This window comes from Melanerpes formicivorus, unplaced genomic scaffold (genome assembly GCF_026170545.1).
Source record: "Melanerpes formicivorus ecotype bairdi unplaced genomic scaffold, bMelFor1.0.p_v2 SCAF_8, whole genome shotgun sequence".
Taxonomy (NCBI): domain Eukaryota; kingdom Metazoa; phylum Chordata; class Aves; order Piciformes; family Picidae; genus Melanerpes; species Melanerpes formicivorus.
In genome coordinates, this window is record NW_027142360.1 from 20,403,989 (window position 1) to 20,546,824 (window position 142,836).

General features: G+C 46.7%; 1 protein-coding gene across 3 annotated transcripts; it reads left to right on the forward strand.

Annotated features, from left to right (window-relative positions):
• The first annotated feature begins 19,871 nt into the window (after positions 1 to 19,871).
• Positions 19,872 to 116,650, forward strand: CACNA1I (calcium voltage-gated channel subunit alpha1 I). 3 transcript variants are annotated; one of them, XM_068142489.1, is made up of 35 exons: positions 19,872 to 19,978; positions 22,433 to 22,566; positions 42,985 to 43,082; positions 58,489 to 58,648; positions 60,718 to 61,033; positions 61,664 to 61,756; positions 67,311 to 67,617; positions 68,904 to 69,310; positions 78,274 to 78,425; positions 79,275 to 79,460; positions 80,154 to 80,271; positions 80,782 to 80,937; positions 81,373 to 81,463; positions 84,018 to 84,220; positions 85,309 to 85,725; positions 86,668 to 86,768; positions 88,291 to 88,414; positions 89,209 to 89,277; positions 90,202 to 90,386; positions 90,697 to 90,823; positions 91,967 to 92,092; positions 92,550 to 92,639; positions 93,285 to 93,477; positions 94,590 to 94,741; positions 96,944 to 97,053; positions 97,656 to 97,789; positions 98,514 to 98,584; positions 102,166 to 102,244; positions 102,780 to 102,901; positions 103,654 to 103,983; positions 104,641 to 104,787; positions 109,814 to 109,927; positions 110,979 to 111,147; positions 111,637 to 111,833; positions 113,594 to 116,650. In XM_068142489.1, exons 1-35 carry the CDS (start codon positions 19,886 to 19,888, stop codon positions 114,293 to 114,295), a joined length of 6,273 nt encoding a protein of 2,090 aa, XP_067998590.1. In that variant the 5' UTR covers positions 19,872 to 19,885; the 3' UTR covers positions 114,296 to 116,650. The 3 variants fall into 3 exon arrangements, with proteins under 3 accessions (XP_067998590.1, XP_067998594.1, XP_067998591.1); XM_068142493.1 differs by having other exon boundaries at positions 111,661 to 111,833; XM_068142490.1 differs by having other exon boundaries at positions 110,982 to 111,147.
• Positions 116,651 to 142,836: the final 26,186 nt, after the last annotated feature.

Below are 142,836 nucleotides of genomic sequence, written 5' to 3' on the forward strand. Positions count from 1 at the left end.
TTGTGGAGGCTAAGATTTGATGGAGTCTGGAAAGCAGAGCAGGAAATGGTTGGATCAGATGATCCTTGAGGTCCTTTCCAACCTGACATTCTGTGGTTGTCTAGCCCCACCTCAAATTGTCAAGGTCTCTGTGTTTGGACAAGTTCACTCTCTGTGCTGTGAGCTGAAAGGAACCTTAGCCTGTGCAGTGTGTGGAGTTGGCTGGCTTCAGTGCCTTTGGTTTTGACCTTGTTGTTGGTAGTTAGAGGGGAAGGTGCTAAGTGATCACAACAGTTTGTTCTGCAGAGCACAGGGCTTCGGTGCAATGAGGACAGGGAATAATGATGTCTTTTATTGCTCTGTTTCTGATAAATTAAGGTTAATTGGAAAAAGTTGGGGAATTTTCAAACATGGGGGGGGGGGGAAAGGCCTCTGTGGCAGTTTTAGGCTGTGCCTAGGAAAATTTCCCACAGGTTGAACAGGAAAGTGGTGGAATGTAAATAAGTTACTAATCGATGTAAAGGGAAAACAATAATAAGGTCTCAATAACTGCATTGGTCTGATTGCTAACATAAAGTTAGTTGTGTAAACTGACTTTCTCTTTTTGGTTTCTTTGATCTAGCAGATACCATCTGGTGCTTTTGCTTGGCTGTTGTTGACCTTGTCTGCATTTTTGTTGTGGCTGAGTAATAACAAGCTACTTTCTGCTCTGCTCTCTCTTTTACCTTGTGGGGGAAGGGAGCAGGTAGGGAAAGCTGTTGGTAGCCCCCTGGTTTTGTCCAGGGAGTTTCTTGTGCTGTTTATAAATTGCAACTACCCCTCAGTTTAGGAAAGATGTTGACTTGCTGCAACATGTCCAGAGAACAGCAACAGAGCTGGGGAGGGATTTGGAGCACAAGCCCTGTGACAAGAGGCTGAGGGAACTGGGGTTGCTTAGCCTGGAGAAGAGGAGGCTCAGAGGAGACCTTATTGGTGTCTACAACTACCTGAAGGGAGGTTGTAGCCAGGAGAGGGCTGGTCTCTTCTCCCAGGCAACCAGCACCTGAACAAGAGGACACAGTCTCAAGTTGCACCAGGGGAGGTTTAGGCTGGAGGTTAGGAAGAAGTTCTTCACAGGAAGAGTGATTGGCCATTGGAATGGGCTGCCCAGGGAGGTGGTGGAGTCACCATCACTGGAGGTGTTCAGGAAGAGACTGGATGGGGTGCTTGGTGCCATGGTTTAATTGATTAGATAGTGTTGGATGATAGGTTGGACTCAATGATCTCAAAGGTCTCTTCCAACCTGGTTAATTCTATTCTATTCTAATATTGTATATTTTGTACATATTCACTGCACTCCATCGTTCTAGATTGTCATTTTGCTTGTAAATACAGCTTCATTTACTTCCACTGAGCTAGTCTGGCAATTTTACTTTGGGGGCTGGTTTCAACCTACCACAGCCTTCCTAAGAGAAAGTTCAAATTTCCAAACAGGTACGACTAGCTTAAAATAGAGGACTCTGACCACTTGAAAACAACATGTGCATCAGATGTGCCACCAGAAAGGCTGGCTATGTTAGGTGAAGAAAGAAAATGCTAGACAAAACATCAGAACACGTCAATGTGTGCACCAGCTGGCTGTGCTCTGTGCCCTATATCCTTGTATATGTTACACATGCCCAGGCACACTTCCCTTGAAAAGCTGCCGTGCAGCAGTAGCCTGTAGCAGAGTCAATGCAAGTCTATCATTGCTTTTTTATACACCTTCAAATAAAAGCCTGCAAGGCAGCTGAAAGGAGTGAGAGAGACAAGGGTGACTGATAATGGAGGAGGAAAGGATCTGGGAGGCGGGGAGGTGAGGGTGTGCACATGGGGAGGCTTCACGGCAATGGTTTTAAGGTATGGAGAGTTAGACAGGATCAGCAAAGAGCTTTGCACATGACAGTGCAGCCCGGTGTGACACTTGTCACTTAGACATTTTTGTCTTCTCTGTGAGGCTGGAAAGTATGTTTGAAGGGTTGCTAGAACTAATTACCCTGGAGAAATGAAGCTGGACTTAGACAAAAGCTCAAACAAAGAAAATTATAATAAGGGTCACTGCTCACAAAATATTGGTGCACATTGATGATTATTTTTTTCTCTGTACCTTTCTCTCCAGCCTTGGTGGCAGATGGTGGAAAGGTTGAAAAGAGAGAGAGAGGGAGAAAGCCTTATCAGCCTGGTGCAGTGTTCAGGGGTTCAAGTGTATGGCTGGCTCCAGACCTGACACGCTGCAGATGCCCTGGCCCTTGGCTGCTACCTGGCAAGGGTCCCTTGCCCAGTGGGGCTGCAGGACCTCGGCCACCTGGCTGCTGGTTGGTGATTTGTCATTCTCCCTGATGGCAGAGGGGCTGGGAGTAGAGCTGGCTTTAGGGACAGACTGTTCTTTCTGGGAAAGTAATGGGAACTCTTTTGTGTTCTCTCTTTGAGATTTACTGCAGGTGTTCATTGGCTGGCTCCTCCAGGCATGCCAAGTCTGTCTTTACTATCCTGACCTATGCTCTGTTTTCTCTTTTCCTTCCCCTTGCTGTCATAAATAATGTGAAACCTCTTTACATGCAGCAAAGCTAAGTGGGTGCTCAAAGCATGCCTGAGAGGAGGCTGTGTTTTATATGCCATGGAGGTGCAGATGCCTCCTGCTTCAGTCACAGGAACACGTAGAGCAACTTCTTTCTCAGAAAACCAATGATGGAGAAGGGTTTTCTTGTCTTCTGAAGATGTGGAATGACAGGAATGTCTCTTCTCTTCCTTGCTGATAAGTGGTGACTGCAGCTACCTGAGGGAAAATGTTTTGGTTTCTAACCTGACTTGGACAAAAATAGACATCTTTGCTGCACAGTGCCATATCCCATAGGAATGGACATAAAAAACAATGCACATTCTGGCAGCAAACTGCATGGATGCTTGAGGCACAGGTCACAGCAATGGCTTTTTATCCCTCAGGCTTCTCCATGCCTCTTGATTCTTCAGGTAAATTATTCTTTTCTGCATTTTTCTCATGTTCCTTGCCATGTCCTCCATCACTGAGTTGCTACAGGTAAGCCAAAGTGGGACAGGCCAAGGCCTGTGATCTATTTCTGCTTGGAGAAGCATGTGTATGTGTTCTTCAGAGTATTAGACATAATAAAGGAGGACTCTTTCTCTCTAACTCCTAAACATCATCTCCAGAGCTCCTATCAATCTCAATAGCACCTTGCTGATGGTGATGATGAAGCTGCATTTGGTGCTGTCAGTTTGCATCTGTTGCTTTTCCAGTCAAGTGGCATTCTGGGTTAGAGAGAACAGGAGCATGGACAGCTTCTGCTTTGGGTTTGAAAGTAGCTACTTTGGCTGCATAAGCTGAGTGGATGGGATGGAATGTGCAAACAGCTTGTGGGGAGAGGAGATAATTATCTTGTCTGCCATGCAGACAGGTGAATGTCTGACAGCCATGAGACCTGTAAGATGATTTGCCTACTGGATACAAATCCCACAAGTATATTTGAGATAGCTGTGAAGGAACCTGTGGTCATGGTCCATTCCAGTATCAGGGAGGTGGTGGAGTCACCATCCCTGGAGGTGTTTAGGAAGAGACTGGATGGAGCGCTTGGTGCCATGGTTTAGTTGATTAGATAGTGTTGGGTGATAGGTTGGACTTGATCTCAAAGGTCTTTTCCAACCTGGCTTATTCTATTCCTATTCTAATATAAAATGTCCAGCACACATCTAGGCATGTATGCAATATGATGTGTGAACAATTGACTAGAGGGCTGGTCTCAAAGAGTTGCAGTAACCAGGATAACATTTGGTTTGTGGCCAGTCACTGGTGGTGTTCTCCAGGGATCAACTTTATGTGCAATCCTCTTCAATGTTTTTGTCAATGACCTGGGCCCAGGAGTGGAATGTACAACCAGCAAGTTTGTCAACTATACTAAATTAGAAAGACTTTTGGGCTCCTTCATAGAGGGGCCCTACAGAGAAACCTCAACAGATTAGAAGCACTGAGACAGGTTGAACTTGATGATCTCTGAGGTCCTTTCCAACCTTATTGATTCTATGATATGAGGATCTGTAGGAAAGAAGTCTTGAAATACAAGGGTAGGTTATTAGCAAGAAGGCCCAAAGCTAAAGCTTCTACAGTAGTCATTCCTAGCACACTACTGGCTCCCTGTCTGATTGTATCTGGGCAGGAAGAATAATCCTTCTCAGATGAAAGAAAAGATTATGTATAGAAGATGTGGGCTTTGTTCAGTCATTGCTAAATCTGTTTGGAAAGGGATACACTTGAGTGTAAAGGGGAGGAGAATATATTTGCAGAAAGAGATGGATCTGCTAGCTGCAGGCATCCTGAGTTAGTGGTAGGTGGTATGTTTTCTTGGAGAACAGCATATGAAGCTATTGCTCCTGATGAGACGTTGGTAGGAGGGCACTGGGCATGAAGCAGCCATCCTCATCCACAGGGAATGAAGTTATCACATATATCTGGTCACCAGTTCTTACTATTGCCAATGTCTTGTCTTGTTGAGCTGGGCAGGTTATCAATAACTTGGTGCCTGTCTTTGACTTGGTGATTCAGGTGGTTTCACAGGTGAAATGTCTGTGTCATGATCCAGCCTTCCCTGAGATGGATCTTTGCAGACTACCACAACCTCATCAGAGCCCTGTCCCCTGTGGTGGGAAGATGCTCTGCTCACCAATATTTTGTACTATGTCCCAGCTAAATGATCTTTATTCCATCGTTATGGTAAAGTCACTCTATTGCTATAAGCAAAAGGGAAATAGGCTGCTGGAAATGAGGTAGTTAAGTAGGCAGTATTTAAATAGTGTGTCATGTGGAGAGAGAGGAGGAATCTGAGGGTAGCTGACTAGTGGAGAAGGCAATGAAACCTGCATAGGACAATGGAAATGCAAATGATCCTTTAGTGCTCAGTAATTAACATGATGGAAGATGGATGACTGTGAGACAGTGAAGAGTAATCCAATAAAAGACCAGCTCCTGCAGAGTCACACAGAACTGGGGATAGTTGTTAGAAATTGTAACAAATCAAACCCATCAGGCTCATAAGAAAGACTTTGAAAAGAGAGAGGGAAATACTTGACATGGCTGGAAAGAACGGGGCAAAGAGCTAGGCTGTAACTGGTATGTCCAAAAATGAAATGAGATTAATGCTCATCCATAGTTTTCTGTATGGAAACTGTACAGGGGAGAAATAAGTTAGGCTGTAAGTAAGAAGAGGAGGCATGTATTTCCAGAGGCTGTCAGAAGCTCCAGAATTAATAGAGTGTGAAGTTGAATCTATATGAAAGCAAATAGGTCACAGGAATATGAATGTGGTAATAGCAAAGTACTCCTAGCCCTAAATCTGAAGAGGGGTGATGAATACAACAGGCAGGAAGACATCAAAGAAGTAGCAGAGCTGTGCCATGCTGGTGATGGAGGCTTTAGCTAGCCTGTGCTATTAGTAGTTTGCCTTTTTTTTTGAGCTGGTGGTTCTGCAGTCGAACTTGTCAGTAATTTGTGCTTACGTAGTATGCTCTGGAGCACCTTTGGAAGGCAGCAAATGCTTTGGCAGATTGGAAAAAAGAAAGATATGTGAATATTAGAGTGGACTTAGTGTTGTGCTGTCATAACTAGGGGCTGAATTTTATCCTGAGATGCCAGGCATCACAGAATCACCAAGGTTGGAAGAGACCTCAAAGATCATCAAGTCTAGCCTGTCACCACAGACCTCATGACTAAACCATGGCACTAAGTGCCACATCCAGTCCCCTCTTGGAACCTCCAGGGATGGTGACTCTACCACCTCCCTGGGCAGCACATCCCAATGGTGAACGACGCTCTCAGTGAAGAACTTTATCCTCACCTCAAGCCTAAACCTCCCAACTTGAGACTATGTCCTCTTGTTCTGGTGCTGGTTGCCTGGGAGAAGAGACCAAACCCCTCCTGGCTACAACCACCCTTCAGGTAGCTGTAGACAGCAATAAGGTCTCCCCTGAGTCTCCTATTCTCCAGGCTAAACAACCCCAGCTCCCTCAGCCTCTCCTCATAGGACTTGTGCTCAAGGCCTCTCCCCAGCCTTGTTGCCCTTCTCTGGACACGTTCAAGTATCTCAATGTCCTTCTTAAACTGAGGGGCCCAGAACTGGACACAAGAGGTAGATCTTTTGGCTCCTGCCTATCTATCCACTGCACACCTAAACAGCTAGAGACCTCTCTGAATGGGTGCAGGTGGCCCTAGATATACGGTGATCTACATGCAGCACAAGATTTGCCTCTATAAAGTGGAACTTGGATGCTTTTCCCATTGTTCTGAGTAAAGATTTATTGGAGAACCATTCTCCCTGTGGGCTGTCCTCATCAAATGCAGCTGCAGCTGAGACAGAGAATGATCTTAGGTCAGGGAAGCTGGAGAACAAATTGGGAGAGTCTTGCTCAGTTCCCAGCTGTGCCCTTTGTCTCCTCCCTGCCTTTGGGTAAGGCCAGTTGTGTCTGTGTGCTCTGGCTCCTCGTGTGGAAAGCAGAGATGGTAATGCATGGTTAGCCTGTCCTGTTCAGTTAGATGCAAACCTCTCTGGAGCAGGCGGCGTGTGCTCCACCGCATCTTTATGTAACACTTTGCATAATTGGAGTTCGATCCTGGCGGCTGTCACCCAGGACACGTGGAGACACCTCATAAATAATACTAATAATATTTTAATATTGATAGTGCTTAGCACATCCACAGCTTTTAACACCAACACCCCCCAAAACCAGCCCTCAATACTGCCAGGATCGTAGTGATTGAGTATGAGTCATGTTGGCTGCTCTCCCTGGCGTGGTGCAGCTTGTCAGCTAGCCAGGGAGCTGAAGGGTTTGGTGAACATGTCCTGAGTGTCAGCAACACCTGAATTTTAATGCAGGCTCAGGCAGTGCCTTGCTGTGTGATCTCTGGATGATGTATATTTTTCTAGAGAGGACTCTGGTCTTTGGCCATCTGACTTTGAGGCAGTGGGAGCTAGAAGCTTGGAGCTCCACAGTTCTTGCTGGCTGTGTTTGAAATCATACACACCTGAAAACAAGGCTCTAAGAAGCTCATGCATTGGAGAACTCAGATCAGGGGCCACCTTGGAAAAATCTGCTCCCCTTCTGCTTGCTTTCTTATCAGTAATGAAAGGGAAGTCTTTTAGGTACTTTAAAAGTTAGTTGTGGAAATTAGTAGAAGTTTATGTAGTGTTTTGAAGGGAAGCACTAGATGGTTTAATCTCATTTTCACTGAGTGCTCTCAGCAGGATGCAAGAAGATGGAAGGAAGAGAAAGAGGACAGATGTACCAGAGCAGTACTGGCACATCTGCTCATCCACCACACAGTCCCTTCCTCTTCTTGAATGAGAAGCTTGACTAATGACCACCTCTCCACACAGGAGGCCCTCACAGGTACCTGTGTCACACGTACGTGTCAGGAGCTTCCTTTTCAGGAGGCCGTCTAGAGCCCACTTGTGTGCTCAAGTAGGTTCCGGCAGCTGCTGCGAGCCGCAAGCTGGCTGGAGCTCCTAGCCTCCAGTCATCTTCTGAGACAGATTGCCTCAGTCATTTGCAATCAGCCCTTCCTCCAGGCATGTGTCCTACAGGCCATTTGTGCCAGTTCATCCAGCACACCCTCTGGGAACCAGGATACAGAGGCCAGCTACAAGCCTTCCAAAACTCAAAAGCAGTGAAGGGAAAACGTGCCTTCAAAGTAGGGAGTGGGGGCATCCTGGGACCCTGAATATGGTGAGGTTTTGTTTAATTAGAGCCAATAATGGAATGAGCAATGAGCTCATACCCAGCTCTTTTTGTTATTGCCCTGCATTTTGCTTAGACTGTGTGCAATTTCTTCTGAGTGACCTTCCTGAGCACTCTTATACTTCTGAATTAGTCTTTATTTACTTTGCTGCAAAGCTTTGTCACCACATGACTTTCTTCGCTGTACTGAAGCACTCATCAGAAAAGCCTGCTAAGCTCAGAACCAAGCATGTGATTTACTGATGCTGTATCCACTGCAAGAACTGCCTAGATGGGAAAAGAGGAGAAATACAAAATGACTTTATCCTTTTTGCCTAATTCAGGACTACTTCTGGAGTCAGAGTACCCTCTAAGACCAGTTAGCCTTGGGAATTGGTTGTCTGGTGGAACAAGGTACTCACTCATCCTTCACTAAGTGATATGCACTAAGGGATACTGCCCTGGCACCTGCAGAAAGTAGAGCCCTATGCAGAGGAAAACATACACCTTTTAAAATGTGAGAAGGTCCAGAATATGTTCTTTGTGCCTTCATTGTTGTCTTCACATTTAGAATAGAATAGAATTAACCAGGTTGGAAAAGACCTTTGAGATCATCAAGTCCAACCTATCACCCAACACCATCTAATCAACTAAAACCATGGCACCAAGCGCCTCATCCAGTCCCCTCTTATACACCTCCAGTGATGGTGACTCCACCACCTCCCTGGGCTGCCCATTCTATTATTTCCAATGGCAAATCACTCTTTCTATGAAGAACTTCTTCCTAACCTCCAGCCTAAACCTCCCCTGGTGCAGCTTGAGACTGTGTCCTCTTGTTCAGGTGCTGGTTGCCTGGGAGAAGAGACCAACTCCCACCTGGCTACAGTGAGATGGCCTTTGATCACAGGTGCCCTTCCCTCCCTTCAAATGTATTTGAGTTGTGTTCCTGTGAGCTCAGCTTGGACTCCTGTGACCTTTGCCAGAGGTAGGTGGGAAGCTGCAGAGTGGCAATCTGTAACATCTGAAAACCAGGTAGGACTAGAAAGGCACTGGTGATGAATAGAGAGACCAGTGCAAGAAAGAGAAGCAGTAACAGGAAGACAGTGAGTGTTTGGGCTTTAGACCTTCAGTGCTTGTGAGGTTTCTTGTACCTGTTTTTCTCTCCAGGGAAATAGCTTCTTATTCAAAGACAGGTGTTTCCACCATCTTTTTGTATTTGCCATAAAGTAGTAGGGGAGAAAAAAAACCACCCTCAAAAGCAACACTCAGATCTGTCTGTCCTCAACATGTCAAGACCTTCATTGAAATATTCTCCTCATACTCCACAGACTCTTTCCCATGGCACACTGAACCTAAAACCTACAAGAAGATGACAGACCCCAAACATATGAAGCACCAGAAAGTAAGATAAGAAGACATCCCTTTAGTAGGAAGATGAAAATTGTGCTGGAAATGGAAAGAGTCATCTGTGCTTCAGACTCTGCTTGGCACTTCACAGCCAACTTTCTGTGCTTTTTAAGTGCCCTCCTGTCACCTGTTTGGCTTTGTGAGCTACCAGAGAGCTGATCTGCTAGGTTCAAGAGGAACAATGTGGTCTGCTCAGAATCAAGAGGAGGCAGGGATCTGTATGCTTTAAAAGGTTCTGCAAAGTGTTCTTGTGCATCGTTAAGGGCCATGTGTCTTCCAAAGCTGAGCCATTTGTTCCTGGTTCTTGAAGAAATATTTATTCTCCTCCTCATGCTGTTTTATTTGAAACATTTACGCTCTTCTTTCCACTAGAGTAAGGGAAGAAGAGCTCTGGAAAGCACAAGAGGAAGAGATCCATGCAGAAGAAAAAAGCCTAGATAAAACCAGAAAATATCAGAAGCAGCAGGGAAGGAGGAAAGCAAAGCCCTCCACATTTTTTAACTCTCTTGTTCTCCCTGCCCTCCTAAATCCATCATCACTAGCTCTTTGCTTCTCCCTTTCTTGAAGCAGAGTCACAAAGACACTGCTATTACAGTGCTGTATTTGTTTTGTGTATTTGCCTAGTGGGCTCACCTACGATAAGGACTTAATTTAAAGTTGTCATGATATGGAGGGCAAAGAAGGGATTGCAGTACTGCCAAACGTGGCAGAACTACTACATCAGGTTGACAGGTGCTGGGGAAGACTTAAACAACTTTGGGTAGTGTTTGTGAGAGGAAAGACAGGGAACTACAGAAGCAAAGGGGAAGGATCTGGAGAAATTTTGATTCCTCTTGTGAAGCACTTCATGATTTTATAAGGAGATTTCCACCAATGAAGCTTGACCATAGCCATAGCATGTTGGGTAAAAAGCCAATGAAAAAGATGCCCCTGCAGCTCAGACCCTGGTCATGGAGTGGTGATTCCACCATTCCATTCTCTGACTGTTCTTTTCACTTCCTGGGGTCATGTATGATGGAGGCCCTGTATCAAAGCATTCAGTTGCCCCATTCAAATTCAGATTTTGTTACTCTGAAGCACACTGTTAGTTTAAATCACTCTGGGACTGCAAATGCCTTCCTGCCTTGGTCTGCCAAGTTCAGATCTCCTCTAGAGTGCAAATGCCAAGACTAACTCTTCTACACTCCTTGCTTTGCTGCTGATGTGAGTAGGGAATTGCTTCCACAAAGCTAGATACTTGCAAGCTATAAAAGCTTTGCAGTTTGGATTCCAGTGCTGTGGTTCAGGAGGTTTCCTTTGGTGGTCCTTCCCTGGTGTCTGTTACCCCTGCAGCTCCATCTGCAGCAGGAAGCAGCTGCTGAACCTGCCACTTTGGAGATTTTTCAGAGCAAAATTCCTTCAACTGTCAGATAGCTTCATGGTGTTCCAAGCTTTAGTCCTATTGCCTCATGCTGTGACCTTGTTGAAGCTCCTAATCGGAAGCCAGGTCAGGTTTTGGATGGTCATCTCCAAGGCAGAGCCAGAATGCTGTAGGGGGCACCATTTGGGAGTCAGCAGGAGGTGCAATTCCTCAAGTCAGCCCTAAACTGATCCCACAGCATGGTGGAGTGTTGCTTCGCTGGCAGGCAAATCATAGAGCCACAGTACCAACCACTTAAGGACATTAAAAAGCTCTTTCTCCAGGAACAGTCATTATCTCTAATACTCTGGGCAAGTTCAAATAGGGGCAATTAGTTTCTTCTGACCCACAAAAAAAGATTCTCATGTGGGTTTTTTAGATGTGTTTGGTTGGTTGTTTGTTTTTTTCCCCCTAGATATGATACTTTTTCCATGCTTCTTATAGTAAAGAGCCTTGTAGGAATGTTACATACTGTTAGACAGATGCTGTATTGCACCCTGAAAGCTGGATGCAATTTGGAGGTGTGTCATTGTCAGTGGAGAAGCTCTAGGGCCCAGCAGCTACAGCCAAGAGGTAATCAACAGCAGGGCTGTGTAGCAGCACGGGTGAATATGCATGGTAATTGTGAAGTATTTGAATAATTAGTGGTGGCATCTGCACCTCCTCTTCTGAAGAAAACACTGAGTTTCTTTACAAGACCAATACCTATCCACCCAGGTGGTGTGAGAGCCAGCCAGAATTGTTGGCATAACTTCCACTGGCCTTAGGACCGGTGGGCTCCCCTTTTGTTGCTGTGGTGATGAGTGCTGTGTGAAGACCATTGTAAAGAACTTTGCTTTTTCTCTTCACCCCCTGTTTGATTAGGGCTTCTCTGTGGTCTGTTGTGGTCCTGTACTAGCTCAAAGCTCTCTTATTGGCTTCCCGTTGTTTTACACAGAGAGGGTGATTGCCCATTGGAATGGGCTGCCCGAGGAGGTGGTGAAGTCACTATCACTGGAGGTGTTTAAGAGGAGACTTGATAGGGTGCTTGGTTGCATTGTTTAGTTGATTAGATGGTGTTGGATGATAGATTGGACACAATGATCTTGAAGGTCTGGTCTGGTCTATTCTATTCTGGTCTATTCTATTCCTGGAATATCTGAAGACTCATCCCATTGTGTTAATACCTCTATTTGCTCTTCAGATTCCTTGTTAGACGCTTAATCTCCACTGTACGTTTTTCCTGCCAGAGGTTAAATTTCTTTCTATTGGTTTTGGTTTTGCTGGACTGAAGAGTTTAACAGATGCAATAAATAATCGTGGAAAGAGTTTGAAGAAATGAGAGCTCTGTTTTGTTTTCTTTCTGTAATGGGGGGAAAAAAAGCCAGCAACAAAACCAACTTTCCCAAAACCGTCTTCAATGTGTGCCTAAGTCCATAGGGAAATAGGATGTGGAATTTGAGATGAAACTGGCTTAGTTCTCAACAACCTCTAAGTGAAATCTAAATTTGAGCTGTGCAGCCAAAAGCTTGTGCAGCCTGGCACGGGACAGGCTTCCTGAGCAGTCCTGGCAAGTTAGACTGATCAAGAGAGGCTGACCTGTGGCACTTGGTTGTGTTGGTGTTTGTCTGATTTAGTATGGATGTGACTGAGTCTTTTTCTTTTCTAACAAATCTCCTCTCAGTATAAAGTCTCTTCCAAAGGTCAGAAACATGCAACTATTGCCAAGCATTTATAACCTCTCTGCTACCTCCCTCTTCTATAGTTTTTTTTATCCTGCCTTCCAGTAAGACCATCACAAATTCTGTAAGTCTTCCCTAGTGCCTCTCAAATCATTGCAACAGTCTTGCTGTGTTTGACAGCACTGCAGTCCTTTCCTTGGCACCAATAATGCCAAAAGACTCGAAGACCGTAGTGAGGCCTGTGTCATCTGCCCAAAGTTCAGGTGCTCCTTTTTCACGAGAAGAGTGTATAAATGAGGATATGATGAAAGTAAATGTGTACCAGAGATTATATGAACACCTAGAGCATGTTGGCTTTGAGGGCTTGCAAAAAGAGCTCCGTAAATTGCATTGTATGGCTTGGCCACCATGACATCCCAGCGCTGCTGCGCTGGTTATTGTAATTTCATTTCCAGTTGACTCAGAACTCGAAAGAAGAGAGCTCTAAGTCAGGTCAAAAACCCCCACAACCTTTTCCTCTGTAACGCTGAAACGTGGGTTTTTTTCCCCATGTGCTCAAAAAGACAAAGAATAATTGTTTCAGCCTTTACAACACAGGGGTTTCAAAGCTTTTTGTTCTGAGAAATGTTTTGATTGTTTTGATCTATTTGAACACAAACACATTTTGTGATGTGTTTTCCTTTGAGTGAACACCAGGTGTTATGTGCATCTTTTTTTTTTTCCTAGTGAGTTAGCTTAATGGATTGAGGCAGAAGACAAAGAACCCTGCTGCTTCTGTTGGCTCACTTTGTAGAGAAAGACCATGGATCTCCTAGGCATCAGCATAGGAGGGAAAAAAAATATGTGCTTGGGACAAAAATGAACTTCATCTGTGGGGCATCTACAAAATCCAACAGCAATGAAGGGGGGGTAGGGGGGAAATAAGCACTTCTTGTCCTGGCATCACTTGTTTCTCTGACCTTCATAACACTATGTGGTGGTTTGAGTCTTAACTGGGATTTAAGATGGGGGCAAGGCTGAGAATCTCTCCCCTGCTTCCCCCTCCTCTTTCCCAATAGAAAGAAAAAGAAAGGGAAGGAGCAAATCTACCAAGAAATAGTTTAGAGTGGGTTTGGAAGTAGAGAGGTAAAGTTTTCTTTAAACATATATATATAATTAATATAATATATATATAATATATATCAATATATATTATATATAAAAATGTATATAATATATATAAATATATGTATTATATATATACATATATAATATATATGTTTAAACATGTAAAAACATATATAAACATATAAAAGATATACATATAAACATATATATATATGTTTAAAATAACAATAACAGGAAGGGTTCACAAGGGTAAGGAACAAGGATGGATGGGGATATATATATATATGTATATATATATATGCAAAACCAGTCCTTTGAAAAGGTGTGGATGTAGCAGGGAGGAGGACCAGACCTGACCATGTGGCAGAGAAGCAGGAAGCCAGCAGCAGTCCTCGTGTCCAGGCAAGGCAGGAGCCAAAAAGACCACATGGCTGCAGTGTCTTCCTTTTTGTAGGCTTGCTGGACAAGGAGGGGGAGTGGAACAGACTAACTCAGTTTCCCAGGGGGAAAGGTAGTGATAGGACTAGGGGGAATGGAATGAAGCTGGAGGTGGGGAGATTCAGGTTGGATGTGAGGAGGAAGTCTTCACCATGAGAGTGGTAAAGCCCTGGAATGGGTTGTCCAGGGAGGTGGTTGAGGCCCTGTCCCTGGAGGTGTTTAAGACCAGGCTGGACGAGGCTCTGGCCAGCCTGATCTAGTGTGGGGTGTCCCTGCCCATGGCAGGGTGGTTGGAACTAGATGATCCTTGTGGTCCCTTCCAACCCTGACTGATACTATGAAAACCCCCTCCAGGGAGGGCAAAGCTCTCACAAGACCTCCCCATCCTCTGCTTTCAGGATGGGTGTAACCCATCACACACTAATCACTCCTTCCACTATAAATGAAATATTGACTGTCCTGCTCCAGTTACAGTATCCACCAGCTTCTTTCAGAAGGGTCACAAAGCAGAGGGGGAAAGTAGGGAAGGAATGCAGCGCTGTCCTTAGCTATTTTAAAAGTAGGGAAATAAAACACAGTCATTGCAAACTGGAATCACAGGGTGAAGTATGGTGGGATGTGAGGTAGGTGGAGAGGAGCCTAAAGGAGAAGCAGAGAGGTGTGATCGTGCAAATGTGATGTTTCACCTGCAGGGTGTCCACAGCTGTGCCTGCCTGGCACTAGCTGAGAGGTGGGAGGCCACAAAGAGCTGGTGTTTGGGATGCTTTGTGTTTCCAATTCAGTCACTGAACTGCTGTACTGCAGCAGGCTCTTCTTTCTCTTTTGGGGCAGGAGCAGCTGCTTCACCACAGGGCTGGTTGCTTCCCCTTATTGTAAGGGCTTTGTAGCCAAGGCATTTCTACTGCAGATCAAACAGGTCTGAGATGTGCAAGACCTGAATTGGCACAAAGTGTATCCTAAGAGTGATTTGAAGACACAAAAGGAAAGACTCAGGCATTCTCATGCTTATAAAACATACATATTTTCTGTGCTGTTAGGACCACCAGCCACTGGGGAGCTCTTTGTGCCTGGTGCACTCTTACTCTTCATCTGCTGATGATGAAGGAAAGGGAGAGGGGACCCAAAAGAATGAATTTCTTTTGCTTTGTTGTATTTAATGACAGTGATACAAAGCAGAGATTGAGGCTGATCCCAAGAACACGAAGTGGTACTTAGTTTTCCAGGTGTGAGCTATTTACATCTCCAATACAGCACACCTTGCTTCAGCTATTTGTCATTCAGGAATTGTGCCCAAAAGCTTTGCCTGAATCCCATCACTCATTTCTAGCATCATCTTAGAGTGTTTGATAACATGACTATTTGGAATATCTCAACGTGACCAGCTCCCAAATACACCTGTAGGTCTCCTTAGCTGTCTTTGCAGCTTGTGGCTTTTGGCAGTGATGGCATCCTAGATGGTTTGGAGTGGATGATGGTTTGTTCTTCATGTGTGCTGGTGATATATATGCCCCTTGAGTCTCTCCCCATCCCAAAATTGCCCCGTCCATTGGAGGACATTCCTAACTTTGGGGGTCAATGGATAGATATATGGTGGCTGCTCAGACCAGCAGCAAGCTGGACCCTGCTCAGGGTGTGCACTGCCCCATGCAGGCATCAGCCACAGAACCAGTACAAGAAAACATGTTTTAGGCAAAATTTAATTAACCTAGATAAGGATCTTGATGCCACAAGACAGTGCTGAAACTAAGAGCTTAACAGGACTTTTACGAGGAGGAGGCAGTTATGTGGATAATGATGTGGAGAATGAAAATAGTCCATGGTTAAATGAGTCCAGGCAAGCTTGCTTTCTTGCTCTTTTTCCTTTCTTAAATGACAGAATCATGGAGTATATATGGTTGGAAGAGACTTTAAAAGTCATCTAATCCAAACTTCAACCAGAACTACAAGGTCAACACTAAACCATGGTCAACCAGGTCCACAAGCCATTGAAACACCTCTAGGGATGGTGCCTCCACCACTGCTCGGGGCTGACTGTTCCACTGTTTGATAACCCTTTCAGTGAAGATATATTTCCTAATATCAAGCCTAAACCTCCCCTGGTGCAGCTTGTATCCATTCCCTCTAGTCCTGTCACTTGCCACCAGGGAGAAGAGGTTAGTCCCCTCCTTGCTCCAACCTCCAATGAATATCAAATAGAAGTCGTGGCCCCTTTATCCCAGAGGGTTTGAATCAACTATGACCTGTCACTATTGGAGGGAGAATCTCCTTTTAAAGGCAAATTATGACCCAGTGGATGGCTATGGGGCTGCCAGTACCTTCCTCTGAAGCGTCTTGTGGTGGCCAAGGAAGAAGTTGGCCATGGGCAGAAATCCCTGGGTCTCGTTTTAGTTACCAAAAACTGTCTCAGGCTCTAGGCCTTGCTGGGAAAGGCATCAGGAGTGGGGCTGTGGGAAGGCAGAGAAGTGGTGAGGAAGGGCTGGGGCAGAGGAGGATAGAGTGTGCATGGATTTGCTTGTAATTAGGAGACTTGAACTTTGAAAGAAGTTAATTAGTAATGAAACTTCTGACTGAATGATGCAGATTGTGAAGACCAGTTTTGTCAGCAGCTGAAATTAATTACAGGCTCAGGCACAGGGAAAAGGAGGGGGTGAGGGTTGTGGGGAGGGGGAGGCATCACTGAAAGAAAGATGATAAACCTGGCTGCAGGCTGTTGCCGTGGTGACAGGAGACAGTTGCTGTGGTTGACAGTGGTGATACGTTGGAGGCAGCAGGTACTTCTAATTACCCCCTCCACCGACCCAGGCAGGCAGCAGCTCCTCCTGACTCAGGGCAGGAGATGCTCTGATTTCCTCCTTGCACTTTCTTCTCCTCTGCTGCAGGTTGGATGCGCCTTTTCACAGCTCTTGCCTGCTCTGAAAGGGAAAGTAGGGGGCAGCAGCTTTTCCTAATGTTGCTTTAATAGCATGGCAACAGCCAGCACCTCAGCAGTGTCCTCAGGAGACCTGGATGATACTGACAAACTCTGAGAGATGGAATCCAAAAAGCAGGGGGAAGAGAAATTGAGTGTAGTTGGCATGGGCTTTTTAAGCAAGAAGATGAAGGGCTTGAGCATCTGGCCCAAACTGCAGCATTTTTGGAAGCACCAGCCAAGGCTGAACAGGGCTTGTGGTTTGGGGTCTTGCCAGCTGCCCAGAGAGCTGCCATGGTCTGTGGTGGGCACTGCAAGGGGAGCAAAAGGAGCATAGGAATACCCTGACTACCCACGTGTTGCTGCTGCCAAAGTTAAGTGGAAGTGTAGATCTCTGTGAAATAAACCCCTGCCCCCTTGCCTGGATTTCCTGAGATAGTCTGCTGTCAGAGAGTAATACTCCCTGCCTCCAGGTCTCTTGTGCCGTGTTTTCTGGATGTTTGCTGGAGACAGGAACCTGTTTGGACTGGGTTGTGGTGGGGGTGGTTGGGGGGTGGGGGTTTTGTGGGTGTGGTTTGGGGTTTTAAAAAAAAATTCTTTCTGTATTTTCTTACATATTAATTTCATCCAGGGCTTTCCTAAGCACTGATTCTGTCCACCCCTCTCCTGACTGCCTCATGCCCAGGGAAAGGGACATGTATAGCCATTGGCTCAGCCCACACAAACTCTTTTGGCCACGCGAAGTCATTCAGCACTGATCCTAGTAGCTGTCAAAGCCCCTACTGCAAAATCCATAGGCTGAGAGAGCTGGGGCTGCTGTGACAAGGCTCAGGGGGGTCTTATTCATGCATGTAAATGCCTAATGGGAGGAATAAAGGAGGCAGAGTGATACCAGTGGTACCCAGTGACAGAGCAAGAGGCAATGTGCTCAGCCTGAATCCCATTTAAACATAAGCCCCCACTTTTTCACTGTGTAGATTGTCAAACACTGGGGCAGGTTGCCAAGAGAGATTCTGGTGCCTCCATCCTTGGAGGTATTCAAACCCCACCTGCATGCAACCCTGAGCAATGAGCTGTAATTGATGCTACTGTCATCAGTGGGTTTGGACAAAACCACCTCCAGAGGCCTCTTCCAACCTCAACCATTCTGTGGTTCTGTAATTCTGTGACAGGTGTTGTCAAAAAGATTTTGAAAAGCCTGGAAGACAATTGCAGTCTTAACCCAAAAACCTTATGTGAGGTAATAGAAACCTTCCAAATTGCTTTCCTGGGCTTTAGAAGTTTTACACAGAGAGAGTGATTGCCCACTGGAATGGGCTGCCCGGGGAGGTGGTGGAATCGCCATCACTGGAGGTGTTCAGGAGGAGACTTGACAGGGTGCTTGGTTGCATGGGTTAGTTGATTAGGTGGTGTTGGATGATAAGTTAGATGTGATGATCTTGAAGGTCTCTTCCAATCTGGTCTGGTCTGGTCTGGTCTATTCTATTCTATTCACATGGAAGAGAGAAAGGTGAAAAGATGATGATGTGTTGTGTAGACTGCTGAGTGCAAACACTTTATTCATGCCCTTTTGGTGTATTCCTCTCAGAAGAGGTCTCTGGTATTGAAGCCTAGATAGAGGGTGGGCTTTATGTGCACTACTTTGTACAGCACATGGGATTAACTGAGTGAGCAGCAGTGATAACATGGTCTTGAAATCACCTCACATTGGCACAGCTGATGCCCGGTTCCTGCTTGATTTTTCAACTGAAGGTAGCTCACTGAAAACCAAGTGGGGGAGAAGAGAAAGAATTAATAATCTTTTTAGATCAGATTGTGCCAGTTAGTCATGAATCACTGTCAGAGATGTGCAGAGAAGACCTGCTCAGAACAAACCATAGATGTTCAATGTCTTTCACCAGTGACCAGGGATACTGGGTTTGGATTCATTTCTGCAAGGACTGAAACTGGGTGCACTCAGCAGGTTATGCTTTAAATGGATGATTTCTTGGCTCTGCTATTTTTAATAATAATAATAATTAAAGAAATTGTCCCAAAATGGAAGCTGAACAGATACATTTTGGTGAGATGTGCTAAAATACCCAAGAACAATGGTTCTGCCTGAGGTTGGAGGTCTGTTCTCATTAGATCTACATCACTGCTTTGCAATGTGGATGCTGGAAAGATATCACAGAAATGTCCCCGTTTTTAGGGCTGAAATACTGTAAGTTATTTCCTGGACAAGTGCATATCAGGTCTTAAGGCTCTCTCAGAAGGAGAGCAATGGTGAAAAGGAGGCAGGTGGAGAGCGTGGAGAGCACAGAGGTGGTCACACAAATGCCTCCTCTTCTGTAATATATGAATGAAGTGGTACTTGATGAAATTAAAAGGCAACAAATTAAAATAAATAAGAGGAAACAATTTTTAATGTAAAGTGTAATTAGCCACTGTAGCTCACAGCTGCCAACTGTTATTGAAGCAGATATCTTAGTAAGATTATCAACAAAGGATTCAAATGAATAAGCAAAGCATCTGCAGGGACACTAGTGTAGCTGAGAAAACAATTATAAGGGCTATCAATCTTCATGCTTTAGGGCATAAACAGATCACCAGCTGGGGTCAGAAGCAAGATTTCCCCCCATGGTTAACAAATAACTTAATTAGGCACATTGTGGAGTTTCATCCAGTGTGGGTCACTGCTGGAAGTACAATAATAGATGATGGACCAGTGACCTGTTCCAATATGGAAACTATATCCAAATTTTTCTCAGAAGGGAAGAGGGAAGCTTCTAGCTGTGTCTTGTACCCTCCTCCCAGAAGGGCAGTAATCACTAGACTCATGGAGAGATGCGGCTCTCCATTTTGATTTAGACCCATAAGTGATAGAGGTCTTTGTTACATTGAAATAGAGGACACTATGGAATGTCTCTTCCATTTATCTGGAAGATCCAGTACACCAAAAGGAGAGCAGTGAGCATGTGTTTATCTATGGCAATGATTTGACTTGTATAAATAGTTTAGCCCTTTGTGCTACCTCTGCTGTGGTGTTTTCAAGAGAGTTTTGGCTTAATCAAGGGGTGGAGTAGTGAGGAACTGAGGGGGGAGAAAATGCAAGACTGTAATAAATCAGCCTACCAACAGCTGTTGTTTTGTTATTTCCCTTAATCTTCCTATTTTGTCATTCCAAGCCTAGAATAAGTTTCTCTCAGCCATAATGCTTTCAAAGAAGTTTTTCCTTGACTCTTTTCCACCTGGTTTGAGTGTGTCAGCATGATGGTGATTTTGTTAAACTGCGTTACCCTGGGGATGTACCAGCCCTGTGAGGACATGGACTGCCTTTCTGACAGGTGTAAAATCTTGCAGGTAAGCAAACTTCCTCCTTCTTGTGATGGTGCCTCACTCCAAGTCACAAATTTTCATGCATGCTTTTCTTCAGCATGTGAGCAACACCTTCCCAGGCAGGTGGGCAAGAACGTTCCCGGTAGTAAGCTGTCCTGTTGTAAAATGGCAAGAGATGGAGAATGAGGTGAGATATAATGAATGTTGTCTGCTTGTGACTGTGCTATAAAGAAAAGTTACTAGCCCTCCTGATCCTGTGCATAAGCAGGGGCTTTCTGACACAGACAGCTACAACACACATAGCTCAGAGGTAAGCCAGAGAGAAATAACTAAGGTTACAGCATCCAGACAGAAGAGAACAGCAGCCCCTAATGCATCTGCTGCTTTGTTGAAGAGCAAGGGTACTGCTGAGTCCACAGGTAATGAGGCATTCAGGATGTCCAAAGGGAGAAGCCTCAGAAGGTATGCCAAGAAGGGCTATGGATATATCCAGCCTGTGAAGGCATTAGCTATGCTTACTGCTTCCCCAAGGAGAAGGTGACAGTAAAGGTTGTCATCCAGTGTTGCTGAGGCTGCAGGCTGTAATGTTCAGCTATTTGAAGCCTCCATCCGTGATGGGTATGTGCTGTCCCAGCTGTGCCTGAAGATGCACTGTGTCCTCAGCTGAGCCGTTTGCAGCAGTGTGATGAGGAATCCTTCCTGTGTGAAACCTTGGAAGTACAATTTTTCCCTGGCTAGGTTTGAATCTGTTGGTGCTGAGCCAGCATCTTTGAGATTGACAAATGTGCTGTGCATCTACAAGAAGGGCCAGAAGAAGGATCCAGGGAATTACAGACCTGTCACTCTGACCTCAGTTCCAGGAAAGGTCATGCAGAAGACCACCTTGAGTGCCACGACACAGCACATACAGGGAAACCAGGTGATCACTCCCAGTCAGCGTGGGTTCATGAAGGGCAGGTCTGGGTTGACACACCTGATCTCCCACTATGACAAGGTGACCTGCCTGGTGGTTAAGGAAAAGCTGTGGACGTTTACCTGGACTTGAGTAAGGCATTGGACACTGTCTCCAGCATCCTCCTGGAGAAACTGGCTGCTTATGGCTAGGATAAGTAAAGAACTGTCTGGATGGCTGTGCCCAAAGAGTGGTACTGAATGGAGTTCAACCCAGCTGGCAGCTAGTCACTAGTGGTGTTCCCCAGGGCTCAGTATTGGGGCCAGTTCTCTTCAATATCTCTCAGTCATCTGGACAAGGGAATTGAGTTACACCCTCAGTAGGTTTGCAGATGACACTAAATTGGGTTGGAGTGTTGATATGATTGAAGGTAGGGAGGCTTTACAGAGTGACCTGGACAGGCTGGATTGATGGGCTGAGGCCAGTTGTATGAGATTCAACAGGGCCAAGTGCTGGGTCTTGTGTATGGGACACAACCTCATGTAGTGCTACAGGACTGGGGAAGAGTGGCTGGAAAGCTGCTCTGCAGAAAAGGACCTGAGGATACTGGTTGAAAGATGGCTGAACATGAGCCAGCAGTGTGTCCAGGTGGCCAAGAAGGCCAACAGCATCCTGGTGTGTGTCAGGAATAGTGTGGCCAGCAGGAGTGGGGATGTGATTGTGCCCTTTTACTCAGCACTGGTACAGTCACACCTTGATTGTTGTGTTTGGGTTTGGGCCCCTCACTACAAGAAGAACATTGAGGTGCTGGTATAGATTCAAAGAAGGGGAAGGAAGCTGCTGAAGAGTCTGGAGAACAGAACAGGTATTCTGTGGAGCAGCTGAGGGAACTGGCATTATTCGGAAAAGAAGGCTAAAAGGAGACCTTATTGCTCTCTATAACTGCCTGAAAGGAGGTTGTGGTGAGGGAGGCATCAGTCTCTTCTCTCTAGTAGCTAATAGGACAAGAGTAAATGGCCTCAAGTTGCACCAAGAGAGGTTTATATTGGATATTAGATGAAACTTCTTCACTGAAAGGGTTATCAAACACTAGAACAGGCTCCCCAAGGGGGATGGTTGAATCACCATCCCTGGAGGTGTTTAAAAGATGGCATAGCTGTGGTGCTAAGGGACATGATTTAGCATCACATTTTGTAGAGTTAGATAATGGTTGGACTTACCTTGAAGGTCTTTTCCAACCAAAACAATTCTGTTATTCCATGAAGTCCATGTAAGGAGCCTCTGAGTGTACATCAATTACTTCACCCATGGGGAAAAAAACACCAAAAAATCCAAAACAAACAAACAAAACCCAGAAAAAAAACCCCAACCCTTCAAAAAAACCCCCATCCCAACCAACTATAAAAGCCCCTTGCTTGAGCAGCAGGAAACTGTGGTGCCAGGGCTGCATGGAAGAAGGTTTTCCAGACCTGCCTCTATCCTCCATTTCAGAAGGACTGCAACCTGTTGTTTACCTCGTGTCCTGTATCTCAAAGTCCAAGGCCGAGAATGCTTACCAAATGTGCTCTTGGATTTCTCTTTGGCAGGTATTTGATGATTTCATCTTCATCTTCTTTGCCATGGAAATGGTCTTAAAGATGGTAGCCCTGGGGATCTTTGGCAAGAAGTGTTACCTTGGGGATACCTGGAACCGCCTGGATTTTTTCATTGTTATGGCTGGGTAGGTTAACAATTTCTGAGTTTATTTGCTCTCTGTTTGGTGGAGTTTTGCATGGAACAAAAAATGATGCAGCTGAGGTGAAAGCTTCCACTCTGGTACAGTGTATCTGCCAAGCTGGAATCATATGTGCTAAGTTTAGTAGTCTATGGAAGAAACAGTACATGAGGTAGCTTAGCTCCCCAGCTGCTCTGCAGCCATCTCTCTCACACAACTTCAGTGGAGGGTGTCATTTGTTGCAGCTGAAGAGGTAGCCCAGAAACCTATTTAGTTAGTTAGTTAGTTAGTTATTAAATGTCTGAGTGAAAGAAATTACATCTTTACCAGAACCAAGATAGTTTCTCTGTTTCCAGAAGCAGTGTTTCAAAGGTAGAAATGTCATCTTTTTTTTTTTTACTCTGGGCTTTTTTTTTTATATGCTTGTATTTCACTGCCTTTACCCATGGTACTATCAGGACAAGCTGACATGTGAGTGTTTTTTACAACAAAGTTGCTATGGTGAAGCTTTGATCTGCTCTCTGCATGTATGAAGTGGAAAGCCTACCAGGACTTGCCTATTGAATCACAGCAAAATGTCCTCCTTTGATACTAATGGCCAGTGGACATGGAGGGGTGAGGGTTGTTTGTCTGTTTGGTTTTAATTTTCCCATTTTCAATTAGATTGCATTCTGGTATAGTAAAAAAAAAACCCCAAACAACACTCCCCCACCCAACCAAAAAACCCAAACCACCCAACAAAACCACCAACCCAAACCACCCAACAAAACCACCAACCCAAACCACCCAACAAAACCACCAACCCAAACCACCCAACAAAACCACCAACCCAAACCACCAACAAAACCCCCTCCAAACCCAGACTGTTCAAACAAACAAAAAACCCCAGCACCACCACAAAACCCAAGACAAACAACCCCAAAACAAACCATCATGAAAAAACCTAAAGCAAAAGTGGTGGTGGTGTTCTTGCAGCAAACAAGTGAAGGTGTTTTTAGAGACAAACCCCCACTTCTTTCTTCCTCCCAGTAAGGGTTTATCCCCAGTAGCTCTCATGTGGAAGCAGTTGTATTACTGACTGAGCCTGCAGTGAGTTCAAGCTCACTTGGCAGTTTTCCCCTGCAGTGTGGAGCAGCTCTGTCTTTGTATCTGCTTTTTGACACAGTTCTTCCACAGCAATCCTTGAAAGTCATTCCCTCTGGAGGGGTTTATAATTGTTTGCTTCTAGGGGAGCAGAGGTTTTCAAATTCAGCTCAGTTGTAAAAGTTTGAAGGCTGATTCTTGGCCAGCTTGTGCACAAAAGGAGGAGAGCAGATGAAAGCTGTAGCTTTTTCTGAATTAATGTGACATGTGTGAGATGGGAAGACCTTTCTTGTGGCTGAGCCTGCTGTGATTAGCATCTCATTTAAAATGGCCCAGCATGGGGACTGTGAGTTCATCAAGAAAGGATAAGTTAAAGCACCTGACACATGGTGGTTAGAGAAGCTAGATCATTGTGTGTTCCAGCCTGAGCTCCTGGTGGCAAAATTACTGGTGTCTAGATGCTGACAAAGCAAGACCCTAGCTCAGCAGCCTTTGAGGAGGAAAGGGACAAACAGGTGTGTGTGAGACAAGCAGTTGTGTGCGTGATCTCCGAGCCTCTGTGTGGATGATGTGCTATGGTATGCTGGGTGGAAGGCTGTGCACTTGTTTGCTGGTATGGAGTAAAGAGCCTGGGAAGTGGGGGTCTTGCTCTACCTGGGATTCCTGCAAACATGGTGTGTAAGTGGTGTTGTCTGGAGAGATGATGAAATCAGTGGGGCAATGCTAAATGAAAGAGGGTGAGCTCAAGTGCTTACTCCATGCAGGAAACCAGTGAGACCTGTGTTGTTTAAACAGTAAGGGAGTAAACCCCATTTACACATTTTCCTCTGTCACCATTGCTGGCTGAAATGTGGAGAGAGAGAGTCAGTCTTTTGTGCACTAGGAGAAAAAAGCTCATATCTGAACTCCTTTCTGTGCCAAGGACACATAGAATCAACTCCTTAGATATAAAGTAATCAGTGTGGAAGATTTTTTTTCATTTCAGGTCCAAAAAGAGACAGAAATTTGTTTCCTGATTTCTATACACTTGTCCTCATGAGGTGTCAGGCTGAAATGATAGTAATCTCATTAGAATATCTGATCTCAAAAGACTTCTGCTAAAGAAAGATTTTTCCATTTAGTTACATAGAGCTAATGACTGTATAATGTATTTGGAGTTATAAAAGCTTGTGGTTATTAATTCATTATTCTTTGAAATTCATTAAAATTGTCTGCACTCTTTAGATCAAATCCAGGGCTCAAGCTTACCCTTACATACAGACACTAGGCTTTTATTCAACCTCCAATTTAAGCCCCAAGTTTATCCTGGTTTATCCTACACCTGGATCATGGGTTCAACTTGCTGTGGGTCCAGATGCTGTCTTAGCCTTCTGAGAAAGAGAAGGCATCCTGCATGCAGTCTTGCATGCTTTCTCCATGGCAGTGTGTTAGATCCTGATCAGAGGCTAAGCAGTTTTCTCTAAGGTCCTTCTTCTCGTGGTTCTGGACTCTTACTGCCTGCAATGGAGTTAATAAATTAAGCTCTCAGGATAATGCTTGATGTTGGGAAGGCTGCACTGCCTAGATGTGCAGCTTCTCCCAGTTTCAAAAGTAAGGCTTGTACTTCCCAGGCCCTTCTCTTCCCTTCTCCTTTTGCAAATAAGCACCAGTGAGGCAGCAGAGGTTGAAGACTAAGCTGTAGCATGGAATAGTGAAGTGCAGGCAAAGGGACTGTTCTGTCAGGCATTCCTGGGTAGCTGAGATGCCTCCATCTACAGCATGTTTCATCAAAGAGCATGACAAGTGTTTGCTGCTAGTGCCCCAGACAGTGTTTTGGTTACATAAAGCATGCCATTCAAGCATTCATTTGTAGTTTTCTCCTCACTTGGAAAGCCAGAAGCTATAGTTTTAGTTAGCTGAATTCCCTCGTGTGCCCCTGCCCTGCTTGTCCCTGCTCCCCACGCAACCCAGCAGCTCAAGGAGGAAGACTCCATTGTCACTAAAAATGTTCAGTTTCCATGGTGATAGGAGCTGACATCACCAGAACTGTCTCCCCTCTTGCACACTCCCTCACCCAACCATCTTCAACATGTTGTTTTGGTTGTTGTTTCCCTCCCTCCCCCCTGAAAGGATCAGAACCCCCCCAAACAATCCTAAATCAAGTCTCTCTTTCACTGCTTCCCTTGAGTTCCTAAAACTGAGTGAGATGATTTGGGTTGAAGAATGGTAATACTTTTGTGTGTAGAGGCAACCAGGGCTGCAGATTCAGCTTGCCAGTGCTCTAGTTCCCAACCGTGTGCTGGCAACTGGAAATTGCATGCTTCCAGATGTTTCAAGCAGGCTGTGCTCATCACCATCTGTCCTGGTGGGAGTCCCTCTTCATTTGTGATTAGGGCTTGTCTGTCGTCATTTTTTTTTTCCCAGGGAAGGGTGCATTTGGAGAGCTTGATCTAAGGCAGATTCAGAGGACAGCTGCCTAAAGTTGAGAGCCTTCCAGACTTTGAAAGTTGAGATAATGTGAACACTAATCATAATGGAAATGTCAGCCAATGCCTATATGTGCATGAATTTAGGGGAAGAGTCACCTGTTTCTGGGCTAGCACTACAACTCTTTAAGCCAGGAGGCTCTCCAGCAGAAAAAGGAGCAGCAATTTCTCCTGGTCACACTACCCTGTGAGGCAGTTGTGTTTGTGTGAGGTTGGAGATGATACTGTCTCTCTGGGAAGGGAAATACAGAATTCAGAATTAACCAGGCTGGAAAAGGCCTTTGAGATCATCAAGTCCAACCTATCACCCAACACCTCTAATCAACTAATGAGGCACTAAGTGCCTCATTCAGTCTCTTTTTAAACACCTCCAGTGATGGCGACTCTACCACCTCCCTGGGCAATGCATTCCAATGGCCAAATGTCCCTTTCCATGATTCTGTCTTGAGGGTCCCTGAGCTGGGAGTGAATTCATGCAACCTGCCTGACCCTGAGGATGTTAATTCCACTGAGGGAGTTTTTGTGCCTCTCTGGAGCTAAGTATTGCAATTAACAATCTGAGGTGGGAATTAGGTTTGTCTCTGCCCTGCAGCATCTCCATGACATATTCTGGTATGTGATGTACTTGTGTAAATAGGCAGGTAGGTTAAGGGGAAGGGGGCTTCACTACATGACTGTGGGGGTTGCTTGTGATCACAAGTGTGTGCCCAAAACACATCCAAAATATTTCTTTAACTAGCTGCTACTTATGAGTCCAATGGCTGAGGAGAGGCTGGTCTGTGTTTCAGAGAATGCCCCATCTTTGCCTCTCTCCATTATCACACTGGAGCTTGCCACACAGACCTCATAAGATGTGGTCAAATTGCATGCTGACCTCGGTGACTTTGGGAGGAATGGGCCTGACTTGTGTAGTTTGGCATTTTGAGATAAACTTGCAGTGGTTTTTTAACAGCTTTTAAAAGTGGTGGACATCAGAACAAGACATAGAACTCTGTGTAAGCTGTTTCAGTGCCTTCAGTGGTAATACTCTCTCCCTGTTCCAGCCCAAAATTTCCTAGGTCCTGCAGCCACGCACTGCAGTAGCTGCAATCTACAAGCATCTAATCCATCACAGCATCTCCTCACCAGCTGCTTGTTTTGTTTTGGTTGGTTGGTCTCTTGTGGTTTTAGAATAACCTTTATTAGAATAAACCAAACCAGGTTGGAAGAGACCTTCAAGATCATCGTGTCCAACCCATCAACCAATCCAACCCACCCAAACAGCTAACCCATGGCACCAAGTACCCCATCAAGTCTCCTCCTGAACACCTTCAATGACGGTGACTCCACCACCTCCCCAAGCAGCCCATTCCTGGCACAGCCTGAGACTGTGTCCTCTTGTTCTGGTACTGGCTGCCTGGGAGAAGAGACCATCATCCGCCTGTCTACAACCTCCCTTCAGGTAGTTGTAGAGAGCAATAAGGTCACCCCTGAGTCTCCTCTTCTCCAGGCTGAGCAACTCCAGCTCCCTCAGTCTCTCCTCATAGGGCTTGTGTTCCAAACCCCTCACCAACTTTGTTGCTCTTCTCTGGACTCGTTCCAGCAAGTCAACCTCCTTCCTAAACTGAGGGGCCCAGAACTGGACACAGTACTCGAGGTGTGGCCTAACCAGTGCAGTGTACAGGGGCAGAATGACCTCCCTGTTCCTGCTGGCCACACTGTTCTTGATGCAGGCCAGGATGCCATTGGCCCTCTTGGCTGCCTGGGCACACTGCAGGCTCATGTTCAGCCTACCATCGACCAGTACCCCCAGGTCCCTCTCTGCCTGGCTGCTCTCCAGCCACTCTGACCCCAGCCTGTAGCACTGCATGGGGTTGTTGTGGCCAATGTGCAGAACCCGGCACTTGGATGTGTTCAATCTCATGCCGTTGGACTCTGCCCATCTGTCCAGCCTGTCGAGGTCCCTCTGCAGAGCCTCTCTACCCTCCAGCAGATCAACTCTTGCCCCCAGCTTGGTGTCGTCAGCAAATTTACTGATGATGGTGTAGTTGTTTTTGTGTGGGGTTGTCTTGTTTTGGTTTTCTTTCTCAGTCTCCTCTTCAGAAGAGAGAAAATCCCTTCCTCTTAGTAAGGACAGCAAACTTTCTTCCCAGATTCACGCTGCTCCATTTGTTCACACTGGAATACATACTATTTGCATTTCCAAGGCGGCTCATACTGCTCTATACTGCTGACTTGTCCTCTTTATTTCTTTTCTGTTCTCCTGAAGAAAAAAAAAATATGCTTCAACTGCAAAATCCATCAGTGGTTTTTCTTTTATTTCTATATTTTATTTTCTGCCAGGTTGTGATAAATAAATAAAGAAGAGAGCAGCAAGAACTGCGCATTACAGAAGTACATCTGCTCATGAATGAGTCCCCATTTACTGTGGCATGTGCAGTTGATTGCTTAGCCAGTGTTTCTCCAGCCAACGTGTGTCATGATAATTTCCTATCGTCCCAGCCACATCACCATAATTACTTGTGTGAACCAGACTTGTAATCTCATAAGGAATGGTAGCACTTTAGTTTGATGATGTCTAGTTTTCCTTAAACCTGTGCTGATTGTGGTTAATTTTATTATCCACCTTTAGTCTGTTAACGCATCAAAGCTGCATGCTGGCGATTTCATTGCTGTGCTGTGATCAGCATCAGACCAGTCAAGCTGTTGAGATCACTGTTTCTCTAAAGTACTGGCACGACACCAGAGTATCTCTGACCCTTGGATGCTTCCCCAGTTTTCTGAGACTAATCAAAAATCAGCAGCATTGGTCTAGATCTTTTCTGGCCATCTCTTTTAAACCTTGTGGATATAAATCCTCCATGCCTGCTTATCGTAGAATATCCCTGGTTTTACAGGCACAGCTCAAAATACTTAATCACAGCTGGAGCTGAAACTACCTCATTATCATCTATGCCACACACACATCAGCTGACCTTCCCCACAGAACTTTTCTCCTTTTTCTTAATTGAAGTTTTCTGCCTTTTCCACCCTGTTGGTGACAATCCTGTTTTCTTGTTCCAGTGATTAACTTACACCACTTTGTGAGCTTGCTCAATTCTCTTCCAAGTTTTCTACAATTTCCATCTCCTAGTTTATATTCATTGGTATTAACTTCTCCTCCCTCGCTGTTACAGCACTGGTTTTGCTCTCACCTATGTTGCACTGCCTTTCTAGCCCGCTCATCTTTCCTGTCTCTGTGCAAGCTTCTTGGTTACCTGAGAAAGATTCCTAAACACCACTTCCTTGTCATCCACTGTTCATCAATCAAAGTCTTTGCCCTGATTGGTTTGATGCTTGGCTGTTTCCTGTGTTTCCAATTGCATGATTATCTAATCCACCAATTATTGATAACCTGACTTGATTTGCACACAACACATTAAATGGAGTAGAGCTATATTTAACTTCTGTGATCAAAAGAGAAAAGGTAACACCAATAAATAGGCAATCTCTGTATCTTCCATCCTTACCTGCAATTTTTCTTTGAGTTGTAAGGTACATCAGCACAAATGCTGGGAAACTGCAAGGAGGTTTACGTGTCCCCAGCACTTTGCCCAAATTCAGCTCTTGCAGGTGGATGTACCTAATCATATTCCTAGGATCATAGATAATTCAGATTGGAATTATGAGGTCTCCAGACCAATTTTCTTGTTCAAAGGAGAGTCAACAACACTCAAATTAGGTTTCTCAGAGCTGTCCAGGCAAGTCTTCAAATCCACCATAGACAGAGTGCACCACATCTCCACACACCAGCCCCACCGCTGATATATCTCTGTAACTAGTCTGAACCTCCCTTCCCTGCTTGGATTTATGACCGTCTTGTCTTGTTCTCCTGCTGTGCACCACTGTGAAAAGCCTGGCTTCATCTCCTTAGTGACCTTCTCATAGATACCAAGGAGATGCTGTTATGTCCCTTCAAAATCACCTCTTCTGCAGGTTAAACAAGCCCCCATCTGTTAGCCTGTCCTTGCTGGCCAAGTGCTCTAGCCGGCAAGGAGTATCTTAGTGACCCTCCACTGGACTCCAGTTTATCAACATGCTTCTTGTATTTGGTGTCCCAAAACCAAATATGCTATTTTAGATGTAGTTTGCCAAGTGCAAAGTAGAGGGAAAATCCCTTTCCTCACTACTTTCTGCACCCCTGTTGGTGTAGCTTCGTATGCCATTAAGCCTTCCTTGCATGAAGCTGCACCGAGGGAGGTTTAGGCTGGGTGTTAGGAAGAAGCTCTTCACAGAAAGAGTGATTGGCCATTGAAATGTGCTGCCCAGGGAGGTGGTGGAGTCACCATTGCTGGAGGTGTTTAGGAAGAGATTGGATGGGGTGCTTGGTGCCATGGTTTAGTTGATTAGATGGTGTTGGATGATAGGTTGGACTCAATGATCTCAAAGGTCTCTTCTAACCTGGTTAATTCTATTCCTAGTCTATTCCTATCCTATCCTAGTCTAAACTATGTTTTGCCTGCTGTTCCTCAGGATCCACAGCCCCTTTTTGGCAGAGCCACTACCCATCGATCCTTAAGCAGTAGGTTAGTCCAGAAAAGGTACAGGACCTTGCATCTGTTTATTGAATTTCATGAGGCTCTTGTGTCATCTCAATTCTCTAGTTAGGAGGAATCCTCTAATTTATAAGGCAGAAAATTAATTTGCAAGTATTAATTTCCAAATTGTCACTGATTCTGTGCTAGAAAACGCTATTTTTGACAGTCTGCTACTCCCCTCCCCCTCTCCCTTTCTGTCCACTTGAGCCTCCCTAGCTAGGTTGAAATGCTTGATTTTAATATTCCTTTCATGTAGATCTTCCCACCAGGCCTCCTTACTGCCATTTAGGCTGTTTATGCTCATAAAAATGAACAATTCCTATTCTCCATATTAGCCACCCCCCTGGCACTGATCTATAAACGATACTGTTTTTCTCCTATTTATATCTTTGTGTGCCTTGATTAGTTTAGTTCTTGGCATTGGGGGTTCTGTAAGAATTAACTTTCCCCCCCTAATTTCATCACTTTGTCCTTTTGGTCTTTCATTTAACAGCCTCCTGACTGATCTATCTGTCAGCTCCCTAAAACTTAATTCTTCTGTGAATGAAATGCAGTTGTGCTTCTCCAGAGGTAGCCAGGGCTCCGTAATTCTCCTGCCCTATGTGGCTGGACAAACCAGCAGTTCATTACCAGATTCCTCCATGGCCTGTTGGCCATGATGGAACAACAAAGAGCTCAGCTGAATATTTCTTGCCCATCTTGAGAGTGGTGAAACCCTGGAATGGGTTGTCCAGGGAGGTGGTTGAGGCCCCGTCCCTGGAGGTGTTTAAGCCCAGGCTGGATGAGGCTCTGGCCAGCCTGGTCTAGTGTGGGGTGTCCCTGCCCATGGCAGGGGGGTTGGAACTAGATGATCCTTGTGGTCCCTTCCAACCCTGAATGATACTATGATCTTCTTCAGATGTGGCCCACAGACTGCAGCATATTGTGATAAGATAAGCAATTAATTTTGAAAGGCATCATCATGGGTAAATATTTTCCTGGCAGTTTGGAAATCTTCCTAATTTTGTCCTTTTTATTAAAAATAAATAAATCTTGCTTCACTTATAGTATGGCAGCAGAACTGCCCCAATATCTTAATTTATTTAACAAAGCATCCTTTTCATTTCTGAGCAATTATGCAGCCTTTGGAGAGGGCTGGTGTCTCTGTATAGCTGGGGATCCATTCTCAGGCATGCCTGATAGCCCCTTAGATCAAGCAGAACGTTTCTTCTCACTCCCTGTGCCTTTTGGCTGGTTTCTTTTTCAGGAGTGCTTTATGCAGCTTCCACAGTGGGAGCCTGGAAAGTATTGCTCTCCATTAAATGAGATAATTGTTATCATTATTTGTACCTTTTCTCTGTGATCTACTGCCCTCGATTTCTGTTTCACATAATTCCTTAGACATTGTATCTTTTCCTCCATTAAACTTTCAGTGATGCTGCTTCCCAAATGCTCATAGATACCAAGGAGATGCTATTACGTCCCTCCAAAATCACCTCCTCTGCAGGTTAAACAAGCCCCCATCTGTTAGCCTGTCCTTGCTGGCCAAGTTCTCTAGTTGGCAAGGAGTATCTTGGTGACCCTCCACTGGACTCTAGTTTATCAACATGCTTCTTGTATTGGGTGCCCCAAACCTATATATGCTCTTTTCTAACCCATGCAGCATCAATGCAGTTCCTCTGAACAATGACTCTCTCCTTACCGGGAAGCCACTGGTTTATGCTTACAGCTCCAAGTCTGCATTTGAGCCAAGGAAAGGAGGGTGGCAGCTCTCTGAAGGGTGTGAGGTAACAGCCCCTCAGCCTCAACTGCCCAGCCATTCCCAGGAAACTGGGACAGTGCAATGCCCTTCCCTGCTGGGAAGATGCTGCTGAGCCTGAAACACACCGGTTGGACTTAATCTCATAAAACAGAGAAGTGTGTTGCCAGTCTTCTGCTTTCTCTTTGCTTTTAATTAACCGTGGTCCTTCGGGGACCTGGCCAGAATTTGCATAGTTATGACTTTAAAAATCACAGACCATTAAATGCTGCTTTGCAGCGGTGCAAACAGCAGAGTGCTCAGCAAATCCTAGTCAGCTAATCTCTGACGCCAAAGCAAAGTTTCTAGAAAATCATGGCAAGGTAAAGAAAAAAACTGTAATAAATATAGCAATTAGGTGGTTCAAGTGGTGATCAGATAGAGATGGAAACCAGCAAGCAGCAGCTAAACAGCATCTTAACCAAAGGCAGACAAATCAGAAGCACAGTCCTCCCCCCCACAACGCACACTCACTTTTTCCCCCCCCCCCACTTAATGATACTAATTATTTCATTTGCTTTCTCCTGGTAAAAATCTCTATAGATGTGCAACATATTGAAATGAAAGCAGTCATCAAAATGAAATGAATCACACCAGAAAAGAATCAAAACAGGGAGGCAGTGGTACCCTGCCTGTGCTATGTGTAGCTCTCAATTAGTGCCTCTGAGGGTTTTCACCTCCCTAAAAGCTAATTCCCTACGATGTGAATCTTTAGCCTTATTTATGGGGGTGGAAAAGGCAACACCAGCAGGACCAAAATGCAGACACCTTTTTTTGTCTGTCTCTCTCTCTCTCTCTCTCCCTGCCTGCCTGTCTCTCTCTCTCTCTGCCTGCCTGTCTCTCCCTCTCTCTGCCTGCCTGTCTCTCCCTCTCTCTGCCTGCCTGTCTCTCCCTCTCTCTGCCTGCCTGTCGCTCTCTCTCCCTGCCTGCCTGCCTGTCGCTCTCTCTCCCTGCCTGCCTGCCTGTCGCTCTCTCTCCCTGCCTGCCTGCCTGTCGCTCTCTCTCCCTGCCTGCCTGCCTGTCGCTCTCTCTCCCTGCCTGCCTGCCTGTCGCTCTCTCTCCCTGCCTGCCTGCCTGTCGCTCTCTCTCCCTGCCTGCCTGTCGCTCTCTCTCCCTGCCTGCCTGTCGCTCTCTCTCCCTGCCTGCCTGTCGCTCTCTCTCCCTGCCTGCCTGTCGCTCTCTCTCCCTGCCTGCCTGTCGCTCTCTCTCCCTGCCTGCCTGTCGCTCTCTCTCCCTGCCTGCCTGTCGCTCTCTCTCCCTGCCTGCCTGTCGCTCTCTCTCCCTGCCTGCCTGTCGCTCTCTCTCCCTGCCTGCCTGCCTGTCGCTCTCTCTCCCTGCCTGCCTGCCTGTCTCTCTCTCTCCCTGCCTGCCTGTCGCTCTCTCTCTCTGCCTGCCTGTCGCTCTCTCTCCCTGCCTGCCTGTCGCTCTCTCTCCCTGCCTGCCTGCCTGTCGCTCTCTCTCCCTGCCTGCCTGCCTGTCGCTCTCTCTCCCTGCCTGCCTGTCGCTCTCTCTCCCTGCCTGCCTGCCTGTCGCGCTCTCTCCCTGCCTGCCTGCCTGTCGCGCTCTCTCCCTGCCTGCCTGCCTGTCGCGCTCTCTCCCTGCCTGCCTGCCTGTCGCGCTCTCTCCCTGCCTGCCTGCCTGTCGCGCTCTCTCCCTGCCTGCCTGCCTGTCGCGCTCTCTCCCTGCCTGCCTGCCTGTCGCGCTCTCTCCCTGCCTGCCTGCCTGTCGCGCTCTCTCCCTGCCTGCCTGCCTGTCGCGCTCTCTCCCTGCCTGCCTGCCTGTCGCGCTCTCTCCCTGCCTGCCTGCCTGTCGCGCTCTCTCCCTGCCTGCCTGCCTGTCGCGCTCTCTCCCTGCCTGCCTGCCTGTCGCGCTCTCTCCCTGCCTGCCTGCCTGTCGCGCTCTCTCCCTGCCTGCCTGCCTGTCGCGCTCTCTCCCTGCCTGCCTGCCTGTCGCGCTCTCTCCCTGCCTGCCTGCCTGTCGCGCTCTCTCCCTGCCTGCCTGCCTGTGTTTTCCCCTTAAGCAGTGAAATACAGAGCTCAGAGGCTCTCTTCAGACTCCTGGTTTTCAAAAGTGAGGCTCTGTCGCTCATCTTCAGTCATCTGAGCCTGGCAAGTCCCTCTGGCTTTCTTATCACAGTGTGAAAACCTGCTTATGTCTTTTCATATCATGTCTCCAAAACTATTAAGAAACTCTGACGTTTTCTCTCGGTACACAGTCCGGAGCGAAATCAGAGTGTTCAGGGGTGTGAAATAATCACATTCCAGACAGCAAGGGACCAGTCTCACAGGCTCTGGAAGCTTTCAGCAGCTTTTACTTGCAGGGCAATAACCAAAAACTGGAAGGGGACCAGTTGTAGGTTATTTTGTTTTAAGGACACTAAGCATCATAGTTCTGGAGCTGACTGTGTAATTAGTAATGGATCACAGGTTGGAAGGGGTTGGAAGGGTCATCAAGTCCACCCCCTCTGCCAGAGCAGGACCACAGAATCTATTGCAGTTTGCACAGGAATGCATCCAGATGGGTCTTGAAAGTCTCCAGAGAAGGAGACTCCACAACCTCTCTGGGCACCCTGTTCCAGTGCTCTATCACCCTCACAGTGAAGAAGTTCCTCTTGATGTTGAGGTGGAGCCTCCTGTGCTGTAGTTTATATCCATTGTCCCTTGTCCTGTCCCAGGGTGCAACTGAGCAGAGCCTGTCCTCTCCCTCTTGACACCCAGCCCTCAGATATTTATAAACATTTATTAATCCCCTCTCAATCTTCTCTTCTTCAGACTAAAAAGCCTCAGGTGTCTCAGCCTGTCCTCATAGGGCAGTGCTCCAGTCCCCCTCTATAACTCCTTGAAGAAATGTCTTTCTTTTTACTGATAGAATTATAGCCTCTTGAGTTAGTATTCTTTTACATATATATGTATAAAGGGGAGAGGAAAGGATTACACTTTTGCAGTCCTTGTTTTACTAGCAACAGATTTAGCTATTTTTTCCCCCCCACTACTTCTGTCTTTCAGCTTTTATGTCAGCAGAGAGTTGTCTTTAAAATAGATAAGCAAGACTACTTAGCTGAGGATGCTGTAGTTTGCAGAGCAATTTAGAGGTCTACTGTGTAATGTCTGGCCACATCCCATATGATGTTATTCCATCCTTTCTACAGGAGGTGTTGAAAGGAGTTTGGCTCTTCTATTTAGGGCACATTTTGAAGCCTGGCCCCAAAGGCACAGAACTGCAAAATGTGTACAAATGACTGCATGGCTTGCTCTTTAAATACCTTTCAAGCAGGCAGGTTCAGTGCTGGGGACTGCCTGGCAGCCCTGTGCCTCCTGCACCACGGAGCAACTTGTGTCCACGTAGCAAAAGATCAGGTCCAAATAATCTGGTGCTTGGGAGATAGAGCAACTGTGAAGACAACGTTTTTAAGGAGGAGTCTGTGGGTGGCTCCAGGGCCCTGTGGCTTGTGACTACATGTGCCTAGGGGACAGCATGTGCTTCACCCACCCCATGTGGGCTGGTGCCCTGTGCTGTCTGAAGCCCCTGCCCACTTGCCTGGTAAAGGCTGTGCTTTTTTTGCAGCTGTGAACAGGTGAAGGAAATGTGCCACAGCACAAGTCTCTGAGCAGGGAAAAGTCTTTCATTTCTTTCATAGCTCCTTACTTTGGAGGGCAAGGAAGCACATGGCTGCAGCTGTGGAGCAAAAGGGCTCTCATGGTGCAGAAATTTTGAAAAATAGGTCCTGTGAAGGAGCCCTGCAGTCCTGGGGCTGGCAAGTGGCCTGTCTGCATGCTCTGGGTGGTTCTTCTCTCTACTGCTACATACATGTCTTGTAGCTGCAGGCTTGAGGTGGAAGCAGTAGCCCTCTTCTCTTGCCCAGCATCTGGCCAGGCCTTGTCAAAATCTCCTAGCTCTGCTTCTGATGTCTCCAGACAGCTTTATAAGGCATTGGATTAATCTGTTATCAGTGCCTGCCTGCTTACAGCTCTCTTTGTGTACAGGCTTGGGCACATCCAGTCGTGCCAAGGGCTTACAAGAGGTGTCTTGAATGCCACCTGTGCTCCACACTGGCTATTCAAATGCATGCTCCTCTTCCTGCCTCTTTGCTGTTGCTCCAACACTGATGGTATCCTCTATCCAGGCAGTTGTAGGCACTAGTAAGTGGATTTTGCTGCCTGCCCTCCCTCTTTTGCACACCACAGACTCAACTAATGGAGCCTCTGGTGGAGCCTAGACAGTCCTGTTCTCAACATCCCATGCCCACTGCTACATCTCTGGCTACAGAGGGACAGAACTAGATGGACTGAGTGATGCATTTCCTCAGAATGACTCATTAATATAGGGAGGGAGATATGTATATGCAACTGAAATAGATTGTCCTGTAGGAGGGCCAGTTTTGCTCCTTTTTGTCCTTGTAGCCACAGCCTTTGAAGCCAGAGCAGAGGTAGGTAGTGAGAGCTTCTCCTCACCTTGGTGTGTACTGCAGAGGTGGGAGGATATAAGGGTAAATCAGTCTACACCACCACCCCACAAACTGCAGATGGGAGACTTAAGCTGTGGAGTGGTTCACCCATGGCTCAAATATCCAGGGGTTGGACACCTTGGTAAAAAAAGTGGTGCCATCTCCCACTTTTGATGCCAGTATCTGAATAAAAACCTCAGACAGGGAAACCTGGCAGACTTAGTATTTTCCCTGTGGCTCCTATGTTCTGGATCTTTGAAGTAGTGGAAATTCCAGCTTGTGGAATTTGGCCAAACAAGGGACCAAAGACAGAAAGGCATACTCTTAAACACAGAAGATACTGGCTAAATCACATCTAGTCATGGGGTAGGTTCATGTCAGGCTTAGGCTCATGATTATAGCTGAGAAGGTAAAGGATTTTGGAATAGAAAGCAACGAAACAATCTACTGTCTTGGTTGCTCCAGATGCTCATAAATGCAAAGACCAAATTAAAGTCTACAGGCAGGAAAAGCTTCACTTTCTTTCCACAGAGACTCATAAGCAAGCCTGGAATTACAGCTAGGAAGTCACAGCCATAAAGTTTCTGGCTTCAGTGCCAACTCCAAATTTATTTGACAAAGAAATATGAATTGATTAGAATGCAGTTAATTAGATTTCAATTGAAAATCCCTATCAGAGAAGGGGAATTAGGCAGCTTTTGAATTTGACAAAAACATACTGGCTTTGTCTCATAAGAAAAATATTGCCTCAGTATTTTTCATGAATGCTTCCAGAATCCATTTTTTTACATTATTTCTTGGCTGCCAGTTCTCAGCAAACAGAACTTCAGGAGCTAAGATTAGGAAAGCTAGCAAGTACTTAATAAAGGTATAAGGGGGTGGCAATGTGAAGAGGTAAACAATCAGGTTTGAACTGTTTTGATCATGGATTTCATCAAGTGTAACTGTGAGGAAGCTGCTAACCAAGCCCTGCAAAAGTACATCAGCTTGGGTTACGTGGACATCAGACAGGGTCTGGACTCCTTGCATGAGTCTCAGATTCTCAATATGTCTGTTTTAAACAGTCTTGATTTTTCTGCCTCCATCCCCCTGGTTAGTCTGCTTTCTCCTGTCTGGCACAGAGCCATGCTGGCCATGGATTTCTGCTGTTGGGCACTGATTACTGCTCTTCTCCCCCAAGTTTCATTACTCTTGAAGAAGTGGAGCGTGCCAAGACAGATCCAAGCCCGCTCTCAAGCTCATAGGTGCACAGTAGCAAAAGGAGTGCCAAGCTGTAGCTGAGGAAGTTATTCTGCTGTTGTTGAGACCTTGTGAGGAGTGAGGGTTTGTGAGGCCGGTGGTTTGCATGCCTTCTTGTCCCCTTGTGCTCATTGTCTGCTCCAGTGATTTGGCATGAGACAAATGGCCAGGGTCAATGTGCTAACAAATTGCTCTCTTGCTCCCCACACTAACCTGGTCTCATCTCTGTTAAACTCAAGGTCTCTTGTGTATTCAGCTGAGCAGACTTACCTGGGCCTTAGGCTAATGTTTATCAGCAAAGCAGAGACTAAGGAAGCAGGAAAGGTGTTCCCTGCTAGGCAACCCCTCTGCTTCTGCAGGATGAAACCCCTATAGGCAGCTGGTGCCCCTATCCCATTTCCTACCCTGTCAGTATTCCCACCATGCATTAAGCTGGATCTGTATGGCTCGGGGACAGTGCATACATCAACCCACTCTCATTCCAGAAGAGTTTCATGTGGTAAGTTTTGAAGAAGAAAATCTCTAGCAGGGAAGAAGAATTACTGTATAAATTCAATTATCCTGACAGCTCAGTGCTCAAATTCCATCACAGATCAGGAGTTTCTTTCTGATTTAGCACAGTTCCACCTTCCTAACCTGCCCCTGCGCTCACTCACCCACGCCAGAGGCCACAAAATACTTTAGTGGTGCCAGAAATGAGTTACCATTTCCCTTGGGATGGATGCATTCTCCCCTGCCCCATCATGATAAGGGGAAAGGACGGCTTTGCAACCACTACAGGGGCTTTTTTTCCCCCCCACATCCCGAACTTTGCCACTGAACCTTAAAGAATCTAAGGCAAACAAGACATGAACAAACAAGACATGCTTAAAACAGACAGTAAACATGGGGGAGCTAGATGAAGAGCAGGTTGTGAGGGCTCCACTTGCTACCACAGAGCAAGGAAAAGGAGCATGAAGACCTCCTGGAGTTTAATAAGGAAACAGTTTTGTATTAGCTTTAATGTTTCCTGGTTTTTGAACACCCAGTAAACACATGGTTCCCCAGGCTGCTGGTCTGATAAGGATCTAAGCACAGAAGGTCAGATGCCTGCATGAAAGTCCAAATAAGCACTGTGTGCCTAATCCACCACCCCAAGATCATGAGGAAAGAGGAAAACATGAATCTCCTGGCATAAATCTGCTACCATTACTACTATCTGCTATGAGCCCTTTTGACTCTCTCAACCTGTCACCACCTCCACATGTGGCAAGAGATCAGATACAGCCCGAACCTAAAGGTGGTTAACTGTACAGGGTTTCTAGGCAGTGGGGAGCAGGGCTGGCTGGAGAAAGATAAGAGCAAAAACCAGCTGAGCTGGCAATTCCTGAAATGCTTCAGATGCCCAGAGACTCCAGCAGAGCTGCTTAGAGATCCTATTTTGTTAGAGAAAGGAGGCAAACATTTGGATTCATTGGTTTTACCTACACAGAAAATGTTTGGGGTTTTTTTTATGAGTGTGACCATAAACTGATGTTAAAGCCATCACTAGGGCAAGAACAAGCTGCCCTAATGCAAAATTGCCCCAGAATTGTGTTTGGAGTCGCTCTGGGTATGATTTACGTGACTACAGTAGACCAAACTCATCCATGGGGATTTAAACATCCTGGGTGTTATTAGAGACAAGACAAGGAGGCCTCAGGAAGAACTGTAGGCAGAAGGGGTCTGCTAAGTAAGCTGAAGCCCTGGAGCCTGCTAGAGCTGAGCATATTTTTGTTAGGAATTGCTCTCTGAAAAATTTAGCAGTTGCCCTTCTCTGACCCATCTCTGGGAACTGCCTGCTGTGTTTCGTTGGTACAGTGACTGAGTAGTGTTTTTTTCCCCAGCTAACCTGGAATGTAATTGCAGCAAATCTGCAGCCACCAAGGGCTGCGGGAGGCTGACTTGCTGGCTGTTTGAACTGCAGAGTCCCAGCTAGGGTAGCATTCATCCTGCACCCAAACTCACTACTTTGATAATTATTGATTTTCTAGTGACACACGGACTGGCAAGCTAATTCCAGCTAGGAAAGGGCAGGGATGCAACCAGTAACCTGGTTAAGGTTGCTCCTATTATAATGGCCTGCAGCATAGCCCCAAGAGGACAAAACTCAAATGGTTTGTAAACAGAGGTTTTGGTTTTAAATTAATAATAGAATAGAATAGAATTAACCAGGTTGGAAGAGACCCTTGAGATCATTGAGTCCAACCTATCACCCAACACCATCTAATCAACTAAACCGTGGCACCAGGCACCCCATCCAGTCTCTTCCTAAACACCTCCAGTGATGGTGACTCCTGGGCAGCACATTCCAATGGCAAATGACTCTTTCTGTGAAGAACTTCTTCCTAACATCCAGCCTAAACCTTCCCTGGCACAGCTTGAGACTGTGTCCTCTTGTTCTGGTGCTGGTCTAAGAAATGATGTTGCCTTTGCCCACTGAATGATTCTCAGCCCCTGCCCTGCACAGTTTCCCCATGCCCAGTTTCTGTGAGGGCCATGGTGTTCTTCAGGACTTCTCCTTTGGACAGTTGTGGTTCAGAAAAGACCACTTTTTCAAACCAGAAACCTTCTCTGTCAGATGCCAAATTAAGCAAACAGCCAGAGTGTCTTTCAAGTTTGTTTTACCTCTGCTCACAACTATTTTTTGTTTGCCTTCAGAGATCTGACCTCAACCCAGTGCTCTAGGGGACATGGGGTTGCTTCTTTTTCAGGAGAGGAAAGGAAGTTCCCTGGACCAAGCTTCTCCGAGCTTTATGCTTCCATGCTTCTGTGTCAAGTTTCTGTGCTGTAAAAAGATGTGAGCCCATGTCTTGGGAGAGATACAGCTGTGTCCATATGGTGCTTTGCCCATAACCATAGTTCCAAAGTTTCAGCAGGTCTGCCTAGTTCTAGAGCACAATGTCTTGAGTTATGCTATCAGAGCAAGGCTGATCAGAGCTTTTTCAAGGCCCTTTGCACCATGAATGTTCTTTGTGTGTTACTCTGTAGTCATGTCTGTGCATTTGTATGCATGTGTGATCTTCCTCCTTCCACACCCACTTCCCAATTTCATCTGATTGCATCCCAAGTCTCTATCATTAATGCCCTCTGTAGGCTAAGTGTTGCTGCTTGGTTTGGGAAGGGATTTTTGGGGGTTGTATTTTTTCTGGGGGTGTGAATATTTTGATTACTTGCATGAAATCCCTTCCCTTTTATTCTGCACTCAGTGCATCTGGAAGTGACAGCTCCAGGGAGGTAAATGAATGCCACTGCATTTCAGAGGAAGAATTATTTCGTGCAATTACCCTAAAAGTGCATGTGAGAACAGTGAAAGGAACAAGGGAGAGAAAGAGAGAGAGCATGAGAAGGAATAATCACAACACTTCGACAGGTTTACCTCTTTGTGTTTGAAAATCTATCACTCTGACAAGTCCTCCTTGTGAAAGGTGTAGACAGATAACTAGACATTTGCTCTTTGAGGTCCTTTTGAGTGAAGGGGGTGATCAATAGGAGGATCAATCCTTTCACTCAAGTCCCTTCTCTGAGATTTCCTACAGACTAGCTGTACCCTATTTCCCTCTCAGCGCCTCACTCAGGCTCTCTGTTTCACTCCTTGGTTGTTCCTGGACAGAGGGATTTGGGTGGACTTTATGTTACAGGATTGTTGACTTGTGGGTCTTTCTATACAAATTATAATGGGTTTGGCTTGAGAAGGGATGCTGTAACAAAAACCTGTGTTCCCTGATCCCTCCCTGCCTCTTGAGCATGTCGAAAGGCCAAAGAAAAGGGAGCTCTTCTGTAGAGTCATCATTCAGACCTGAGAAAGATTCAAGAGAAGTAGTTCCCATCCTGACTCTGCTGCTGTTTCACCTGCAAAATGTATTACTCTCTTGATCATTCTGTGGTCCTCTCTGCACATCAGGGTCACCCTGGGGCAGCTGCTGACAACAACTCACTGTCTTCATTAAAACATGCAAAATGCTCAGGTGGAAAGTGCTGGCCAGGGTAAATGATTAGGATCATCCAAGAAGCAGGCAAGTTACTGGACACTTGCCATGCTGGATGAGGAGGGGAGCAGTGGGCTGAGTGGGACTGGGCCAAGTCACTTTTTTCAGCTGTGCCTGCTGCTCTTGCAGGAAAGCCAATGGACTAGTCATGGCTGTTTGTGCTTTGAGGTAATTTAGGGAGCATGCTGTTAGGCTAGGAAAGCTAAGGTCTAGCATATGTCCTAAAATTAGGATTTTCCCCTCCTGGTTGGTGTCAGAAAGGGGTTATTCACAGCTATGGGAGAAGTCTTCTCATCTGACTGAAGCAGTTACTGCTTTAAGTACAGAGTTGATTCCATGTGAGGTGAAACAGGTAAGCTGAAGCCACCTTCACAGACTTAATCCTGTACTGTGAGATGAGTGAAACATGGGGAGCACCCTGCTGTGCTGCAGGCATCACTCAACAAAGCTGGCTGTGCAGCCCCCTCCTCCTGGCCTCATGGGAAAGGTGCTCCCCACTTGTGTGCCCTTGCCAGGAGTGCACGCTTCTTGTTGGGCATCTTCACGCAGCTCCTTCAGCTCCTGACAGCTGCAGCAGGTGAATGTTACTGCAGCTCCTGTCCTGCATCCCCGTGGCACATTCTCACCGCTCACTACCTTGCTGTGGACAAACTGTTTTCTGCCACAGGACCTTTGGGATCCAATCCTGCTTCCAGAGATTTCAGCTTTGCTCGCGGAGACTTGGGCTTTGTTCCCATGACTTCCAGAAGCCCTTCAATGAAGAAATGATGGCTCTGTGGCTCAGATCAACAGTTTGTGGTTTGTTTTTTGTTTTTAAAACTTCCTTATATTCTCTTTTTCTCCTCTTCTGCAGGATGGTGGAGTACTCCCTGGATCTGCAAAACATTAACTTGTCTGCAATCCGTACTGTCCGTGTCCTGAGGCCTCTGAAAGCTATCAACCGTGTGCCTAGTAAGTCATGTGTCCCCCTCACACCTGCTCAGCTGGGGCTGTGGGGAGTACAGTAATGCTGTGTGTGGTGCTGTTCTCCAAGTGAGGTTCAGATGCAAACTGAGTGGAGACTACTGCATGATGTGTGCAGGCTTTTGCCCACCATGGGGCCAAGTAGTGTCATTGGATGGGTGATAAAACTACCGTATCCTGGAATATCAGCCCCGGTCATCCTTTGTGCAGGGCCACGCTGCTGGCTCAGGAGCTGAAGCTGAACAACATGCAAATAAAGGAAAAGGGGTTTTCTCACTCATACTGTAGGACATTGTGGATTTGGTAATGTCTGCAGCCTCAAAGGGAGATGTGTGTGAGGTCTGGAGAGGGGAGAACTGAGGGAAGCAGATTGAATTGGTTTGCTCAGGTTTTCACACGCTCTTCCAAGCTCTCTCATCTGAAAAATTGTCATGCCATTACAGCTTAGAGGTGTGTAGCACCAGTTATTTTTTCTCTCCACCTCACCCTGTGCTTTGTACTCCTTCTTTTGTGCCAAATCTCCCTACGGTGAGCTGGCATGTGTGTATGAGCCAGGCTGAGCATCGCTGGGCGCAGAACTGCCGGGGCTGTGCGGGAGCTGGGATGTGTCAGCAGCCAAAACACTGCCCACCAATACCATCCAGGTCTGAAAGGCAGCCCTCAGCTCAGATCTGCATGCAAGCCAGTGAGATCCTGCAGCCCTGGCATGTAATCCACAGCTCTGCATGCTGCTCCCATAGTGGAGGTGGCCTCTCCGTAACCCTCACTTCCTTCCTGCTCAGAAGGTGGGAACAAGGCAACCTCTTCACTGTGCTTTGCAGGTTTTGTTGGAGATGAACTGTTTCTTACCTCTTCTCCCTGCAACCCTGAAGCAAGTAAGCAGGTGGTGTTGTTATTTAACTGCAGGAAGTACTGATGGAGGTGGGTTAGGCTTCACAGTGGTTTTACCCAGGTGGATGGAAGTGAACTGGCAGGCAGGTTGCGTGCCGTTTGGGTCAGGTGGTTGCAAGAGCACTGAACTCAGGCTTCTGTCTCGCTCTGATGTTTCTGGCTATTCTCTGTGCAAAGGCAGCAGCTGCCATGTGCAGCCCTGTGAGGTTTTAGGCATTCCTTTTGCAGGTTTTTCTGTCTTGCAGAATGGCAGGAGGTCTCTGCTCTTCCCCATAATCTCCCTATCAGGCTGTCTGCAGTGGTGAAGACCTTGCCAGAGCTCTCCTAATCCTCTCAAACTCAGATTCTCCTTTTACTTTTCCAGATCTGACAAAGTTTGCACAGCCAACCCCACAGTCTTCCTCCTATGGTTTCCCTTGTACCAAAGTCACTTTCACAATGTCACCTATTTTCTGAACATGCTCCAGAGACAGATTTTAGTATCTCAGATTCCATTCAAAGCCTTTCTAGAATGCATTTTTAGATCTTGTCCCTCTTCCTCGGGTGTATGTTTATCTCTGAGCAATAGCCAGGAATATAGGGTGCCAAAAAGGTGTGATGAAGGAGCTGTGGCACAATCTGATGTGCCCAAAGTGGCAGGAGGGCACCAGGCAGAGGAGCTGGTTTGGGCACTGAGTGTAAACTCAGGTGTAGACCAAGTCTACACCCAAGGGCCACAAGGAAGTCTAAGGGCCACAAGGATGATCAGAGGGCTGGAGCACCTCTCCTATGAGGACAGACTGAAGGAGTTGGGGCTGTTCAGTCTGCAGAAGAGAAGGCTCCGAGGTGACCTAATTGTGGCCTTCCAGTATCTGTAGGGGGCCTACAGGAAGGCTGGGGAGGGACTTCTCAGGATCTCAGGTAGTGATAGGACTAGGGGGAATGGAATGAAGCTGGAGGTGGGGAGATTCAGGCTAGATGTGAGGAAGAAGTTCTTCACCATGAGAGTGGTGAAGCCCTGGAATGGGTTGTCCAGGGAGGTGGTTGGGGCACCGTCCCTGGAGGTGTTTAAGACCAGGCTGGATGAGGCTCTGTCCAGCCTGATCTAGTGTGGGGTGTCCCTGCCCATGGCAGGGGGGTTGGAACTAGATGATCCTTGTGGTCCCTTCCAACCCTGACTGATACTATGATACTGAAGTCCATCATGGGGTGATAAAGATGGGAACCACGGCCCATCTCTGGACATGTAGAACAATACTTAACTGACTTTTGCATATGTCTACTGTGGGGATTGGTGTTAATTGCTGGACAACAGTGTAAAGTCAGGAGTAAAGCTTGACTGATAAAGCCAAGGTCTTGTTTAATTCCTAGCTATCTCCTGGAACAGCTGGAATTGCTCCCTGCCAGCAGGAGCTGCCCCAAGAGGAGCAGTGTGAGCAGCATCAGAACTGGCTCATCAGGGATCTGCTTCATCCGTGCGGAGGCACCAGGGAAGCTTTCAGTCATTTCTGCCTGACCTTTGCAGAACACAGGCCACTGAATTCCCCCTGACTGTCCCAGCCGTGATGCTGTCTGGCTGCTCCATTTATCAGCGTAAAATTCTACCTGTGTGAAATTGATGCAGGTTTAATTTCCACTCTGTGGTTAAATCTTGATGTATCTTTCTTGCTACATAAATTTGTAGTTATATGCAGAGAACGTTTGGGGAGAAAGACAGTCTGTCATTAATTTACAGGGGGGTGAAAAAAAACCCAGAAATCAGATTCCCTGGGTGAGGAAGCAGTGGCTTGAGGGATGAAAACTGGTGAGGAGGCTGTAAACAAAGGCACTGTGATAAATGGGAAGGATCTGTGTTGGAAGAAGGTGCCCAGTGGGGTATAGCAAACATAATTAATGGGACCTTTGGCCACAAATCTTCTTTTAATGTCTTTTTAAAGTTCTTCATTACTGATCTGAAGCAAGAGAAAAGTCTATTAGTGAGATGTAGTGATGGTACTAAGCTGGAGGTGTTGCAGGTGCTAGCAAAACAAGTGGGAAGTAAAACAACAGGAGGCAGAGGGAGAATGAGGTCTTGGTGGGAGTGTGAGATATTTGAGGAGAGGCAGGAAGGTTAATCCCAAAGGCAGATATTTGACCATGTTCAGAAGGCTGTGATGGGACAATGTGGTCCAGCATTCACTGGTGGCCATTTCAAAGGCTTTTATATGGGTAGGAACTGCTTTTTGGGGAGGAGTCTGGCCATGTGGATTGAATAATGACTGTTTATTATCAGGAGGATGGACAAAATGGAACATGAGTGGTTACTGCATGAGTGGCAGAGTGCTAAAGTGGTCTGTCTGGGTTGATTATTTAGTCCCAGAGAACAGCAACGTTGGAATGCTCAGCAAGCATTTGAAGAGTCTGCATAGCAAGGTGAAAAATGTCTGGAGAAATTTGAGAGAAATCTCATACTATGAGAAGGAAGGGAAAAAGAACATAAAAAATCAATGCCAGAAAATGAGGAGGGAGGAAACTCGGAATGACTCTAAGGAAACAGTAGAGACATTGAGAGAATAAAAAGTATCACCTATTAAATAAGTTAAACTTATTTTTGTACTTGGCAGGTAAGCAAGGCTGAAGTTCAAGTGGCCAGATTGGGTATCTCTAAATTCTGTTTACCTGTGCTCATTCTTAGCATGTTACTGAAAGCCCTTCCTCACAGGCAGACTTCTGAGGCTTTGAAACAATATCCCAGAAGGAGCTGGCAAATGCTGTTTGTGTGCCATACTCATTGTGTGCAGTCTAAAGGATGCATAGATTCTCCTACCTGAATCGTGACAGAAGAAGAAAAGCACATCCAGTTCAGCCAAACGGTGGAAAATTCCTGTTAGGGAACAAGTTCACCACCCAGTTTGTTATTAGGCTGTAAAACTTGGCTGCTGTGGCGAATCCTTCCAGACCCAAATCAAGCAGTGAGCAGATGTGGCTCAGTTGGTAGTGCATAAGACCCTTAATGGGAAGGTCGTGAGTCCAAACCTGCAGTGGGCAGTAGTGACCTCCCTTCTCTAGTCATGAGGTCTGTGGTGACAGGTTGGACTCGATCTTTGAGGTCTCTTCCAACCTTAGTGATATTGAATACTGAAAGTAAGAGGTGCTGTGTAAGTAAAGTAAGAAAAATGGCATCATCCAAGTGAGGAGAGCTTGTGGGGAGACATTTCTAGGTATCAAACCTCCTTGTTTCAGAGTTGAAACTGATCCTTAGCTGCTGGTTTTCAGCAGCTGATTGCACTTCCTCGCAAGATGTGCTACTGACTGTTCTGGATTTCACTCCTGGGAGAAGTGTGTGGCCCTGCCCTGCTTGATCACTCCTCCACTCGCTTGTCATCTTTGAAGTATATCAGAGAAAACACAAGGCATCACCCTCATAATATGTATTCCTGCTTCTCTCTTGCATTCCTGACTACAGCCCCAGGAATGCTGCCTTTTGAGGTTTTGTTTGAAAATGCATGAAATAGATAAAAAAATCAAAAAGAAAACAAGAAGAGATTGTTCTGGTCCTGTTACCATGTGATTTGATCCCAGGGTGGTGAGCTGGTGTGACCAGTCCTGCAAGTCACTGAGGAAGTGTAAAAGAGGAAAAAAAGTCCTCTCCAGGTCTTTGTCAGAGGTAGCTGCTTCCTGATTTGGGTACATCCGTGTCCTGGTGTTGGGGTGAAATTCTGCATCCACTTGTTGTCATTATCCTTTCGCAGTTATGTGGCAGGTTGCTAGGTGAAACATTGCTGCCTCTGCTAGCTCTTTCATCCCTCCTTCTCGTGGCAAGGCACAAGGCTTGGGGGGGAGGCTGGTTTTGTTCTATTTCTGCCTGCTTTTGAGGAGGTAGTCTGTAGTCATTTCTGATCATTTGAATTTCTTTCGCTTCTGTTATTTTGGGGGTTTGACATCAGAGCAGAAGATGTTTCTTTGGTTTACCCTTTCTTGTCTCATGCAAAGAAGAATCCTTGCAACGTGTTTGATGTCTTCCAGTTTGCACTTAGAATTTAGTTACTGATTCATCATTTGCAAGCAGATTACTTCAGCTGAGCACACTGTAAGGACTCTGTTTGCAGAGTGTTGCATAGCAACTTTATTAACTCAAAAGTGCACACATGTTCTAATACTTGGTGTGGAAGTGCAGTGATACTTATGTGGAGGTATATGCATTAGATACATTATGTTGCATTCTTATTCCTAGCTGTGCAAGAAATAGAATTTCAGATTTTTTGGGGAGTTCTGCTCTTCCTAAATATGGGTTGGGTTGGGTTTGGTTTGTTGTTTTTTTCCTCAGTCAGGGTAAGAATAGAATAGAATAGAATAGACCAGACCAGACCAGACCAGGTTGGAAGAGAGCTTCAACATCATCGTGTCCAACCTATCATCCAACACCACCTAATCAACTAAACCATGGCACCAAGCACCCCATCAAGACTCCTCCTAAACACCTCCAATGATGGTGACTCCACCACCTCCCCAGTCAACCCATTCCAATGGGCAATCACACTCTCTGTGTAGTATTTCTTCCTAACCTCCAGCCTAAACCTTCCCTGGTGTAGCTTGAGACTCTGTCCTCTTGTTCCGGTGCTGGTTGCCTGGGAGAAGAGACCAACCTCTGCCTGTCTACAGCCTCCCTTCAGGTAGTTGTAGAGAGCAATAAGGTCTGCCCTGAGCCTCCTCTTCTCCAGGCTAAGCAACCCCAACTCCCTCAGCCTCTCCTCACAGGGCTTGTGTTCCAAACCCCTCACCAACTTTGTTGCCCTATTTCAGATTTTTGGGAATTTCTGCTCTTTCTACATATGGTTTTGGTTTGGTTTGTTGGTTTTTTTCCCTCAGTCAGGGTAAGAATAAGAATAAACATTTCCTGTCCCTTTTAATCCCTGTTTATTCTGCCTCATTTTAGGTAGCTTGTTTGGCTTTTTGCTTATTTTTTTATCCCTCTACTTGGTCGTGCCAAAGAGGTTTAAAAGTCAAAAAAGCCTCAGCTATGCTATTCCAGTATAAAATTGCTTTCCTCTCGTCTTGTCCTCCTTTTTGCTGAATGATGTTTCAATAACAATCACACCACTGAAGTGTTTCCATTTCAGTGAAATAGCTGGGTGTTTTTTTTTTTTCTAATGTTCTTATTTTTTCCTTGCTGGTGAAAGTGCTGTGTTTGAAAAATCTTGATTTAGCTCCATTTGTCTTTATTAATTACTGTTACTAAGTTGTTCCATGGGTTCCAAACAGACTGAGGTTTCCTACTTTTCCTCTACAGCTCTCAAAGATAAAAGCCAGGGCTTGTTGGTTTAATCTTTCTTATGTTTCAGACCAGGTGAGTGAAATTTAATGTCACCAGCAGACCCAGGAGTGCAGCTGACATCTCCTAACTCATTGCCCTGCCTTCAGCTCACCAGACCAAAGCACCATTATAAAACAGTCTGAAGCAGCTGAACCCTGGAATGGGAGAAGCGGATGGCTTTTATTTATATGCCTACCTTAAATCTGTATTCAACACCGAGCTACCTGAGTGGGGTGCTGCAACGGTGCCTGAGAGTGGTGTGGCTAGGAACCCCACACTTGGCACAGGGACATTTACTTCTCTAAATGTGTTTTTGAAGAACTAATTTCACTGATGAGCGTGTGTGAAATTAGCTTTTGAGCTGAGATATATCAGCCTGTAAAACACACTCATTTACAGCTAGATCAGACAAAAAGCAAGTTCATTTGACAAGCACGGTCCTGCCCTAGCAGTTGGAAATGCAGAAGGATGATGAGATTCCTCTTCTAAGAGCCCTACTTTACAGGGTCTTTGCTTCAGATGCCTCAGTCATCCTGGAAGAGGACTGACACTTGCTTGTTCTCTTTCCAATGCTAATTTCCTTTCAAAAATAAACTCTTCCATTTGACTCTTTTGGAAGGAAATATTTTCCCTCACAGCTTTATTTGTAAAATGATAACCAAGACTCAGCTGTTGTTGTGTTTTCCAATTACTTAAACTCATCCCATCCACAGTTCTTTGTATAAGCTGTCCTGTAAACATTTGTTATCACATCTCAGTGACACACAAACCACCTGCAAGTGCCTATGCGCACAGCCACAGTCCTCAGTAGGTCAGTACAGGGACAAAAGTAATGTTCTCTCACAGCATTCATACACAAAGGTTAAGATGTCAAAAGCCCTTTTTATTCCCTGCTCAGGCTATGTGTGGCTCAAAGGCATTCAAAGAAGCTGAGAGCTTTCTGTAAGCTCTGTCCCAGGTAGGTGGGCAGTGAAAGGATGGAGAAAAACTGACAGGGGTGGACTTCACCGACAGGGTCATATTCAGTTTATATCCTCCCTTCCCAACCCAATCTCCTAGCCAAGTGCAGTGATGCACTGAAGAGAGCAATGTGATTTATTTCTGACCATTAAAGGATGCCTTTACTTGGAGAGGGGGCAGATGGGAGATGGAATTGTAACTTAGAGCTGTATTTTCCTGTATGTGAAGCACTTTATCAAGTCAGTTGAGCCCTACATCAGACGGGCGTGTTCAGGATACAGAGCAATGTTGTGAGGGGAAGGAGAGCAGCATGAGGATCAACAGAGAATAGAGCAGGGCTTGAAGGAGAAATGCACAGAAGGCCAGTATAAGCTTTGCTAGGCACAGCTTGCAAAGTCATGATGTACTTTTGTGTGTAGGGTAATGCAGCAAAAGTGAAGGTGGAGGGAGAGAAGGGGAAGAAATCGAATCTGAAACAAGGACAAAGACTAGCACAGGAAAGCTTGTTGACTCTCAGCTAAATGCTCTGGGTGGGTTTGCAGATCGGTTCTTCTCTGGGGCTGTAACTGACCCCACATCTTGTAGTGCTGAAGGAATTCTTCAGTCACTGAAGACAGGATACAACTTCATTTACTTACTGTCTGAGCTCAGTGCTGTTCTTTGTGTGCAATCTATTGCCACGTGTTTAAATGAGTAAGCAAAGTAAATTTGGGAGGGAAAACCCCCAAAACAAAAAGGGAATTACATCTCTGTGTTAGTGTAGTTCTCATGGCAGGCAGATGAGGAACAGCGAAGCAGAGGAAATGTAGACCTGGTAATGCCTGCTTTTGTACCATACATTGCTCAGTCCTTTTTGGGTTTTGCAGTCACAGATCATGGGAGAAAGTCATCTTTCCCTCTCTGAAGCTGTCTGCTCCATTTTATTGTTATTATAAGCAAACATTCAGAAGACACAAATTATGTGCTTATAGGTTGTCAAATGGGCTCAAAATGATGAGATTTGAAAAAGGGGGGGAAAACCAAACCCCCAAGCCACAGGTTAGTTTTACTTTTGCGATGGCTTTCAGACATTCAGACCTGTAGTCCTCTTTTCCTCTTTTTCTTTTTCTTCCTCACCATAGTAGTGAGGAATAGAAACTTTTCCTCTTATTTTTTTTCCCCTCTCCTGTGATCCAAGACTGTCAAATCCTAGCAAGATTTCACGCCTGAAGGTTTATGCCACGCATCCCCAGACTCCCGATAAAAATCGCAAGATTTAGCAACAGCACTTTGGAGTTGGTGTATTGAAAGTAAAGCAAGGATGGAAGACAAAAAAACCTCCACAACACCACCACCACAACCCCTCCCAACAACCAAAAACTAGTCCTAAAAAGACCTTCACTGCAATCTTTATTTCTCCTTTCCCCTCCTAGGGGAACGTGTGCAGCCAGGATTTAAGAAATGCTCAGCACTTTGCAGCTCCTGTTGTGACAATTGAGACCCTTGAACGTGTCCAGAGAGGGGCAACGAGGCTGGGGAGAGGCCTCGAGCACAGCCCTACGAGGAGAGGCTAAGGGAGCTGGGATTGTTTAGCCTGGAGAAGAGGAGGCTCAGGGGAGACCTTATTGCTCTTTACAACTACCTGAAGGGTGATTGTAGCTAGGAGGGGGGTGGTCTCTTTTCCCAGGCAACCAGCACCAGAACAAGAGGACACAGTCTCGAGCTGCACCAGGGGAAGTTTAGGCTCGAGGTGAGGAGAAAGTTCTTCACAGGGAGAATTGTTGACCATTGGAACGTGCTGCCCAGGGAGGTGGTGGAGTCACCATCCCTGGAGGTGTTCAAGAGGGGATTGGACATGGCACTTGGTGCCACGGTTTAGTAGTCACGAGATGTTGGGTGACAGGTTGGACTTGATGATCTTTGAGGTCTTTTCCAGCCTTATTGATTCTATGAATTCTGCTGCCTGTTCAAGCACGCTCAGCCTCCAGTGTACACAGCGCTCTTGAAAGCCCAGCCACGTATTTTGCTGCTCTATTTTGCTGCCTAAATGGGAGCTGGGCTGTTTTGCAAAAATCTGTCCCCTGGGACCTATCAAGCAGTAGATACCATGGAAATGTGAGCAGTAATGACAGCGTATTATAGGGTGAAAGCTAATGTCAGATTACACTAATGCAAATTACACTCCGTGCGTGTGTGTGGGCAGGGCAATTTACAAGCGTAACCTGAAATTTCTCAGCCTTCATCTGTTTGGGGCCCGATTCTCCTTTTCACACACACCTCACCTAACGTCATGGCACTGCCTGCAGTTCAAAAGAGACACACGCTTCGGGCTGGTGACAGCAAGGGGAAACCAGCTCCCTGGAATCTCAACCAGAAGTTGCATTAACACTGCTTTACATAATATTTTGCATTATTCTGTCCTACTTACACGGCACTAGAGATGTGCAAAGAACTTAAGGGTGTTTATAGAATGGAGGCAAGTGGCTCGCAGCCATGGCCCTGGTGTTACCTTTTGTCCCCAGTGCTGGGTGACCCCTGCCATTCTGAAAGCAAAGCTGGCGCTGTATGCTCTTGGTAGAGTGTTTGCTGCGAGGGAGCTCAGTCATCGTTGCAGTGATAAATGGGGGGGAAATGAGATGATTGGTGAATGAACAACAGTAGCAGGTGGTAGTAGGTGTTGCTTATTAGATGTTCAGTATTAGGAAAAAGAGCAGAATGACAGCAACCCTCTGGAGAGACACCTCTGTGAGAAATTATCTGGCACCTGGCGTTGCTCTCCACAAAAAGGTTACTGAACAACCCAAAGCTTGCAGGGAGTTAATGGGCCAAGAGAGCAATGAAAGGGACTCCTCACGGAGTCCTATGCTTGTGCTTGTTTCTGTTTGTGTCACACATGATGTGGCTACCAACCAGGCTTACAGTGGCACACACTGAATGAGAGTGCTTGTGGTGGATGAGCTTCCTGTTGTTGATGGATTTCAGCTAGGCTGGCAGCCTCCATGATAGGGCACAGCCTGCTGCAGAGTTGAGATGTCGCCTGTTTGGGTCATGACAAAACTTGTTCTGGGCACCTGGTGGTGGGATCTGTGCTAGGTCCTGGCTCCAGAGCCTTGAGAGAGCTCTTTCTCTTACGTCAGTATGCTACCTACTCTGAAGAGCTCTGCTGTCTCAGCACGGTGAAGCTCTGACCAGCAGTGTTTTCCTGAAGTTTTAGCCTTTCTTTTAGCTACCCTAAGCTTAAGCTGGGAAATACTTTGAAGGTAGGGACTGAGAACACTTAATGCTTGAACTTGATTCAGTATCCTAAGGGAAGACGCTGCACTGAGGCGAGACTTGATGTGGCTGTGCTACTGAGAAAATTAACAGCAGCTCTTTGCACTGGCTGAAGCTTTGTAAGTACTGGAAATGTCAGGCTTTGATATTTTCTGTGGTCAAGCTGAGAAGTGACAAAAATTTGGATAATTGAAGGTTAGGTCATCAACAGGCTGAGCAGGATGAGGTGTCTGAGGCAGTCAGAGAAGCTTGAAAGCTTTGATTGTTGGCAAGGCAAGAGTAGAGCTTTGGTAAGGAACTTAGTGGTGCTCCTGAACTATGGATCAAACTGACAACCTGCAACTACAAAATCCTCAACCCTAAATGTATCCTACAAATGCTCTGGGAACCTGGCAAGAGATCAGTGGAAGGATTTTGCTTGCCTCTTATCAAGGCCAGTGTTTCACATTTGTGTCTGGGGCAGCTTTCCCTTAATAGCAGAATGGGCTTGACAGCACAAGGTAGTGTGAGATGTTAAGTGGACCTGGTTTTCCATAGGGTTCATTAAATTTAGGTCAGGCCAGCCATGGCAACATGCTCACTCTTGCATTGGTGCAAAGCAGGGGTGATAGTATTCAGTCTGAGGCTGGCTTTCCAGCTTGAGGAGAAGACATCTGGAGCAGCACATCAGCTGTTTCAATTGAGCTCCTCTGCCTTATCCCTTTGCGGGAGAAGCCTCAGTTAGGAGGAATGCAGAAGAGGGAAAAAGATCTGAGTGTCAGGGAAGCTGCTGATGAACTTGGCAGTGCCTCTGCTGTTGCACATATACCTGATTGGTTTCTCTTTGCTGTAGTTTGACTTCATGTTTTAGCTGATGTGGAGAATGCAATGTGTGAAATGATAGCTAAACCTTGGATCAGCAAGAGATCAGTGAGGAGGGCCACAAGTTAGAGCACCAGCCTGCAGTGTGCACACCAAGATTATTTTATCTATGGGGTCAACTGCAAAACAACAACAAAAACCAAAGAAAAAACCCCCAACCCAAACCAAAACCCAACCCAAACAAACCCAACCAATCAAAACAAAAAGAAAAGAAAACAAGAACAGTTGCACCTCTCTGTGTGTTTGCTGTGTTAATGCAACTTTTCTGCTGGAATGGTTCCTCAGTTCAGAAAATTCCCACAAAGGAGCATGCACAGGAAAATCCTGCCAACCCCATGCTAGCTGGCTGGCCTGCTATGTGTCCTGGGGCAGGGAAGGAAGGAAAGAAGGCACAGTTGGACAAGCAGCCTGGCTGAGGAACAGAGTAACACTCTGGTCTCTGCACTCTGCAAGGTGTCCTGCCAGCTACGCTCACACGTGCTGATAGGGAAGAGATTTACTTTTGCTCCAGTTAAAATGACAACTGGTGGCTTGGCCCATGATGCAGATAAGGCAGGTGCTGAGAATTATGTTCTCTTCCATCTGGTTTACTCTAAGCCAGGGAGCAAATGCCTCAACCTGCTGCCTCTTTTTGACTGCACTCACATTAGCTTTGTTCCTCACTGCAGAGCTGGGGCAAGCTAGACAGCCTCAAAGATGGGTGAGACACAAAGAAACCAAAAAGAGCAGCAGAGTTTCTTACTCTCTCCTGAGCTAGTCTTCCATTCAGATCACAGGGTGGTTACTGCTAGGGAATGAATCGGCTCAGCTGTTGGTTCTCACTCCAGGAAAGAGGCAGGTGGAAAGAAAGCTAAGTGACAGTGCTGCTGGGCACTGCATGGCTGGCTCTGCCTGCCTGGAGTCTGACTCCTCCTCAGCCCTGCCCCGGCTGCTCACCACTGCTTTCCCCAGGGCTGGCACAGGCCAGGCCAGTCTGCTTGGCTGTGATGGGCAGGCTAATCAGGCTTGATCTCGAGTGTCTGGAGGGAGCTATGGTCACTTTAGCATCTGCTGAGTTTGTCAGGAAGGGCCTCTGTGTGCTGCTAAAGTGAAGCAGAGGATTTGCTTTGCTTGAACCCTGGAGGGAGTTCAGGGACTTTGCTTTGTCTTTTGGTTTTGCTCAGTCTTATGCTTCCCTTTGACAGCTCACTGCCTGGCACTCCTCACCCGCCCACTGCTGCTCATCCCTGTGACATACTCTCTCCACAATGTCCACTGCTGTACTGGAGCAGTGAATGCATCTCTGTTGTGCTTGTGGCTTTGCTCCTGCATGATGGAGCACCCTTCCCTACCCCTTGCCCAAAGGCATGAGTGAGCAGCAGGGAAGCATTATTTGAGCATTGTTTCATGAGAATCCTTCCTTGGATGCCCACAGTCGATGCTGTTTTGTTTCCTCCTTTCACCTGGTCTCCTTGTGAGGGTGAATGGGAAAAAGAAAAGGTCTTTCAGAGCCCACACCTCGCACTCATGAATATTTAATCTTTCTAGCTCTTCTTCTTCTTGAAGAGCAAAACCTTTTCATATCTGATGCCCTGGGAGCCTGTTTGGTTGTTGAATGTTGCTTCATCAATGCTTTCCCTCCCTGCTTTTCCTCCAGACTGCCCAGCCCCTCTTCTTTTCTCTTCTCAGGGAACATCTCCTTTTTTCAAAGGCTGCTTCAGAAAAGGTCATTGTCCTTTTCATATTCCTTCCTTGCTGTGAGCCAGCATGGCTTCTACTCTGCCAGTGGTAAAGGACAAATGAGGGTGTGGGGAAAGGCAGCAGTGGGGAGGGAGATGTGTGCATGTACACTGCAGAGCAGTGCAGAGGCAGAGAAATGATGTAGGTACAGCAAGAGAAAAGCAGAGGAGCAGGCAGAGGTGGCTCAAGGTAGGAAGGAAGCAGCAGCAGGATTTGCCAAGGAACTGGCTTTCCAGTACCTTCCAGAGGTTGTCATGCAAGATGCACTGGTATTATTGTGGATGAAGGCTTACACAATCCTGGAGCAGCAGCAGCAGCACCCGCTCTGAGAGTCGGGATGGAGAATGTAAGATGGGTAAGGTAAGATGTTTCCTAGGGAAAGGCAGGCGAGTTTTGCAAGTCACCTGTCTTCTCTTGGGACGTGGGCAAAATCAGTTTTTGCATATTCTGACCCAAGCAGCCTATTTTTCATGAAATTCTGGTGGGGATGTCAATTCTATCTGCTCTGTGCTTCAGCTAAAGGCAGTCTTATTCTTCCCATTACCTGTGCTCTGAGTTGGAGCTTGTATCAGTTGATCTGAAAAACATCACCTCTCCTTGCAGTGCTGCTGGCAGAGCCTCCTGTGTCACTTGGCCCTCGCTAACGTACTGACCAGGACAGTTCATGGCATCTGCTGAGCTGGTGCTGTGAAGCAGTGTTGATGCTGGCAATGTGCTGCACCTTAGTGAGGGTGTGTGGCCTTAAATCCCAAAGTGTTGCGCAGAGCATTGCTCCAGAGCCTGGCAGGTCACAACAACAGACAGCAGGGCACTGTGGCTATGCTGTTGGGCTTTGTGTCAGGTCAGAAAGCCATCAGTGATTCATGGCATGCCCATGATTCCTTGAGTGGCTGGAGCTGTGCCCCTGTACTGCTGAGTTACTGAGGTGCTGTCTAGAAACTGCCTTAACTAGTGACACAGCTGAACAGTCAGGGCTTAGCTGCTGCTCTGAGCCTGGCCTTAGGGTTACTGGCATCATTCCTTGTCCTTCATGATTCCATGTAGCCATCACTAAGCATCTTCTTTTTATGTGAAACCTACTAGTAAATATCAGTCTTATCTCTTCCCACCCCTACCTGTCCCCAGAGCATTTCTTCCTGAGATAAGCCAGCTCAATGTCTTACAGCAGGCACCCTTCTCTCTCTCTCCATTCAGTGTCTGTTTGCCCTACACCTGCATGCCCCTGCAGGTACCACTTCCCTTGCCTCTCTGACTGCGAGCAGCCTGGGGAATAAAGACAGAGCATCACATACAGCATCTTGTGGCTAATTACTTGATTCTGGGCACACAAGGGGCATTATCTTGTGCCTCAAAGGGCTGCCAGAGAATCTTAACTTTATCTTTCCTTCCTCTTTCCCCTTCCACTACCATCTGTTGTAATGAACTGGTTAAAAGTACCTAATTAGCTAATTATTTGCTAGCCTACACCTAACACCTTCAGTGAAGGAACTCACTGGGCCCCTGGAGGCGAGGAGGGACAACTGCATGGGGTGTGCATGTGGGTAAAGGCAGTATGGTGATGCTCAGAAGGTTTTCTAGACTCTCCCTGGAGAGCAGAGGTAAAGTCTTTAGCTTCATGAAGAAACAAGCCTTTCCTTACCCTTGCTTGTGGCTTTGTGAGCTGAAGAGTAGAAGGATTAAAAAAACAAACCACGGAAACAATTTGCTAGGTGATTGAATATTTATTTTTTGGAAATGTCTTTCTTTTAAAACATTTGTACAGAGGTGCTGTGCCAACAGCATTCCGTGCTGTGCCTGCTGCTTGTGTGCTCCAGCCCTTCTGGGGATGGAGGACTAGTCAAGAGAGGAAAGCGTGGTCTCCATGACTGTCCACTGTTGATCTGTCACTGAGCAAACCAATCGGTGCTGCTTTATGTCTGCTGGAGAGGTTAATCTCTCCGGGCAGGCTGCCCTGGGACCATCCATGCAATTCTCATGGGTTGCAGCACACAGTTGTTGAAGTGGGTTGTCTTTCACCCTGAGAAATCTTAGGATGGGGCTGTTGAGCTGCTGTGCACCTTTGGGACAGCTGTCACTCCATTGCCCTACTGCCGGGAAGGGAGGGATATCAGTCGGCCAGCTGATGGTACCAAAAGTCTCTATTGCTTTTCTTCTCCCTGCTGCAGATGGAGGCCTAGGGTTAGGAGGTCACAGCATTGCAGCAGCTCTGCTGGCTGGCTGTGAGTGGAGGTTAGGACAAGAAAGGGCAGCAATCATAAATCTAGCCTGGTCTGGGCACTAATTAATTTCTGACACTCTGCTTTTATCTTTGTGGGGCCTTTTTTTTCTTTTAATGTGTATTTCCTGCATTCTCCTTTCCTTCTCCTCCTCTTCCTCTTCTCCCTTCCTCTGTCCCTCCATCCCACACTTGCCCCTTGTGGTTCTCTTCTCCCCCTGCAGGCATGCGAATCCTTGTGAACTTGCTCCTGGACACCTTGCCCATGCTGGGGAATGTTCTCCTTCTCTGCTTTTTTGTCTTCTTCATCTTCGGCATCATTGGGGTGCAGCTGTGGGCTGGACTGCTCCGCAACCGCTGCTTCATGGAGGAGAACTTCACAATGTGAGTGCCTAGGGGACCATGTCTCTTTCCTTTCCTCCAGAGGCATTTCTCTTTCTCCTTCTCTGCTATCTTGTCTTCTGCTGCCTGACTCCTTGTGTATTGCTTACTCCAAATGGCTCTAGGGTGATAGAGTAGAAAGTATTGAAGAGCTCTGAAACACCACTCATGCTGTCTTTCTCCTAAACTTGCTCCTTCTTCAAAAATCAAGAACCAGAGGAGTGTTCCAGAAATCCATAGTGCTACCTAATGCTTCTGCAGGGACGTCTGGCACCTCTAAGATGGAGCTGAGGTCACTGTTTGGACAGTACTGTATTATCTCCAGCTGCCTTAGAGAGACTTGAGGAAATAGTTGGCAAATGTCAAGAGTAGAATTGCATGTGGCAGGTGCCATGGAAATAGAATGGAGAGCTTTTGGGGGAGTTTTTTGGAGTGGTGTCCCACATCTGGGCTAGTAGAAGTGCAAGTGAAGTATGATTGCTTGAATGGGATTAAAAAACCCCATGGGGAAACATGGTACAGTTGTGGCAAAGGGAGCCTGGAGCCACAGAGGGGATCAGTTAGAGGTGTTTGAGGTTTATTCTGGGGAGTCAAAGAGGAGCCTGCAGAGCATGACTCTCCTCCTTCCTGGAGGCAGTGGGGTGGAAAAATCTCCTGCCTGATAGGAATTTTCCAGTTACCCCCACTCCCAGGGCTCAACTCCTCCTGCTGACTTTCTAGCTTTAGCAGATCTCTTTAAAATGTCATCTTCAAACCCTGTATTAATCCCAGGCATCCTATCAGTTTAGGCTGCTTAAAACCAACTACGGTTGTAGATCAGTTTAGACTGATTAAGCAGTTATGAAGCTTTAGATCATCTCAAATTGGAAAAAAAAAGAGCTAAAGGTGTGAAAATACAATCTGCAAAGCAGCAGAGAGCAGAAGCTACATACAGCAGCCTTTTGCTGTATTTTGGCTTTCCCCAAGGAATATATAATGTTTAGGATGATTGTCCTTTATGTAAAGCACAGGCAGAAGTACTTTAGTGGCTCTAATTACATCTGTGCAGAGTTGATGTGACTGAGAAGTGAATTGGGGCCACAGCCTGCAAAGTGGCAGATACTGGAAAGCTCTTTTGCTGACCGTTACTAGAGAGATGAATTCTGCAGGCACCCAGCTCAGCAGTGATGTGGATGTATTACGACAGATCTTTGTGGTGCAGTCCTGCTTAGCTTATCTTCAGAGACTTCCTTTTCTCTTTTATCAACACCTATGCTCTTCCAGCGACACTTCCTGAAGAAGTCTGCCCTCATGCAACGTGAAAGCTACGGACTGCAGCGCTGCAAGGAGTGCGGCAGATAAAGTTTAATGGAAAATTTTCAATCTCCACCTTTTGCTTTCCTGATCGTTAGCTCATCTCCAGCTAGGCAAGCATAGATGATTTTAATTATTCATGCATTTGGAAGGTGCTTGCATCATGTGGGATATGAAAAGGCACGTGAACTTGTCATGAAACATTGCACCCTTATTGTCAACTGTCAAGGAGGAGTCAAAGTTAAGGTTAAGTCAGTTTCAACGTTGCCTTCCCTGATGTTTCAGGCTTAGCCATGCAGCCTCAATTATGCAGGAAGTGGAATTTTAATTATTTTTTATTTTTTTTTAGAAGTACAGAGTGTTCACTGCCAAATGTTATAAAACATGTCCATCAAGGCTTAACATACAGGAGCACATCACAGGGAAGCCTGAACAGCTTCTTTAATATCACCGCGTCTGAGTTAGCTTTGACGCTAATGGGAAGAGCGATCAAAATGCACGTTCCAGGTTTTCTTCAGCTCCACGTGAGCAGCCTGTGTCAGCTGGCTTGGGGTGATCTGACGGCAGGCAAAGCTCTGAAAACTGGGGGCTCACCCTGGAAATGCCCTGGTTTTCAGGAACTCTGTCTTCCCTTCTCTTTGCCAGAGGCAATAAACCTGGAAATCTCTTACCCAGTGCAGTTCCTATGTCAGGATGGGAGCCCCCCAGCTCCACCAGTGTTGCTGGTAGGAAACTGACTTTTACAGGAGCTTGCTGACTATGGGTTTTCATCCTTGCAGACAAGGTGACATTGTCCTGCCCCCTTATTACCAACCTGAGGAAGATGATGAGATGCCCTTCATCTGCTCACTGTCAGGAGACAATGGAATTATGGGCTGCCACGAGATACCCCCACTGAAGGAGCGGGGCCATGAGTGTTGTTTGGACAAGGATGATTACTACTACTACAACTCTGTCCGGCAAGAGTTCAACATCAGCGGCATGTGTGTGAACTGGAACCAGTACTACAACGTGTGCCGCACGGGCAACGCCAACCCACACAAGGGTGCCATCAACTTTGACAACATTGGCTATGCCTGGATTGTGATATTTCAGGTGAGACCAAGCCAGCCTTCTAAGAAGGCTCAAGCTTTTTTCCCCTTTGTTCTAACTCAGTGTTTCTGTGCTCCCAGGATGGTTTCTGCAGGCTGTGATACAGCTGCAGAGAGAAAAGGGCTTTGCAACTACTCTGGCAAGAGAGACAGTGTGCAGTCCATGCATGATGCTCCTGATGATAGGAAGGGACACAAAGCTGTTCAGGCCCATGCTGAACTAAGCTACACCTTTCAATCCAGACCACTATAGCAAAGGACTCTGTTTTATTTTTGTTTGATTCCCAGCATTTGTTGCAGAAGGCAGCTAAATTCCCTTCCTTTTCTGCCGGCTGTATGTGGTGTCCAGTCCAAGGGGCACAGAAGCCTGCTGCAGGTTTTCCCCTGCTGTGATCCAGGGAAATGAACTATTTTAATGAAATATTCCTGCTGTGGGCTAGCATGATCTCACAGGCTTTGACAATATGCCAGAGTCACCAAGCAATACCACGCTGATTTCCTGGAATGGAAATTTGGCCTCCTTGAAATTAATTGTTTTGTGCTTTGCTTGGGTTACAATGGCCCTGCCAGCAACTCAGGAGTAAACTCTGGAAGCCCACTTCCCTCCTGTTTCTCTTGTTGTTTGTCTTTGCAGGTGATCACACTGGAAGGGTGGGTGGAGATCATGTACTACGTGATGGATGCCCATTCCTTCTACAATTTTATCTACTTTATCTTGCTGATAATTGTAAGTATTAGACTTGATGACTGTCAGCATTGCAAGCTAAGACCCTGCATAAAACAAGTGTTAGGTTACCCGGATTTCTTCTAGGAATCTCAGGACCTACCTAGTGGATTTTCACCAAGGCTTGCAGGCAAGATGGTAGAGTTGTCAACCAGGTCATTATTTCTCACTCAAAAAACATGCTGAAGATTGACTCCTAGAGATGTGCATACCTGCTGTATCACAACATTCTCACCTACAGATCTCATCTCAAAGTAAAATGCCCAAACCAGTAGTCTCAAAAGCACAGAAAACCATTTCTACATCTGCCCTCCTACCTGGTCTCTTTATGTGTTTTAAGTTCTTGAGTCATTCTTAAGCCGTGTTTTATGGCTTTTGGCAGCACCTGCATCTCTTGCATTCAGGGTCTGAGATTCAGATTTCATCAGATTCAGAGGCTGTCACACTGAATTACTTCCACACCATGAATAAAAAGGATCTGCTGCTCTGAAAGTGTCAGCAATCCAACATAAAGTGGCTGTGTGAGATCACTTGCAGTTGGCGGGGACAGCAAGAGAGAAGTGTGTCCGTGATGAGAACTTAATGAGCAGTTTTGAAGCTCTGTGGATTTATTTATACAAGTGACGTTTGCTTCTCTGCAAGGACATTTGTTGTCAGTGGTTGGAAAGAGGTGAGAAACGTGGTGCCTTTTCCTTTTCCATTCCTCAAGCTTCCCACACATAAATGCATTTTCTTGGAGAGGATATCCTGCTCCTAGGAAGGAAGGATTTGAGGTTTATGAAGGCATATGGGGACAAAAGCAGAGAGCAGGAGGGAAAGATGTAATAAATGATGGGAAGTATTAAATGCATGCATTTGGATGGGCTACTGAACAGACCTGGCTAAGACTTTGCTCTTCAACTGCTATGTGTCCTGTGTGGCTATACCCTCCTGCAAATAGGATCTCAGGAAGCAATGACCTAGTGACATTAACAGAGTCACCTGGGACAGGATCTAGCTGAAATTCAAATTGACATGCAGTGACTTGAGAGCAAACAAATCCTAATGCAATTTCTAAGAGAAATTCTGTAACCTGTATATATGGGGAGTGGCACACACAAAAAATAATCTACTGGTCCAACTGGTCAGAGAAAAAGATGAGTCTCTGTGATATCTTTAATTTCTCCCTACTTTCTGGCCTTCTACCATCACAAGGGAAAGATGACTTCTTACCTGTGGGCTGAAGCATTAGCCAGGACTGCAGAGGTGAAATACACCTTATGGAGCACAGCTTTTATTTTGAGGCTGGAGATTACCAAAGAGAAACAATGTGTACAGACACCCACAGAGAATGGTAGAGGTTGAAAGGAACCTCTGAAGATCATCTAGTCCAAATACCATCCTAGAGCAGGACCACCTAGAGTAAACCACTTGGGAAGATGTCCAGGCAGCTTTTGAATGCTTCCAGAGATGGAGACTCCATAACCTCTCTGTACAGCTGTTCCAGTGCTCTGGCACTCTCAAAGTGAAGACTGTTTTCCTTCTGTTTCTGTGGAACTTCATGTGGTCTAGTTTGTGTCCACTGCAGAGGTGTGATTGCACAGGATGAGGGGAGAGTTCCCCCCACCTCTGTTCCCAAAGGCAAACTGAGCATCCACTACTCTTTGTGAGTTCAGAAAACAATAATGTTTATTCAGATCTCCCACCATGCAGTAGATGCTTAGTCCCTACCTGCATTTCCATTTTGAGCAGCATGGTCAGGATACCCATACTTGTACAGCTAACACTGAATTTACTCCTTGTCTCAGAGCCAGGAAGGATTGTGGTGTCAGTGTTTAACCACAGGGGTGGGCATGCCTGTCACCCGTGGGCCAGTTCCAAAACCTGTCCCTCACCCTTTGCTCCAAGCTACATAAATTCTGTCATCATATTTCTGATTCCCAAGTGGGAATCTGTTCTTCTGCTGCTTGCTCACCTCATGTGGATTCCCAGCCGTTCCAACTTTGTCTCTGAATTTGCATGTGCTGAAAACCCTCAATTAAACACTTCACCTGAGATTTTACTGCAGAGTGTCATTGACATTTCTAGACACTCCCTCCTCATTTGCAGAAGCCATGTAGGTTTATTTCCATCAAATACAGAAGAACATGAACCTCAATTTATGCTGGTGACTGCTCAGAACAAAAGAGCAGGAATATCCTACAGGGGATATTTCCTTTGCCTTTGATGGAGTTACACCAAGAAAGTATTTAGCCTTTCTGTTATCTTCTTTGCATGTGCAATGCATCTTTTGCAGCACATTGCAACATCACAGTGTGAACTTGCTATCACTTGGTTCCATTTTCCTTCTGAGTCATCTTACAGAAATCTTAATCCCTCTTCAAGTCTCATGAAGCAAAGTCCTTCCAGCCTTTATCCTTCCCTCCTTCTCCACAGTTGAAAGGCCTGGCTTTCTAGGCAGAATTGCTGACAGCCATACTTCAAGCCCTGACTCTTTACTTTTCCACATATATCCTAGCTTTGGCTCAGACTTACTCTTCTGTGGCTAGATCAATACAGCCTCTTCTTTAGAGCTATGCTTTCATCCATGACTTCTCTCACAGAGATATATGCAAGGGCATTATCTGCTACTGCTCATCTGACAGGATCAGGGTCCATCACCTGGGCATATTCCAGCATGGTTAGGACTCCTGCATAGATGTGCTTCCCTGAGGGGAAGAGTGCTGGTCGACACTGATACTCCAAGTGGCCTTGCAGAACAATCTGGTATCCAGCAAATTGTAAATAGCTTCCCCCTTTGCCAGAGCCCAGGCAGGTGATATGTAGGAAGGACTGTTTCACCTCTTGGGTCACTGTTTCCTTTGAGTCTTCCTACTTGAACTCCACTGTCTCTTTGCCACCTCTCCAACTACTTGGCCACTGGTGTGGCTCCTGGACTAGAGAAAGCTCTTCTGAACAAGCATTTATACAACAGATGATACTGGCACCCACATAGCAGCACTCAGTGGCTTCCTTGAAATCATCTGTGCTTACATATGTGGACTTCAGAAAGGCTGAATATCTAAGAAAAACAACAAAATAATGGGCAAGTAAGCCAAACTCTCCAGTACCAGTCAGATTTTATTAGATAATGTAGAGACAGGGATTCAACCTTGGGCTCAATAAGGCCAGGGTCTGCTTGTGTAGGTAAAACAAACTGGAGTGCCTGCTGAAAAAACCTTCACCTTTTCTGTGTGGGGCTTGGAGCCCAGTTATCATTATCTTTGCTTGCTCTCTCCCCTTTGCTAGAGGGGTTACACAGGGGAGGACACATAAGAAGAGCAGGACTGGATCTAGCTATATGTCAGAGCTGTTTGCTTGGAAAGGAGACAAGGAGAGGAGACTGGATCTTATGTGGGCTCATACATGAGGAATGTGGTATGAGGATGTCCCTTAATAGAGATGCTCTCTGGTCCAGGAGAAGTAGTGACCTGGTCCTCCTTCTCCCCCCTGGGGGCTGCACTGCAGAGTCCATCTCAGAGCAGAGCAGACTTGTGGTCCTTGATCACAGATCAGACTCTATATTTTATCAGTGCTGTATCACCACTTTGCAGCTCTGTGGGAAGTAGGCAGCAATCAAGGCATCACAGCCTCTGAGAATGATTTTGAATGTGATTATCAGCCCTGTTATGTATTAAATTCTCATCATATTGAAGCCCAGGTTTTATTCCAAGTGTAAAGAACAGATGTCCTAGTGGAGATTAGTCTGTAATTTCATAATACATAGCACTGAGTCAGATTTTTACCTCCAGATCTCTCACCACCAAGAAGGAAATTGCTTCATTTTACAGGTAGGAAAACTCAGGCCAAGGAAGCTTAAAGGAAACATGTGAAGGTGTAAAATAAGCCTGATAGGCTTTTTGGCTTCTGTAGGGAGACAGGGAACACTTGGGCATTTTGTTTTGTTTACAAGAAATTGGGGGAATGGGTTACGTTTGGGTTTGGGTTTGAAATGGAAAGCCTAGCTGGGCTGGAGGACAGTAAGAGCTAATGCAGTGTGCCAAGTATCAGAAGAAGAGAAAATGAGTTAAGGAAGAACTGCTCTGGCAGACTATTTAGGGTCCTCCTCAAAGTCAATAGTTTCTGTAAACTCCTCTTTGGTTTCAGGAGCTCGTTCATTGCAGCGAAGTGCCATCACACTCTGTGGTGGATTAAGGTGGAAATGATATAAATAAATAAAACAGTCCAGAAATACTGGTCTGTCCTCCAAGAGCTGAGGACCATAAATGACAGCAAATTATTTTTCCAGTAGTAAAAGAGCAGCCAGAGGAGAAGGAAACTGAATGACCAAATGAGTTCTCTGTCTCCCACTTTCTGTTTAACACAGGTTGGACTCGATGGTCCTCGAGGTCCTTTCCAACCTAAGTTATACTGTGATACTGTGATACAAAGGAGGGGGAAACAAAAAGTCCAGTTTTCATCAAAGCCTTTGCAGATGTCTAAGTGACATGCTGAAGGCCCCAAAGCCTGCCAAAAGCAGAGCTTGTGTTTCCTGAATTTCTGTTCAGCGCTCTAAATTCTGCATAGAAATCAAATTGAATGAGTTCTCAAAAACAAGCTTAGTCAGCCATGGCTTACTCTGAAATTTCCTTGGCACTGAGTGCCTCATCCAGTCTCTTCTTAAACACCTCTAGGGATGTTGAACCCCACCACCTCCCTGGGCAGCCCCTTCCAATGGGCAATCTCTCTTGCTGTGAAGAACTTCTTTCTAAGATCAAGCCTGAACTTCCCCCTGCACAGCTTCAGACTCTGCCCTCTTGTTCTGTTGCTAGTTGCCTGGGAGAAGAGACCAACCTCCACCTGGTTACAACCTCCCTTCAGGTAGTTGTAAATGGCAGTAAGGTCTCCCCTGAGCCTCTTCATCTCCAGGCTAAACAACCCCAGCTCCCTCAGCCTCTCTTCATAGGGCTGTGCTCCAGACCTCTCCCCAGCTTTGTTGCCCTTCTCTGAACACGTTCCAGCAACTCAACATCTTCCTTGAATTGAGAGGCCCAGAACTGGACGCAGTACTCAAGGTGTGGTCTAACCAGTGCTGAGTGCAGGGGAGAATGACTTCCCTACTCCTGCTGGCCACAGTATTCCTGATACAGGCCAGGATGCTGTTTGCCTTCTTGGCCACCTGGCCACACTGCTGGTTGATTCCGTGATTATTCATCTTCATATGCAGACTGGGTCCTATTCCTCTGTCTACCTCCAGTTGCTTTCCTCTCCTCTTTATTCTTTTCCCCTCCTGCATGTCCGTCCTCTGGCTGATACTGACTGTCCCTCCCTCTCCTTTGTGTCTTAGGACAGAGTCTCAAGCTGTGCCAGGGGAGGTTTAGGCTGGATGTAAGGAAGAAACTCTTCACAGAAAGGGTGAATGGAATGGGCTGCCCAGGGAGGTGGTGGGGTCACCATCACTGGAAGTGTTTGAAAAGAGACTGGATGAGGCACTTAGTGCCATGGTTTAGTTGATTAGATGGTGTTGGGTGATAGCTTGGACTCGATGATCTCGAAGGTCTTTTCCAACCTGGTTAATTCTGTATTCTGTGTAATTTAGGTTGGCTCCTTCTTCATGATTAACCTGTGCCTGGTGGTCATCGCCACCCAGTTCTCAGAGACCAAGCAGCGAGAGCACCAGCTGATGCAGGAGCAGCGGGCCCGGTACCTCTCCTCCAGCACTGTGGCCAGCTACATGGAGCCAGGAGACTGCTACGAGGAGATCTTCCAATACATCTGCCACATCATACGCAAAGCCAAGCGCCGCACCCTTGGGCTCTACAACAGCATCCAGAGCCGGCGCCAGGGCCACGTGCAGCCCAGCGCTGCCAAGCTAGGCAAGAGCAGGAAAAGCCAGAGGCACTACAGTAAGGATTGCATGGGTAAAGCTGGAAGTGCCAACAGTGGAAACGTGAGAGTAACTGGGAGCATCCCCACGTACTGCCTTGCCAAAGGGCCTGTGCCTACAAAGCACAGAACTAGAATTGACATTGGCCTTAGAGCGTGGTGTTCAGGAGGGGATTGGATGTGGCACTTGGTGCCATGGTTTTGGTCATGAGGTCTGTGGTGACGGATTGGACTTGATGATCTTTGAGGTCTCTTCCAGCCTTGGTGATTCTGTAATTCTATGGAGCCATGGCCAGTGTGGCAGACCAGTGAGGTGGGGACAACCAGCAAGAATTGGGACAAACCAGAGATGACTGTAGCAGTACCTGAGGGGGACCTACAAGAAGGATGGGGAGAGACAAGGGCCTGCAGGGACAGGCTGAGGGGCAATGGCTTCAAACTAGAGAAGGGCAGATTTAGATTGGATATCAGGAAGAAGTTCTTCACTATGAGGGTGGTGGAACACTGGAACAAGTTGCCCAGGGAGGTGGTTTAGGCCCTTTCCCTGGAGACATTCAAGGTGAGGCTCAACAGAGCTCTAGGCAGCCTGGTCTAGTTGGGGATGTCCCTGATGATTGCAAGGAGGTTGGACTGGATGACCTTTGAAGGTCCCTTCCAGCCTGGACCATTCTATGATTCTATAGCATGGACCATAATGGGATAACCATAACAAAGACCATAATGGGATAACACTAACTTCAGCTCGTGAAGGGCTCTGGGTCTGGTATAGCATGGGAATGGCAGGAGTCTAAGAGAGATAAGTGTTAGGGTGAAGTGTGTCCCAGGAGGAACTGTTCTTGTGCTACTTTTTCTAGCTTCTTGAGATGCTTTGCTAATGTAGTTTCCCTAATTCAGAGAGTTCAGCTCAGTATGTGGGTTCTCAGACCCCACTCATAGCTGTTCAGGCCAAAGGTAGCCCTTGTGATGTTGTGGGTTTTTTTGACAGTTCCCACTTAACACAAGCTACTGAGTCTCAAGCTGTGATTCCTACATCAAACAAACCAGTTCTTCCTCTGATGGATGTAAGCCCTCATTGAGCCTAGTCACTGGCAGCTGAACAGTACTGTGCCTTTCAGTGACACAGACAGTCAGTGTAAAGCCCCGGTGGCAATGGCTTTTATTGCTGGCCTTGAGATGATGCACCACTCCTGAGTCATCCTTACAGCCCAAAAGCCCTCTGTCTGAATACCCAAAAGCCAAGCAGGTGCTCAGTTTGGATACCTTTTTCAAAACTTTCTCTATTAAGGGTGATCTTTTCTCTCCACAGGGTTTTGCCAGCAGCACAACTCTCTTGACTGCCCTCCCCAGGGCATGGTCCAGCCCATTGCTGTAACAGCAACCTCTGATCCCACCAACTGCCCCCGATGTCAGAGTGGGGAGCACAAAGCATCCCGAAGGTTCTCTGTCCTGGACAGCACTGGCTCAGGCCAGGAGGATGAAGGAGCCAGTGAAGAGGAAGGGGTGGGCAGCAGAGAGGACCATGGTGCCTCAGCACTGGAGAAAGAGGAGGAGGAGGAGGTGGAAGAAGGCGGACGGCTGAAGCTTTGCAGTGACATGTGGCAAGAAGTGAGGGTCAAGCTTCGAGGGATTGTGGACAGTAAATATTTCAACCGTGGGATCATGATAGCAATCCTAGTGAACACAATCAGCATGGGCATCGAGCACCATGAGCAGGTAAGGCACCTGAAGGCACAGCATGAGCAGCAGGGACTGGTGAGTCTGCTCGAGGTTACAACCTTACTAAGCAGTTGATGCAACTCAGTGGAGGCAGAGATTGAGCAATTTGGACCCCAGGCCACAGCACAGATGGTCCCAGCATGGCTTTGGAGAAAGCCTTAGGATCTTGCAGGGTTTTTTCTTCCTTATTCCTGCACTTAATCACTTTCACTCTGTCATGTATTTTCCTCTCACCTCTTTCCAATCACTCTCTTTTAACTCTTCCCTGCTCACTTTTATCCTTCTGTTTTTGATTCTGTCTTCTTTTCCCCTCTGCTTCTCTCTCTTCCACCCTGTCTCTTCTGTCTTCCTCATCTCTCTCTCTCTCACTCATTTCTCTCTTCATTAGCTTACTGAATCCTTAGTCTATTTGGTTAATTTAACGTGCCCTCTGGGGATGCCAGAGTCACTTCACCAGCATCTCAATTCAAATCCATCAGCTTGCTAGCCTTTCCAGATTAATTAAGAGATGTCTCTGCACAGTCTGGCTGTACAGGAAGGCTAGGAAAGGCACCACCTCCCATCTTCAGTCATCTGGGGGGCTTGAATGGCTTGAGTCTTTCCTTTGCCATGACAGCAAGAAGTGATATGTAGGTCAGACATAGACAGCAGGTGTGGGCACAGGTTTGACTTTCACACCAATAGTCTGCAGGCAGCTCTGAGTAAGCAGTGCTCTTTATCCTAATGACAGACTTGTGACATTGAGAAAGATTGTGTGCCCTCATTTTATAGCTGGGAAACAGAGGCTGTGCCTACTCTGTGATGTGCAGAGCTGGCTTCAGATGACCTTGCATCTGCACTGCTGGCTGGTAGCTCTGCTGCACTTCACGTAGGAGTCCATGCTGTACCTCCGCGTCTCAGATCTACGCCATCAGTCTGAACGTCACCACAATTCACTCCATGTGGTTGTCCAGATCACAAAAATAGGAGATTGCTCCACTACTGAGATGCTGACTGCGCTGAAGGTTTGGAATCAACTTGCAGTCTAGTCCTGAACATAGTCTCAGGCAGCAAAGAGACAGTGAGCTTGATTCAAACAAGGCACTCAGAATTGCTTTATCAGGATGGAGATATCTCAAGACCTAGAGTATCTTAAATTCCCTGTTTGAGGCAGCACAGTGTCTGAGCCAGTATTTGAAGCCCCAGATGTCTGGATCCCACCCACATATCAAGCATTAAACCCTTTTTCAAAGCCTAGCTAGCTTCTGACACAAGCATGGGAAACCTTAATTTGATCCCAGAATGCGAAACTGCACAGGATGCTACAGTACCAGAAAAATACTGGCAGGAGCTGAGGGGAGAGGAGAATGAAGAAGAGGCTGCAGGGATTGACTCATGAAAATAGATTAAAAAGAGCCATGAATTTATCACATAGCAGAGAGATGACTAAGGGTTGAAGCCCAGGACAAGCCGAACACTGCCCACTGATAGTTTAAAGATGTGAGCACCAAGCCGGGAGAGCCATTGTTCATTTTGGTTTATTTGAGACAGCATGAATTAAGAGTTTAGCAGATGACTATTTGAGCTCGAGTTAGAGAATTCACTCTCATGTTCTGGCTATTGTGTGTGCAGATTGAAGCCCTTCTAGGCCGCCTCTGCTGTGTTTGTACAGCCCACAGCAGAGTGGGAGCTGCCTGCAAGCCTTGGGGTTTCTAGTAGCAGGTTATTAATGACACATCCTTCACATTATGTTATCCCTTTTTATCTGTAAGTAGCTAGAAAAAGCTTATGACCCTGCATGCTGTTTCTACTGGAAAGAGATGTCAGACAAATTGATCATGAGTGGTACAGCCTGTTTATTTAACATGGCTACACTGAATCCTGTTTCCCTGGAACAATATTTCAACAAGTAATATTCAGACCATACCATAAACTCCAGGTCTTTTGCAGCCAGCATTTAACTCAACAGCACACAGGCATTTATTTGTGTTTTCCTTTGCTCTCTTTCAGTTTTCCTCAAGCCATGTTATCAGTATATCTCAGACTGGTGCTTCATTCCCTCATTTTCTCTCCTTCCTTTCTCTTTTTCCTGTTGTTTTTCCTCTCAGAAATACAAGTTTTCATAGAATGATAACCAGCCAAACCCCTCTGCCCATAGAGATCTGGGATTTGCAGGGTGCTGCCGTCTTAGGACAGAGGTCACTTCTGTTGCCTCAGCTACCTCATCACTTGAATCTGTCCTGGCCTAGAGCTAATGCTTACAGAGACCACTCAAGCTTTTATTCTGGTGCATGGAAGATCACAACTCCAGCCACTGTCTGAGGACGTATTTGGCTGGGTAACAGGATGTGTGAAGGTGCCATGGGTTTGAGCAGTCCTGGGCAGGTCTGTCAGCTCCTTGCTGCTCCACTTGTTCACAGACCATAGGCAAGTGAGCTGCCTCCTGACCAAAGCACCCATCAGCCATCAGGGTAAGGAGTGAGACCACAGGAGCCAGGCTTAATGTTCAGGCTCAGAGACACAGGAACCTGGTGGGACAGTGTTTATGTATGTTTCACCCTTTGATTTCCACGCCTTGACCAACAGGAGCAAAACCAAACCAAACAAAACACAAAACCAAACCAACCAACCAACAACCAGCCATAACAAAACAACAACAACAACAAGAGCAAACAAAACCCAACCCAACAAACTAAACCAAAACCCGAACATGAATTACAAATACCTGTTGGTTGCAATTCAGAGGTTTAATATTCACAGTGGTTTTCTGCCAGGAGGCTTAACCTCAGCAACTCAAACCACTCTACTCAGGTCCAGATGACCTTGGAATTTGGCTTTAACTTATCCACCCAGCCCCCCATCCTGTCCTCTTTGTGAGATTAGGACAGCTTCCCATCTCCTCATACATTTCTTGTGAGGGCAGTAAACTCATTTTGGGGCAAACTGCACTGCTATGAGTAATCTTTAATCCTTAGATCCATCACAAGTTATCACTTGTAAATAGATAAGTTTATTCAAATGCATCAGTGTGCATTATACCATGTAATATCCTCAGTATTAGGCCTTTAGATACTGCTGGGACACTGCCCAAGCCCAAATCCATCATTTCAAGCTTTGTCCTGCTTCAAATAGTTTTTGCAGTTCTTCATATCTGCTTCTACTTGGAAGCGCCTATTTTTAAATCCAGTGTAGAAAATCAAGATATTAGATGCTTGTGGCTGTCCAGAAAGATCCTTTTAAGAGGCTTACTTTTTTTTTTCCTTCTCTTTTTTTTTAAACCCTCACAGAGGATTTGGTGCTGCTTGCTTTTCTCTCTTATTCAGCATGAGGATGAAAAGGCTGGTCCCAGCTGAATGTTCCAGGCTGCCTTTCTCATATATTTCTTTAAGGGCCCATTGGACTTGAGCTTCTTTGCCATTAGTAGCCAATGAGCCAATTTCTGAGTAACTTGGTTTATCTTCTCCAGTATCTACTTACAATGTTCCTTCATAGATCAGACAATACTTTATGAAGTCTGTCTGGTGTGGATCAGGAGATGATCCCTTGTTTCCTAACCAGCCCAGCCCTGTGGATCAGTACCTTCATATCCTTTAGCCTGCATGATTTCCCTTTATACCAGCATTTATTGCATCCACAAGTTCATATTTTACAGTTATTGCTTCTCTCTTTGCTATTTGCTGCTTGTCAGAAACATTCAACAAATGTCCAAGCCAGCTCATCACACGCTGACATTTAGTAAATGATGGAACGGTCTCCCTGGGGTAGTAGATGAAACAACATTCCTTCAGTCTTGTAAAACTAGGGTATAACAAAACATCAGGACATCCTGTACTGGTTGTGAGGTGGTGATTAGAGCAAGGAAAACCAGTTGGTATGCTCCGTGGCTGAGATGACTATGATGATGATTATTGTCAAATTGCTTGGAAATGGTGAGTAAAAATGGCCAGGCTGGAGACACCTCTCTGTTTTGATTTGTTTGTTTGAGTATTTTTTTTCTCTCATGCTCTTAGAGGCAGTGATGTGCAGCTATGGTTTGGTAGGGATGGTTCTTCATAGATGACATCAATAACTCCTCCGTTTCTAGACTGTTGCCGTCTTATTCCTGGTTAGGAGAAACTCCTCTTGCCGGGGCTTAATGGTGCTCTGTGTATTCTTAACCTATGGTGCAGGAGTTTCTGGCTGTTGGCAAAGAAGGGATTCACTTGTTTTCAGTTTCATTCAAATAATGGATGCATTATGTTTTCATTTTCATCCAATTTAAGAATCCCAGTGTTAGTAAGAAACTGGAAAGGAGAAAAGAGGCTGAGCAGCTGCCCTCTGTCCCAAGTCTAGTTTCTGATGTCTGATCAGGAGCACTGAAGACCTGAATCCTACACTTCACTATCAGTACTTGATTTACACTGGGAGGGAGGAAGGACTTGGTGCCATGAAGAGGTGAATTAGGTAGTTTCATGGATTTGGAAGGAGATCCATATTCAGAGTAGGTGAACCAGTCTTGTTAAAGCAGGGTATCAGGGCATGCTCTGCCCTCCTGAATCTCTCTCCCCTTCAAGCTACCTTTCTCATCCTGGTACTCACCTCCTACAGTTTTTGTTCATGTTTCTCTCCTGGTGTGGTGAATAAATGAGTCTACCCTGGCTAGGCAATATAAACAGACTTTTCTTATGGAGAGATTCCTGGTATTCCTTGCTTTTGCTTGAACTAAAATATTCTTGAGTTCAGCTTTTCCTTGTGGATGCTTCCATTTATAGTTTCTAGGTAAACCTGAATGGCCTGGGAGGAGGAAGCCTGGCTAAAGGTTTTGATGGTAAATGCCTGAGGGCTGTCTGTGGAAGTCTCTGGACCTCTCACAGATGTGAGGGGATACATCCATCGTGCTGGGAATCCTGTGTGTTGTTAGGAAAAAAGGAGAGAACCCCTTTTCCCCTGTTTGCTTGCCCCCTTCATTAAGTTCACCCTTCCCTGGCCAGAGAGTCTCACATGTCAGCCTTGTCCACTGTCACTCATGACACACTGCCCTAGGTGTGAGGGCATCCCCACACAGGACAGAGCCCTTGGTGGCCCCTGCAGCCCCAGCTGATGGCTCTTGTCAGAGGGCAAAATTACCTGTATCTCCAGAAAGGGCCTCACTGCTTTTAGCCAGTGAGTATCTCTGCAGCTGGCTCCTTTCTTCTTCTCTTCTTTCTCTCCGGAGTTAATTCCCTGTGTTGCTCGTTCTTCCCCAGCATTTACAACTTTTCTACTCCATTTAAAAAAACTCTCTGGTCCTCTGCTTCCTGTAGGTGCCAATGAGTTTATTTTGCTAATTTGTCTTCGGCTTTGTTTTTTGATTCCTCTCCCCTCTTTCCCTGCCCAATCGTCCTGCCCCTCTCTCTAGGAAGGATGCTTTGCTGGGCCTGATTGATGGCCCATTAGAAAAAGATTAACAGGTGGAAGCTTGACTAGAAAAACAGATGTCAGGGAGGGAAGTAGAGACAAGGGAACAGGTGACCTTTTCCACAAGTGAGATGGAAGCATGGCTTTTCAAGCATCAATTGTTCCTAAGACAGCACAAGAAAGACTATGTGGACAGCAGAGAGGATAATCCACCACCATGGCCTGTTGCTTTTTTGCATTGCTCATTCTCAGTGACATAATCATTTGATTCAAGCTGAAGCTGGCATCTCTGTGTAGCATATGAACCATATGTCCCTGGTGAGTGTCATTACTGCCTGGCTCTCCATAAAGTGATACTCATCTTGCCCTTCCTATGTGCACTTGTTTGTTTTTTCTCTCTCTTTGCTTTTCTCTCCCTTCCTCTCCCCCTCATTTTCAGGATGGTTTTGTTATTCAAATGTAATTATGGATGGAAATTGAGCCATCTCCCCTTTTTATATTTTAAAGGAAGAGACTATTTCAGTAAAAATCTGGAATGAGGAATGCAACAAATTAGCAAAGGGTGTGGGAAGCCACAGATGAGAGGAGCAGTTTCCAGTCCATTTGCTCACCATGGAGGAAGTGGTCCTCTGGGGGTCCCAGAGCAGGGGTTAAAGCAGCCTCCAGCTTCAGGGGGTGGGTCAGACCCAGAACTGCATTCCTGTCTCACTTCCCCTTCCCCAAACTGCATGTGTAATAGGCACAGCCAACAGAAAAGGCTGCCCTTCAGAAAAACATCAGTTCTGCAGTCCTCAGACACCACAATTCCTTTCCCTGTTGGGCACTGAGTTAATGATAAAAATATTGGCTCTGACCTGCAGGGACTCACTTCTTTGTTTCAGCAGTACCAGGAGCATCTGTCTTCTCTTGTCCTGAGCAATGGGCTTTTGCAGTTTTCTTGTTCCCATCCATTTTATGTGATGCTTGATAGAGTGCTCTGGTGGCCAGGGATGGCTCAGACCAGCGTGCAGGAACTGGGGAGTCTTCAGCTATCTTTTCAGCAAGGGTATCCCAACAGTGAGAGTACTACTGCCTGCTACTACAGAGCCTGGATCAGAATCACCTTGAAGGCTTGGAGCTGGGGTTTAGTGCTACATTAAGTTAAATATCGAAAAAGTAACCTTGTCTGAGGTGTCACGTGCCTGCCCCGAGGTAAACATGGAAATTTGGGCCAGAGGAGCCCTGAAGCAGTGTGTCCTTTGTCCCTTCTCTTAGGAAGATGGCACACCTTCATCTGGAGCAGGACCCCACCAGCTCTTGCTTGGAAAGGTGATGGTGAGCAGCGTGGCACAGCCAGGTGAATTACAGAATCACAGAATAATAGGGGTTGGAAGGCACCTCTGGAGATCTAGGCCAACCACCCCTACAGCAGATCGCACAGGACAGCATCCAAGAGGGTTCTGAATGACTCCAGAGATTATACAATGATTCTATTACCTCTCTGAGCAGCCTATTTCAGTGCTGCTGTTCCAGTGTTCCACCCTCAATGCAAAGAAGCTCCTTCTCATGTTTAGATGGATCTTCCTATGTTCCAAGTTTGTGCTTGTTACCTCTTGTCCTGTCACTGGGCACCACTGCATAGATACTGGCCCCACACTCCTGATACCCACCCTTCAAATTTATATAAGCACTGATAAGATCCTCCCTCAGTCTTGCCTTCTCCAGCTGAAGACGCCCAAAGTCCCTCAGCCATTCTTCGTAGGACAGACATTCTAGTCCCCTAATCATCTCTTTAGCCCTTTGCTGTACCCTCTCTGTCCTTCTTGAACTGGGGAGCCCAGAACTGGACACAGTACTCCAAATAAGACTTCACCAGGGCAAAGCAGGAGGGGAGGAGATGCTCCCTCAACCTGCTTGCCACTCTTTTTGGTGCACCCCAGGATTTCATTTGCCTTCTTGGCCACAAGGGCACATTGGTGGCTCGTGGTTACTCTGTTGTCCACCAGGACTTCAAAGTCTTTTCCCAAAGAGCTGTGCTCCAGCAGGTCAGCCTCTAACCTGTACTGATAAGTGGGGCTGGTCCTCCCTAGATGCAGTACCCTACACTTGCCCTTGTTGAATTTCATAAGGCTATTGACCTAGAAGCCTCATGTGGTCTGAAGGCCATCCATGGGTGTCCAACCTGGCTCCCATTATACTGTGAGGAAGTTCTTCTGTCACTATGGGAATGTTTTGTACCTTTCCCGTGCTGTAGGAGTCTCCCTGGGCTGTGTGTCTATGCAGACATGGCCAGGCTTGTGCATTTGTTGCCTGTCACACATCTGACCTTATTTCAGACTTCAGGCCTTGCTGTTTTGCCCGGTGCAGTCCTAGTCCCCTCAGTAACAGATGATTTGAGCAGATGAGCCCACCTCAAATTTAGTGCAGGGAATGTCTCTGTTTTGTAGGGGATGGCAAGATCCTGGTATTCCTTATTGATGACATCAGTGCAGCCTTTGTCTCCTTCTGAAGCAATTGTTTCACCATTCCTGAGGAAACGGTCTAGACCCTTTCCTGACCTTGTCAGTGTGTGCAGCCTTGGAAACTTCTCTGAAGTGAAAAGAAGTTGTTAACTCAGAAAACAAAAGGAGGAGTAATTTAATTTGCTGAGCCTTGTTCCACTGATGGAGCCATTAAAAGGCTTCCTCCTGTATGCAGGAGCACACCAGTCTCTGCTGGAGAAGGCTGTATCACAGGGGCTCAAAGATGTGTCACAGATTCAACAGAAAAAAAAATGCCCAAGGCAGGGTCAGACTGTTTGGGTTATTTTTTCCTTTCTTTTTCTTTCTTTTTTTTTCTTTCAACACAATCAGCTTGTGTCATGTGTGGAGATTTTCACCTTGTACATCCTCCTTTCTCCTCTTGCTATATATTGTTCTCTTTTCCTCACCCTGTCACACTCTTCCTGTCTTTTGCAGGTAGTGGTTAGCAGTGGCTCCTCCTTGCAGCTGTCTTATTCATTCAGATATTCACTTGGGTCATTATTTAGACCACTCTAGAGGGGAGAGAAAAGACTGCTGGAGCAAAACCAGAAGACTAATGTGTCAAAGATTTGGTGGGGAGAGGGGGAGTGAACAACAGGGAAGGGATAATACAAAGGGGGAAAGGGCAGATAAGTGCAGTGATATTTAGAGGAAGATGGGGAACCATCTTCCTACACTCTGACAGCAAAAGTATGTACCAGCTACCTGTGAAAACCTCAGAGGAAGAAATTCTTGAAGAAAGTGGTTGAGCACAGATTAACCACTTCTGCCCTGCTGCAGAAAATACTTGGATTCTTTGCAGAAAGTAAAGCAAAGTAGCCCTGAGCTGGGGGACCAGGCTATGGAATGGAATCTGGGAGATGGCTTGGTCAGCCTTTGCTGTGCAAATGGCTGTGAGCCTCCTGACCACACCTAGGAAAAGAATGTTGGGAACAAAATCTGTGCTGAATGTAGTAAATGTGCAAAGCAATTGGAGCAGGGATGGCTCTGTCCTGCTCCACTCTAATCTCACTTATGGGAGCTCCGCTGGGAATGGTGGCAAATTATTTCCCATCGTTTCAGGGCTCTTTCAGTCCTGACTTTCTGATTGTGCTTTCTTTCCAGCCAGAGGAATTGACCAACATCTTGGAGATCAGCAATGTTGTCTTTACAAGCATGTTTTCCCTGGAGATGATTCTGAAACTTGCTGCCTTTGGTCTCTTTGATTATCTCCGCAACCCCTACAACATCTTTGACAGCATCATCGTCATCATCAGGTGACAGGGGCCTTGGGGAGGGACTGAAGTATCAAAAAGAGCACCACAGAGCTTGCACATTTTCATATGCCTTTTAAAAAAAAGATTTAGCGGCTATGCTGGGAGGACCTGAGCTGATTTACAAGGCAAACACTTGGTGACCCTAGGCAAGCTGCGTAGCATTTCTGCCCCTCAGCTCTCTCTGTAGAATGGAGGCAACTGCAATTGCTTTGCAACTCCACAACAAATATTAGCTGAGGAATATGGGTAAATGCAAAAACTAAGGATGTCACAAAGGTTTAATGAGTGATAGGGGAACTTGTCTTGCAGGAATTTAATGCTGCAGTCCTTTCCTCACTCTGACAACGTGCAGCTCATGTTCTTAACAGAGAAATACAGCACTCTGCACTTAACTATAAGCCTATAGTATATGCTTCTAATTATAAATATCTGAGGGCTGGGTGTCAAGAGGGAAGGGACAAGCTCTTCTCACTTGTACCCTGTGATAGGATAAGGGGTCGTGGATATAAGCTACAACACAAGAGGCTCCAACTCAACATGAGGAGGAACTTCTTCACTGTGAGGGTCACAGAGCACTGGAACAGGCTCCCCAGAGAGGCTGTGGAGTCTCCTTCTCTGGAGACTTTCAGAACCCATCTGCTAGATTCTATGGTCCTGCTCTGGAGAGGGGGGGTGGACTTGATGATCTCTGGAGGTCCCTTCCAACTCCTAACACCCTGTGATCCTGTGATATCTTGCAGAAACAGATTTTTCTCAGAGGTGAAAACTTGGCTTGGCATTCTTATTGCTCTCTCTCTTCAGTTTGTTCACTTGTCTTTCATTTTGTTCCTTGTACTCCCTGTGCCTCAGCATCTGGGAGATTGTTGGCCAGGCAGATGGGGGCCTCTCTGTGCTGAGGACGTTCCGCCTCCTGAGGGTGCTGAAGCTGGTGCGCTTCATGCCTGCGCTGCGCCGCCAGCTTGTGGTGCTGATGAAGACTATGGACAATGTAGCCACCTTCTGCATGCTCCTCATGCTCTTCATCTTTATATTCAGGTGAGCTGGCAGATAGTTGCCTCTCAGTGTTTCAGAAGAAGCCCTGCATGGCTCATGGGGACAGCAGCTTCAGTGCACGCTTGCATGACTGGGTCTTGCCCATTGCTCTAGCCCCAGGCAAGCACTGACAACCATTTATTTGTTGGTATGGGCTGAGGTTGCTGCTGCCCTGAGTTGGGTTCAGCAGCTGAAGGTTTGGTCTGGGCGGGGTGGAGAAATACTGCCACCAAATGCGCACCCTGAGCATAATGTCCTGTGGCAGGATGGGGGAAGTGTCTTGGTAATCAGGACTGGTGCAGGAACAGTTCAGTCTGGAGGCTGGCTGGCAGAGGAGCAGCAAGAAGCAACAGACATTTTGTCAGTGCATCCTATGGATGCAGTGATAGGGGGATGAAGAAAAGTGAAAGAAAACAATGGAGAGAGCAGATGTGAAGGGCAGGTCAAAGGGACTACATGAGCTCTGAGGCAGTACAGATGAAAACCAAGGTGTTTGGGGAGTGCAGTGCATAGCTCCTTCTTCACAAACAGGTCCCAGTGGTCAGGCTGTGGTGTTCTTAGTGATACTGAATACTGAATACCTCTCACTCCTGTGGTGTATATTAGATTGTCAGGAGGAAAAGAGAAAATAACTGAGATTATTGTGGTGGCAGAGGTATTTATGTTCGACACCATCTTCACTTCTTATCCCAACAGCATCCTGGGAATGCACATCTTTGGTTGCAAGTTCAGCCTCAGGACAGACACAGGAGATACAGTTCCCGACCGGAAAAATTTTGACTCTCTGCTGTGGGCCATTGTCACTGTCTTCCAGGTGAGCTCGCTCTGCTTTCTACAGGTGGGCTAGGGGAAAGAGAAGAGGATCAGGGGGTGCTTTTCCTCATTGCAGAACATTGCACTCACTCCTGACAGCAGGCTCCAGCATGTGATGTTCAGAGGAAGAGCAACTGTGTGCTGTAATCAAATGACTGTAATATCTCTCAGACAGAAACACTCCTTCCTTCCTTCCTAGGAGAAAGTTTGCAAAGGTCCCTCCTGTTGTAGAAATTCCATGTTTAATATGGACTGTGATGATGTGACAATGTGGACATGACTGTTATGTCATCCCACAACTACCCTCGTGGTTGCTCTTGTTTATTCTTGCTCAGCTAATGTTATTGGGGCAGTACCACAGCTGGACAGTAACAGTGGGCAGTGAGTGTGTGGTTACAGTGAAACTAAGAGGCCTGATGTAGTCCTAATGTGTGTCCTTTCACTGTTCTTTTCTGAGAACCCTCTTTGTGTTCTTCCTTCATGCTTATGTGGTCTCTACTCCTGGTTGCAGATTCTAACCCAGGAGGACTGGAACGTTGTGCTCTATAATGGCATGGCCTCCACCTCACCATGGGCATCCCTCTACTTTGTGGCTCTCATGACATTTGGCAATTATGTGCTCTTCAATCTGCTGGTGGCCATTCTCGTGGAGGGATTCCAGGCTGAGGTGAGTTACCACTAAGGCCTCGTCAGGAAGAGGAATACAGGTGTTAAACATGGGACCTTCAAGACACTTTGGGGGTACTGGGGTAGAGGACTCTCAGAGTATTACACTGTCAAAATTTCCCTTGTTAGATTCAAGATGGGCACCATTAAACAAAAAACCCTGATGCTGTTAATCCTTGCAAGGAGACAAACCCCCTGAAGGGAGTCATAATTCCCATCCTGTGAAACAGACCCTACCCTACTAGAGTGAGTTCTTTGCCCTTCCAAAAGCAAGCAACCAGTATGTCAGCCATCCCAGGTCACGTGAGACTCTTTCCAGTGATCTTATTGATGCCTGGCTGCCAAGGAGGGTTTACAGTTGTTCCAGCAATGAAAGACAAGAAGAAACGAGCTTTTCCCTGTGTGAATTCTCAGCTCCTAAACTCGTGTGTTCCAGGGTGATGCCAACCGGTCATACTCAGATGACGACCAGAGTTCATCAAACATGGAGGACTTAGATCAGTTCCAAGAGGTTCAGGAAGGCTCAGGTACAGTAGCTCAAGCAGCCTCATTTTCTTATCTCCCATTGCTGTTTAGTGAGAAAAACAAAAGGAAAATCTGCAGAAAAGTCACTCCCATCTCCAAGAATTTATCAGTTTTCATTTTGAACTTTATGCTGCCTTGTGGTGTTATCTGTGGTGTTATCAGTCTTCTGGGCCCCTCAATTCAAGAAGGACATCGAGACACTTGAACGTGTCCAGAGCAGGGCAACGAGGCTGGGGAGAGGCCTCAAGCACAAGCCCTATGAGGAGAGGCTGAGGGAGCTGGGATTGTTTAGCCAGGAGAAGAGGAGGCTCTAGGGAGACCTCATTGCCCTCTACAACTACCTGAAGGAAGGTTGTAGCCAGGAGGGAGTTGGTCTCTTCTCCCAGACAACCAGCACCAGAACAAAAGGACACAGTCTCAAGCTGTACCAGGGGAAGTTTAGGCTGCAGGTGAGGAGAAAGTTCTTCACTGAGAGAATTGTTAGCCATTGGAATGTGCTGCCCAGGGAGGCGGTGGAGTCACCATCCCTGGAGGTATTCAAGAGGGGACTGGACATGTCACTTGGTGCCATGGTTTAGTCATGAGCTCTTGGGTGACAGGTTGGACTCGATGATCTTTGAGGTCTCTTCCAACCTTGGTGATTCTGTGATTCTGTGAAAGCTGAGACCTGTTGACATCCTGAGGAATATGATAGCTAAGGGGAGCACCTCTTGAATGACCTAGAGAATGCCATCTAGGAGTAAGAAGTGAGGCTGTCTCTGCTTAGCTTTGGGGTCACTGTTTCAGGAATGCTGTGTCCAAATCTGGGACCCACATTTGGATAGAGGATACCAACACATAAGAAAGGACTTGGACAAATCTGGCCTCATAGTGAGTGGCTAATGAAGCTTAGAGAGACCAGGGAAGTGACTGGATCACACACTCTCTAAGTGCTGACCATAAGCAGAGATTTCTGATGCTAGATGGATCTTTAATTGAGCAGAAAAAAAGACATAATGGGATTGTAAAGGCTGGAAGCTGAAACTAAACAAACACAGAACAAACAAAATTAAAAAGCACCACGTATTTCTTTTAGGAAAGATAATTGAACTGTTGGAACAGTCTGACTACAAGAGGCTGGGTAAGGTCTCCACCTCTCAAAGTCTTCCCTTGAAGACTGCAAGTCTTTCTACAAGAGGTATATATACAGGAAGAAATTCTTCCCCATGAGGCTGGTGAGACACTGGAACAGGTTGCCCAGGGAGGTGGTGGAAGCCTCATCCCTGGAGGTTTTGGAGCCAGGCTGAATGTAGCTCTGAACAACCTGATCTAGTGTGAGGTGTCCCTGCCCATGGTAGAGAGGGTGGAACTAGATGATATTTGAGGTCCCTTCCAACCCTAACAATTCTATGATTCTACTTCAGACAGGACTTGGTGGCAGGGAGCAGCAAGAGTAGCTTGCTCTACAGTGGATGGTGGGCCAGGAGCTGAGGTAGGGGAACTGCACCTACAAAGTGTGAGCAGGGCATGTCTGCTGACACTAGCCAGGATCAGCCAATGGTTCAGTGGTTGCAGGTGAGGCAGTCAGTGGTGAGGCAGATCTGAGGTTGAGGCAAGAAGTCCAGTCAGCAAGGCGAGATGAGGATTAACAAGATGCAAGGACAGGCACAAGCATGCTTGCAGTATAACCCGGACAGCGACTACAGGCACAAGTCTGAGCACAAATGCAGCTCCCTCAGCAAAGAGCAGTGGCTCCAGTATTGGCTTGTCACAGCTCTTTCAGGCAACTTGGCTTTTTTCACAACAGCCTGATCCTGGGTTATCTGGCTGCACCATATCAGAGCTCAGCTTGAATGTAGGCAGCCAAACACCTAGGAAGGCAGATGGGAAGAGCTTAGAGAGCTTGTTGGTGCACTGATGCTGCACGCAGACATCATGCAACAGTCAGACAGAAAGGATTGTTCCAGTCCTTTTAGGCATTGAAATCTATTCCTCTTCATCCATCTCAACAAATGTTGATGGCTGTCCACAGCACATAACATACCCCTCAAAGGCTAGACTTGGAAGAAGAGTAAGATTGCCAGCATGTAAAGCTGACCCCAACATGCAGATGGATGTGGGTTTCCTCACATCTTGATCTCTTCCTCAGTGCCTCAGCCTTTCTGCTTCAAATAAGCAAGCTGGCAGTCAGTGGCACTGGTTCAGACCTGAAGTTGCAGGTGTCTGTTCTTGGCATGCAGCAGCACACTCTCCCCACCTTGCAGCCAGGGTTCAGCTGCTTGTTCTGCCTGTTAACTTGAGTCTACTTGACCAGCGCTCTGCTGCTCTGTCTGGCCCCATGGAGATCTGCATTCGGTTTTGGGAACTGAAGAGAATAATTCAAAGGCTTCCCATCTTGCATGGCTTTTGCCACAAAACCCTAAATAAAGAGGAATTGATACTGATTGCTGCTAAACAATGAATATTCTGTTAGCTGCTGCTAACCCACTAAATAGCTGAGACATTGAAACAGTCACTGTACAGTGAGGAACACAGCTTCTTTTCTCCTTCTTCTTCTTTCTGCATCTTTCCACACAGATCCCAAGCTCTGTGCAATTCCTGTGACACCTAATGGACACTTGGACCCATCCTTGCCCTCTTCCAACCCACCAGTGGCTGCTGGGGGAGTCACAAACTCTTCACACAACTCCCTGCAGCCTGACCAGATCCGTGTTGCCGTTGGGTCCCGGAAGAGCAGTGTGATGTCCCTGGGGAGAATGACCTACGACCAGCGGTCCTTGGTGAGTGAGTGAGTGAGTCATAAGCTGCTTTTGATTTCCAAGCACTCTGTTGTGTTTCTGCAATCATCTGGGGATTGCTGTGGAGCATTGCACTGCTGCTGTAGGCTTCTATCACAAGCAGGAAGTCGGGTCAGTTCACATTATTTACCTAAATATCCAGACTATTGAAGTCTGCTTCCAGGATATTGATCTCTGTTCCACTGAATGTGTGATTCAGTGCTTTTGTATTCTTCTAGTACAAGTGGGGGAAACACCAAGGAGACAGAACATATCTCTTAGAGTGAAATACATTTTGTCCCCTTGCTCTTTCCTTTCCACAGGACACACAATGATGCCCTGAGTATGTTAAGGGGATAGGAGTAACTGGGTGACACCAGAACTTCCAAGTGCCACAAGAGATGGGGTTCTGGAACAAGGAAAAGAGAAATCTGGACTTGGATCTCCCCATAGCAGGCCCTGCTGCCCTTTAGCACTTATCCCAAGCACTAGTGACTGTCCAGCCAAAGCATGTAACATCATTTAACACATGTAACACAGCTTTGGGGGGTGCATTGGTGCTCAAAGCGTTCATGCTCCTGCTGTTTCTAAATAGGGAGAGCTGTCAGCCATGTGCAACCTGGTAAATTGTTGATGTGGTTGGACTAGACTGTAATCAGTAAGCCTGTTTCTCTCATTTCTTCCTTTCACTAAGACTATACTCAAGGATGGCATGTCAGATTATCCATCACCTTGTACCTTGTGTTATCCTTTACCCCAGGGCAGTCCAAAAAGCTGCCAATTGATTATTTTTTTGAGAGCTTTATTCTTGCTCTGTGCTGGTGTAAGTAACAACATCAGGCACCTGGCCTTTGGCTTTAATTTTTTTACCTTCCCCATAAGTGCTTTGCACAGAGATGGTGCTATGAAGTAATCACAGCCAACACCATTGCTAACTCACTGTCAATTTATTGTCAGAGATTGCTGCTAAATTCCACCATGCAGCTTCCTCAATGGATGAAAACTGGCAAGCTCCCCTGTGATGTGAAAGAGGATCTCATGGTCCCTCCTTGTGCCCTGAGTTGCTAAACTCTCCTCTCACTCTCTTACAGTCCAGCTCCCGCAGTTCCCACTACGGTGCCTGGGGCCGCGGTGGAGCCTGGGGGAGCCGTCGCTCCAGCTGGAACAGCCTGGCCCGGGGGCACAGCCTGAAGCATAAACCTCCCTCTGCTGAGCACGAGTCCCTTCTGTCTGGGGAAGGGCACAGGGCAGCGGATGGGGAGCCAGATGGGACGGGAAGGGTGTTCCATCACCGCCGGACGCTCTCCCTGGACAACAAAGGCTCCTCTGACTTGTTAGAGCTGGCCTCGGTCCCATCCAGCCACAGAGGGACTTGTAAGCTGGGAACAGTACCTGGGACCAGTGAACATCAAGACTGCAATGGCAAAATGCCCAGCATTTCCAAGGAGATCTTCCCAAAGATGAACAACCGCAAGGAACGGGGAGAGGATGATGAAGAAATAGATTATGTGAGCACTTGGTGGAGGGAACCTGAGGTTACACTGCAGTGCTGTGGGAAACCCCAAATCATGGAATGGTAGAGGTTGGAAGGGACCCACAGAGATCATCAAGTCCAACCCCCTGCCAAAGCAGGGGAGTCCCAAAGTTTGTTTCCCTGCTGTGTGGATGTGAAAGCTTGCTGAAATGTTTTAAATATAACTGGGGGACCACGCTAAAAGCAGATGGGACTTTTTAGGAAGACTGCCTGAAAGGCTTTTGTACAGGTGGATGGTAGGAGAAAAGATGTGGGGCATGTGTGTGGTCATTCAGGGAGTGTTATTTCAGAGCAGTGCAAGCAGTGGTTTCTAAAGGTTATGAAAGGTCAGGCTGTGTGAGCAGCAAGAGCTTTGCATGGGAAAGATCAGCAGATCAGAGCAGGAAACACAGGCACAAGGTGAGGTCTGCAGTGCCAGCCTGGGAGACTACAACGCCCAATCTGTGAGCACATGAAAGGGTGGAAAAATAGGAGGAAGGATGAGCAGAAATCTGAACAGACATGTATGCTGTGTGCAATTAAGTGACTTCCAAGTCTGAGTGTCAACTGAAGGCCTTCTTGTCTTGGCTTCTCATTTAGGTGAGGTAGTGAGAAAACGCTGTCTTCAAGTAACCGCTCTGAGAAAGCATCACAGACAGTGTTCTGCTCCAGAAAGGACACAAGCAGTTAAAATTGTAATGATCTGAGAGGGAAAACAGATGCCAAGCAGTGAAAAGGCCCAGGCAAAACAGCATCTATCTATTTTTCACAGCTTTGGTGCTCTTTCAGTCCACTTCCCCATTCAGGAGCTTAAAAAAAGGCAAGCAGGCCAATCTGCAGGTAGTGTTGTTTTGGGGTCAGATGTGAAAGGAAGAGTCCTTCTCTCAGGCAAGTGGGAAGGTAACCAGTGGCATTTGCTTCTGCTGCATCCCTCCAGAGCTTGTGCTTTCGCATCCGGAAGATGATGGAAGTCTATAAGCCAGACTGGTGTGAAATACGGGAGGACTGGTCCATATATCTCTTCTCTCCACAGAACAGGTTTGTGCAGCTTTGCCTTGAGAGGGTTGGGAAGCTGGGGCAGATTCTGGTGCTGTGATGGCCACACCCCTGAGCTGTGTGCTGGGTTACAAATTTAAACTTACTAGCTGGGAATGTGGGTTTTCTTCTCCATGTTCACTCTCCAGCCAAACAACTCTTCCTTGATTCTGGAGATGGAAGGAAGGATAAGAATCCTAAATCACTATTGTGATTTTCCCTCCCTTTGGAGCATCCCATTTCTTTTTTTGTATAATCATAAATATTTATGGCAAAGCAAGGCAGGGAATACTAACATTAACCCAGAAGGAGGAATGTATTATTAACAGCTCCATAATACTGATATTTCCTCCCCTGATACTAGAACATTTTCATTTTCAGTCCCAGTACCAACTTATCAGCAGTCTTATCACACCTTTTAGGGTAAAGTCAGAATTCTTCTTGCCTAGAAGAAAGAAAGAAAGAAAGAAAAAGGTAAAAAAAAAAAAGCTAAACTCTTCCTGCTGGAGGGGGTCTTTCCACTAGGAGAGAACATCCGTATGCCCCATGGTATTCTCACCCCTGTGCATCACCCCTTGAAAAGGGTTTCGTTATAATTCATGAGGGCGAGCTTTTTTCTCTGTGTGACAGCTCTGCTCACAGGCAGTATCTTTCAGAGCAGATGTAAGTGTGGTCACCTTGCCTGCCAACTTACCTGCCTCTCCTCAGGCATGTGGCCTCTTTGCCCTGAGCCAACACAGTGTGAGTTTGGGATGAAAACTGAAATTCAGTCTCTTCTCTACAGAGCAAGAGAGGAGCACAGAGACACAGTGGTTAGGATGCCACTCTGGCACTGGCGGTGGATGAAGGTTCAGCTATTTGCTCTGCCCTTGGTCTGCTCCATGCTCCCTGTGTGACTGTAGGCCACTCTGCGGTGTAGCCATGGCAAGGAACAATACTATGAGTGATAGGAATGCTGCTGCATCAGAGCTCAGTTTTGGCCAGACCTCTCCACTCTGTCCTCTGACCTCAGTGCCAGGCAAGATCATGGAACAGGTCATCCTTGGAACACAAGCCCTATGAGGAGAGGCTGAGGGAGCTGGGGCTGCTTAGCCTGGAGAAGAAGAGACTCAGGGGTGACCTTATTGCTCTCTACAACTACCTGAAGGGGGGTTGTAGACAGGCAGAGGTTGGTCTCTTCTCCCAGGCAGCCAGCACCAGAACAAGAGGACACAGTCTCAGGCTGAGCCAGGGGAGGTTCAGGCTGGAGGTCAGGAGGAAGTTTTACACAGAGAGAGTGATTGCCCATTGGAATGGGCTGCCTGGGGAGGTGCTGGAGTCACCATCCCTGGAGGTGTTCAGGAAGAGACTTGACAGGGTGCTTGGTTGCATGGGTTAGTTGATTAGGTGGTGTTGGATGATAGGTTGGACGCAATGATCTTGAAGGTCTCTTCCAACCTGGTTTATTCTACTCTATTCTATTCTATTCATAGCTCCTAACCTTGCTCTGCCTAAGCCACAGGTGCCTACTGGAACTCTCTTGCAGGTTTCGCCTCCTCTGCCAAACCATCATAGCTCACAAACTCTTTGACCATGTTGTGCTGGCCTTCATCTTCCTCAACTGCATCACCATTGCCCTGGAGAGACCACAGATCGAACACAGAAGCACGGTGAGCATCATTTCCTCCCACTTTTTATCACAACCTCTGCCAGAGCTTTGTAAGTGCTCCTGGCACTGCTAGGACCTCTAGAAAAACTTCAGCATTAAACATCAGCTCCCACTCATCTATTTTAATGCCCAAGTATTAGTAATTAACACAGTTTGTTCTTCTCCTGCAGGGTCTTAAAATGGGGTAACCCACTTTATAATACAGTAATCCTAGTTCCTTCCCTCTTGGGGAACAAGAGAGTCCCCCAGGCACCTGCAGTCAAGAGATGACTGGCAAAAGGGACAGGGACTATGAACTAAGAGAAGGAATTAACTTCCATTCTGTAGGAATGGCATGTCATCATCCATGTATGCTGCTTTTGAGCTATCTTGGACACGGTTCAAGCTGACAAGTGAAATGGCTTTGTCTGCATATCTGCCCTAGCCATAGCTGATCCCTGGACTCTACTGCACTTACACACAGTCCAGCAGTCAGTGCCCAGCAGCCCTTCAGGAAGAAGTTCCAGGTCAGTGCAGCAAGGCAGGACTGAGCAGTACTGGCAGAACAGGGCAGAAAGCATCTTGAAACTGAATTTGTGCTCTTGCAGAGTTGTGTGGGAGCTAAGGCACAGGACTGAGACAGTGTATGAGCTAAAAGCTGCTAGGCACTGACCTTTTCCAAAGGCACCTCTCTTATTTCCCCAACTTTCAGGCCCTTCACAGGAAAGTAAAAGATATCAAGTTCACCAGAGGAATTTGGCAGAGTAACAAGGGATCAAGATATATTTAAGGCCTTTCTTTATTTTTATTTTTTAGGAGAGAATCTTTCTCACTGTGTCCAACTACATATTCACAGCAATTTTTGTAGCTGAGATGACACTGAAGGTGAGTTACTGGAGATTAACAGCTCAGAGCCTTTTCCCAGTGTTACAAACACAACATGGTTCATGCTTGCCCAGAACCCTTCTAATGTCTCCAGCTTTTCAGTGTGCCCATCCTTCCCTCTGCCTTGATAAAGGCAGGTACTGCCTGGGTATGAGTCCCCTGTTAGGCATTGAGGGGTTGTTTATCCTAGGCTTTAAATCCAAAGAAATCTTAGTATCCAGGAGGTATGGATTTTGTGGTGATGTCAAATGTCCCTTCCCTTTCCCCTGAAACAAGGATAGGAGAAATGACAACAATTTGAATAACACATTTCTTGGTTGAGATAATTAATCAATATGTGCCTAACTACTTTGCAACAATAGGGAAATCTTGGGTTTCCCCTCTTGTCACTGGAAAAGAGTCCTAAAACTGGATGCCTGAAGTTAAACACCTAAATTTCACACCTGAATTATGGCCTTGATTTGCAGGGTGTTCAGCTTTCCTCAAGCCCAGTTATTTCTCTAGCACCTGCTAGTGCTGAGAACTGCTGAAAATCGAAGCACCCCCTTAAGCCCCAAAATATAGGGTTCAGTGCCCAATTTTATCTCCCAGCTGATCTCTGGCTTGAGTGATTTGCCCCAGGTCTGTGATGTGGCAGGAAGTGATTTCCTGCATGTTCTCCACAGAGGCCTGTTGCTCAGGGAATCAAAGGAAAGGTGAGGAGACACCATGGCCCTGTTATTTCTGGAGTTATGTCACACCAATTTCCCCAAAGACATTTTCTTTCATAGCTTTCCAGGTGAAAGGAAAAGATGATGAGATAACACTTCAGTGTCAAGTGGAGTTGATAACTTTTCCCCATCCTCCCTCTTTCTCCATAGCTGCCTGTAGCAGGCAACATGTAGAGGAGCCATTTAACCCCTTCTCCTCTCCCCTCTCTTGCAGGTGGTCTCTCTAGGCCTGTATTTTGGGGATCAGGCTTATCTCCGCAGCAGCTGGAACGTCTTGGATGGCTTCTTGGTCTTTGTGTCTCTCATCGACATTGTGGTCTCGGTGGCCTCTGCTGGCGGTGCCAAAATCCTCGGGGTGCTGCGAGTCCTCCGGCTGCTGCGCACTTTACGTCCCCTCCGGTTAGAGCCCCGCTGAGCCCTGCTCGGCCCCCTCTTCCCACCAGCCCCTCCAGGAAGAGGCCCAGAGTCAGATCCTGCTGTGCCAAAGCCAGGCCATAAGCCACAGGGAGGTTCCCCCTAGCCATATGTCTCTGGCCCTGGAGGTACCTCATCAGACAACCAGCCCATGGGACAGAAGAGCCTTTTTGATCTCCACTGATGAGTCACTGCACAGGCAGAGCAGGGGACTGCTGCAACTGAAAACAGCTAGCTTAAACCAAACATCCCTGTCCTCTCTCTTTTATTACCCTTCCCCTTCCTTCCTTTCCAGGGTCATCAGCCGAGCCCCTGGCCTGAAGCTGGTGGTGGAGACACTCATTTCTTCCCTCAAGCCCATAGGAAACATTGTGCTCATCTGCTGTGCTTTCTTCATCATCTTTGGCATCCTAGGTGTGCAGGTAGGTTGTTACTGCCCATAGAGCAGCCTCTGTGCTGCCACCCTGCCATGGACACCTATGCCCCCAGATGCTACAACAGGCAGAGGTAACCAAGCTAAGCAGGACCAACAGGCAAGCTAGGAATATCTCTGAACATGCCCTCCTTCATGAGCTATATCCCACCATAATGTTCCTGCAGCCTTTGGCAGGGCCAGCCAGGTGCTCAGTGAATTGCTGAGCTGGGTATGTGAGGTAGGAGGTAATGCTCACACCTGGCAGGAGCTGGATCACAGTTTGGGAGAGCTATATTGTAGGGAGAGTTCAGGGCTGGTGTGGCACAGGGCTCACTGGGCATGTCCACATCACACCACAAGGGCAAGCAGGTGAACCCTGCCTCCAGTCAGCTCTGTTTCTCCACCACACTCTGAGTCCTAAATCCACCCACAACCTGTTTTTTTTTATTCTTTTTTCTTTCTTTTTAAAATTTATTTAATCCTCTTTATTTTTGGCTGTTGCATTGCAGAGGAGCAAGGGCGTGGGCGTTACTTCCATCTCAGGCAATGTGCTATACTTAGTCTGCTCTGATGCATCTGTACAAATGCACAATCCAGTACCTTCCATATGGGGAAAGGAGCCCTGGGCAGAAGAGCCCCAGCAGTGCAGTGCAGCTTTGTGGAGAGGGAAAAAAACAACCAAACAACAAAACAACAAAGTATCTGAGAATCAGGGGATGGTTTTTTCTGGTTCTTTAGCCTCAGATGAGATCTTCTTTTCCCATCAGTCCTTTCAGTAACTGGGAGGCAAGAAAAGGAGACTACTTTTGAGGGCTAAATAGAGGATGTTTTTCCTTTTGGGCCAGTGACTCTAATTCTACCCAGAAAGGCTGCCCTAAAGGCTGTCAGAGAGTAAGGAGTTGGAGTCACTGCTTGCCTGGGGCAGTGGAGGAGGCTGAAAGGGCAGGTGTGGGTTTATGTGGGTGGCTCTGGCTCTTCATCAGTGTTCGAGCCTGTGCTCTGTTGCATTGGTGGTCTTCCCTACCCATCATGCTCCACCTGACTTGCAGCCCTGCAGCCCACCCACCATCTCGAGAGCTTCTTCACTAGCCCAGGGAACATGGAGACCCCAGTGGGGAACAGGGCTGATGGGATCACTTCCTTTCTGCAGCTCTTCAAGGGCAAGTTCTACCACTGTCTGGGGGTCGACATCAGGAACATCACCAACCGGTCTGACTGTGTGGCTGCCAACTACAAGTGGGTGCACCACAAGTATAACTTTGACAACCTGGGACAGGTGAGTCTGCCTACAGCCCCTGTCTCTGACGGGAACCCAGCACAGGGTTTGTCTTCTCCTATATACATGCACAGATGCAGTGCCTGGTCCAGGAGGGGCACTTATCTGGCAGAAGCTGTGTCACTAGTGGATTGCTATCAGAATGATGCTTAGAGGTTGTTGGGGAAAGAAAAGTGGTGGCAGCAGAGAGCTTGATTTCCATTTTCCCTCCTGCTGCAAAGCAGATGTTCTTCACAACCTCTCTCCTCTGGTGTGTCTGGCTGCACATAGCTTCCTGTGCCCCCTCCCTCTCCTCCACGGGGGAAGGAGCAGGTTTTGATGTGTGTAGAAACACAGGCAGGAAGAGGATTTCAGTGCTGTGTTTGTTAGAGCATAAACCCGCTTTTTTTTTCCCTTCTTTTTCTCCCAGCCTGCCAGATGCACCTGCTCCACATCTGCTTTGCTTTGTGTATTGCAGGCTCTGATGTCCCTCTTTGTTCTGGCTTCCAAGGATGGCTGGGTCAATATTATGTATAATGGACTAGATGCTGTGGCTGTTGACCAGCAGGTACAAAAATTTCCTTGTGAAAGGACCTTTTCCACTTTCTTCAGGCTAGAAAGACAGAAGCATGCTTTAGTGTCCTGCTTCAGACAGGCCACTCATACCAAAAGTCCCTTGCAAGGCCCTCCTGAATCCTTTGCTTACCTATTTGCAAGAGGTCAGGGTCATGCCTGGTCCATGCAGGGATGTGCATCTGTGCCACTGGTGGCTTTGTAGGTGTTTGTCAGAAGATGCAGTCAGGGCTTCCTTTCTCTCCTGAATGACAGGTTTACTCCCATCTCAGTGTCATTATGGTGCTGTGTGGATGTGGTGCCTACTTGCCCTCAAGCCAAAGCTGGTCCTGGTGCCCAGGCCACCCATTTTACCGCATACTGGTGTTGTACTTGACGTGCAGCCGGAGTTGTGCCTGAACTGCAGGTGACTCTTTGCAAGCGGGCCCTTGCACTTGATTCCCACCCACTCTGACAATTGCTAGCTGATGCTGAAAGCCAACTGACCACCAGCTGCCTTGCCTGTAGCACCAGCTCTTCCCACTCCTGATTTCCATAATGCTTTCTCACCTTCCCAGCAGTCAGTCCCCATGGCAGGCCCCACTCTGGTAATTTCCACACCGCCTCACATCCAGCCATCTTTGTTCTCCCTCTCTTCCAGCCAGTAACCAACAACAACCCCTGGATGCTGCTCTACTTCATCTCCTTCCTTCTCATCGTCAGCTTCTTTGTGCTCAACATGTTTGTGGGGGTCGTGGTGGAGAACTTCCACAAGTGCCGTCAGCACCAGGAGGCTGAGGAGGCACGCCGGCGGGAGGAGAAGCGCCTACGCCGCCTGGAGAAGAAGAGAAGGAGTAAGGCACAGCCTAAGTGTTTGGATGGTTCATAGGCCAAGGTTTTCTGGAAACAAAACAAAAAACAAAACTTCCCCTCTACTTTTTCTCTCCTGATGGACCAGCCTCTGAAACGCATCACTTGTGGCTGCACTCTCAGCCTTCCTCCCTGTGCCACTGCCATGTTGCTGTGCACCTCACTGAGGCAGTCTGGGGAAGAGGGGTGGCTCATGAGTCTGCTGTGGCTCAGGGAGCCACTGGGGTTTTGGCACCCTGCCCCTTGGGAGAAAATATGTACCAAAGATACCCCTGTGCGTGCTCTGGTTGTGGCAGGACAAGCACGCACTGGCACACCTCGTGGGCTTGGGTCAGTCCTACTTGGGCTTCCCCTTACCAAGTTGGTGTTTGTGGGAAGACCTAGACAGACCATCCGTTGTGTTTAAATCCAAATGTAAAGAAGAAGGGGGAGGGAGGGGTTTGGGGGGTGGAGAAAGACCTCTGTGTTTCGTTCCTGGCTTTCAGTGTCACTCCTTGGGTGAGCAAGCTCTCTTCCTCGTGTTTCCATCCTATTCTGTATTACCTTTAGACAAAACCTCCAAAAGCATCCTTGCCCCTGGTTATCATCCCATCATCCCTACTACCCCAGACTGATGGTTTTCCTCCATTCACAGCCTGTGGGCACGTTTTCCCTTCCTCTGCTCCAGTTTTTTCCCCTCTCTCCTGTGACACCCCAGGGCCTCTCCTAGAACCATCTGCTCCCTTATTATAATTTGTGATCTTAATTTGTTGAGGCATGAAATGCTGATTTAGCACCATTCCCACAAACACAGGCTAACAGATTTTCTTTCTAGCATTTCTTCCCTTGTCTTTTTTTCTATATTTCCACACCCCCACCCCACCCCCCCATTCTACTTTCTTCTTGTTTGTCATCTTCTTTTTGTTGGGTTTTTTTTAACCTTCCCTATTCTCCCTACCTTTTACTTATCCTTTTCTATTTTTTCTCCCATCTTCATTCCTTTTTCTTTCAACACTTATCACCACTCTTGTACCTGCTCCTTCCTCAGCGTTTCTTACCCATTTCTCTCTTTCTTCCAATCTCTTCCTAACTGCCCATCTCCCTCTTTCCACTGAAGAGGCGCAGCGTTTGCCGTACTATGCTACCTACTGCCCCATTCGCCTCCTTATTCATTCGGTCTGCACCAGCCACTATCTGGACATCTTCATCACTTTCATCATCTGCCTCAACGTGGTCACTATGTCCTTGGAGCACTACAACCAACCTGTGGTGAGTGAGATCATGGAGATAAGCCCTGCTTCTAGTCGTTATGTTACTTCGCTCCAGCTTTCTGATGTCTGCTGCCCACCAGCATAGGTAGGACACTGGAGTGGCTCTAAAAAATACCATGAAAGTGTTGCAAGGCATAATGTAATAGGCAAAGTTATGAAAGGTGCTTTACATATCCAGAAGGGTAGTCTCTAAAAAAATACCATGAAAGTGTTGCAAGATTTAATGTAATAGTTATGGAAAGAGTTTTATATATATCCAGAAAGGTGGAATGGAAATGGAATGGGAATGGGAATGGAATGGAATGGAAATGGAATGGAATGGAGTGGAAATAGAATAGAATGGAATGGAATGGAGTGGAGTGGAAATAGAATGGAAATGGAATGGAATGGAATGGAATGGAAATAGAATGGAATGGAATGGAAATAGAATGGAAATCTAGAATAGAATAGAATAGAATAGACCAGACCAGACCAGGTTGGAGGAGACCTTTGAGATCATCGAGTCCAACCTCTCACCCAATACCATCTAACCAACTAAACCATAGCACCAAGTACCCCATCCAGTCTCTTCCTAAACACCTCCAGTGGTGGTGACTCCACCACCTCCCTGGGCAGCCCATTCCAATGGTCAGTCACTCCTTCTATGAAGAACTTCTTCCTAACATCTAGCCTAACCCCCTCCCCGGTGCAGCTCAAGACTGTGTCCTCTTGTTCTGCCCTGCTCAGACACTGGTTATCCTTTAAAATCAACAGAGGGAATGCAACTAAGCAAGAGTCAGGCCCCTAGAGAGCGTTGTGTAATTAAATGTCTATGCTTTATATTATTAAGTGTATATCTGGGTCACCCAAATTTTGCTGCCTGTATCTACAGATACTAACAGTAGGAGTGGTGGGAGCAGCAGCGTCCTGGGAGCTTCAGGCTTGGTATCAGATTTCTAAATGCCAGTCCAATTCCCCTGATATATGGCCTGAGCTGAAAGGACTGGAGTGGCTGGTTCTGTGTCACTGGGTGTAGTGTTTTTACTGAGCCACCTTTTTTCCATAAGATAAGCTGCAGGACCAAAGTGCTGAGCAGAGCCTCTCTCAGCTGCAGAGGGCAAAGGGCTTTACAGGCCATATTAGTTTTATACATTGATTGGGGAAGACCATGTACCTCTCAGTGTTCCTGGCAAAGCTCTAGATGCCTTTGATGGAAAAATGTATGCTGCACATATCAAATTGTCTTTCTGCCTTCATATGTAGCATTCATCATGACATCTGCTTGGTGGCATTTAAGTCTTCTCTTCAGGAGACCTTTGGTTTAGGTGATAGCTCTGATGCCTAAGTAGATGCTGTCCAAGGTAGCTCAGGCTTTGATCAGGAGCTGAATCTGTCTGTCCTCATTCAAATCCACAGTCAGGCTCCTCTGTTTCTTGCCCCATCTTGCCCCACTGCCCATCTTTGATCTTGCCCTTGATGGTGCACAGTTTTACTCTGCAGAGATTCTTGACCTTTATCTGTCATCTTCCTCGTGTTAGGCCTTTGTTCCTAAACAAGTCACTCTTTTTTCTTGCTCCTCAGCTCCTTTCCCTGGAATGCAGGTCCAACTGTGCCAGCCTGATGTCAGGCTCTGCTAAAGAATCTTGTAAAAGCACTTTGAACTCTTCCAGCATAAAGTACCCCTAAATCCTACTCACTGCTCACACTGGTCCTTGGTGGTAGGGAAGGGGCAGCACATAAAAGAACCAGAAGCCCAACAGCTGGTTGATATGATACATGCCTGCTCCTCACCAAGGCACAGAGGGGTTTCCTCCTATCGGGTGAGACATACATCCACAACTGGAGTAATCTTTGTGCCTCACTCCTGCTGGATAGCTAGGCCAGTGCCATTAACACAGTGGCACTAAGGTGGTATGGGCCACTGGCTGAAGAGGAGGCTGGTGGTACTTGGTGGATTCTTCTTGCAATAACCTCCTCCTCCCCATAACGCTGAGTGGTACAGAGGAAAAAGCAGTAACTGATCCTGAGAGCCGCATGGGGCAGAGGGGTCAGCTGGTGGTTCCCCTTAGTAGGCAGCCTCCACATTCAAGTAGGTAGGAGCATGGGGCAGCTTCCCTCACCTTCATGTGAATTCCTGGCACTCAAGACAGTCTCCTAACAGGTTATGTGCTTTTTGATGTTGTTTTTGCCTCAATTCTGTAACCTCTCTTTCTGCTGGCAGTCCCTGGAGACCGCCCTCAAGTACTGCAACTACCTGTTCACCACTGTCTTTGTGTTGGAGGCAGTCCTCAAGCTAGTGGCGTTTGGCCTGCGGCGGTTCTTCAAAGACAGGTGAGCAGAGGGTTATTGTCAACAGTAGCTGTGGGACAACTGGGGTTGGGCTGGAGGTTTTGAGCATAGATTTCCTATCTTGTGTGTGAGGTGGTAGCAGGTTGCCGGGACTGCCTCCCACTTCTGCACAGCATGGACCTAGCCTCAGCCTGCATAAGCTGCAATGCCTAAGCAATAGTTGTCCAAAAATTAGCTCTTGGTTGGCGTTTGCTGGTTAGGTTAGAAAGCAAATGAGGTGGGGTTAGAGAAAGCTATTGTTTCCCTGCCCTTGAGGCAAACGGGGAGCATGCTGAAGCAGAACTTTTATAAGGAAGCTGACTTGAAGTAGTAAGGCTGTAAAAAGCTGAGCCCATTAGTCAAAGCATAGCACCATAGTAACACAGCTCCATGCTTTCAGATCAGCCTGGCTTGCCTCTGGCTGCTCAGGGTGTGTGCAGTGAATCTCTGTTTGTCTGCAAATGCCCATATAGACTGACTCAGACTGGGGCCTTGAACTCATACATAGAGAAATACTTAGGTTGAAGTGGAGGCAATTGACTTTCTTTTACAGGGAAATGGAAAAACTCCTTCATCTTTTATTCTCTTCAATTTATCTTCTTAAGGTGGAACCAGCTAGATCTGGCCATTGTGCTCCTCTCTGTCATGGGCATCACATTGGAAGAGATTGAAATCAATGCTGCTCTCCCAATTAACCCCACCATCATCCGGATCATGAGGGTGCTGCGTATTGCCCGGGGTGAGAGAGACGTTGGCTAGAGGCAGGGGGTGTAGGTGGACATGGAGTGGGACTTGATGCTATGACTCATTGATCTGTGGCTGTACAATCACCAGCTCTGCTTGTACCTAGCCTTGGGATAGTAGCAGGGGATGTGATGAAGGAAAGCCTAGAGTCTAAGGCTTTCTGGCTTCCTTTAGAGATGCAGTGGTTTTAATGGGAGATGAAGGGCCAGGGGAATCTGCTGATCATGTGAGACCTGAGCTTTTCCCTATTACTCTCTTATGGGGAAAGTCTGGCAGTGGTGTTCGGAGAAGGGGTCACCAAGCAGATCGATGTTTACACAGGGAAGGGATTAAATCTTCCTAGTGGTGACCAGATGTACTAAGCTGCCTTACCATGGAGGTTGGAGGAATAGAAAGTGATGGAATGAAAAATCAGAGCAGAGGGAGAATTGTGATGCACATTGCTAGGAGAAGGAGAGCTCTTGGCCAGACTGTTGAAGTGAAGCAGAAGAAGGGGGTGGAAACAGAGTATTTAGGAGATGGTTTGGAGGAGTAAGAACCTCTGGGGTTGTACAATCAAAAGGGAAAAGGAGGACAGGTCTGAGAGGAACAATCCAGTTTTTCTAGGTCAAGGGGAGACAGGACATCTAATACTGTATCTCTGCCAGTCATAACTGACACAATGGATGGACCTTCTGAGCTTAGTGTGAGTGACACTTCTCTTGTGCTTGTTGTGGCAGTCCTGAAGCTACTGAAGATGGCCACAGGAATGCGAGCACTGCTGGATACAGTTGTTCAAGCCCTGCCACAGGTAAAACAGACAAGCTTCTCCTTTTCTGCACCCCTTTTCTAAAGGGCTGATTCTCATGGAGTCTCAGAGGTGGTGTCTACTGTGTTGTGCAGGCAACTGCCTGAAGGTGATGTCCATGTTTTCATGTCATCCATGGGGGTACAGCTGTTCTCAGACAAGTCTTGTCCAGGTTAGCATGTCAATCACAAGGGTTCTTCAGCAGATGAATTAAATAAAGCCTGGTTCCTGGATAAGGGCATATTTTCCCCATCATGTCTATCTAGTGTCTAACTGCTTGTGGCTAGTGCTCAGCTCCTCTCTCCCCACTCCATAGGAAGGAAGAGTGATAACTGGCAACCGTTTCATGGAGAAAGGAGATCTTTGCATCTCTGCCCCTCTTACCCTCCCCTGCATGTGCCCTCTTTCCCCTCATCTCCTTTTCTCAAACTCATATCATATCACATCACTCCTTATCTTAGCCACTGCCTCCCCCTTCCTACTTTCTCTTCTTTTCTCCTCCTGGATCCTTTTGTGTTTTGGAGCCTCTCCTGCAGGAGAAGCAGCAATGCTCTCTGTTGTGGCTCACGCAGCCGGCAGTTAAGTGTCTACTGCAAGACAGCCAGACAGAAGGATTTCATGAGCTGTGAGCGGCAGCTGTTCCCAAGTGAGATGCTGACACAGTGCTTTACACAGGCTTCAAGCCCACTGTGAGGAGCCTCTGTGATGGATGAGCAGTCATGGAGACTGGTCCCCTTCCTTTTAGATCTTTGAGAGAGAATTGTTAAGCAAGGAGTAATGGCACCAAGTGACTCTACTGATCATACATCAGATCATTCTGCTGGCAGGCCCCGAGCAGGCAGCTCTGTTGCATGATATCAAAATGCATGGGCATTTATCAGTTGATTTATCAGCTAACAGTCTTGGAGACTGATGCAGAGCTGAGAATCAATCAGAAAATGGCATGAGTAGTTACCCAAGAAGCTTACTTCTGATATTGGTGACAATAAATGTCAATCTGCATTAGAGGAACATTATGACACAGAAGCAAGGGAGGAACACTGTGAATTCTTATGAGTCCTGAGCTCTGTATGATCATCCATGCTGCTTATTAAACAATAATAATTTCTGGCTTCATCTAATAATTATTGTTACATCATTAAAATGTAGGATATAAAATAATATCATCATCCAAGAGAGTTGGGGCCTGAGATACACTGAACAACAGATGGACCTGAGATTAAGGGTATTCTTGTAGCAGGCAGCCTTGGGCCAGTAACATTTATTAGTTCTGGCTCTGCTGACCAAGGTTAGCTCAGTGCAGCTTTTTTCCACCTTGCTCTTTTCCGTTCCAGGAGCCACAACTGCTGATTTTTTTTTCCAGGCAAGAGTCTGTAGTGGAGCAGATCTTCAGATCCAGCATCTGCATGTGTGTGGCATATTTATTCTGAAATCCAGATAAATGCATTCAGATATTAAGAGGTGGCTGAAGTAGTATCTAAAAGCCTTTGCTCAGAGGACTCTGCAGTATATTTGGACTTATATGGTGAGACTCAGCTTTTACCCCCAAAATACAGAGAACAAATAAGAGAAAAGGAAGTGTTGGTATCTTTGGCATGACAACGGAGAAACAGTCATCAGGCAATGGTGTTTTGCTCAGGATGGCAAAAAGCACAGGTGGGACCTCAGTTCAAGCCTCTGAGCCCTGCTGTGGTCCTAGCCACAAACCACAAGTATTTTCTTCCATACTTCATAAATTCTGCCTTTTCTGCCTCCCACTCACCTACAACTCCTTTGTTAACTAAGATGGTAGGTCAGGTCTATTTGGATGTTCATTAATACCTGCCACAAACTCCTCACAGGCAGATGTCTAAAGGTCTAGTCTCTACGTATTCCCTGGAGGTTAATAAAAAGCAGTGCTTAAATCTTCCAGCATCAAAGCCTGTGATCAATCAATCCATTTCCTATTGACTTCATTCTGTAACAGGTTGGCTTAGTTTAATAAAGTCACATAACAGAAAATTAAAAAATTACTCTGTGGTTAAAGTTGTGCACTTAAAGCAGGGCCAAAGTCCCCCAGCTTCACTGTTAAAAGATTGAATTTAGTCTCCATATTTCATACATTGAGTCTTCAGGGGACAGTTGAATTATCTGAAATATTGGTCTTCAAGATTTATTGGTTTTGCTGAAAGAAGCAGTTTAAAATAAGCTCTCCTTTCCCTTGCACGGTCTCTTTATGTGCCCAGAGTATAATCATCAGGGATTTTGGCTTGCTAATGGCATACAAGGCATCTCCAGTTGTCCTGTTTCAATTCTCTTTCTGTATTTGTTATACTGCAACAATTCTTAATAGTGAATGGATATTTAATTTTGAGGAGCCCTTTGGAAATGTAGCCCTTAGCTAAGTTTTCTTAACTTCTTAATGGCCTGTAGACAGACCCAGAAGTGCATGTTCACAGCATTTACTAGGGTGTCCAATTCAGTCATCAGAAATTATTTTTTCCCCTGAGTATGCAGGGAGCTAGGATCTGGCAGCCATGGGGAGTGGGTGGGCCGAATCATTTATTTCCCTCCTGAATTTGGATTACACAGCAGTTGCCATGACTAAATTAGACTCCTGAAGTGGATGGTACTAACAAAGGCCCAGTGACAACATGCATTCAGATCAGATACTGCTCAGTCTTCCAAAAGCACCCATATACCAGTGAGGTCCTGCATTTCCCCTGCCTTCTATTGCTCCATCAACAATGTGCTAACCATTACTGGCATTCTCTGTTACTGTTCAGCCTGCTCCTGCTCCTCACACACAACCTGGCAGGAGATTCTGAGGCAAGCATTGATTTGAGAGCGCTGGTGGCACTGCTGCCTTTGTGCACTATGAAGCAGCAGTGCTTGTATTGGGGGGTTTCCAAACAGCAGCTACTGAAGGCCCAGAAATCAGGGGGTTTGCCTATTATTCAGGAAATGCAAAGGAAATTATGCTTTCTCTCTTGACTTGTTCATAGCCTTCTCTTCTCTTCTCTCCTCTCCTCCATCTCCCCATATTTCACAAGTACCTCTTTACCCTTCCTACTTGCCACCTGCCTAGTCCTTCCACAAAGCCTGCAGTAACCTTCACATGTAGCTGGTGCTTTGCCTCACCATGCTCTGCCTGAGACAGGACAGAAGCTTGTGTACTGGTGCCCCTGTCTCTATGGAGCACTGCTGCTGTGCTCTTCACATGAGCATAACTTTGAGCAACTTAGGCAGTTTTGTAGGGCTTGTAGCAGTGCAGGGCATGTCTGTGTCTGTAACCCATAGCTTATCCTTCACTCAGCCAAACCACCTTCAACTTCTGTGCCCCTGCTCCAATGTGGTTGTCTTCATCTGGCCCAGAAACTGTACACTTTAGCCAGCCCTGGGCAGAGCTTGTGTTGGAGTGGAGGTATCTGGGGGAAAAAAAGCATCCTTCAAGTCCAGTTACAACTGGGGATTTCTCAATTGTTTGGTTGCATTTGTACATTGGGTATTCTCTGCTGTTCTCCTCAGGCTTTGAAAGACAGAAAGACTTGCCTGTAGAGATGAAACAGGCTTTGGGGTAGGCTGACCACACCATTTGCTTTCAGGTGGGAAACCTTGGACTCCTTTTCATGCTCCTGTTTTTCATCTATGCTGCTCTTGGAGTGGAGCTCTTTGGAAAATTGGGTAAGTCTCAAACCAACCATGCTGCTGCTGGGAATGTGAGGTTTCTCAGAATCAGTAATCACTCAATAAAGGGACTGAATTACTTGGTGGTGTTTGTTCTCCTTTATTCCTCCTTTAAGAGGAATTTCTCTTGAAATAGTTATTATCCTAAAAGCCTAAAAGCAGTGTCTGCTTTCTCTGTCATTCTTAAACTTTTGCTTTTTCTGGGCTGCCTATATTGATACTGCCTTCAAGATTACAAGAAAAACTCAGAGAAGGATAATCATATCTCTTGCCATGGAATATTGACAAAGCACAATGGCATGTTGGGAGGATATTGTGAGCAACTGAGTTACGCTGCCCAATATCCTGGGAGTGGGCCACCAGGGACTTTTCAGTGTTGCCAGGCAAGAACCAACTCTTGGGCAGGGTGCTGATGCCATTACCTGAGGTGTCCAGACTGTAAGAAGCCTGAAGGCCCCTCTCCAGTTCCTCCTGTTGATCTGAATGTCTACAGTACATCCTCCACTGATAGCCACAATCCCCTTCCTTTCAGTTTGCAATGATGAGAATCCCTGTGAGGGCATGAGCCGCCATGCCACCTTTGAGAACTTCGGGATGGCCTTCCTCACACTATTCCAGGTGTCCACAGGTGACAACTGGAATGGAATCATGAAGGTAACTGAGCCTCAGTGTTGTGGATGTCCTTATTCGGGGGAAGAATAAATTCTGATATGTGCTCTGCTCAGCAGTGCTTGGACTAGAAAAGGGAATGAGTGCAGGAGTGGGGATGCTAGATAAGGTCCTTGATTGAGCCAGACCTTCCCCCCCACCGTGGTAACTCAGACCTTGGGCTTATCTACAGACATCTGGCTGAGAAAAGTGCAAATTGCCCTTGGGAGAATCAATAAGACTATCCAGACTAAGAGGAAATATCTATTGTTGCAAGGCCTGTTACTAAAGCTGAATGCAGGTGCATTGGATGGGGCACCCATTTGCATGGCTCCCGGGGCAATCTGAAATAGCCCTTCCTTCAAAGGATATGGAGAGGGGAAAGTTCTTTGAACACATGTGGTGCTTCTGAGCCTGGATGGCACAGGGCAGTACTAGACTGCCTTTTTTTTGCTCTTGCTCACATGTGCAGTGGCAGCAATGTGATAATCTGGAAGTCAGTTGTCAGTTTATATATGTATATATATATATATATATATATGCCTTTGGGCATATTTATACTGAAGTATGATGGGATACTGTCCCATAGGAATATGGGGATGTCATGATCCCAGAAGGGGTGGGGACAAGAGAAATGTTTGCCTTGCTCTTTCCATTGGCATCAGTGGGTTTTGACAGAAAGAGCAGCCAAGCTTGTATTCTTACTTTAGTCCTTCCTTCCTTCCATCGTTTCCTCTCAAACCCAACTTCCCCTCAAGGATACCTTGCGTGACTGCAGCCACGATGACCGGAGCTGCCTCAGCAACCTGCAGTTCATCTCCCCACTGTACTTTGTTAGCTTTGTGCTCACAGCCCAGTTTGTCCTCATCAATGTGGTGGTAGCTGTGCTCATGAAACACCTCGACGACAGCAACAAGGAGGCCCAGGAGGATGCAGAGATGGATGCTGAGATTGAGCTGGAAATTGCACATGGGTTCTGCTCCCGCAAGTCGCGCAAGGAGCAGGGAAAAGGAACGGGAACAGGAGGTGGTGGTGGGAGAACAGATCCTGAAGGACGGCTGTGCATGAGATGTTACTCTCCAGCACAGGTGAGTATGCTTTTGAGCTTACCAACCAGAGTGCAGTAAGTAGCTGTGGGGAGAAGATGGACAGCCTAGAAGACAGAAGGCTTAGCAGTAACAGATAGACTTTTCCATCTCAGAGCATGAGGTTTGCTTCCAGCAGTAGACTTTTGAGTTGGTGGAATCATGTGGGGACAAGGCTGTGATAGCAGTGGGACCTATTCATTGTCATCGTGGTGAACCTGAGGGCCAGCAGAGAAGGGGTGGAACAGATCAAATAAAGGTGTGACAGGAGGACATTTTAGAGGAGAGTTCAGGAGAAGAGAGTGGGAACTGACAGATCAGGAGCGAGGCACTCCAGCTGAGCTGGAAGGAAGGTGTGAGCAGTGCCATGGTGCACTGACAATAAGTGAAGACAGTCCCTCCTTCCCTCCTTTTTGTTTGTTTCCTTCTTTTCTTTTTCTTTTCTTTTTTTTTGCCTTCCCATTGAAATCTGGCACCGTTACACACCCTAAGGAGCAGATGCTCCCAGAGCAATCCTGTGCAAGTACCTGCAGGACAAGATGCTGCTCCAGATGAGTCAGGGTGGAGAACCCAGCCCCAAATTCACATGAAACCTTGAAGCAAAAAGCTCGGCATTCTTAAAATGATCTCTCCCATCCTCCCCCCTTTCTTGTCCCCTAGGAGAACTTATGGCTGGACAGTGTCTCTTTAATTATTAAGGACTCCTTCGACGGGGAGTTAATGATCATCGATAACCTATCGGGCTCCGTCTTCCATCATTACTCCTCGCCGGCCATGTGCGAGAAGTGTAACCATGACAAGCAAGAGGTAACCTGCGTACGAGGATGTGTGAGAGGACTCTCCCCCCAAGACCTGCACCCCCACACTCACGTGCCCGCAGGTCATCCGATGCGTGCTCCTGGCTGGAGATTGTGTAGACAGAGAGTTTGTTGACCTGTCGTTGCCATGAACTGCTGATGCTGCCTCTAGTACAGGCCTGCCCTCGTTAGCCACGGAGAGATATTTGAGGTGGTGGAAATGGTGAGAGGTGCAAGGACACAGGTCAGGAGGTACTGAATGAGCTGTGGAGAAATGACTACAAAGGCATCCTGGCAGCTCTTGTGTTCAATTCTGCAAGAAAAGCAGAGATTCAAGCTCATGTTGTACAGAGGCCTCGAAGAATCTTATCCCGGTGTCAGCACTCAGGGGCAAATTGGCAAGAGATTTAAGCATAGGTTTTGTCTTAATATCAGACATGCTTGCTTAATCCCTGTTGAGGTTGATGAATTAAGCACACACTTAAATGCCTTGTTGAACAGAGTCCCTATCTGTGAGCAAGGATTCTTTTGTGGTGAAAACCAGTTAATTAGTTTGAGCAAAAATTAAGTGGGCCCACTGAGAAAGCCTGAGAGTCTCTTTTCTGATGGAGAACCTGTTAGCTGACAAATGGGTGGCTGCTAAAAGCAGGGCATCAATGGCTTAGTCTTGTGCTTCTAAAGTTAGAAGATGCTTTAGAGAACTACTTCTTAAGTGATTAGTCCTTTCAGGTTGTGAGATTTCAGGAGGAAAGTAGTCTGGGAGAAGTTAGGTGACTAGCAGAACTGATTTTGTTTCTGAAATTGGTGTAGTGTATTTAAATGCTGTGATTGTGGTCAGACTTGTAACAGTAGTGTGGCTCATCTGACACTAAATCAGTGTATCAGTGGCAATCTTCACCATCTTCTTCCCCTAACTCACTTGCTATGTTGCTATTGCTTATAAAGAAACCAGGAACCTTGGGAAGAGGGCTCTCATTGGCACATTGCTGGAGGAAAACAGCCTTTTGTTTGGCTTCAGATGGCTAGCTCTGATGCTGTAGGTTTTTCTCAGCTGAATCCTTGTCCCCACAGCTTCCCTTTTGAAAGTAGCAGAATGCTAACATTGCTGCAGTTTATCAGTATTGCAACACTTCACAAGTGGGTGCTGCATTGACACAGCCCAATTGCTAGTTCTCAATGAACTACAATTCCTACTGCCTGTCTCGGTTTAAAGAGCAAGACAGAATCTTATTTTACACACAGATACACACACACACCATAGGGAGCAAAATAAAATGCTCTCACAGAACTGGAGAGAAATACAGACTTGTATTCAAAAATATATATAGAATACAGAATACATCAATCCAGAATATATGAATCCATACTATCTACTACATACCTAGACAAACCTCCCCCTTATCCATGCCTTAATACTCAGGCTTTAGTGCTCTTTTCTCCCCCTGCCCCCCATATGCCTCCTACATAAGGCCCAAATAGGCCAAAATGGTGTATGAAAAATTACCCAGGCCTCCTAAGGCAGCAGTGAGACCCAAAATCCTCCCCCATGCTTGATACAAACTCATGCCTTCCCAGGAGGAGAGAGAAAAGAGAGAGAGCTGGCAGTACAGCCTGCTTATAAAGAGATAGCAGAATTACGGGATAGAATGAACAATTTACACTTTCAGGTCCATCTCGGGACCATTCTAGACCTCCTGGAAGTCTTCCACTCTGTGGTTCTTAAAGGCATCTAGCCTCAAACCCTAGCACTGCTTTATGTAAGTCTTTATCAATTGGTGCTCAAGCCTTCTCAGAAAATCAGGTTTTCCAAGGCATTTCAACATGATTACCCTAAAATTAAGTCATTTACAGCTAGTTTGCTACATTTGAAAACAGTCCAGATAGTCTTCAGTGTCCTGTCTAGGAATAAAGACAACAGATTTTCTTACATTCTCATCAGGGACACTATACAGCAAAACCTTCAAGTGCAACCCACAGACACAGCAAAGAGTTTAACAGAATAATCACAGCCAAAGAACTCTTCTTGGGTCGTATTTTCTAATGGCTGTTAGAGAGCCATACATCATGTTTCAAAATTGGTATTTCAATACATCTCAAATGTGAAGATGAAAAGAAATTACCTGTGACTGCAGGAATACCTTCAACTTTTATTTCTGATTATATGAATCAGCTCAGAATTTTAAATCCTGGTTGATCATGAGCTTCTCTTCTTAGCCCGGAGAGGAGGAGACTCAGGGGTGACCTTATTGCTCTCTACAACTACCTGAAGGGAGGTTGTAGACAGGCAGAGGTTGGTCTCTTCTCCCAGGCAGCCAGTACCAGAACAAGAGGACACAGTCTCAGGCTGCACCAGGGGAGGTTTAGATTGGATGTTAGGAAGTTCTATACAGAGAGAGTGATTGCCCATTGGAATGGGCTGCCCGGGGAGGTGGTGGAGTCACCATCATTGGAGGTGTTCAGGAGGAGACTTGATGGGGTGCTTGGTGCCATGGTTTAGTTGTTTAGGTGGGTTGGGTTGGTTGATGGGTTGGACACGATGATCTTGAAGGTCTCTTCCAACCTGGTTTACTATTATTATTATTAGTATTAGTATTCACCTTTCACTATATAAGACTGAGGAAATTCCAACAGGAAACCACTACGTGGAGTCACAGCTAGGCTTTGTCCAGCAATGCACATAGTCATTAAATTAGTGTACTCTGGCAGAGCAACGTATCTGAAACTACAGTTCTCTCTGTGCACACAATGCACAATCTCAGAAGGAACTGACAGGAAGTTACACAGGCCAAACAGATTTTAACTAGTCCTATTCAGCAGGTGTATGTTCAAGCAGAAACAGTACACTTGCTGCCTCCAGAAATCACGTATTAGCCAAAAAGGTTCATTTGTAGTTTAATCCATCAAGATGCTGAGCACAGTGGATGGACACAACACTTCAATATGTGCTCAGAGTTATTAATACGTGCTGAGCTCCGTGCTTCATCGAGTAGAAGTGCAGCTGGTCTCTTATTTTCAAACCAATTGCTCACACAATTAATGAGTTTTGCAAAGGATCCTTCTGTTTTCAAAAGTGTTCTACCTGCAACCAGTTACTTTCAGAGGGATTTGTGTGCATGGTTCAGTGTCTCAGATTGATGTTCTTGGCAGTTTTCATGGGTTGTGCTCCTGGTGAGCAGCCACTTCTCCCCCTATTGCAATTTTCAGATAGTTTTTTTTTGGTCCTCATCTTTAGTCAGAAGATTTTTAAATATTGTGTGGTAATGGAAGCTATGGGAACAAAACTTTCCTTTCTTTTTGTTTTGGTACTGTTTACCCCTTGTCATCTCCCTCTTATCACTCTAGGGTTTGGCTGACAGTTAGACATCTGTGGATTGGTGGCTGATTGTGCATTTAGCCGGTGGCAGGAGTTTGCCAGTGAGCAGCTGTGGATGATGCCTCCACACGCCCAGTTTATCTGTTCATCACTTTGTAGATCCCAGGGTGGTCAAAATTTGTAAGCAAGTGGTTCAGTGAAAAGCAGATTACTCTGGCTTTTGTTGAAACTCTCTTTTGGGGATGGAGAAGGTAGGCACAGATGTGACTATATTTCATGCTGGCGTCTCTACAAGCACAGCTGTAAGGCTGTTCTGGTGTAAGGAGCACTTGGGCGAGCAATGGCTGAGCACGCACATGAAGTGGGACCAAATGGAGACTGTTTTTCTTTACACAAGGAGCTGCTGACTGCTGGCTGTGTAGTGTGCTTGACATCACTTTGTTGTGGGCTCTCTGGTGTGTCACTGCTCTGAGTAGCTGTTGTTGGTTTGAGGCTCTGTACGTGCTTGAATGGCACCAACGGTCCAGTGTCACAGTAATACCCCAAGCAAGGAGCCCATTTGTACCTTTCATTTAGATCCAACTTTTGTTTCCCATTCTGTCTACTCAAAGTACATTGTCTCTTGGATGAAGACCTCTCCCAGTCCAGTGTTGCCACAAGCCACTCAACTCCCAGCTCGAAGGAGTCATCTCTCACAATGCTCTACCTGCTCTTATAGGACAAAAGCTGTACCCACCTCTTGCAAACACAAACGCAAGGGAGACAAGATAAATGGCCAGGAAGCTATCTGCCCTGACTGAGACAAGGCAGAATATAGCTCTAAAGAGTCAGGTGCTGGTAGTGGGGATGGGTGAGACTCTAGAGACCAAGGATGGAAAGCCAAGCACAGGAGACTGCTTAGGCTGCTAGAAAAGGAAGATGCTTTTCAGGCACTGTGGGAGAGAGTTAAGAGGGAGAAGGGAATTGAAATCTTAGCAGAAAGAGAATGGGAGAGGCACAGATGTGGTATGAAACAGGCCAAAAGATAAAGCAAGGTCAGATGTGGGACTGGAACAGAGCTGAGGCTCAAGGATGAGAGAGATGGAGTGGCCAGACTTGGTTTCAGAAAGCAAGAGAGCACATGTATGAGTTGGCAGGAGCAGTGAGTTTAGGGGTGGAGAGCAGGATGGGAGACCATGTTAGCTGAGGTCTTGGGTAGGTTAGAGGTGAGGGGAAGCTGGAGGGAGACAGAATTTCAGTGATGAAGGTAAGAGTATATGAAAAGCATGATACTGGCATGGACTGCAAGAGGCATGACTACCCCTGGAATGAAAGCACTTTCACATTTAAGCAGGGCTGTCCGTGGTGCCTTCAGAGAGAGGGATCCATCCCTCAGCAGAGCAGACTGCCATGTCACCGGCCTGGGGGAGCCCTCTCCCCACCCGGCTTTGCTTACAGGGCCTTGTGCTAGCCGTATCGCTGGGACAGATTCAGGACTCCTTCCTGCAGTTCTGACACTAGAGGAGCGTGGACTGGCATGGGCTGCTTGCAGATGTGTTCAACCTTCCTTAAAAAAGGTGGATTCTCCTGCCCAGCCCAGGTCTGGGCTCAAGAAAAATCCAAGGAATATAACCTAAAATTGATCTCGGGTCTACAGGCTCTCACTTATCCACCATAGACGGTGTGACTGCTTGAAATATGGATATCAGGCATGACCTCTGACAGCTCCTTTCCCTTCCTGCAGGTCCAGCTGGCTGAAATGGAAGCATTATCCCTCAACTCAGACAAGTCCTCTTCCATCCTTCTAGATGAGTCAGAAAATCGCAACACTTCTCAGCTGAGTCCTAAGGAGATCAAGGTTAGCCCCAGGTGGTCATGGACCTGTTGCACCATGTGCTGTATTTATGCCTCTTCTTTTTCAAAGTGCTCTGTACTCATCCCTGATGAGGAATATAAATCCAGATCACTTCTCCAGACCTTCTCCACAGAGACATAGTGTGGAGAAGGATGTGAAGAGAAAAAAAGGGATGTATGTTTTTGAAAGGTCTCTTCACCATTGTCAGTAACCTCCTCTGTGCCTGTATTTAGGAATTTGGGATGGAAAAGTGAACATCTTTTAGACAACTGGAAGTTACCTTTAGAATCAGCTCTTACAATCATAGAATAGGATCACAGGATCAATAAGGTTGGAAGAGACCTCAGAGATCATCAAGTCCAATCTGTCACCCAACACCTCATGACTACTAAACCATGGCACCAAGTGCCACATCCAATCCCCTCTTGAACATCTCCAGGGATGGTGACTCCACCACCTCCCTGGGCAGCACATTCCAACGGCTAACAACTCTCTCTGTGAGGAACTTTCTCCTCACCTCCAGCCTAAGCTTCCCCTGGCGCAGCTTGAGACTGTGTCCTCTTGTTCTGGTGCTGGTTGCCTGGGAGAAGAGACCAACCCCCTCCTGGCTACAACCTCCCTTCAGGTAGTTGTAGACAGCAATAAGGTCACCCCTGAGCCTCCTCTTCTCTAGGCTAAACAATCCCAGCTCCCTTAGCCTCTCCTTGTAGGGCTTGTGCTTGAGGCCTCTCCCCAGCCTTGTTGCCCTTCTCTGGACACATTCAAAAGTCTCAATATCCTTCTTGAATTGAAGGGCCCAGAACTGGACACAGCTGGAGGTTTCAGAAAGATGACAGTGGGTGTGAAACACTGTAACATTCCCATTAATTTGAAATGTCTCTTCTCTGGCCAGAAAGAAGTGCCCAGATTTTTTAGTCAATATTAATTTTACACTTGGCACCACAGGAGAATGTGAACTGCTGAGTTCACAAAGCTCCTCTTGAGGCTTTGACAAGTCTGCTCTCTTGTTTGCCTTTAAATTTCACAAGCCTTTGTCCTCACTTACTTTTTCCAGCAGGATGGCCAGGAGAGCCCTGACTCGAATGGGGCAGGTGAGCTGGGGGAGTGCCTGCTCCCAGTATCCAGTGAGGATGGCTCTACAAACCCAGATAGCTACCTGTGTGAAATGGAGAAAACTCCTTTCAACTCAGTCCAGTCTTGGCTAACACATGAAACTACCAAAGGTGAGCATGGCTCTCATCATTCTCCAGGTGTGTGGGTTGGCTCAGCTCATCTGCCTTTCTCCTGCCTTCCCCCTGCCTGCTGTGGAATTAATGTGATGTAGGGTTACACTAACCAAGAATTAGCTTTCAGTTTGACAGCTGACGGGGTGAGGAGCAGGCAGTGATTTGTAGTTGCATCAAAGCCTTACAGCTCAGCAATTCTCTGAGAGCAGCAGCTGGAAAGGCAAGCTGGGCTGTTGCTTTATGACTCTAAGCTGTGTTAGATCTTCCAGGTCTGATGCAGGTTTTGGTCCCTGTGCAGAAAGCATGACTCATAGTGTGAACACTAGTCTAAGGCATTTGGGCCATGAGTGTATATTACTAAATGTCCCCCCACACACACTGGACAGAACACAGCAGCAAAGGCACCAAATACAATCAGAGGACTTTTCAGCCTTATTTGTTTGTTTGTTTGTGTTCTCCTCCCCCTTTCTCCTGTTGCTTTGTCAGTCCCTCCCATCCCTTTCTCTCCAGGTGTGTCTTGCCCTCTGTTACCTGTACCTGCAGAATTTTTCCACCCAGCCATCTCTGCCACCCAGACAGGGCCTGAGAAAGTCTCAAGTCCACACAACCTTCCCAAGATCTCTCTGCAAGGCTCATGGGCATCACTGAGATCTCCGAGCGTGAACTGTTCACTTCTTCATCAGGTGAGGACCCCTGATTCCCTCTGATAGCAAAGCTTGATCTTCACATCACACCCAAATACAGGGGGCTGAATGCAGAGGAGGGCAGAGGAAAGAGAGAGGCAGCTGTGGCCATGGGCTGGATAACCTCAGTCTGATCTGTTGGAGGTGCACAGTGGACTGTAGAATGCAAGAGAATTAGGGAGAAGATTGTACAGAGAGGGGGTGCTGTATTGCTTTTACCCCCTGAAATCATATCTTCTGCTTAGAATCAAAAAATAGCTTGTCAGCTACAGCTAGTCCCACATGAGGACAAAAATCACATCACCTTTTAGCTCACTCCTGGATCCCATGCACCAAGCATCTTGCAGACACCTCCACAGTGTGAGACAGGGATAAATGACAGCTACTCATCTTCCTTGGCTTCTCTTAGTGCCGTGACTCCAGATCATGCCCCTTGTAGGCTGGAACAGGCTTCTCCCTATTTACCTCCTCCACAGCCCTTCATGCACATCCACACACTGTGTTCTTGAGCATGCTGTTTTCCCCTGCCTCTGCTCTTACATCCCAGAGGGGTGCTATCTCTTTCTGAAAAGGCAGCTATTTCTCACTAATGAAAGAGAAGAATAAAAGTGTTGAGGGAACATCAGGTGTCTCTGAAGAGCAGAAGAGGCAGAGATGAAAGTCCAGTAGAGATCCCTGTTATTGTTCTTGGAAGGTACTCCCTGAACAATTTGCTTGAGCAGTACAGGGACACTCTATTCCAGACAATCTGAAAAATAAAAATGAAATCATATGTTATCTAGTTCTGTGTGACAGACACTGTTGGTACAATACCAATGTGCATAAACTCACCAAGGATAAATTTAGCCTCAAGCTGAGACCACAGAGTTGTTGAGGTGTTGAAAGTTCTGGTACAAGCTTAGACATGAGGGGGAAGATCTCTGAAGCTGGCACACCACTGGGACAAAAGTATTGAACTGTTGTAAAGGAGAAACTGGTAAAGTTCTGAGGATGTGATGGGGACTGTATTGAGTAGCTATGGTTCAGGAGACTACTTCCAGTCCTATATGGATCATTCCCAGGGCTGTGTCCCTGCACTATGATCTCATGGCACAGACCAATTTCCTAGGAACAAGAGAAATGCAGCTTCACTAACTGAGCTCTGATACAAGGAAATTAAAGCTATTTTGCCTTCCTGCTGGAAGGGTACCCATCCTTTCTGTCCTAAATACCATCACCACCACCAGTGCTGGCCAGATGAATCATGAGGCCTCTTTTCTCTCCCTAGCATTGCTGAATTTTTAATGAAAGGAGGTTTAGGTAGAGAGCCTGAGGTCTGTGTATGGAAGTCCCCTGATTTCTGTCCAGCTGATGGGTTTGATGTGCCTGCAGCCTGTGTGACAGGTTCACAGGGAGCCTCAGCTCCACTGCCTCCTGGAGCACAAGTGGTCAGGGTCAGCCCAGCAGAGCACCCCTTCCCTCTGGCAAAGCATTTCACATAGGAGGGGAAGATTCATCCTGGAGTGAAATTACACCAGAGCTCAAAATATTAAAACCTTTCTTCCTTCCCCTAGAAGTAAAAACCTGTCGTGCAGTTTGCCCAAGGGGCTTTGTAGCATTGCTCGGGTGGTTTATAGCTGCCCTCCCCAAGAGAGGAGAGGGAAAGAAGAAGTGGAGATTTGCAGCTTTTCCTGTATTTGTGGCTCATTTTCGCATTATAAAAAGGGGCAAATTCTCTGGCCTGTTGCTGAGAGCTGTGTTTTCACACTCCTGCTCCCCAGGCCCCCGAGAGCGATACGTCGCTGGACAGCAGGAGCAGCAGCTCGGCGGGCAGCCTGCAGACCACTATGGAGGACAGCCTCAACCTCAGCGACTCTCCTCAATGCACCCTCGACCTCCCGGTGGCTCTGTGCCCCATGCCAGCTGCCGACAGCCAAAGACCCCTGGCGGTCCCCCTCTCCCCCACCTCCCGCCGCCGGAGCCTGCGGGGCCGGGGGCTCTTCAGCCTCCGAAGCATTCGTTGTCACCAGCGCAGCCACAGCAGCGGCGGGAGCACCAGCCCCGGCTGCACCCACCACGACTCCATGGACCCTTCGGACGAGGAGGGGGCGGGCAGCAGCCTGCGGGGGGGCGGCAACAACAGCGAGCCCTCGGAGACCCTCAGCAGCCTCTCGCTTACCTCCCTTTTCTCGCCTCCACCGCCGGGGCTGACGCTGGTGAAGAAGTGCAGCAGCACCAGCAGCCTCCATGCCAGCCCCTCGCCCCGCCGCCCCGCCGCCCACCACACCAAGCCCTTCTACACCGTTGACCCCCGAGGCTTCCTCTCAATGCCCTCCTGGGTGACGGACTTGTGCAAGGACACCTCCTCGCCTGCGGAAGGAAAGAAGCCGGACGTCCCCGGCAGACTGGGGACAGGGGATCGCGGCTCCCCGCTCCCGTCCAAGCTGGATCTGGGCGACGGAGTCAGCAAGAGGAACAGATGAGGGTCCCTGGGGTGCAGGGAGGGAGCGTTCAGCCGCCGGCACGGGGAGCGTGTTTCACTAACTTCTCCCCAGCAGCAGCAGCAATTCCAAAGGATTTGCAAGACAAAGAACCAGGCAAACAAATTTATAAATATATATATATACATAAATATATATATATATATAGAATAAATACTCTGGTACCGTACCTCAGAGGCGTGGGAGAGTGCAAGCAATACGGGAACAGTCCTGCCCAAGGGCAAGACCTGGACCACCACTGCAGAGACTCTAGTGACAAGAAAAGGCCATGGGGCTGGGAGGGGTGAGCCCCTCCAGCCAGGTGACTGTCATGGCAGCTGTTTAGTTATATACATATATAGAGAGATCGATTTATTTATTTTTTTTACTGAGAGATTATGAATTTCAGAAAGTGCTAAGGAGGAACAAGCAAACAGGGGCTGAAGGAGATGCTCCACCAAGAAGGAGGGTGGGGGCAAGGGGAAGAGTTTAGCAGGGTGAGCGGCAAAGGAAGAGCATCTGGGGTTTGCCTTGCCTGTTTCTGGGAACTTCCCTATTGTCCATGCTTCCATTTCAAACATTAAAACTTGTGGGCTAGATCGTCAGGTCGAGCTTAAATTGGCAGAACTCGATTGTGTGTTTCTGTTGGGTGTAAAGCAGCAGAGCTCTGGCTCGAGGTGGGTTCACGCTGGTGTACAGCAGGTGAAAATCTGGCCCCGGCAGCAGGGAAAAGCAAACAGCCGTGCAGCACGGGAAACGTTTTGAGGCGAAAAAACCTCGCTTTGAGCAGGATGTGTGAACACAGCGGGCATGCTCACGGGAGGAGAAGATGGGGGCCACATGGCATGTTTGTGTTGCTTTGTTGGCTTTGTCTTTTTTGTTTTTCAAAGACAGGAAATTGCTATGGTAAAAAAAAAAACAAAACAAAAAGACAAGACACATGGAGAAATTTGACTTGAGAGAGGCAGGGGAGAAGAAGAAGGGTACATAAAAAAGGGGAGATGGAATTGAACTTCCCCCCCCCTCCCCCTTTCATTTGCAGTAATTGTGATGTTTTGTTTTAGAAGCCCAAAGGTGCAAAAATCATCTCTAGAGAAACCTATCTGTTATTTTTGTATCTGTAGCTATATATTAAAAGAAGATAACACCTAGAACTCAAAAAAAAAATTAAAAGGACAAATAAAAGCAAAGGGGATTTCAACAACACAAAATGTAGTCAACCCCCTGGCTGAGGGCTGACCTTGTTCCAAGTCCCAGTGGGAAGAGCCTACAAGAATATCTTTGGCTCTGTGGTGGCTCTGCCTCCTTTTCAGCATCACCTCCATCCTCTGATGTTTTCCTGACTTGCATCAGTGTAGCTGAGAGGAGCCCTGCTCAGTGCCAGCTGTGGACACGGAGAGCAGGGAATGTTGGTGCATGTGTGAATGTGTCTGTGTGTGTGCACAAGTGTAAGGATGCTTTTGTGTGCTGTGCCCAGGCTCACTGGCTCACCAGCAGGAGAAATGGGGGAGAGTGAGAAAGAGAACTTTGCCTCTCCTTGTCTCTGCCTTGAAAGGGGAGTGTGAGTGTGGAGGGCTGTGCTGTGGAAGGCAAGGGCAGACTGACTCCTCAAACCGTGGCCTGCCTTGGGATCCAAGATTCAATTGGGCAGACATGATCCCCTTCTGGTGTGGTTACATCAAGACCTCAGGAGACCATCTCTCTCCTCTCCAGCAGTATGACTGCATGTGTCTCCTTTCTGGCCAAGGCCAGCCTGGATCTCACCCTTCAGCAACTCCAAGATTTTGTACCCTTCCTAAATTTGAAGGTGGGTAGGCAATCCAGTCACCCAGGGGTCACAAAGGATCTTGGATGTCACCTACCACACCCAGGGAAGCTTCACTAAGGTATGTAGAAGACAGAGTGAAAAGGGCCACAGGGAGAGGACAGCAATCCAATGGAGACAGGGAGGTTTGGAGGCTGATGCAGTGCTCAGAGTACCCTTGAGAATTCCTGCCCCTTTTTTTCCATCAGATCATGAGGCTCCCTGCAGCCCTCCCAGAGCTCTCTGGCTGGCATATGAAGCACTGTGAAGTGGGCAGCACAAAAGAGGTGTTGTGGTTTTATTGTGACCTGTCATTTTTAAGCTGCTGCTGCATCTTACAAACTGGGTTTGTAAACAGAGAGTGTGTCAAATGGGAACACAGCCAGGAAAAGGATAATTGTGGACTTGATTTATTCACTGGGGGGGAGTGTTTGTTGTCTTGCAAGTGTGCACACCGACTGCAGGGAAGTCAAGCCTGTGGGCCATGGACAGGAGAGCCTGGGTCCTTGTCCTTGCAGAAAGGATGCTGATTCAGATTTATTAAAGCAATAATAAGGGTCTCTAAATGCTCTTTTTGCATTGGTGGTTCTTTGGGTGAATTGCCCCTGCCTGCTCACCTATGGGCACAGAGGAGAGAGGTTTCAGTCCTCTAAGGACTGAACAATGAACTTGGGCTGCATAAAGCTTAGGCTCAAAGCCAAAGTTTTGAGTAGGGCTTACCAAAAATACCTGAATAGTTAAAACAGACAACTTCGTGCACTTCATGCAGGGGTTACATTAAGAGGACTTGAAAAGGGGACTCTGACCTGGCTGGCAGCTGTGGTCTGTGAAACGTTTTGACTCAGCAATGGAAGAAAGGTCAGAGACCAGTGCAGTGATGAAAGTTACTCTGATGTTTAGCCATGCCAGAAGTGTGGCCTGCACTTGGGGTAGCTGGGAGGGAAGAAGGGTCAAAAGACAGTGGGAAAGATGATGACTGACAGCCCCTAGGATAAATGGTCTTTCAGCTTATTCTCAGCTGTCCCTAGAAGTGACTTGCAAGGAAAAAGGTCTTCATTTCTCTTGTGATTTGGGGTCTGTGACAGTCCTTTTGCTGTGCACAATGTCTCCCCTTTGCCTCCCAACAGGGTCATGTCACCACTCCTGCCTCCCCCCAGAAAGGGCTTTCACCCTCTGCCACATGATGCAAGAAAACGGCTTCTGGCTTAGGAAGGAGGTTGCCATAGAAACAGAAGACTAGGTTATCTTTAGAGAATATTTTGTCTCTCTCTTTTAATTATTTACTAACTGTTTGAAGAAGAAGGAAATATCCATCCTTCCCAAAGAGGAAGCGTAATAGTAAAACTCAGCAACCACCTTGTGTTTTTGCTGGGGATTTCTGTGGCAGGGCAGGTTGTGCAGTTTCTCCTGGCAAGAGCTGCCTTTCCCAGCTCTGTCTGGTGGCTGGCACCAGGAAAAACCTCTGTCATCACCCACCCACCTCCCAGACAACACCTGAGGGCAGCCCAGGATTTGCCTAGGCATCTTTTCAGCCTCCTGTACTCCCCACTTCCCACAAGGGACCATACTGCCAGCATCTCCTGCCAGGAGGCTCTCTGCCATCCTCAGCCCAAGATGGCTCTGCTTTGTCCCACTACCACACAAGCCTCATGCCCAGCTCACCCCCATGTCTGCCACTGAAAGCAGTCCCTCTCCCTCTTCAATGCCAAGTGCCTCCACACATATACACACTGCTGCTATGCCTTACTCCAACAAGCTAGGCATGGCCTACTCTTTGTGTCCTGGCTGGCCAGCTTGGTCCTCCAACCTATTTTGAACAGAGCACAGCTCACCTTTTATGCTTCTCACTTTCTCTGCCATGCAAAATCCTCACCCACTCCAACCTGCTCATGGAAAACTCACCCACATTTAATATTTCTTAGAATCATAGAAGCAATAAGGTTGGAAAAGACCTCAGAGATCATCAAGTCCAACCTGTCACCCAACACCTCCTGACTAACTAAACCATGGCACCAAGTGCCACGTCCAATCCCCTCCTGAACACCTTCAGGGACAGTGACTCCACCACCTCCCTGGGCAGCACATTCCAATGGCAAACAAACCTCTCTGTGAAGAACTTTCTCCTCACCTCCAGCCTAAACTTCCCCTGGCACAGCTTGAGACTGTGTCCTCTTGTTCTAGTGCTGGTTTGCCTGGGAGAAGAGACCAACCCCCTCCTGGCTACAACCTCCCTTCAGGGAGTTGTAGAGAGCAATAAGGTCTCTCTTGAGCCTTCTCTTCTCCAGGCTAAGCAACCCCAGCTCCCTTAGCCTCTCCTCATAGGGCTTGTGCTTGAGGCCTCTCACCAGCCTAAGCCTCTCTCTTCTGAGTCCAGAGACCCTGTCACAGCATTACCAAATGAATTAAGTGTACTGCTTGGTGTACTTCTTCTTGTGGCTTCTTCATCTGTCTTCTGTACTACTACCAGAAGTTTCCTTGTGACATTAGACACTTGGGCGATGATTGCCAGTATGAGCACTGCTTTCTTTCCTAGGGAGTTGGCAGTGTGGCACATCTGGCTTTGTTCAGTTTTGGTTTTGTTTTCTGGGGGGAGGAGTTTGTGAGGCCAGGTCCTGTAAAGGACCAAGCACCACCAGCTTTCTGTGAAATTAATATGAGTTGAGCAGGCCTTGGGGTAGGGGATGGAGGGGGGCTGAAGCTGTCGTCGAGCAGGAAATCATTTTTCTGACAAAAAAGAAACAGAAAACAGAAAACTGAGATGACTCCAAGACATTTTCTAATTTCCTTTTCTCTCATAATGAAATTCTTCCTGCCAAAATGGATTTTGTGTGCAAAATTCTCCCCCAGCGTATGACGGAAGTATTGTGTCCTGCGTGGCCTCTAGTGCCTGTTCCCTCAAGACACCATAAAACTCATCCACCCCTCAGGGCACTGAAGGTGGGTCCTCAGGCACTGAGGTGCCTGCAAGGTGCTGCAGGAGCTGTGCCCTGTGCACTTACTGTAACAAGAGCAAAAGTTATTGCAGCAGCATCTCAGGAGCACAGATTTGATTTTTAGCCAAAGTATCTAAAATCTTAACGTTTGTTATGCAAGACATGGAGGTAAGCAGCTTTGCTTTGCTTGTTCTCATCACAGGAATTTTCACAGAGAAGAGAAAAAATAAACCATGCTGGTTTTCTGACTACCTACAGTACAAACCACACAGCACTCCTTGTAGGAGGCACTTGGTGCTTTGCAAAGTCAGGCCCCTGGTTGTGTGCCATCCAGTTCAATCTGCTGTGATCTGACTGTCCAAATATTCCTTTCTGTGGGCTTCATGAATACTTTATTTTATGACATCTGCCTTGTTTTCCAATCTTTCTCCATGTTATTTTTGCTCTTTGCAAGGGACTGGCTTCCAGCAGGAAATCAGTATCTCTGTATCTTTGAATTATTTCTTCAAACTCATTCAGACCTGAATGTTTCTTCTGTAGCACTTTTTCCTTCTGCATATTTCCCAGCCCCCTGTTTATTTCTTCTAAGATCCTGTCACACCTTGAGCAGGAGCTGGAAATATGATATTCAATATTTATGCTTCTGGGCCACTTGCAGAGCAGATGTGCTCAATTTAGAAGCTCTACCCCTCCACACACCACCCCACCCCCTCAGCATTCCAGCCTCCGGCTTGCAGCGTGCCTCTGCTTTTGCTCCAGCAGCAGTCTGCCCTTTCCCTTATGGCAGCAATGGGATTACACAGGTGAACTTTACAGCTGGGCACGTCCTCAGTGTCACTTTGCACGGCAGCAAACCTGCTGAGCATTGTTCATGCTCATGACATTAGTAGGAGCAGGAAGGACTCAGCACCCTATGCAGTTGCTCCTGTTAGCAGTTGGGCTGTTGCTATGTAAACCACAGCAGGCTTCAGCTCCTGCTCCCGTTTTGCTGTGCAGCATTGTGGACACAGAGGAGTACAAATCTTTTTCTTCAGTGGTTTTGTCTGTAGTCTCCAAAGTCAGCAGACACATCTCTCTCTTTGTCTCATGGTCCACTGAGCAGAATAATAGAGTGAGTGAGACATTGTTTTTCCAAGGACACTTTCCTGGAGACTGGAGCCCTTTACCCTTCTGGCCAACACCATTTGTGCCCAGATGGCCAAGAAGGCCAATGGCATCCTGGCCTGTATTAGGAACAGTGTGGACAGCAAAAGCAGGGAGGTCATCCTACCCCTGTACTCAGCACTGGTTAGGCCACACCTTGAATACTGTGTCCAGTTCTGGGCCCCTCAGTTTAGGAAAGACGTTGACTTGCTGGAAGGTGTCCAGAGAAGGGCAACAAAGCTGATGAGGGGTTTGGAGCACAAGCCCTATGAGGAGAGGCTGAGGGGGCTGGGGTTGCTTAGTCTGGAGAAGAGGAGACTCAGGGCAGACCTTATTGCTCTCTACAACTACCTGAAGGGAGGTTGTAGCCAGGAGGGAGTTGGTCTCTTCTCCCAGGCAACCAGCACCAGAACAAGAGGACACAGTCTCAAGCTGCACCAGGGGAGATTTAGGCTGGATGTTAGGAAGAAGTTCTTCACAGAAAGAGTGATTGGCCATTGGAATGGGCTGCCCAGGGAGGTGGTGGAGTCACCGTCACTGGAGGTGTTTAGGAAGAGACTTGATGGGGCACTTGGTGCCATGGTTTAGTTGATTAGATAGTGCTGGATGTTATGTTGGATTTGATGATCTCAAAGGTCTCTTCCAACCTGGTTAATTCTATTCTAATTTAGTCATCTATATTATTTCTGAAATCTTTGAAAGATACTGTGGCTCTGGTTTGGTTTGTGTTTGTTGTTGGTTTTGTGTGTGTGTGTTTTGTTTGTTTGGAGGGTTTTTTGGTGTGTGTGTGCTTTTTTGTTGTTGCTGGGGAGGGATTGGTGCTTGCAGTGCACTGTGCAAAGTTTCAACAGCTCTTCCTCTCCTTTTCCTCCATCTTATTTCACCTGGATGAAATTCACAGAATGTTCTCGGTTGGAAGGGACCTCCAAAGGTCATCTAGTCCAACTCCATCTGCAGTAAGCAGGAGCATCCTCAACTAGATCAGGTTGCCCAAAGCCCTCTAAGTTACCTATTTGTGGTGACCATGCCTGTTACTGCCCTGCTACCACAATTTTCCTCCTCTTACCTTTCCTATGACTTCTGTTAAGACAACAGCACTGTTGCTTTACAGAGCTTGGCAGAGCAGCTCCAAAAAGGGGGTTGGAAACCTCTGAGCATAAGCAGGCAGGACAGCCACCCCTCTTTCAGTCAGAAACATTTCTATGGGCTAAGATGCTTCAAAATAAGTCACTGGCAATACCACAGACCATGTGGATGGCTGAAACATCTTTAATCCAAGCTTTTGCTTTTGCAAAGTGCCCTCTTAGAGATGCTCACTCACACATGAAGAAGAGCAGCACCATGTAATAACCCAAACTATGTCTTTGACAGGTAGGCAATTTTATTACCCTGCAAGTTCTTGGTGTAAGCCTTGTTTGCAAATTATCACAGCTTTGGATATGAAGTAAGGGTGGTCTTTCCTTCAAAATTACCACTGTCAACTTTAGCTGCATCTGATGATCACTGGGATGGTAACAATGACCTGGGTGACTCCATTTCCCCTTTCAATTACAACTTCACAAAGGCAGTTAATTTATATTTCCATTTATGCACTTCTCCCAGCTCCTTATCTGAGCCACATGAAGGGCTTGTTTCAAGATCTGATCTACACTCAGAAATAATAATACACACACTCTAGATAATAGATATTTCTAAGAAAGAATCAAATGCAATATAAATGGGGTGGCATGGGTAAAAAAATGCACCTTGTGTATTTATTCCCTCTGCAGTCATACAGCCTGGCCCCATGCACTTACATTTCTTGCCACAGACTTAAAAAAATTACCTTCCATTGAGTGTAGAGACAGGTGAGAGACTTAATCATCATTGGCTACTGATTAGTTTCTGCTGCCACAGTAAGCTCAGGCACAGGAAATAAATCAGGAAGGTGGGGAGGGGGGAAAGGTGGAGGAAAGAAACCAACAAACAACAAAATTGCATGGAATAAAATAAGGCAGGCAAACTATTCTAAAAATCCCTTGGTGTTTGCTCAGTATTCATTCTTCTGCTTCCATAGCCACTGTTGCTTTGTGTGTGGGTGTCTATGTGGGTGCAGGCAGGTACCTGTTTCAGGGTGGCTGTGGTTTGCAACTACATCTTCCACTGGTCTATTTTTTTCCCAGTGTATATATCCTAAAGCAGTAAGCAGCCCAAGTTGCTGACACACAGGGCACTGCTCACCAGTAGTCCCCACAGCACTTACACAGGCAGTGCCTGGGCAGCATTTCCATCCCTGCCTGCAATGAGTTGCAGTGGTCTCTGCCCACCCTGGGGCGAGCTGGAGCAATGGGTAACTTCAAAGTGTTGCATCCTGAGGAGCCAGGTGCAGTTCATTTGCCATCCACACTAGCCATGCCCACAGCTACTGCACAGGGCAGTGTCTGTAGGGAGGAGAAAGAGGGATGACAGGGCTGGTGGGGAGCTGTAGCAGATGGCATGGTCAGACTTGCAGGGACCTGAGGCTGCTGGAGCCGCCATGGGTGTATACGGAGTGTGCATGTGTGTGTAGGGGAACATGCACTGGAGGGGAACACCAGAGCCCTCCTCACATCATGTAAGCCGCTTGTCCATCTGTAATTCAAGACTTGAGCTGTGGCACTTCATAACCAATGATTCCATCGGGGCAAGGATGTGCTGGTACCTACATGAGGCCATGGAAGAGGCAGTTCTCTGTGGTAGAAACCACTGATGTGCAGAGCCCTAGCTGGGGTGGGGAAGTGTGGTGGGCACCACTGTGCTGCCCACGGATTCAGAAGGTTAATTATTATCTACCTGAAATGGAAATAGTGCTAACAGCCAGAAGGAGCCAGGAACTCCTACCCCAGCCCCAATAGCTAGAGCCTGTTTGAAGTCTGACTCATAACTTGGGATTTTGCTTTCAGTCCCAGGAATCATTGATGTGGACATGGCTGAACAGCCCAAAATCTCACAACAAAGCAGAAGTTCCTGTGCAGCTGCTGGTTCTGTGAGTGGAGTCAAACCCAGGGCTCTGGATCCTGCTCCAGAGTGATCCCTTCAGGCCTCATCCATGCTCCTGCTCTGTGACCACCACAGAGGCAGAGCCATAGCCATCACCTCCAGCCCAGCTAATTCCAATGTCCTGATCTGGTGGGACCCACTGGCCATTAGTGTGACCCCAGGCCCGGGGGCTGGGTGTGCTGGCTCCATAGCAGCCTGGCTGGTAAACAGCCTTTCCTTTTGTGCTTGGATGGACACAGCATTTTAAGATTTATTTGTGTCCAACCAGGCAAAAATACAGCCTAGGTAATAAAGAGGTGAAAAGGCCTGGGGGGAATTTACACTAACGATGGAGAAAGGTAGTTAAGGGTCTGGAGGAGGTGAAGATCTGACTCGTGGCTTGAGACAAGGATGATTCACCCTGAGGGACACCTCGAGGGTGTGGGTTTTTTCCCTTCAGCCTCATGCTTCCAACCACTGCATTTTTCTGCTCTGCAAATATTGCAGGAATCAGTGCAGCAGCTAATGTGGCACTTTTGACATTTGAAGGAGGATTATCTCAGAAACGAGTGCATGAATCTGATTCATCATCAGAAGTCCAGAGGCAGAAAACAGATGCTGACTCCCAGCTTCCTACCTGCCCTGGGTCTCCTGGTGACAGCCTCAGAAGGGCAGGACCCATGGGGTTGTTACAGCGCCCGACAGGTCCGAGCACGAAGGTAGGAAGGGAAAAGAGGCAGCAGAGGTGGTTGTGTTGTTTGCTTGGCACTGGTGATGATGCAGTGCTATCATTTTCATGCTAAATGCTAATTTTCTGCTTTGTTGGCCTCAGAATCGCCTACATTCGTATCCTTCATTGCAGCAATTAAAGGGCTGGGTGCTCAAGCTGAGGCACTTGTGATGAGCATGATTTTAATCGGTGTGCACAGGAGAGAAGGAATGTGAATGCCTCTCTGTTGCTGTGGGAACACGTGAGAGCAAAGCTGGGCCCATAGTGGGTAGCAGAGTCACTACCCCAGTGTGCACATGCATTGGCTGCAGCCCAGCACTGTACTGAGCAGTACAGGCTCCCCATGTCTTCCAACTCACTATCTGCTCAGGAGCTGCTGTACAACTTCAGCAAAACATTGAAACAAGTCACCTGCTCCCCTTTCCTCCTGTTCCTACACCATGATACCACCCTCCAAGGTACCTTGCAGAGGTCCCCAGTACTTTGCAGGCCAGGCTAAGGACCATTGGTCTGACCCTTTCTATAGGGAGCCAGGGCAGAGAAAGAGTCACATTGCACATACAGGATTCCCAAGTGTGCCTGTGGGCAGAAGGAGGCAGGTACACAGGTCCCTGCTGTGAGATCACAGCTGAGGTGGCTCTGCCCATGTGGGCTACAAAACACATACACACAACTCTTTGACTTGCTACCCATCCAGGGTTCAGCCTGAAGGACAAGGTGGAGGAGAAAGTGGTTGGAGGAGAGATGGGTTCTTCCCTCCATTTTGCTCGTAGCTCCTGACCAGCAAGACTGTCAGACTCTGTCTGACCTCTTTAAAAAGTATCTTCTCTTCCTGGGGTAGCACTTGAGAAAGAAGGACAGACACAGCAAGCATGAAAGAGTGAGATGTCTATGCTCATTATTTCAATACAAACAAATCAATTAATCTGTTTGTCACCAGCAGCACCTGAAGCAAGATGAGGTTTCACTTTTCATCATGAAGAGTTGGACTTCCAGGTCTCAGGACCTGGGCAGGAGATGTTTGCAGAGTGGAGTGAAGGGGCCACACTTAGACTCACTGCAGTTCCTGAAGGTCCATATCAGCCAGGGCTCCCTGCTGCAGAGGGGAGGATGAGCAAGACCCTGGCTACAGTGGACACATGCTTGGACACAGAGGCACTGAAGTCCTCCCTTTCTTTCAGAAACATGGGTGAGAAAGGAGTTTTCTTTTCCACATAAGCTGTGCTTTGTTCTCAGCTTCTTTTCCTCTTGCTGTGTGCTAGTGACAGTGCAAGAAGAAGAGATGGAGACTGACAGCCATGAGGAATTTCTGTTACTATTTAGGACAGACATCTCTCTGGGCCTTCTTCTGTCTTTCCATTTGTTTTTCCACATCATTTTCCTTCCTCCACCCATTTTTCAGCCCCAAATCCTTTCCTCAAGCTCAGCCCTCTTCTCCTTTTTTGTCGTACTCCTCCTTGCCTTTTCTGTAAGTGCAGAATTACAGAAGCTTCTGCAGAGACAAACTCAGGTAGTACCATCTCCCTTTACTCCCTGGCTAGGATATTGATATGACTAAAGAAGAGGCATCTCCTAAGGATACCACTTTTATTTTAACACCAAGCCCAGCATGCAGTAGGTCAGGGTTTGGTGATCATCCTTAGAGCTGCAATCAAACAGCTCACTCTGGGGGGTCTCAAATCTTCTATCCACCCAGCTCCCTGAAGTGACAATAATCATCCTTCAGGCACTGCCCCACAGGTAGAACTGGTGAAGATGAGGTCTGATCAGCACCAAGGGCTCCCCATCATTTAGATGAGTTCCATCTGGAAACCTCACAATAAAGAGGGGTGGAAGGTACCAGCCTCAGGGCATTTGCAATTACTGGGTAATGGAAGAACCTGAAGGCAGCAGGAACAAATAAAGAGCAGGAGAGAGAAGTTGTTCTCCTTTCCAAGGCTTCCTTAGCTGAGGCTCTCCCTTGGGTGCTGTCTCTCGTGCCTGTGCCATCAGAGTAAATAAACCTCCTCTTGCAAACACTGACCTCAAGCTGCAGTAAAGTCTAGTGCCAGCTGAACTTGTGCTCAGTGACCCACGGTGGTATGTCACTTCTCAGGATGATGCTCCTGTACTGCTTTCACTGCAAGCAGCAAGGGGAAAGGCCAGCAGATGCTTCCCTTTGGCTCTCAATTACAGGTATGCTCCAGTATCTGGCCTCTTTTTTTTTTTGTAACCTCACTCCTCATATTGTGGAAGTAGTAAAGTTCTTCATGACAAGTTTCTACTTGAGAGCTGACTTAATCTTTGTATTTTCCTGTCTCTTAATCTCAGGATTAAAACAACAACAAAAAAAAAGGGGGGGGCTGTGCAAGTAGGACTTGAGCTTTTAGAAGTATTTTCTCCCTTTTTTAAAGGGGGAAAAAAAAAAAAGAAAAAGCATCAAAAATTAAACTGCTTTGAGCAATGCTTTTTATTTAGAACTGAATCCATTAATTTTAAGTGAAGATGGCCATGGTGGGCATTAATATATGTATAATTATGCAAAACCACTGTTATATCCTTAATGAAAATTAGGTTCTGAGCACTGAGGCTGTGTTTGGTGACAGTGTGGATCTTCATTTCTACCCTATTTATTTATTTCCTCCCCCCCCCAGCTGCATGACCTAGGATTACAGTTGCTATGGCAATAAGACAGCTTGTGAAGGAAGGAGTGAAAGGTAAGTGTGTGTGTCTGCCTGTGTGGTGGAGGTGTTGAGGGGGGCTGGTAGTCTCCCTCCTGGTGCTACACCTGCCTCTTGCTGGGACTGCAAAGCAGTACTGCTCTGGCTATGGCGTTTTCTGAGTTGTTTGGGGATGGGTGCCATCAGCAGGAGCAAGGGTTGGATTTTTTCCCCCCATCTATATGTGAGTGTAATGTGGGCTGTGGGCTTGCTGTACTGTGATTGTTTGTCAGTGGGGTGAAAGTGGGCCTATATCTTGCATACATCTTTGTGCTTATGGCCATAGAGGGGTTTAGAAGTAGAGATGTCTGGGCTAGTGGTGCCCAAAGGCAAACTTTATAACTACTCTTAAGCATTTGATGGCTTGAGTTTCTGGTCCTGTGTGCCCTGGGCTTGGAGATGGAGATGCTGAGCACATGTGGCAGCTCTGTATGCACTGTACCTTGAGTTGTGTTACCAGGACTTCTGCTAGGGTTTACTTTGTGGTGCTTGCCTCAGGAGAGGCAGAATCTCCCAGATTCTTTCCAGCAACCAGTGCTACTTTCAGACCTCGGCAACTTAGCTCAGGAGGGCAGGGGTTTTTATGACAAGTAACTGAAATTGGAGCAAAGTCTGTCCTTGGTCCAGCTTTGTTTAATGACGAGGAACGTATGCAAAACCATGTTTTCCTGAACACAGCTGCCCTAATGGTCTTAGCTTGCTTTGTGTTGTGCAAGATGCATTTCCCTGGCTTCCTCCCTACCTGCTGCATCTGCCTTTCTCTGTACTCCATCAAAACTGCCCTTGCCATTTGCTCTAAGCTCCTGCTGAAAACACCATGGAAACTCAGGCTGACCAGCCTGGGTGATTGCAGGACTGATGCAGGCAGATACTTTTTTCTTTGGCAATTCCCTATTCCAAAGGAGGTGAAAGGCTTCATTCTATCCCTGAAAGAGCAGTGGCTGCTACCACCAGAAGCTTAAAAGATTTTTCCCAACAGCCATGCTTTTGTAAACCTGTGGAGCTCTGGGTCATGTTTTTCTCTCAGGTACATTGTCAACTAACATATTGAGGGCTGGTGAGCAAGTCTCAGGCTTTCACCAACCGGTCTGGGCAAGCCTGAATATCTCCTTGGACTTGTTAAACTTTTTATTAGGTATAGATTTTTCATCAAAGGTCTTCTTACTGTGATCATCAAAAGTAAAAAAATGTTTTAAAAGAGCCTCTCCTATCCTGTCATGCTTTGTGATTTTTCCCCAAGTGAACTCTTTGCCTGCTTGCAGCTTATCAACAGTGCAATGGCTTCAACACAAGCAGACAGCGCTCTCCCACTCACTTGGACAGGGGTAAGGCAAACAATCTGGCTGACAGGGACAATCCTGTGCTTGTACTGCTCTCTCCCCTTGAGGAAAACTCTTCCAAGCCACTGAGCCTCAGAGAAAGGGTCCTTTTTCATGCTTAGTCACCCTCCCACCCACAGCCATCAGCATCCATCAGTGGCTGCACAAAATGCTTGTGCTTACAGAGGACTCTATCACAGATGGGGAAGAAGGTGGAAAAACCTGATGGGCAATGCCCAGCAGTGACTACAGAGCAGGTGGAGTTGCTTGTCAGCTTTAAGGTACACATGGGAGCTTGTAGGAGCTGTGTTTTAGTGTGTTGGAGAGTTGTTGCCACCCTCTTAAGGGAGACTAGATATCCTTGGGGCTAAGGCTTTCCCAGCTCAGAAGGTGGGGAACACTGAAACAACAGAGCACCTGCTTCACCTGCTCCTCTAGCAGGAGTCTGCCTTCAGTCCAAACCCCAAGTATCATGGCAAGTGCTGGGGGCAGAAAAAAACCCTGCAGCCTGCTCCCCACTGCCCACATGGGACTGCTCAATAAAGTAAATTCACCTGTGTCTTGTCCAAACCATGGGGCTCAGTAGAGCAGGCTGGCCAGCCTTATCCTTGAGGACTGTTTAAAGGTGTTGGCAAACGTAGCCTGGAAATGAAGAACATGCTGTTGTGTGCCAAACCTGAAACAGCAAGAAAGAATAAAGAGCTGTAAAAGGTGATGTGCAGCATAGACAGAAGAGATGGAGTGGAACAAACTCTCTCACATTTTTGTCTCACCTTCCTGAGGTGGGGGAAGCAGCAAGGTGGGAAAAGAAATGGCTCTTTCTCATGGGAATCCCTTCTGCTGAGTCCTGCTTTGGCTGTGCTGCAGTCTCAAGGTGCCCTTGTATAATAGGTGTGAGGTTCTGCAAGTGGAACCAAACAATAGTTCATCTACTTGGAGGTACTGCCAAGGTAAAATCTGTCTATGGCCTGTGTCAAAACTATGTCTGTGAAGAAAGAAGGATGGGACATTGTCACAGGAGACTCCTTGCTGGGAGAAACAGAAAGCCTAATGTGCAGACTAGACCTGCTTCTTAGGGAAGCCTGCTGCCTCCATGGGGCATGGGTTAAAGATGTGAAAAGAAAGCTTCCTACTTTGTTATCACTCCAAGAACGTTGTTCACTATTGATTTTTCAGGTGTAGGAAGTGATGAAGTTGCAACAAGAATTCTGAGGGACTCAAGAGAGACTCCAGGGCTTTGGGGTGGCTTATTAAAGGATCAGAAGCACGAGTAGTGTTCTTCTCTATCCTTTCAGTTGGAAGGAATGATGAGGAGAGAAACAGGAAGAGCTGGGAAATCAATACATGACTCCAAGCTTGGTGTTACCAGCAGAATTTCATGGGGTTTTTTATTGTGGGTTGGTTTACATGGCACCAGGCCTGATGCCAACAGATAATCTCCTTCTCTGAAGTTGATGGAGTTAATGGTTGGGCCCAATGATCTTAAACATCTTTTCCACCTGAAAGCCTAGGATCCTGTCTATGAGCTAAGGCTTGCCAAGCTGAATGCTCTCTTGCAGGTGATGTCTGGAGTGAAGTGAATGTAAAGTAAAGGCAGACTTGTTTCATGACCCCTGGGGAGTCTGGTTAATGCAACAGCTGGCCTGTTTGTAGTGAAGTGTGAGATGGTAGCAGTCCTTGGAGGAGAGGCATCAAGCCTCTCAGGCTTAGTTATACTGTAGGGTCAGCACAGGTCTGCAGCATACTAAGGTCACAAGCACCAAGCTGAGATTTGGGAGTGGTCTAACTGCTCTTTACTCTGGATCTGTCAGTGCCAGGTCAGAAAAACCAGTACAATATTGAGCAGTGCCTTCACCAGCCTTCACCTTCCCTGATTTTTCCCCCCAGCCTTCTGCAGGGCAGTCCTGCGGTGACTGAGATGTGTATCTGTCCATACAACCTCACAGTGCCTCTGTCAACTAGGTATAAACACGGGGCTAGAGGCAGCCTGGGTGGCTGTCAGACTGGCCTCTTCTCTGGAGGAAAACATGCTGCAGAGAAAAAACCCCAACAGATAATTTTGTGATTCCTCCCCTCCCCTCTGGCAAACATTCATCACAAGCAGTTAAAAGGGAGCAGCTGCTGACGATGAATCCTGGCTTGTCATTGTCCTTCATCAGGAGGACAACCCAGGCAGCACACAAATGTCCTTCGCCTCTTGCCGGCCCCCTGTCACCTCTGTGTGCTGCCTCCCCATGCTGCCAAGGGTTTGTAGAGAGCATACAGACAGGGAAGCAGCAAACATATGCTGTGCCCTGTGCCTGCAAGCTCAAATGATCTAGTCGGGTGCTTAAGGACAGAAGCTGCTGCCAGGGTAGGAGCAATTGGACAGATGCAAGATGGTCATTTGGAGGGATTGCCATCACAGGTTTGATCTCTCAGAGGGAGGAGTGGGAAACAGGGTCAGAAGAGGTCACAGCCTGACTTTTGTGTCTTCAGATATTGATGTAGCAGCATGACTCCATCGCAGCCTTTGTATCCTGTCCACGAAACTACCATCAAATACAGGCATGTCATCTCGAGGGTCAACAGGTAGCCAAGAACTCTGTGGATAGAGCAGTGAGAGTCCTGTGTGCTTGGCAGGGAAATGAGAGAGGTGGCAAATTCTCCTCATTGCAAGACAGAAGGGAATGATGGTGTGTGGGAGGGATGCAGCTGGCTGATAAATTGCCCACCTGCTTTGGGATCCAATGTAATTGCAGTGCTTGCAGGCAGGTTATCAGCCACAGAACACAGCAGATAGACTGTGGAAAGGTGGAGGTGTTTTGGCTTTTTATCTTTCTTTCTCAAGAGCTATGAGATGATGTGATGTCTCTTTACATCAGATGCCTATGCTCCCAGGTTGAACCAGATTACCAGGTTTCCTCCTAGACTCAGCTGAGAGACAGCAGGGGTGTGTTGTGTTCTTCCCCTTGTGCAGTGGCAGGAGGATGGGCTTTGGCTGAGACCTATCAGTGGATTCTCAGAGAGGACAGACAATGCTGTGTTGTTTCACAGTGTCAGAGCATCTCCTGGTGTCCCACGCTGGCTGCAGTAGAAGTGGTCCCCACTGCAGGGGGAGGGATGGAGGGTGGGTAGGTTGATATGGGGATATGGCTCTCCAAAGGGAGCAGAAGCAGCGTTCGGTTCCCATGCCCTGGTCAGCAGTTGCCTTGCCTTCTGCAGTTTGGCTGTTTGCAGCTGAAATCAACTCCCAAATGGCCTGGCAGTTTTAATACCTAGAGCATAATTTGCCTGCTTTAATCTTTGCCTTTATCTAAGAAGTCATGATTGTGCTGAGCTTTCTGCCGGGGGTGCTGGATGAGCCTGCTCTGATCAGTGATCACTACAGGCAAGGTCTGTTTGCCCCCGCACCTGGTGGGCTCTCCAGGCTCTCTCTTTCAAATCTGTGGCAAACAGACATGCACCTATTTCCCAAAGCTCTGCTTTTCCCACTGTTTTCTTTTACAATTGGTGATGAAGGCTGTATGCTTTCTGTTTGCTTCTCCTCTCTTGTTGAGGGCACAGTTTTTCAGCTGGAGGTCTGATGTCCAGGATTTCATCTGCTGGGGCTGGGCTTCTGCTGAGGTTGAGTACTGGTGACCTCTATTGGACAGCTCTGAAAGGCCTCACTGAGGCAAGGAAGTCTTTCGAGCTCAGGGGTTTACTGTTACAGCCATTTTTATGCATAGCTGATGCAGATATGGCATTAGAATCATCTCACACATCTTTAAGGCAATCCTGTTGCTTATGCTCTGTGTACTTGCTCTTGTATTTCAATTCCTTTTTAACAGGCAGCTGAAAGAAACAGCTGAAAGAAACAGCTGAAATAACCCAACCTGTCAATCTTTACAGTGCATCCATTTTCCTTGGCATCTGAAGAGTGGGGGAGATGAAAGGGATGCAGGAAGGGCAGATGAAAAATGAGGATTGTAGCCAGCTTCTTAGTCCTCTTTAAATAGCACTTTACCAACAGGGGTGACCACCATGGCTGGGCTGTGTTTCATGAACCTCTGTGTGATTTGAAGCACTTAGATCTCTTCAAGTGCTTCTTTGTTTTCAAAAATTGGAGTAAAGCTAAATCCACATGGAAGATGAGAAGCCTTTCTTATCTCCTGAATCAAGGGAGAGAGCTCACAACTGCTTGGCAGCCTACCCAGTAACATCCCTTGCAGTCCTGGTACTCATTGCTAGTAAAAGCATTTGACGTCGTAAGACATCTGCTGAAAGTGGTACCTGAAGGAAGCCTACAAGAAGGATGGAGAGAGACTGTTTACAAAGGCCTGCAGTGATAGGATGAGAGGCAATGGTTACAAACGAGAGAAGAGCAGATTTAGATTGGATGTTAGGAACAACTTCTTTACCATGAGGGTGGTGGAACACTGAAACAGGGTGCCCAGGGAGGTGGTTGAGGCCCCTTCCCTGGAGACATTCAATGTGAGGCTAAACAAGGCTCTGGGCAACCTGATCTAGTTGAGGATGTCCCTGCTGACTGCAGAGGGGGGTTGGACTAGGTGACCTTTGGAGGTCCCTTCCAACCCAAACCATTCTATGATTCTGTGAGTTTGTGTTTACCAGTTGATAGGTGTTAGGAGAAATTGGTCTCTCTTCCTGTATCTGCTTACGGTTCTTTTTCCTTTTTCTCTTTGTCTTGGGGTGAGCTCTAGCAGTGGGCTGCAGGTATGCTTTTTCAGAGGTAAGAAAGAAGGCACTTCAGCTTTCCCTATATCAGCCCCTTTGGGATGCCTAAAATACAGAACCTTGTTCAAAGGACATCCAATTAAATAAAAGATGGCATGCTTGGGACTCCAGATCATTGCTAAGTGAAAGTATCATGTAAAACTAACCCCTGCCCAAGCCAGCACAGAAGCAGGATCTCTGCAACATATATTTGGGCTGGACAGGTGAAAGGCAACTGAGAAAATCCAAAAGTTTAAGAATGCATAATATTCATCTCTAGTATGTTAAGTCCTATGCTGTAGTTCCTCAGGCAATTTCTGTTTATTGGGGGCATGATAAGACTAACAGAGAAGATCATTTACTTTCTTCATAGCTTTTGGTAGTGGCCACATGGAGACCAAACTAGAGGACTTGGCCTGGGATGGCAGCCCTATGCTTTGCCATGGAGATGCACATCTCTTTGCCTTGCTCCCTCCTTACCTGCGGCTGCTGGCAGTGTTTGCAAGAAGTTTAAATGAACCACAGGATTGACTGATCCTTGGTGTGACTTATGGCTTCCTGCTTCAGATGAATGAGTGGCTGGCAGAATAAAAGGGACCTGTCATGTTGTCACTGAGATCTCATCTTGGGCTCATTTGTACACATTCTGGGGCAGGTCCAGGTGCCTGGGCAAGGGGGGAACCCTTTTTGAAGGTAATGATGCTCCTCATACTGGCTCTCAGCAGCTCCCTGGGTGCCATAAGCAACTCCCAACCTGGGGCATTTGTAAGACAAGCTTGAGCCCACCAGCTCAAAAGGCAAACAAAATACCTTTGGGACAGCAATAATCCAGGAGGCAAGGCTGAAATAGCTAAATATGAATGGCTCTGTAAGGTGAGTCCTGAAAGGTAGCTATGCACCAGTGAGGACAAGGCAAGATGGGGGAGCAGAGATGGAAGGGAAACTGAGGGTGGCAAGAGCAGAGACATAGCCTGGAGCAATGATTTGGGGCTGAGCAGGGGAAATGGAGCCTGCGGATCAGCAAGGGATTACTGCTTTATTAGCCTCCAGATTAGTGTCCCAGGGATAGAAACTGCAGAATAGATTCTATTGAATTCTTCCTTATCAGCTGGTGCTGGCTGACTTGGGTCTGTCCCAGTAAAGCTCCCTGGTTTGGGGAGGTATTTTCTGTGTTCAGGCTAGTATGCCACAGTAAATAGCTCGGGAAAAAAAGATGGCTTTTAGGAACAAAAAAAGCTGCATGGAGATGAGAAATTATAGGAGGACTTAAGGGTGAAAGAGTCACACAGTAGTTGCTCAATACTCTCCTTTTTCTTCCTTAAATTGGAAGGGCTCTCTTATCTCCAGATCAAGTCTCTCAAGACATAGCTGGAGATTTTCAGTCTTTGATTGTGATAGCTTTGATTTCAACACCTTGCCATGTTCCTATTTAATCTTCAAAGGTGAATTCAGTCTAGTCCAATCTTCTTTGACTACAAGTCCAAAATGTCTGAGGTTATAATTTTAACCACAGGAAAACAGTGCCTGCATCGATATACGTGCGTGAATGAGGCAGAGAAGCTGTGTGGAGAAAAGAGGGTGACTATGCTTGCAGCCAGACTGTGAGTGTGCTATGAGCCTGAAGGGAGGCGAGGACAGTCCTGTGGTTTAACCCAGGACAGCAACTAATCATCACACAGCTGCTTGCTCACTGCCCCCCACCTCAACCTGGAGGGATGGAGGAGAGAACTGGATAAAAAGTAAGACTTGTGGATTGAGATAAGAACAGCTTAATAACTGAAACAAAATAATTGATGGTTAATAATAATAATAAAGAAATACAACAAATAGAAATAGGCACTGAGAAAAGACAAATGATGCACCATGTTCATCATTTGGTGATTGATGACTGAGCAACAATCCAACCATCCCTGGCCATTTCCCTCCAGTTTGTATACTGAGCAGGATGTCTTATGGTATGGATGTCAGTTTAGGAAGGACATCAAGACACTTGAACGTGTCCAGAGAAGGGCAACAAGGCTGGGGAGAGGCCTTGAGCACAAGTCCTGTGAGGAGAGGCTGAGGGAGCTGGGATTGTTTAGCCTGGAGAAGAGGAGGCTCAGGGGTGACCTCATTGCCCTCTACAACTACCTGAAAGGTGGCTGTAGCCGGAAGGGGTTGGTCTCTTCTCTCTAGCAACCAGCACCAGAACAAGGGGACACAGTCTCAAGCTGCACCAGGGGAGGTTTAGACTTGAGGTGAGGAGAAAGTTCTTCACCGAGCGAGTCATTCATCATTGGAATGTGCTGCCCAGGGAGGTGGTGGAGTCACCATCCCTGGAGGTGTTCAAGAGGGGATTGGACATGGCACTTGGTGCCATGGTCTAGTCATGAGGTCTGTGGTGACAGGTTGGACTTGATGATCTTTGAGGTCCTTTCCAACCTTGGTGATACTGTGATCTCTGTGATTAGTTTGGGTCATGATCCCTCCCAGCTTCTTGTGTACCTGCTTGCTGGCAGAGCATGGGAAAATGGAAAGTCCTTGGTTTAGGATAAGCACTACTTACTAACAACTAAACCATCAGTGTGTTATCAACATTGTTCTCACACTAAATCCAAAGCACAGCATCGTGCCAGCTACTAGGAAGACAATTCACTCTGCCCCAGCCAAAACCAGGCCAGACAAAGGTGACAGAAGGTGATATTTCTTCAGCAGGGATGCACTTCACTTTGTGCCAGCAGCAGTTCCTCATCAGTTATGAGCACGGTGATCCCAGGTTTTGGATGAAATGCCAGTCCAGGTATCCCACTAGGTTATTCCCACTGAAGGTTTTGTGTGCAGCTTTCTTTGGGAAAAGAACACAAAGTGTTTGCCTGGCTATCCTGTAGTTGGGAGGAAGGATGAATTACACTTTGCATTTCTACTGTCCTATGTTTCTGCCACCTTCCAAGCCTGCTGGAAGTGTGAAGAGGCATGGGGCTACCCATGGGGCAAGTCCTCATCCCAGTGCCGTGATGGGCCTTTGAGAAATGCTGTGTATTGTAAGATACAGAAAGGAAATCCTTCTTGCAGGGGTATTACCCTTAGTCTGTGGAGCAGGTTTAGGCTCTGCAGCATCCAAGATGGTCTTACACTAATGTTTCTAGCCTTCATTTGCAAACAAAAGCTTCCAAGCAAGAATCTATTAAAACTCCATGCATTCTGAGGCTTGAAACAGCAAACAATCAGAATTAAAGCTTTTGCCCTCAGGCATCCAGCACTAGAAATTTCTGAATAAAATGCTGGTCATTTCAATCTGTGAAACTTGTTATGATGCAAGCACATGAGAGCTGGGCACTCAGGCAAGGAAGAAAATGAAGAGCCGCCTGAGAGCAAGGCTCCTGCCTATAACATGTATTTTGTGATTTAGAATGCTACTATTTCTGTAGAAATTTGCTGTTGCAACTAAAATTTTAGTTCCTGGATGGTTGTGCTGGCCTGCTAGCAAGCTCTGTGCAAATCTCCAAGCTCCAGTAGCCAGGGGAGATCATTTGTCCTAACTAGCTAGCGGGGTCTATAGAAATACAATCCCTCTTTGCTCCATGCAGTCACACTGGCATAGAATCACAGAACTGTTTTGGTTGGAGAAGACCTCTAAGATCATGTCAGCCTAATGCCACCATAGCCATTAAATTGTGTCCTGAAGTGCCATGTCTAACCATTTTTGACACCTGCATGAAGAGTGACTCCATCACCTCCCTGGTCAACCTATTCCAGTGCTGGACCACCCTTGCTGGTGCAATTTGGGGCTGTTTCCTCTTGTTCTATCACTTGAAACTAGGGAAAAGAGACCACCCTCTCACACCCCCCCCATTACAACTTCCTTTCAGGTACTTGGAGAGCAATGATATCTCCCTTTACTTCCTCTTTTCCATAAGACTTGTTGTCCAGGCTCTTCCCTGGACCTGCTCCAGCAGCTCATTGTGCTCCTTGTAGTGAGGAGCCCCAAAGTGAACACATTATTTGAGGTGCAGCCTCACCAGTGATGAGTACAGAGGTCCCTACTCCTGCTGGCCACACTATTCTTGATACAGGCCAAGATGCTATTGGCCTTCTTGGCTGCCTGAGCACACTGCTGGCTCATCTTCAGACAGCTGTCAACGATCACCCCCAGGTCCTTTTCTGCTGGGTAGGTTTCCAGCCACTCTGCCCCAAGCCTGTAGCATTGTATGGGGTTGGTGTGACCCAAGTGCAGGACCTGGTGCTTGGCTTTGCAAAACCTCATACTTCATTTCTATCATGCTGTTGCCAGAGACTTAAGAGCACGTGCATGTTGTAGCCTAACTGGCCTGTCCCAGAAACCATGCTGAGCACTCCTGGCCTAAGAGGTGTGGTAGAAGCAGTTTTGTGCTGGTGCTATGATCATGCTGGCTCTTCAGATACATTAATCTTCACTGGGCTTCATAGATTGATATTTGGCTGGGAGACCTTTGAGGATGCAGGTGGTTTAGAAATGAATGTTATTAACTCATGGGGTGACATCTGGACCCTCTCTAACACTGTGGTAGAGGCATCTTGCTGCCAGAGGTGCTGTGTTTTCACTTAGAGGTAAACCTAAAGGCTTAATGATTTGGGATACCATAGCTTGTTCCACATGAGTTTGAATGCACTCTTTGATCTTCCACTTGAATTCAGCTGGAGAAAGGGGTGTTCTGCTGATCTGGCATTTGCTCTTTAATTCACCTAGAACCTGTTACTCTTCATTTTCCTCTCCCTGACTCTGGTGTACGATTTTACGATGTCCTGCTACCTAGCTGAGTTCTGATGTGAAGCCAGCTGTACTTCAGAGTTAGATGAATGACCTCTATGTAATGTGCACATATGTCTGCAAAGCACTTTGGCTCAAAGGTGCTAAGAAGTGCAGGTTATTTTGCCTTTGCCAGGGTTTTGCTTTGTTGCATGCTTTTTAGCAGCTCTCCTGTTCTGTCTGAACACCTCATTGAAAGAAGTGTTCTGAACAGGTTGGGAACACTGGCATATGCTAGTAATTGCCTTTTACAGGTTGTTTTTCTGTCTCTCTTGAAACTCCCCATTTCACACACATAATGAAAAATAAATGTTTTAAGCTAAAGTTTTAGCAACTGAAGCAGGAAGGGAAAGAAAACTCAGGCAAATATTTGGTTAATTTTGAGCCAAGCTTTGTGGCTGATGTGATATCAGCAAGCCCTATCAGTAGGGGTTTAGGGTACAGGAATAGTAATAACTGGAAAGGAGAAGAGATCAGTGCACGGTGTTCCAGGCAGGAGAAAATAAACCAGAAACCCATCTGGGTCTCTGACAACTTCTCAAAGATGGGTTTTGTACTCTGAGATTTGTTCTGACAGTAGTGTTTTGAAAATGTTTAGGACTCTTGCCATCATGTTCCTTTTAAAGTCTGATTACCTTATGTGACGCATCCTCAGCTGTTGTAAATTGATACCACTTCAGTGACACCTTGTCACTGTACATAGGCAGAGGGTTAGCCCTTTGCATCCAGACATGTTGCCTTGAGCTGGTTTGAGATCTCATCATAAGTCATTATGAACCTGATGAGAGCACACTGAAGGGAAGACAGAGGTTACGACAGGTCATGATGAGGACTGACCCAGGGAGTGGAACTCATTAATATTTGATTTGTTATTAATTCCACTTGCTCTGTATGAATTTAGCTCCAGGACATATTACCTTCCAAGACAGAAAAACATATAGCTACTAAGACCTCTGTGCCATTCTTTGCAAGAGCAGGGATGATATTGGTTTTGATGTTCTGGCCAGAACTAATGTGAGAAACTGCTTTCATCCCACCAAAATTCCCCTTGTAGCTGTCTTGGCTACTCATCTTCACTGCTTGTCATAAGCCTATTGTGTGATACTTACATGCTGCAGTATTTTATCATAACTCAGGTACCACACCTTCTCTGTGAAAATGGTTTGAACTGTCCTTTGGCATCCATTAGTGACAAAAGTGCCAAGGAAATGTAAATCATGTCACTGACTGTCAAGGAGCACCTGGCCTTTAAGGAGTGTCCTGCTGCATTACTGAGGGAGGAAGAGAGGAGGCTAGGAGGGCAAGGCAAAGAAGCTGGATGTTTAATTTCACCTAGAAGCTCCCTGTCAGCAGGTTGGCATTCAATATCCCTCTGGGACTGGAGCTCCTGGACATGAGGTTCACAGTGCTTCTCAGCCCCTGCATATGGAGGAAAAGATACTGTTGCCCTTGCTCCTGTGACACTGCACAGGCAGTGCTCTGTCACAGGGTTGCAGATTATTCCCCTTTGGGTATTGCCTCCCACAAATACGGAAACATTTCACTCTCTGGACTTGATCAGGCATTGCCTTTGTCTTATGGTTTGGGGGACTGAGCTGGAAAGGCTTTCTGACACAGGTAGCACTAAGAGTGGTGGGACTCCCAGCCTGGCTTGGTAGCAGAGGAGTCAGACACACACCCAGCCACCATGGCAGAGATTTTTTCTGCATTATTCCAGCCCTGAGTGACTGCACATGTTCGTATCAGTGTGTCTTTCAGTAAGCAAAGACTTCCAAGGGCTATTGATCTTCTGTGTAGCGGCACTGGTTGGCCTAACCAGGCAGATCAGGTATAAACCTCAGGAACCACAATCCGAGCTGAGGATGAGCCAATGCATCTCCTGTGACGACCCAAATGCAGCCCGCTGTCAGAAGGCTGGTGCTACAAAACACCCACTGAGAGCTTTGGTTTGAAAATATTATGACTCATTTTTGATGCAGTTTAGTCAATTGGTAGGTTGCAAAGATCAGATTAAGGCATCTCTTACCACATAGTAGAATGCTCTGAGTCTTTTCTGTAAGGCCTTACGTTTAAATGAATAAACAAATAAAGTAGAGCAATCCAAATGCATCTTCATCCAGTCTGGACCCAAACCCATCATACTTACCCAAGAAGAGTTATTGCTAGGAAGTAAGCCTTTTTGTTGGGAAGATCTGTCCTTCATTAAACAGTATCCTTCCTCGTGTCCCTTCACTTATTTGGTTTTAATTTGTGGCTAGCTGTGGGTTGGGTGAGTGGATTTGCTTCTTGGCCCTTCTTCAATGCTCCTGGTACAGCTTTACCAGTTATGAAGTGCTATAGTCTACAGCAAGTCTGGTCATCGCTGGGAAGATTCTGTGAACTGAGAATATTTGCTGTGTGGTCACTGAAAAGAAATCCTAATCCTCTAGACAGGCTTCAGGCTGTCCTTAGGCTAGGGGAAATAGATTCAAGCCTTGCTAAATGAAGCATTTCCCAGTGAACGTGGGAAAGCTGCTTTGCCTCTGTATCATGTATGCCTTGAACATACCAATGCATGTATATCAAACAGATAAAGGGCAGGTCTTTAGGCAAGAATCCTGATTCACTCAGCCTTGCAAAGGGCTCCCTAATGGACTTTGCTTGAAGTAATATGACCTTGAAAGTGGGAGCTTCTAAGGACAGACTGTTTAATTTCTGTCTACTGGTTAAACTGCTATAAATGGGGACAAGTGCAGGCTGTGTTACAAATGCTCACCCTGCTGAATATAAGGCTTATCAGAAAAGATAGCAAGAGGGTTTTCCACCAATATTGGACGGATCTATCTTACAAGGAGATGACTGAGGAGAGAGAGAGAAGATTTGAGATAATTATTCACACTCACATATGTGAAGCATGTTGTATACAGATTTTGCTGCTGTGCATCTGCAATGTTTCCTGATTGCTAAAGCTGCACAGATTATTTAGCAGAGACTGTCACACTCTTGTTAATACCGTGTGTGCTTCTAATATGCCAAGTGCTATTAAATAGCTCGGGTGTTGTCAGAGACCAAGTTTTGTACAAGCTGCAATATCTGAATTTTGCTCCATTGAGAGACTCCTAATCATGTGTAGTATAACATCTCCTTGTCAGGAAAACATATTGTGCTCCTGAAGTAACCATTCCTGCAGAAGTGGAATGTTTTTTTAACACTTTCAGTGAGCTAGCCCCTGTGACTACACAGCTCCTGTACGTGTGCATACAGCATGGAGAATTGGCAGTGTCTGTGTGGCAATGATTTTAACTAGCTTTGCATCCAATTCTAAAAGCCTTCTAAATCCCCTCAGTAACAAAGTCCTCACTTCAGTTGTTTGTGTGATGTGTGGCCAATAAACCGCATTTCTGGCACTTTAAGGCTGTTTGGTTGGAATGAAACTCTAATATCAACTGCGCTGTTTGCTTATTGCAAATGTTTCTTTCTCAGGCTCTGTCTCAAAACTGGCTTGGCTTGGAAACTGTTTTGCAAGAATCCATGATAATATGCTAACATAAAGTGTGACTTTGGATAAAATTAGGAAACACTTTTTTAGGCATTTGGCAAGGCCTCTTCAAACTTTTGCTTCAGACTCTAAGGGTAGAATTTGCCAGAGCATCCGACACTTATCTAACTTTTTTGATCCCTGCATGGATTTCCACAGGTCAAAAGCTGGACAACAGCAAACCCCACTTCAACCCTATTCAGAAAGTGTAACATAGACTGGTGGTGCTGGGCTGTGGAAGAGGAAGGGAGGTTTTCAAACTGCCTAAGCTGTGCTGCTTGGGTTAAGAGAGCTGGCAATTGTGACTACACTTTTCTGAATCACAGTATCACAGTGTTACTGTGCAGTAGAGGTTGGAAGGGACCTGAAGAGATCATCAAGTCCAACCCCCCTGTCAAAGCAGGATCACTTAGGGTAGTCTGCACAAGAATGCATCCAGGTGGGTTTTGGAAGTCTCCAGAGAAGGAGACTCCACAACTTCCCTGGGCAGCCTGTTCCAGTGCTCTGTCACCTTCACTGTAAAGAAGTTTCTCCTCATGTTGAGGTGAAATCTTCTATGTTCAAGCTTGAGCCCATTGTTTCTTGTCTTATTAGTGCACACCACCAAAAAGAGCTTAGCCCCATGCACCTGACACCCACCCCTCATATATTTATACACATTGATCAGATTCCCTCTCAGTCCTCTCAAGATTAAATAGCCCCAGGGATCTCAGTGTTTCTTCATCGGGGAGATGTTCAAGTCCCCTAATCATCCTTGTGGCTCTTCGTTGGACTCTCTCCAGCAGGTCTCTGTATTTCTTGAACTGGGGAGCCCAGAACTGGATGCAGTATTCCAGGTGTGGTCTCAGCAGGGCAGAGTAGAGAGGTAGAACAACTTCCCTAGACCTGCTGGACACATTCTTCTTGATGCATCCCAGGATACCATTGGCTCTCTTGGCCACAATAATTTATGTTGCATTCCACTAGCTGAAGGTAGTGGAGTTTGTAAACTCCCTCAGCCAAGCTGTCTGGCTTCTGACCCAACCTGTGTGTTTGCTGATTGCAGCATGCTAGAACAGTCCTGGCAAGATGAAGTGCTTCCTTAAGAAGCTTTTGCTATGGAATTTCTTTAACTTTTAATCCATATTTTAGGCACTTTGTAGGATTCACCTCTTGCTTTGCAGAGGTTGGAACTGCACACTCAGGCAACAGCTAGGGTTTCTTTTGACAGTTTCTGGAAAAGCAAGGAGCCTACTGCTTCTCTGCTAGATTCTATGACTTGGATATTCCAATCTGAAGTCAGTGAGGGAATTTTCTATTGTTCTTTGTGAGCTATGAGTAATTCCAGAAAGGCAAATTCATCTTGCCCTTTCTGCTGATCTACTTGGATCAGCTCACTGATCCAAGATGACCTTGGACAAGATGACCTTCAAAGGTCCTTTCCAGCACAATGCATACTATGATTCCACGATTAAAGCTAATTGTAAACTTGAGTTTTGCAGAAAAGAACTACAGACAAAGAGTAGTAAGGATGCAATTAGGTCCAAGCGGAGCTGGTAGATTGATGGAAACTGACTCAAGGCTTGATGGAGAAGGTCTGAGTCAAAGCCACCTCATGTCTATCAGAGTTTTGTCTGTCTCACTCTATGAACCATGGATCTGGGGCCCTTGTGGCAAGGCTACATCTCCTCTTAACCTGCTATGTGCATCTTTCCATTGTCACCAGCTGACTTACGAGCATAACACTCTTATGCAGTAGCATAAACCCCGACACAACACAAAGCTAAGCAAATGCAATTTAGCTTTTATTTATCAAGATCACTTCAAGCTACAGAGAGGTGAGACTTCCAAAAGCAAAAGCTGTTACCCTTTGCAAAGCTGAACCTGGGATAGTGACTCCAAAAAAAAGCCAAGGGTTTAGTCTGACCTTTGCACCAGGGTTGTAGTGGAATATTTTTGA

Excerpts from the sequence above, each read along its gene's own strand:
- CACNA1I (XM_068142489.1), top strand. The coding sequence starts at position 19,886 with ATGATGGTGATTTTGTTAAACTGCGTTACCCTGGGGATGTACCAGCCC. Across the intron at positions 19,979-22,432 it reads ACAGGTGTAAAATCTTGCAG|GTATTTGATGATTTCATCTT; the intron begins GTAAGCAAACTT and ends TCTCTTTGGCAG. Across the intron at positions 85,726-86,667 it reads ATGATGAAGAAATAGATTAT|AGCTTGTGCTTTCGCATCCG; the intron begins GTGAGCACTTGG and ends GCATCCCTCCAG.